The 104,505-nt window shown below is 37.5% G+C and overlaps 1 protein-coding gene across 7 annotated transcripts; it reads right to left on the bottom strand.

The window, feature by feature from the left end:
* Positions 1 to 9,277: 9,277 nt before the first annotated feature.
* On the bottom strand, positions 9,278 to 103,428 carry AHCTF1 (AT-hook containing transcription factor 1). Of its 7 annotated transcripts, none has more exons than XM_055582056.1 (36): positions 103,351 to 103,428; positions 86,159 to 86,286; positions 79,823 to 80,076; positions 76,341 to 76,521; positions 70,658 to 70,865; positions 68,780 to 68,896; positions 67,318 to 67,402; positions 65,832 to 65,982; positions 63,951 to 64,083; positions 63,684 to 63,865; positions 63,201 to 63,262; positions 62,238 to 62,366; positions 55,572 to 55,662; positions 54,420 to 54,509; positions 53,111 to 53,251; positions 52,345 to 52,449; positions 51,390 to 51,483; positions 49,699 to 49,822; positions 49,487 to 49,543; positions 48,452 to 48,598; positions 47,709 to 47,896; positions 38,466 to 38,610; positions 38,254 to 38,385; positions 37,436 to 37,586; positions 36,829 to 36,979; positions 36,391 to 36,498; positions 32,527 to 32,719; positions 30,870 to 31,073; positions 29,775 to 30,189; positions 24,772 to 24,895; positions 22,752 to 22,849; positions 21,592 to 21,800; positions 18,254 to 20,087; positions 13,567 to 13,700; positions 12,416 to 12,498; positions 9,278 to 9,732 (listed from the first exon to the last, which is right to left on the bottom strand). In XM_055582056.1, the coding sequence occupies exons 2-36, from the start codon at positions 86,277 to 86,279 to the stop codon at positions 9,543 to 9,545; spliced, it is 6,831 nt and encodes a 2,276-aa protein (XP_055438031.1). In that variant the 5' UTR covers positions 86,280 to 86,286; positions 103,351 to 103,428; the 3' UTR covers positions 9,278 to 9,542. The 7 variants fall into 7 exon arrangements, 6 of the variants coding, with proteins under 6 accessions (XP_055438031.1, XP_055438033.1, XP_055438030.1 ...); XM_055582058.1 differs by having other exon boundaries at positions 22,764 to 22,849; positions 103,281 to 103,382; XM_055582055.1 differs by having other exon boundaries at positions 103,281 to 103,381.
* Between the last annotated feature and the right edge of the window lie 1,077 nt (positions 103,429 to 104,505).

Raw genomic sequence — 104,505 nt, 5'->3', positions numbered from 1 at the left:
CTGCTTGTGGATCTTCCAACTGGGGCTGTGGCTTGAATCTGGATGTAGTGTTTCCCCAATCTGGTGATGTACATATATTTCTCTCTTGCTATATTGCTTGTCCTCATATTGTAACTTACTATTTTTTTTTTTTGCTTTTGTGTAATAAAGTTTTATTAAAGTATAAAGGAGATAGAGAAAGCTTCTGACATAGGCATCAGAAGGGGGTAGAAAGCGTACCGCTTGCTAGTGTTAACAACGAAGTTATATAATGCAAACAATGTCTGGAGGTTGTAAAGACCTCATCAGACCTACTCCCATAATTTACATTTTAAGATAACACTGTCCTCAGGCAAGATACATCCTTGTAAAGACCAAGTCTACTCCCATAATTTACATTTTAAGATAACAGAAGGTTTAATCCAAAAACTGTCCTTAGGCAGGATACATTATTGTTATATAATCCTAAGGAATGTAGAGAAAGAAAAAAAAGTTTGTCCTTTCTTTCTCCTTGAGAATTCCAGACCCCTCTCTCCTTGGGGACCCCTAGACTCTTTATCAACCTGCCTAGGAACTGACTCTCTCATTTCCCCCCGTTTCTTTTAGAATTATGTTGCCTAGGGAAAAGGGGCGTCGTTCTCGTTCTATAACTGCTTCCGAGCTGACAAGGGGCGTTGTCCCTAAATTGGTGAGGCAACATATTCTCCTAATCCTCATAGTGAGGATATCTGATTCAGGGGCCCCAAATAGTAGCTGGAGGAAGCTACAGCAGTAGCAGGAGTTTGAGCAACCATTTGTAACTTAAAAGCTTTCATGCGGCTAGAAACAAATCCAGTTATACAATTACAGATGCAGGGAGCAAACAGCAAGAACAAAACAACCAGAATCAAAATTAAGTCACATTATGTCCATAGTTAAAGTAGTTAAAGTACAAAATGTTGCACCAGTCTATTTTAGGGTTGGTAAATGTCATCAGAGGAAGAAGAGGCATCGCATGTGATTGTTGTCGAAGGTATTCACAGACTTGGAGAAAGTCTTTTCCTTGAAGTGGGGATGTCCACCACGGGAAGCCTTCCACTGATGAAGAGGGGAGCGCTCTGCAGACCCAGCAGTTAGACCGATTGTGAAATGTAGCATAGGAGTGAGCCCAGGACAGGAAGGCGTTGTCTTGAGGATCAAATGGCAGACTCAAGATTTTTGGAGACAGCAGAAGTAGACTCACGTAGATTATCAGGCCCATCCGCTGCCCTTTGCTTAACTCTAGAGCTCGGGTCAGAGCCACAAGCTCCGCTATCAGAGCACTGGTTCCCTGGGGGAGAGATTTTGCTTCCAAAACCTGTTCAGCAGTCACCACGGCATAACCTGCTTTACGCTTTCCATCCCAAACAAAAGAACTGCCATCTGTAAATATTTCCATGTCAGGATTGTCTAATGGGGCATCCTTTAGATCCTCCCGAGCTGCATAGTTTAAAGTTAGGAATTGAGAACAATCGTGATCAGGTGTTTCATTTTCCTTCTCAGGAAGGAAAGTGGCAGATTTAAATGTCCACAAACTTTAAGCTTAGTTACTGGTCCTTCTAACAACCGTAACTGATACTTAAGAAGCCTACTGTCTGTCATCCAAATATTAACCTTAGAATTTAAGATTCCACTCACATCATGAGAAGTCAGTACAGTAAGGTTTCGTCCATTAATTACTTTTAAAGCTTCAGGTGCTAATAAAGCCTCTGCCCCAATTACTCTTAGGCAGTGGGGCCGCCCACGTGAAACTACATCTAATTCTCTGCTTAGATAAGCAATAGGTTGCTGGTGAGGCCCTCGGGGTTGTGTCAAAACTCCCAATGCCACACCTTTTCTTTCAGTGACAAACAAATTCAATTCTGACCCTGTGGGCAAGCTCAGAGCTGGAGCTTGCAGGACAGCAGTCTGAAGAACCTTAAAAGCCTTTTGAGTTTCTGGAGACCAAACCAGTTTGTCGGTTTGGGCCTGCTGAGTTTCAGCTATAAGTTTATATAAAGGCCGGGCAAGTTCCCGGTAACCTGGAATCCAAATGCGACAGTAACCTGTGATTCCCAAAAATCTTCTCAATTGTCTTAAAGTCATAGGTAGGGGGTGATTTAGTATCGGTTTAATTCTCTCAGGGCCTATGGCCCTAGTCCCTTCTGATATGATTAGGCCCAGATATCTAACAGATTGTTGACAAAGCTGAGCCTTTTCTCTTGATGCCTTGTAACCACAGTCTGCCAGAAAGTTTAAGAAATCTTCTGAGGCTCGCGAACAAGCTTCCTTTGTCTCAGCACAGAGCAAAATATCATCTACATATTTTAACACCACTGCTTCAGAGCTATTAAAGTTTTGTAGATCCCGTGACAAACTCTGTCCAAATAAGTGAGGACTGTCACGAAATCCCTGGGGCATGCCTTCTATTCAGTGCCTTTGGCGGAAGAAAGTCAATTTCTATTTGCCTTTGAAGACCCTACACAGCCAGCTTCTCTGTAACTTACTATTAATATAAGAAACTTCCTTAATTCTTGCCTACTTAAAGACAAAGTGGTTATTTTGCCAGTGAATCCTCTGAACCTGAAAGTCCTTCAGCAGAACACAAATCTTTCGGCAAAACAACAAATAAACAAGCAAATAACAATAACAAGCTAAAGAGTGGGAAGAGCAGCACTCAGATTTGCTACAATGCATTATCTAAAATGTCCAGTCTGTCCAATAAAAAACTATGACTGCAAAGAAATAGGCAAGTAAGATCCATACACTGGAAGGGAAGCTGGCAACAGAAACTGAGAGTGATCAGATGCAGGAGTTACCAGAAAAGTAAAAACCATAAATATATTCACAGCACTGAAGGAAACCAGATTAAAGAAATAAAGGAAAGATTATAAAGGAATAATATAAACAATTTATTACATTAGATAATTTAGATGAAATGGACAAATTCTTAGACACCAAGTACGAAATACTCAAGAATAGACAATTTGAATAGACCCGTAACAAATGAAGAGACTGTAGTAAAAACAAAACTACTCATGAACAAATGGCTAGACTGCTTGATTCTATCAAAGATTTACAGAATTAATACCAATCCTTCATAAACTCTTCCAAAACATAGAAAAGGGAATACTCCCTAACTTATTCTTATGAAGCCAGTATTACCCTGATACTAAATAGAGACAAAGATATCTCAAGAAAATAAAGCTACAAACCAGTACCTCTGATAAGATACTGCAAGAATCCTCAACAAATCATTACTACCATGAATCCTGCAACATGTAAACAGAATTATATATCATAACCTAATGAGATTTATCCTAGGGATGCAAGCTTGGGTTTAACATCTGAAAACGTTTCTATTGTTTCAATTTTATGACCTTTGACATCCATGAATTCAGAAATAGCAAACAACTTAACCTTTCGTGCATATCAACCAATCTGAAGGCCACATCCCAAGCCTTTATCTAATCCCTTTATCTAATTCACACCCCAAGCCAGTGTTTCTCCCAACTCACATTACCCCAGAATCAGGTACCTGACAACTAGGCTGCACCTGGCCAACTGAATCCTAGAGTCCAAGGAAACTGTACTAACTATCCAATCCAAAAATTGCTCAAACTTGCCTACTGTGCGTTGCCCATCCCTTCCTGTGGAAACCACAATAAGGGTGTGGGCCAGGCATCCTTTCCTCCAGCCTTCTGACCAACTTTGATACTTCCCTGTATGGCTACATAGAATGCTCCGTTCTCTTGAAAATTATAAGGCAGTGATCACTGAATCTGTCACCTTATTATATCTGATTAAAACAAATCTTGGGTTCACTTTAAAATAATGATCAATGTAATATGTATCAATAGAATAAAAAAATCACATATCATCTCAACATGTAGAAAATGAATATGACAAAATTCAACACCCTTTCATGATAAACACACTCAAAACACATCAGCCACAGAATGGGGCTTCCTCAATCTCGTAAGGGGCATCTATGAAAAACTCAAGACTACTATCCTACTGAACAGCCAAGGCTGACTATTACTAAGATCAGGAAGAAGACAAGGATTTCTACTCGTGACATTTCTATTCAACATTGCATGGGAGGGTCTAGCCAGGGAAATTAAGCAAGAACAGGAAACAAAAGCATCCAGATAGGAAAGGAAGAAGTAAAATGATAGCTATTTGCAGATATGATCTTAGAAAATCCTGAGGAATCCACTAGAAACTATTACAACTAGTAAATGAGTTCAGTGAGGTTGCAGGATGTAAAATCAATATACAATAATAGACTTTTTATACACTTTAAACAATTTGAAAATGAAATTAGGAAAATTTCATTTCTAGTACTACCACAAAGAATAAAATACTTAAGAATAAGGTTAACAAAAGAAGTACAAAACATACCCTGAATACCTCAAAACATTATTGGAAAAAACTAAGATCTAAAATTTAGAAAAACACCCCATTTCATAGGTCGAAGGAATTGGCATCATTGCAGGCAGATTCTTTACCATCTGAGCCACCAGGGAAGCCTATTATTATTAGGAGAAAAATCCCCAAACAGATGTACATTCAATTCAACTCTATCAAAAGTCCACTTTCTTTGTAGAAATTAACAAGCTGATTGTAAAATTCATATGGACCTGACAGGCATCCAGAACAGCCAAAATCTTCAATCTTCAAAACGAAAAAAGTAGGATTCACACCAATCTCACAATTTAGTACAACCGACAGTGATCAAGCGAGGGTGGCACTGGCATACAGACATACCGATTAATGTAATAAAGTGGAGAGTCCAGACACAAATCCAAACGTCTATGATCAACTGATTTTCAACAAGGCTGCCAAAATGAAGAATGGCCTTTACAAGGAATGGCACTGGGAAAACTCGATGGTCACACATGGAAGAATGAACTTGGATCATTACTTCACATGATATATAAAAAGCAACTCAAAAAGGACCAAAGACCTAAATGTAAGAGCTAAAACTAAAACAGAAAATATAAATCTTCATGACATTGGAGTGGGCAAAGAGAGATAAAACACCAAAAGCACAATTTTAAAAAATGGACTTCATCGAAATTAAAAATGTTTGTGCTTTAAAGGATAAAAAGGTAACCCTTTGAATGGGGGAAAATTTGCAAGTTGTATATCTAATAAGAAATTGTAACTAGAATATGTAAAGAACAGCTCAATGTAAAAAGATAAATAGTCCAATTTAAAAATGAACAAAGGATCAGAATGGACATTTCCCCAAGGAAGACACACTAATGGGCAATCGTACATGAAAAGATCCATGACATCATTAGTTATCAGGAAAATGCAAATCAAAAAGCATGATCTACCACTTCACACCAACTAGAATGGCTATAATGAAGTAAGCTAAATGTTGGCCTGGCTTGGAGAAACTGGAACCCTCATACAATGCTAGTAGGAATATAAAAATTTCCAAGTAGGTGCAGCTGCTTGGAAAAGTCTTGACAATTTCTTGAAAGATAACACAGAGTTACCGAATGACTCAGCAATTCCATGCCTAGGTATATAACCAAAAGAAATGAAAACTTGTGTCCACACAAAAATCTGTAAACAAATATTTATAGCAGCATGATTCATAATAGCTAACAGCAAACAGGTGGAGACCACCCTGACATTCACTGAGGAATGGATGAACACCATGTGGTATATCCATACAATGGATTATTATCCAGCCATAAAGAAATGAACTTTTGATACAACATAGATGACACAACATAAAAGACTATATAATTCTATTGATATGAATTGTACACAACAGGGAACTATGCAGAAACAGAGATTAGTTTAATGCTTGTTTAGGACTGGGGAAATGAGGTGATTAAAAACGTTATAAATCTGATCGTGGTGATGGTTGCATCTGTGAATACATTAAAAGTCACTGAATCATACACCATAAGTGAGCTAAATGTGTACTATGTAAATTATCTCAATAAAGCCATTTAAAAGGTGGCTTAGATGGTAAAGAACCTGCCTGCGATGTGGAAGACCCGTGTTCAATCTGGTTGGGAAGATATCCTGGAGAAAGGAATGGTAACCCACTCCTGTATTCTTAGCTGGAGAATCCCATGGACAAAGAGAGGAGTCTGGTAGGCTATAGTCTATGGGGTTGCAAGGAGTCAGATACTGAGTGACTAACACGATGGTGAAAATAATTATAGCAGCTAATATTAAAAGTACTTACGTGTCAAACATTGTGCTCAGCAATTTACAGATTACTTCAACTAGTGTTTCTAACGGCAATCCTGTGAGGTATCAACGTCTCTATTTTAGACTTAAGGAAATCAAGGCTCAGAGCTTAAAACCTTGCTCAAAGCCACACAGTAGGTAAGGGATAGTCAGGTTTTGAACTCATGTTCATCTGACTTCAAAGGCTCCTGACAGCCGGGACCTCCTTGGTAGTCCAGTGGTTAAGAATCCACCCAGGGGGACATGGGTTTCATCCTTGACCCATCCTGGAAGATCTCACATTCTGCCAGCAACTAAGCTTGTGTGCTAAAACCACTGAGACAGTGCTCTAAAGCGGGCTAAGTTGCAACTACTGAAGCCCGCAGCTCCAGAGCCATGCTCCGCGACAAGAAGCCACTGCAACGGGAAGTCCACACGCTGCACCGAGAGTAGCCCCAACTTGCTGCAATTAGAGAAAGCCCACACTGCAACAAAAAGCACAGAAACGAAGAACCCACGCAGCGCAACAAAGACCCAGTGTGTCCCCGGACCCCCAAAGACAGCCATTGTCTTACAACAAAGGAAGTCTCATAAGGCTGGATATCTGATCCCACAGTGAAAGCAACACTGGATATGAAGTTAGAAAACTAGGCAGGGTCTAGGTCACCAAGGCGGTTTAATAGTTGTCCGGATGTGATCCAGAACTACCCCCAAACCATTTCCTGAATTCATTTTCTTTCTTCCTACTATTCCAGTCTAAGATCATCAACTTTGGTGGTAGATATGAATCAAAGGGGACCTAACTATGTAATTGTTTTATTGCCCATTTCTATATCCTAGTTAACTGTCCTTCAATGTGGTCATTTAATTTAATCACACGTTAACTCTATGACGTTTTGAATCTGTTACCTGAGAAACTATGCCATTTTAGAAACCTTAATTAGGGGCTACACTAAAGTGAGACATAACCACACTTGTGTCTAGTTATAAAGTTATCTAATCATATGTCTGCCTGATTCCTGAAGTATTTTCTGCAATATAGAGGAATGTTAAGGGACAGGACAGAATTGGTATCAACTGAATATGTGCAAAGCAATATTTTGTATTAATGGACGAGAGTAAAAGCAGCAAATTATACAAGGGGGAAAGTAGATGTAATATGAGGTCATCACTACATTGTATCCCATTCAGAATTAATTATTATCAAATAAGCCTTTGTATGTTGTTTCAGCATACTCTTATCCAAATCTTATTTATCTCCTTTATGGCCATTTCAAATTCTTCTAGCTCCAGGAAGTCTTCAAGTTCTGTGCAAGCAGAATGAACTGTACCCAATCTTTCTCTGGGTGCCAAGATGATTCACCCTACCATGGTACATATTGCTATAAACCATTAACATACATAAGACTATACGCTGTTGAGAACGACGACTTTCCTTTGTATCCTCAGTTTCTAGTTCAGTGTTTGATCCTCAACAAATAAGCAAAAGTCCGCTGAATGGATCAACTGTTCACAATTATCTTAAAATTCAACTACTCCGTTGATAATCAAAGACAGACAATTGCTAAAGGTCCCAGAATAAGTATAACTCATATTTTATCCTAAATGTTGTAGCAACAGTTTAATGACTGGTATTTTTGTAAAAAGTTATACAAATACAATTATACATAAAAGCATATAAAATACATAAGAGTTCATTCAGAACTGGAAATTTGTCTGCTTATGATCTGTTGTTTTGGGGGGGGGTTGTAAAAACACATAGCACGTGTCTATATTCATCAAACTGCACTGGTTTAAAAAATTATTGACAAAACATTTTTCTTGTCAATTTTTTTTTTTATTGTGCTACTTGTGCAAAGGAATGAAATTGTTTTCTGAATTATGTTTAATTTAGATCTTTAAATTACTCATTTAACAAGTTCATTTAAATAAATTTAATATTCGGTAAAGGACAAGCAGCTTCAATACAAGTTTGATAATTATTATTTAAAAAATTAATAAAATGAAAGTCATAGTCAAACTTTCAACAAGGCAATGTAACATTTAACACTAACCTGACTAAAAGGCCGCACTCGTACTGCTACTTTCACACTCTCAATACTTGGCATAGGCATTTTCATCATTTTCCCATTATCCGTACTGTTATTTGGTAGAAAAATAATGTAGAAGGTACACCGCTTATGCTTCACACTGAAACACTGAAAGCTTAGCCAACAAAAGCAGGCTGTTTCTAGACAATCAATTATTAATGGTCCATTCATTACACACTATCAATTACCTGTTATAATTTTACAATACTTATTTATTGATGAATTGTATAGCCCACATCAAGTATCACCACTTAATTGCACAGTCACATTGCAGAAAACAGAGTGGTTTTTCTTTTCCTTTTTCCACATCTACTCACACCCTTTACCCATCCTCAATACTCTGTGCCTGAGGTCCTATGAGAATTTGTCATTTTAAAACCTGAATGAATGTTAAGGGATTTCTGTGACTCAGTAGCAAGCTCCTTCACAGCGAGAATGTTTATAAAATTTGTTCAGACTTTTCATTCTATTAATATTAGGCACATACAAAGTGCACTGAATAGCCACAAAACAGCTTTTGTTTTTAAAAAAACACATTTCCTTTCTTACTACTCAAACCCCTTTAAGAAGTTGCTAGTGAGCAGTGAACCGGTCAGTCTAACCTGGATAATTAGTCTCTGAATAATTAAGAGACTTTAAAGATAATAGCCTTTAAACTTGCTGAACAAGAAATGCCAACATTATATTTAATCAATGCATTACTTGGAAAATTACTAATTTGAGGTAGAATACACAAAATATGTTAAACTACAAAAAAAGTGGCAAAATTACATGCCCATAATTCAATTTCAACATAGTAACAGCCTTTCTCAATTTAAGATTAGAAGTCTTAATCACAGAAGCAAAGTGCATAAATTATAAAACAGCAACTTAAAAAAAAACAGTTCAGTCATCTTCAAACTGGTCTAATACTTTTAACTATAGACAAAGAAAATGGAACCAATATCTACTAGCATATAAAATCATTATTAAAACAGAAATCCCGTCTCAAAAATCTAACAGACACAGACTACTGTAAAGTATACTTTATTTAACATTCCAATAAGCCATATTTACATATTATATAAATGTATGAAGTCTTATTATAAAATAGAAAAAACTGCCTGGACTAAAAGAATCACACTCCATATGGAGTTACTTTACTTATTGAAGACATTGTTTACAAAAATTTACAATAATTTATATAAATTATTTTCTTCCAAATTAATGATTTTTAATAATCCACACAATTCTGATGACTTTACAAATAGGTGTACATTAAAAAACTTGAAAAAATTACAGCATTTTTCTGCGTAGAACTTGCTTTGGAAAAGAAGACAACTTCTTCCTGCTCCTTCCAACAGTTTTTCCTGTTACTTCTGCAGTCTTTCTTGGTTTGCTCTTGACTCCATCAACTGGGCTTGCCAAGGGAGAAATCAGCTTAATTTCTACTGGGGGAGGTGACCAACTTTCTTTTTCTGTGTTTCTGAAATAAAGATATAACTCAAGTAAGAACAAACATGTTACAGTAGAAAATGTAGTCCACTTTCCAATATATGAAGAAATCTTAGGTATTACCTTTTTCTAGTGCTTTCATTTTATAAAGGAGAAGTAAAATAAAACTTTAGTCAAATAAACTAAGTTGAAGCACTTAAAGATTCACATGATAGAGATTATCATCTATGTTTGGGATCCTCAAAATAATTACTGTTTGAACTTTTGTTTAAATATTTCATATGCATTAATAAATACTACTGGTTTACAAGGAAGGGCCATAAGGAGAGCCCAGCAGGCCCATAAAATATATGAGAAATGGGAATTCTCAAATACCTGCAATTAGAAACTATGTATGTACTTCAAAATATGAAGTAGTTTTCCACATATACACAAAGCCAATTTATATGTAGTGTTATTGATTGTAGTCAAAAGCTCTCATTAAATCAGTTTTTAAAGTAAGATAAAATGAATTACTTTGTACTTTTATGAAATTCAACCATATCTAAGCAAAATATATCCAAAATGGGAGTAATTTTGTGATGGATGAAGTTTTAATTGCTAATAATGACATAATCACAGGACTTTTATGTTTTTAATGACTTATGATAGTTTTATCCCTCTTCACTAAAGAAAAGGTGAAACATTGCACTCCCCTCCCCAAATTCATTGTGAAAAAACAAAGCTTTGTTGAGTATTCAACTATCCCCACCCTACTGTGCTTAGTCGCGCAGTCGTGTCCAACTCTTTGTAACCCCACGGACTGTAGCCCCCCCAGGCTCCTCTGTCCACGGTGATTCTCCAGGCAAGGATACTGGAGTGGGTTGCATGCCCTCCTCCAGGGGATCTTCCCAACCCAGGAATCGAACCCAGGTCTCCCGCATTGCAGGTGGATGTTTTACCGTCTGAGTCACCAGGGAAGCCCTTCACTCATCCTTTTTAAAGAAGGGGTTTTCATGCTATGTTAAAACGCATATTAAAAAGCAGAGACATTACTTTACTGACAAAGGTCTATCTAGTCAAAACTGTGGTTTTTCCAGTAGTCATGTATGGATGTGAGAGCTGGACTATAAAGAAAGCTGAGCACTGAAGAATTGATGCTTTTGAACTGTGGTGTTGGAGAAGACTCTTGAGAGCCCCTTGGACTGCAAGGAGATCCAACTAGTCCATCCTAAAGGAGATCAGTCCTGAATATTCACTGGAAGGACTGATGCTGGAACTGAAGCTCCAATACTTTGGCCACCTGATGCAAAGAACTGATTTATTTGAAAAGACCCTGATGTTGGGCAAGATTGAAGGCAGGAGGAGAAGGGGAAAACAGAGGATGAGATGGCTGGATGGCATCACCGACTCAATGGACATGAGTTTGGGTAAATTCCAGGAGTTGATGCTGGACAGGGAGGCCTGGTGTGCTGGAGTCCATGGGGTTGCAAATAGTCAGACATGACCGAGCAACTGAACTGACTTTCATGCTATGTAAGACAGTCACCTTCTGCAGTGAAATCTAGATGGTGATTGCAGCCATGAAATTAAAAGACGCTTACTCCTTGGAAGGAAAGTTATGACCAACCTAGATAGCATATTCAGAAGCAGAGATATTACTTTGCCAACAAAGTTCCATCTAGTCAAGGCTATGGTTTTTCCTGTGGTCATGTATGGATGTGAGAGTTGGACTGTGAAGAAGGCTGAGTGCCGAAGAATTGATGCTTTTCAACTGTGGTGTTGGAGAAGACTCTTGAGAGTCCCTTGGACTGCAAGGAGATCCAACCAGTCCATTCTGAAGGAGATGAGCCCTGGGATTTCTTTGGAAGGAATGATGCTAAAGCTGAAACTCCAGTAGGCCACCTCATGGGAAGAGTTGACTCATTGGAAAAGACTCTGATGCTGGGAGGGATTGGGGGCGGGAGGAGAAGGGGACAACGGAGGATGAGATGGCTGGATGGCATCACCGACTCGATGGATGTGAGTTTGAGTGAACTCCGAGAGTTGGTGATGGACAGGGAGGCCTGGGGTGCTGCAATTCATGGGGTTGCAAAGAGTTGGACACGACTGAGCAACTGAACCTAACTGAACACCTAAAACTAATACAACATGCTGCAAATAAACTATATTTTAATAAAAAAGTTCGGTCACTCAGCTACATTAGTGAGATTTTAAGTGCTCATTAGCACTGACATATTGTGGTGTTGGAGAAGACTCTTGAGAGTCCCTTGGACTGCAAGGAGATCCAACCAGTCCTTTCGGAAGGAGATCAGTCCTGGGTGTTGGTCATTGGAAGGACTGATGTTGAAGCTGAAACTCCAATACTTTGGCCACCTCATGCAAAGAGTTGACTCATTGGAAAAAGACTCTGATGCTGGGAAGGACTGGGGGCAGGAGGAGAAGGGGACGACAGAGGATGAGATGGCTGGATGGCATCACTGACTGAATGGATGTGAGTCTGGGTGAACTCCAGGTGCTGGTGATGGACAGGGAGGCCTGGCATGCTGCGATTCATGGGGTCGCAAAGAGTTGGACACGACTGAGCGACTGAACTGAACTGAGTGCATATAAATGCCCCAAAGAATGACCTTTTTCTGATGAGCTTCATTTCTCTCTTTTAAGTTGAGTCTTCACCAATATAATTTTATGAAACAAAACTGAAAACAAAAATTACATCCTAGAAAAAGTCTTACTTGCTTGCTTGTTTTGTTTTTGCAGTCCTGATTCTTTTCACTTGTTGCTTTCCCACAGTTTCAGTTGTTGGACCATCATCTTCCTATGGGTTAAAATTTTTGAAAGATCAACATTAGCTAATTAAATATTCAAAATTTAAACTGGAAAAGTTCTATCCTGAGTCAAGGACTATAGCCAGACAGTGCTAAATGAATTTAACCTCAATAAATAATCAAATGGACTTTGTGTATTTTTTTGGTAGAAACCTTGGTCATCTAGGACAGCTCATTATCCCTCAACCCCACACATTCAATTCATCTCCACATCTTATCAGTCTTATTCTGGAGTCTTTCCATTGTCCACTGCAGTGTTCCATTGCCTCTGTCCAAATCCAGGCTCTGACTGCTGCATACGGATTAGACCACCATCAAATATTTTTTCCTCCCTAGAACTCATTTGTCAATGAAATTACTTAAAACATGCACATGGTTATTTGCTGGCCTGTAAACAGCCCCACCCCCATCCTCATGCACTGCAGGCCTCTGTGCTTTTGCATCTGCTGTCCTCTCTTCCAGCAGTGCCTGTCTCCTTTACCTTCTGTCTGCAGCGTTATCTGAGTATAAATGATTATCATGCTGTCAAATAATTATTTGTATTTTTGCCTCCTCAATTAAACTGAACTCCTGAAAAACAAGGAATCTGCCTGAATTATTTTTGCATCTTTGTCACTGCATAGTAATGGCTCATAGCAGATAATTCAAGAAATGCTCATGAATTAAGATTGGTAAATATAAAGGTCTCATGCTCATACTTAATCCATAAACTATTTTAAATGTAGAGTTACATGCAACTAGTCAACTGTGACACACTCTCTCCAAGTGTAGTCTGTGGATGACACTCCAGGGGGTCTGGGGACCTGCATTTTAAATAAATACATTCAAATAATTCTTATGGGACAGTACAGTTTTAAAACCTTTCCCCCAGGCAATTTCAACTTCAGCTGCCAATAATACACCAAGAGTAATATACCAATCTATCTTAAAGCTAGGATCCCCAAAAGATAATTTTGGTCTTGAAGTATAAACACCTGCTGTTTTTAAAGAAGTTCACCTAGGAAGCACTGCTTAAAAAATAAAAAGCATGCATACAAATAAAATCATGCATTTCTTACCAGTCCATCTGTATGTTTGGATGTATTCAATGGGTTTTTCCGCCTGGTCCTTAAAGCAGGAGGTGAGGAGACAAATTGAGAAGGTAAGTCTGAAACTAATTCTTGCAGCTGTGCAGGAGCCTCTATTTTTTTAGCTAAAGAAAGGCAGAAACAAAAAACAAAACACCATATATATATATGTGCATTTTATATATATCTACATACACACACACACACATATAAATTCAACTTACAAAAAAAGTTAACACCTGTGAAGCACGATTAAGGGAAATAAAGCAAGGCACAATAAAAGAGGTGAGGTACAGCATATTTGAAGGTTTGAAATAAGGTGAAGAAAGTTTGTGGCAAGTATACTATCGGAGCCATTTTTCCAACAGCACTTGCTAACTTCATGTCTGTCTGGCATATTGTGGTAATTCTTGCAATATTTCAAACTTTTCCACTATTAACTATATTTGCTATGGTAATCAGTGATCTCTGTTGCAAAAAGATGAGACTCACTTAAAACTCAGATGATGATCAGCATTATTTTTCCAATGAGCTATTTTAATACTACCACACAAGACTGTAGTATTGTGTGAACATGATTTTTATATGCACTGGGAAACCAAAAAAATCTGCGTGATATGTTTTGCTGTGATATTCACTTTATTATGATAGTAAGGAACCTAATCTGCAAATATTTCCATGGTGTAACCTGAACTACTTCGTTCCTTAATTCCTACTTCTCCAGCTGCAAGGGTTTTATTTTAAAAAGTGATTTTCTTTACAAAGTAGAGACTCAAACTCTTTCCTTCCAGCTCATTCTGAGCCAGTTGTTCCAGGCAAGAGGAACATAAGTCCACAGCATAAAAGGAAAAAAGCAAGCAGACAAAGTAATAATATAGAAAAAGATTGATAGGAAGATATTCCACAGAAAAACAGAAACAGTTTAAGAATTAGTTGAAAATATGTCATTAAAAATATTTATCACATTCTTGTCTCCATATTAATGGTGATTAGCAATGCAATTATGGAAGTGGCAGGGTACAGCTGAACCAGTCTGCCAGAAGTTAAATCCTAGCTTCTGGATTTATAAGCTGTGGTACCAAAACCAAGTCACCTAAACCTCTCTGTGCCTCAGTTTCTATAATATTCATAATAGTGCTTTAATATTACTGTGAAGATTAAAGATTAGAATAATGTTAGTATATGGTAAGTGCTTTATAGATGCTTGCATGTTATATTATTAAAGAATATAAAGAATGTAATTTACCAATCTCTGAAAGAAAATTTCCAAATTATAGAGTTCAATATTATTTCATCTACTGGGACAATCAAGAGTTCTATGAAATGCCAAATTCTGCTCTTAAAGCATGTGATTCTTAATAAAAGAAAAAAGAGGAGTGAGGTCAGAAATAAAAGTCCTCTCTGCTCCCAGCATAAATAGCATTGGTAGTAATTCTCCTCTTTTGTAGGTAAAAAACCAGACAAACAAACCTATACTCTTTCTATAAAAATGATACATTCTATTTTTCTCCTTCCAGGCTATCTGGAGCAACAGCTTCTTTGGCTTTTCAAAGACAAACTCATATTCCTCACTGAGTTTCCCTCTGCACCCAAAGGAACAAAAATGTATTATCACATGCAAAAATGTTTAGCTCCACATTCCTTCCATATGCTTCTAACAGCCAGACAAGAGTTGATTATATTTCTTTGTATGTCAATTTCTTGCCCACTTCTGTAAGCTTCTTGGGGAAAAGTTCTGATGGCGAGACTTAAGGGCTAGGAAGTTCAAAAGTCCTATAGATTCAGTCCTATAGTAATGTACTGGTAAACAGCTTTCTGGGAAAGAAAACAACAACAACAACAACAAAAACACAGCTCTGACTTACAGCATTTGCCTATTTCGGTGCTACAAATGTTCCATGGTTGGCTCAAAAAATATTCCTGAGTATTTAGCAATTGGCTCTCATCAGCCAGCGGGAATAGGCTCCAAGACACCACTATTTACTCATTATCTGGGTGTCATGGGTGCTCAGTTTCACTGAACTTCACTTTCTTCACTGTGGAAAAAAAAAATAATGGTACCTAAACTACACTGGGTTATACTGAGAATCAAATGAACTGATAAATGTATACCCTACTATAGACTCAGGCATATAAGCAAACCCTTCTTAAATATCTGCTGCTGAATAATGGAATTACAGAAAATCTACTGAAATGTCAAACTGTACATTCTTTTAGCTAGTGATTCTAAGATACGTGTTTGACATGTTACAATTAAATAGAGGATGGCCTCCAGCTTTCTAATCATATAATATTTGTGTATCCACTCTTCTCTGTATCTCCTGTTGCTGCTGCTGCTAAGTCGCTTCAGTCGTGTCCAACTCTGTGCGACCCCACAGATGGTAGCCCACCAGGCTCCCCTGTCCCTGGGATCCTCCAGGAAAGAACACTGGAGCTCCTATCCCTCCCTAAAAAAGTTAGTAGGCACAAGGGACAAGAAGGAATTCTAAGAGTGTAGAACCTATAATCTAAGGGCAAAGGAAGAAAGCAAACGAATCTTGGCAGCAATTGCTTTGTTAAAGTAGTGAATACACACAAGAACCCTACAGAGTAGGCATTATTACCTTCACTATAAAGATGAGAAAACAAGATTCAGAAAGCTAGTTAAGAGGCAGAAATGAGAGATGTAAGTCCCAAACTTCTTACCTCTAACTCATCTTAGAAGGTGCTTATTTTTAATACTAGAAAATCTGAAAATGATTCAAACACCTACCAGGAGAATGTTTGAGCTATCTGTGGCACATAAGTGAGTTGAAATGCTACACACGTGAACTTTTACACATTATCAATATGTAAAAAACAAAACACAAAACCATGAACACTCAGGGTTTTGAGGATATTTTCCAGTATCTGAAAAATGCTCATGAAATAAGTAGGAGGTGGGAGGAGTAATATGTATACATACACACATACTATTGTGCATTGGGTTTTATAAAAAAACAATCTATATATCCAGCTAGAAGGATATACAAGCAGATGTAAACAGTGGTTACTAGTCCTCTAGATGGCTAAATTAAATATTTTTAATTTCTAATTTTCTGTGGCAGGCATCTATTATTTTTATTATAGAAAAAAGTTACAGTTAAATGTATATGGATGAAGAATGTAAAGATAACAAAAATCAGAATTATTGAGGTGTTTGGCTATGATAGTCATGAAAAAAGTATAAGAGCTGTTAATGACATTCTTCTACCATTCACTGCTCTTTTTCATGTTAACTTTTATCTAACATAGTAGCTTAATAAAGTTAGCTAAAATCTCACATATTTGGTCATTTCACTTTCCTCCATGGAAAGACAGGCATAACCACACTTTCCTAACAGCATGAATAAACCAAAATAAAAATCAAAATGTACTCAAAAATGGCAGATGGGATGGGGAAAAGGAATTCCTAATAACTACAGATTCATTTTTAGAACAAATGATCAAATCTATGGCAAAGCATCCTTTTCGAGGCTCTTATGTAATATAACAACTTACACGAATACAATATATTTAAAGAGGTTTTGCACAGCGAATGCTAAAGACAGAAAATTTTAGTTTGTGGATTTTTAAATGACTCATCTTTCTCTTGGCCTTCCTCAAGTCAGGAGGCAACTATACAGGATGCTCACCAACGCATTGAAAACACATGCAAGAGGTCAGCACAGCAACAGTCACCCACTTTACTTACACGCCCCTCATCTGCTTTATCAGCACCTTTTTAGATCTTGTTTCTTAACTGTCTCCCTCACTGAATTCTGCCCAACAAGAAATCTTAAAAGCACAAATATACTGTATATCTGTTTATGTACTTTATCTCTGCTTTATACATGGGCTTCCCTGGTGGCTCAGACAGTAAAGAATCTGCCTGCAAGACAGGAGACCTGGGGTTCAATCCCTGGATTGGGAAGATCCCCTGAAGGAGGGCATGGCAACCCACTCTAGTATTCTTGCCTGGAGAATTCCACGGACAGAGGAGCCTGGCGGGCTACAGTCCACGGGATGGCAAGGCCTAAGACATGCCTGAGCGACTAACAGACACACTATACATAAAGAGTGAGAGACTTCACTTCTGTTGAGATGGTATGAACTATACCTATCAAATACAATTAAAAGCTCGTATCATCAGTGAGGGAGGTTGGGCATGTAGCCTTGCCAGTTCATGGACAACAAGAAATATGGATTTAAATAATTTTTGTATCATAATCAAGATAATTCTACTGCTACTTCCCTTCAAAACAATTTGAAGTTTTGGACATCATCTGGAATACGAGACAAAAATGAAGGTTCTATCTGGGGAAAAACCAAAATCAAGTCACTTATGATATAAGGACAGAATGAAAAGAAATGATCCTATTCTAAAAAAAAATTAAACCTATGTCAAGTTAATTATAAGATTTAAAAAGTCACAATGAAGCAGAAAATTCTTGAATCTAAAAATAAACTTTAAAATTAAGATATTAATATTTTACTATTAAAAGATCAAAAAAGTTTTTTTGGGGAAGGGAATTCCCTATAACTATAAATCATTTTTAGGAGATATGATCCAAAAGTGCCTTAACAAAATCTAATCATGTTTGAACTGATTTAAGTTTAAGCTGAAGACTTTAAATGAGATAGAAATTATTCTTAAAAAAAAAAAAAAAAAAAAAAGTACCTTTCTCTTTCCTTGGAATCTTTGACATAGGAGGAGAAAATAAAAGAGACTCATTTTTTGGTTCAGAAAGGTCCGGCAACAAGATGGCCTTGGTAGATCTAGTCCGTGTGCTACGGGAAGATTTAGTCAAAGCAACTGTAGCAAGCAATTTTTCTTCTTGGTCATCTGGCTCTTTGTGTGCCATTTCTTCATCTACGCACTTTTCTGGTATTGAACGTAATGAACGTTTTTGGCTTTGGTTTTCAGTCCTTTTTGTAAGCTTCTTCTTAGAGCTCATCACCGCAGCAACTTCCTCATTTGGCATGAAAACTGACTCTTCTAAAGTTGGTTTTCCGACATCAGTATTTTCACTTTTAGCTGGGGTGTTTCTTGTGGATCTCCTTTGGATGCTGAGACCTTCTCTCTTTTTGAGACTTCCTGCTTCTGTAACAGCCTTAGATTCTACATCTTCAGATGGACTGATTTTTCTTGGTCTACCACGTTTCCTAGGTGTAGCAGGCGTACCAAAATCTGCTTGAATAGTCAACTGGGAGGAATCAAGTTTGGAATCTTCTGTAACATCCAACGCACTAACTTCTTTCTTTTTAACCCTTTTACCACGTTGAATAGGCAGCTGTTGTTCAGTGGACTCCCCCTCTTGTTTATATCCTACACTTTCAGAAGCTTCCAAATGAGTACTTCTCAATTTTCTGGTACTTCTGATAGGACCTGCTACTTTGCTGACTTTCAGATCATTTATAACTTCAACACTTTCCCGATTTTCTACAGATTTAGTTCTTCTAGGAGTCCTTTTTGTAGCAGATGAAAGCTTAACTTCTTTTCTAAAAGAACTTTCTTCAGTTGCTGCTTCCAACAGCTGAGATGATTTTAACCTTCTTAATCCCCTACCTGGAGTAACTTTTAATTCTTGTTCTACAGAATTAGCATTTTCTAATGTGTCTTGATTAACATCTTTTTTTCTCCTTCCTCTCCTAGGAGTAATAGAATTTTGAGGTATTTGCTGGTTATGAGATTCTCCCTTGTCATCAGAACAGGCACTTTCCAGAGCCCCTGCAATTTCTTTTGTTTTCCTAGTTTTCTTTGTAACTGAAAGCCCCAGCATCTCAGGAGTAGCAACAGCTGCTGGCTCTTCCTGCTGTGCTGATTTGACATTCAGGTTTTGGACACGTCCTCTCTTGCGAGTTCTGGAGGAAATCATGTCATTAACCTCGCCGACATTTATAGTCACTGTACTTGTTTCCTGAACAGTTTTAGTTGTAGAGTTGGCCAACTTGGTGGAACACTTTACCTTTTGGCTTATTAAAGGTATGTTTTCTTGAATGGACTGTTCCATTGTATCTGAAGTAATTTCTTTACTTCTTGTGTCTTTAATTACATCTAATAAATTTTCTGCAATTGCTACTTTAATTGGTTCAGGCACATATGGTAATGTCTCTACCCTCTGGGACTCCTGATCACTCGTTATGACAGATGGCAAATCTGCAACATGCCTGTGATTCTCACTTTCCTCACTGAATACATGTTTTTCCTCAGTGGCTGCATTAGCTGCTTTAGCTAACACATCAGATGCTGCAGAATCATCTGTCTCTACTTCTCCTTCTTCACCTTCCAAAATCAAGGTAAAGTTGCTCTGTGCCACAAAATGTTCTCCATCCACCTCAGCAATGTCACACTCAGCAGAGTCTTTATTATCAGGTAAGTCACAAAACTGTTGCTCAATGGTATCAAAATTGTATTGAAGCTTAAGAGTTCCTGAGGGATACAACTCATTAAACGAAAGATTCCTAGCCTCTTGTCCTGAATCTTGACCTTCAAGCTTTTCATGTTCAATTACCTAAAATGAATTAAAGATAAGAGACTATTAACGTATATATTTTAACCTAAAGTATAAATTTTTTTAAAGACCATCTCACCCTTGGTGTATGAATTGTTAAACATAAACCACATCAAAATGGCATATACTTATGGGTTTACTTTATTATAATAGCCATTTAAACAATCAGACTTTCTCAGTCAAAATAACTAGATAGAAAAAGATCGAAACTCTGAATGGAATTAAAGTAGAAGTCTACATTTCCCTGGCTAAAAAAGACAGTCTTAACAAAAATGTTAAAAATTATTATGATGCTAACAGTTGCAATAATTAAGGATTTATTCTATTCTCACCCAAGGAAAAAAAAATGAACCGGAGAAAAAGAAACAACCCCCAAACTATGTTCTAATGATAATCCCCAAATTACCTAACTAACCACACTTTTCCTAAATAGCATGATCCCCGTAAGGTTGAAGAAGAGTTCACCTACATAAGCTCCCTTGGGCTAGACTCAATCCTCTTCCCTTTGCTGGGGCTGCATAAACCATGAAATTCCTAAGGCTTTCAAGTTCAGTACCTCTCTTGCAAGGGTTTGGTGGAAGAAGGAATGGTCCTTGCATTTACCTTTTGGTAAGGGAAGGGGAGAAAAAGGAGGAGGCAGAAAGTAACAGAGAGATCTCCTGACCAAGAAGGTAGAACATTACCACCCACCTAAACAATGACATTTTCCCACTACCCACACATTCACTGAAAGACTGGAAATACCCAGAAATGAGGATTCCCATTTACACTATGCCCACAAATTTTATTAGCTTCCTGGCTGAAGGAAAAGGGACTTTATCCATCTAATTCACAGTGAGAATACTCATGAAATTGAATATGGATAACCAAGACATTTTTATGAGTTAAACTTCCCAACTACTATACAATCATAAATAACTAGAAGAGATTATTTTTCTTCACCTTAAATTCACTTATCATGCAAAACTTACTTGTTGATAATAAAATAGATTTGGTGGGATTTTTAGGACACGTAAGTCATATTAAATAGCAAAAAAAATCCCACCTTTCTGGAGTATATAAGAATTTAAACCCCAGGGAGCAGAATATCATTTTCCCAAAAGTATGAAGGGAGGGGAGATGGTAGGGAATTCTATTTAACTGTACTCAACTATTTTCAGATATATGCTCTGGATAGTTGTGATATCATGCATGTTTCAAGAGTAGCTAATATCTGTTTTCTTATGGCCAAAAGACCTTTCATTTGAACTGGATACTGAGTGAAAATTATTAAAACTGTGACTTCTTTAACACAGTCTTTTGGTTTTCATGAAACCAATTTCTTAAAGGATGATCTCTATAATTCCACAACGTATTTTATATACCTTTTCAAACACAGATTTTTATAAAGGGATTTCTACATAGTAGTGAAATGCATGAATACATTACATTAGAGCTATGGTCTGAAACCTAACTAAACCAACACTGAGAGACTGACAAGGAAATAAAAAATTATTTTTTTTACATGAATTTCTTGAGTATCAGGAGGATCATCAGAAATTGGAGCCTTTTCTTCTGGTAAGTCAACACTTGCTTTTAGTACATCAACTTCTATTTCATGATCTTCTTTTAAGTTCAATTCTACTTCCTGGTCAAGCCTATGTTCAGAGACCACAGGGCTTTCAGAGGTAACAGGCCCAGATCTTCCACTATCACCAGGGACTTCGGGCATGGCTGAAAAAAAAATGAGAGCTAATCGTCCATGTTTTAAACTAATAAAAAAAAAGATATATACACAACTGGGGAAGCAAACAGAAGAGGAAAGGCTGCACTGCACTTAATATTTCCTTGAACAACTGACAAGAGTGTCAAAAGGAAAGACTTTACAAAGAGGAAAAGCCTACGAGGGTCTATACAGTACTCCTCCTTCATCAGTACCCACTCACTCAGTTTAGACAATACGCATTTGCTTTTCAAAAAGATAAAATATAAACAATAAAACATTAAAAACCTGTGTACACCTGTTTACCTAGCAAGGCCATGTTTGGGAATCTATGTGAAAGAAATACTGACACAGAACACGCAACAATGTATACACAGAATATTCACTGCAGAAATGAAATAGCAAAATAAACTCATCTCTGAATAGCCAGTGTCTAACTGAGAGGAGACACTCAAAAAAAAAAAAGGAAGGAAGAAGAAAGAAAATTCACTGGGGAAAAAAAAGTCAAATGAAGTCCACATATCTGTTTATCTTCCCTGGAGCAAATTCAGATGTTTGTGATTATTTTCTAATAACAATAAGCCAATCTTGGCTGTAAGTTATCACAAACACAGAATATATATGGAAGTAACCCTGTGTAGATACCTGAAACCCAGAAGGTCAAAAAACGGGTATACAGTCTTGGGTGGGGACTGGTAATTTACTTTTTTCCTCTTTAAATATGTCCACAAAAACCATTCTAAGACTTCTACTGTTAGAACTACAGAGTGTTTTATAAGCAACCAACTGCTCTGATAGCTGACACACTTCCTCAGAATTCTATTTTTAGCTAGGGAAACAACTGGAGAGGTGTAACATATAACAGTCTGGACTGTGATCCAGATTCTTTTGCCCTAAGAATAGAACACTCTTTAGACAAAACACTGAAGTGAAATGATTCTGAAGTAAAAAACAATACATACATTTATTGCTACCTGCTGTAACTGCAGAGGTACAGGCTTCAACAGAGACCAGTCCTTCGTCTAAGACAGGTACTGTGGACTTCAGGGTGAGGAGTTCCCTTCAGGAAGAGAAACATATACTTCAGTGTGTAAGAAGATCCCATCTGTCCTGACCTGCTTTAATCCTACCCCAACTCCTACTTTTAAAACCAATGTTCAGAGAATATACAATGCAAGTACATTCTGAATAATACAACTATGTAATTTACAAGTGAATTTAGAAACAAGTAATGTTGTATTTGTTTTTCTTATTTTCTAATATTTCACTTTGTTGAAAATAATGGCATAACCTTAAACTACAAATAAAATGATTTTAAAATGCTGGTCAGTATAAATTACATGGATGTCAATTTTCAATTATCGGTGGCAACATTCTTCAAATAAACCCATCAAATAGTATGGACATTTTCCCTATATACTCAGTAGATTCAATATTTTAAGGCCAACTGGAAAAAGTATGATAAATGACTCAGAATGGGAGACCAATGTAACCTCTATTAATTTACTTGACCAAAGTTCTAGGAAGAGTTGACAGTGGTCCCTTTATATTCTGAGGTGGCCTTCCCCTGAAGCCAACTAAAGCATGCTGATTTTTAAAATGGGACAAATAAATTATAAAGTTCAAGAAAAAGTATGCATTTGGAATATGTACACATTTATTTATAGGTATATTTGTAAGACTTATCTCAATCACAATGTTTACAGTAAGGATAACCAAGAACCAACAACAAAATAAGTTTACATTTAAAAAGGAACTAGCTTGCCAAGATGTTGACTATTCACCTAGATTGACACTGATGAATGCCAAATTTCTGATCAAGTGACTGCTTTTTGATTTGTTGCTGCTGTAATCCACTGAACCCATTATAATTTATACTAATTTTCATTAAAAATTTTAAAACCTTAGAATTAAATAACAATCTTGATGATCCTTTTGTACTATTTTCTCCCTCCTTTTCCATGAAGGACTGGCAAAGTTGCAGTTTCCACGATTTCTCTCTCAGAAGTGAAGAATATGACTGAGTTAAATGTATGAGAGGTGACGATTATAATACTGTTTTATGGATGGTCCGTGAAATCACTCTCAGAACTTACAGTGAAGCATTTACAGTATCTTAAATTGTCATGTTTTATGTGGGTTAATCTTAGTAAATTATACCCTTACAACTTCTTGATAATTGAAGCTGCAATTTTTTATTGTATTCCCTACAATAGCATTACTCCCAAGTGCTGATATACAATGCGTCCAGTCTTGCAATGAGATAAGGAGTTTATGCCAGAAGGTCAATCAATTACCTCAATGATTAGTTCATCTAACTTCCAAAAAGGCTACTGATAAGTATTTTAATAGAAGCTGCTATCTTGTTGCAGACCAGAAAGTCTTCAGTAACTAGCATCAACTTTATTAGTCCACACTTTAAGTAGCATTGTTCTACATCACCTAGTATACTGGCTGGATGTGTTAAGTGCTAAATGAAAGTGAAGAACTAAGAGCATAATAGTTCAAGCTGTCACTGAAAAACAATAACTTTTAACTTGAGTCCTGTAGCAACCAAATGGCAAAGATCAATACTGCCTCTGAACCATCTCCCTTATGATCTGCCTTGGTGCTATAGGATACATACCAGATTACTCTGAGACCACTGAAAGCAGGAGACCATGGAAGAATGTGTGGCCGTAAGTGAAACTTTTGTTTTTCAACAAAAATAATATTCTTTGGTGATTCTTAAGAGTTCTGCCTCAATTTATCATGTCTCTGTATGTTTAGGAAACATTTGGTATCGTTTCATAATAACTACTAAATAACACTGAGTTGTGCAAATGAATTTCTTACATAACAGATACAGTACTAAAATGGAAATGACAGAGACAAAGATCTAAATAAGAGCTAATCTATGCATGGAACAAATACCAATATTTACTACTGTTTCACAGCTTCATTAAACTTTATCAATATTTGAAATTTTCTCTATAAACTTACTCTTCCCGGACTGATGGTACACAAAGAGAAGCTTCAACTCCTTGAATGGGGCTTAAGTGATTTAATTCTGAAAGCACACCCTCCACAACTAAGCCATCCTTTGCTTCTGCATCTTCTAAAGTGCCTGTAAATAATACAGTTAAGAACATATATATTTACTAAATGTTTAGCAATTACTTACAGTCTTGGCTTATTACCTTTTAGTAAGTTGTTGGGTCTGCTTTTTTGTATACTTTTAGTTTATTCCTTTGGCATCAGACTACCAGTTCCTTCTAATTCTCTGAGCCTAGGCCAAACCCCACCCCAATCCCCACCCCAATCCCCTCTTTCATCTTTAACTAATACTTTTGGCTTAACGAGTTATCAACTAGCTGAGCTAGCAAGATTCAAATCTAGCTGATTTCACTCTAAAGTCTGTGCTATATAATACTCCCCACAAAACAATAAAAATGTCTATTCGAGACCACCTCATCATTTCAGGACTAGTCAATGAAAACACTATATTCATTGGAAGGACTGATGCTGAAGTTGAAGCTCCAATACTTTGGGCACCTGATGTGAAGAACTGACTCATTTGAAAAGACCCTGAAGCTGGGAAAGATTGAAGGTAAGAGAAGGGGATGACAGAGGATGAGATGGATGGATGGCATTACTGACTCGATGAGTCTGAGTACTGAGTAGCCCCTGGGAGTTGGTGATGGACAGGGAAGATTGGCATGCTGAGGTCCATGGGGTCGCAAAGAGTCAGACATGACTGGCAACTGAACTGAGTCAAAATACTACCAATAACATCCTCATCAAACAGTTACCATTCAAATATTTTAGTGGAACACAGCGCATCAAAAGAGTATTTGAACTTCTAAAGATACACTATTTATAAAGACAGTCCTAAATTCTTAGATTACGATTATACAGTGGAAGTGACAAATAGATTCAAGGAATTAGATCTGATAGAGTGCCTGAAGAACTATGGACGGAATTTCGTGACACTGTTTAGGAGGCAGGGATCAAGACCATCCCCAAGGAAAAGAAATGCAAAAAGGCAAAATGGCTGTCTGAGGAGGCCTTACAAATAGCTGTGAATAGAAGAGAATTGAAGGGCAAAGGAGAAAAGTAAAGATATACCTATTTGAATGCAGAGTTCCAAAGAATAGCAAGGAGATAAGAAAACCTTCCTCAATGGTCAATGCAAAGAAATAGAGGAAAACAATAGAATGGGAAACACTAGAGATCTCTTTAAGAAAATTAGAGATACCAAGGGAACATTTCATGCAAAGATCGGCTCAATAAAGGACAGAAATGGTAAGGACCTAACAGAAGCAGAAGATATTAAAAAGAGGTGGCAAGAATACACAGAACTACACAAAAAAGATCTTCATGACCCAGAAAATCATGATGGTGTGATCACCAACCTAGAGCCAGACATCCTGGAATGTGATGTCAAGTGGGCCTTAGGAAGCATCACTACAAACAAAGCTAGTGGAGGTGATGGAATTCCAGTTGAGCTACTTCAAATCCTAAAAGATGATGCTGTGAAAGTGCTTTCAATATACCAGCAAATTTGGAAAACTCAGCAGTGGCCGCAGGACTGGAAAAGGTCAGTTTGCATTCCAATCCCAAAGAAAGGAAATGCCAAAGAATGCTCAAACTACCACACAACTGCACTCATCTCACACACTAGTAAAGTAATGCTCAAAATTCTTCAAGCCAACTTCAACAGTACGTGAACTGTGAATTCCAGATGTTCAAACTGGATTTAGAAAAGGCAGAGGACCCAGAGATCAAATTGCCAACATCTGCTGGAACATCGAAAAAGCAAGAGAGTTCCAGAAAAATATCGATTTCTGCTGTATTGACTATGCCAAAGCCTTTGACTGTGTGGATCACAACAAACTCTGGAAAATTCTTAGAGATGAGAATACCAGACCATCTGACCTGCCTCTTGAGAAATCTATATGTAGGTCAGGAAGCATCAGTTAGAAGTGGACATGGAACAACAGACTGGTTCCAAATAGGAAAAGGAGTATGTCAAGGCTGTATATCGTCACCCTGCTTATTTAACTTATATGCAGAGTACATCATGAGAAATGCTGGGCTGGATGAAGCACAAGCTGGAATCAAGATTGCCGGGAGAAATATCAGTAACCTCAGATATGCAGATGACACCACCCTTATGGCAGAAAGTGAAGAGGAACTAAGAAGCCTCTTAATGAAAGTGAAAGAGGAGAGAGAAAAAGTTGGCTTACAGTTCAACATTCAGAAAACTAAGATCATGGCATCTGGTCCCATCACTTCATGGCAAATAGATGGGGAAATAGTGGAAACAGTGTCAGACTTTATTTTTTTGGGTTCCAAAATGACTGCAGATGGTGACTGCAGCCATGAAATAAACAGACGCTTGCTCCTTGGAAGAAAAGTTATTACCAACCTAGATAGCATATTGAAAAGCAAACATTACTTTGCCAACAAAGGTCTGTCTAGTCAAAGCTATGGTTTTTCCAGTGGTCATCTATGGATATGAAAGTTGGACTATAAATAAAGCTGAGCGCCAAAAAATTGATGCTCTTGAACTATGGTGTTGGCGAAGACTCTTTCGAGTCCCTTCAACTGCAAGGAGATCCAACCAGTCCATCCTAAAGGAAATCAGTCCTCAATATTCATTGGAAGGACTGATGCTGAAGCTGAAACTCCAATACTCTAGCCACCTGATGCGAAGAATTGACTCATTTGAAAAGATCCTGATGCTGGGAAAGTTTGAAGGCAGGAGGAGAAGGGGATGGCAGAGGATGAAATGGCTGGAAGGCATCACAGACTCAATGGACATGAGTGTGAGCAGGTTCCGGGAGTTGGTGATGGACAGGGAGGCCTGGCGCGCCACAGTCCCTGTGATCACAAAGAGTCGGACACGACTGAGCGACTGAACTGAAATTCTTAGAGCAATTAATAATGTGTTCAGTTAGTTCAGTCGCTCAGTCGTGTCCGACTCTTTGAGACCCCATGAATCACAGCACGCCAGGCCTCCCTGTCCATCACCAACTCCCGGAGTTCATTCAAACCCATGTCCATCGAGTCAGTGATGCCATCCAGCCATCTCATCTTCTGTTGTCCCCTTCTCCTCCTGCCCTCAATCCCTCCCAGCATCAGGGTCTTTTCCAATGAGTCAACTCTTCCCATGAGGTGGCCAAAGTACTGGAGTTTCAGCTTCAACATCAGTCCTTCCAAAGAACACCCAGGACTGATCTCCTTTAGGATGGACTGGTTGGATCTCCTTGCAATCCAAGGGACTCTCAAGAGTCTTCTCCAACACCACAGTTCAAAAGCATCAATTCTTCGGTGCTCAGCCTTCCTCAAAGTCCAACTCTGACATTCATACATGACTACTGGAAAAACCATAGCCTTGACTAGACGGACCTTTGTTGGCAAGGTAATATCTCTGCTTTTTAATATGCTATCTAGGTTGGTCATAACTTTCCTTCCAAGGAGTAAGCGTCTTTTAATTTCATGGCTGCAATCACCATCTGCAGTGATTTTGGAGCCCAGAAAAATAAAGTCTGACACTGTTCCCACTGTTTCCCCATCTATTTCCCAAGAAGTGATGGGACCAGATGCCATGATCTTCGTTTTCTGAATGTTGAGCTTTAAGCCAACTTTTTCACTTTCCTCTTTCATCAAGAGGCTTCTTAGTTCCTCTTCACTTTCTGCCATAAGGGTGGTGTCATCTGCATATCTGAGGTCATTGATATTTCTCCCGGCAATCTTGATTCCAGCTTGTGCTTCTTCTAGCCCAGTACTCTGCCTATAAGTTAAATAAGCAGGGTGACAATATACAGCCTTGACATACTCCTTTTCCTATTTGGAACCAGTCTGTTGTTCCATGTCCAGTTAATAATGTGTACGTTTATCAAATAAAGACAATATTAGCCCCAACTTTACTGGATTCACATTTTAAGACATCTTAGTTCAGCTTAGGCAGAAAATATTTTCCCCAAGAAACCACTATGACACACATTTTTACACTGGTTTTACAGATTTAAAGATAGGAATTATCTTTAAATAAGCTTGTTAACTCTGTGCAGGAGTAAGAAAGATAAACATAGACTAAGTTTTCTGATCCACCAATTCTAAGCAAAGTTTTTCCCTTCTTGTGTTCCACTCGTTCCTACTGTGTCTCCCACCATAACATTTATCAAACTGCATAGTACACACTTGTTTGATTTAATCCACAATCCACTCCAGTAATCTTGCCTGGATAATTCCATGGACAGAGGAGCCTGGCAGGCTACAGTCCATGGGGTTGCAAAGTGTCAGGCATGACTGAGCAACTATCACTCACTCACTAGACTTTACATTACATGCAAGCAAGTGCCATGTCTACTTAGTTTATCCTTAACATCTAGCACATTTTTATTCTTTATCCTCTACTTTATTTATCCTTAATACCTAACACACACACAAAACAGGACCCTGTCCATTGCACAAGATTAGGGGCTCAAACATTTTTTGATAAATGAATATAAAGACAATAGATTCATGGGTCTTTGGACATTTATTTTCACTTTCTAGTGATTATTTTGGAGGTAGGGATGGACAGCAGAATGAGCTTCCTGTTTTCTAAGCAGCTTTCTAGGAAGTTGAGGCTGCTGGATGGGTAAGTTAACGTAGTCTTTAAAGGTAGTATTATTATTTCTCATAACTATAGGAAGACCTTAAGTCACACTGATATTTGACATTGCTTCCTTAATCATTACTGTTCTTTTCTAAATTTCATTTCCAAATGAAAACAGAACACACATTAAGTTCTCCTCTTCTCAAACCTCATACATACTTATAATCAAAGTTTGTAAGTGGAAAGAATAAGATATGGGTACTCTGGCTAGAACCTACTGTGCTATGATCATGTAATTATTTAACCCTGTTGCTTTTCTTATGGTAGAGAAACTTCTACTCCAAATTTTACTGAAGGATATCAATGGCCATTTTGAATATCTGGGATGAGTCCTTACCCATTTGTTTCTCTGGCTCTGGAGGAGTCACTCCTGGTTCAAATGTATCTTTATCACTGTTCTTCTCAGTCTGTTCAGTTAAATTAGCAATCAGTTCAGTGGAAGAGCTCACTGACTTAGAGGCTATCAAAATATCTTCAAAGTCTTCTGGTAATGGAGCATCCTGATACTCTAAGGTAGTCTGGTCTGATCTGGTGGAAGTATTGCTATTTTCTACGCTCACATCCAGATTCTCCAAACTTTGTGAAGTTGTATCCTGTGATCTGACATCCATTTCTTGATGCTCCTCTTCAGGGCTATCCAGGGGAAAAGATGTTGTCTTATCTTTGTTCTTCAGCCATTCAGTTTCTGCTGGAGCCCCACATTTATGTAAAGATGCAGTAATAAATGTTTTTGCTTTGCTGTCATCTACAGTCTATCAAGTAAAGATTTGGAGAAAAAAAATTTTACTAGTAAAAATCAGTTAAGTCTAACTTATCCATCCCAATCACACCCACCCTTTCCATGCTCTGTTTATCTCCAAATTCTTTCTCCATCAAAATTTACTTACTCTAAATTCATTCTCCTCAGACTGATGATTAAAAGTTAATGACTGTTAATGATTCTCTAATTGGTAATAGATCAGTACTTCCAAAAGACTAAAATACAGAATAGGCAAGATGCCCAATAACCACCAATGGGTTCCTATTAACCTACAGTGAAGCTCTAAAGACATACCCTCCCAAACAGACAACAAACTAGGAACTTACTAACAGCAGCAGTACAATACAGGTTAAAAAACAAAGACATTCCAAAACAAACAAACAAAACCAACCATGGATCTTAATTCCAGTCCCATTTCTTCCATCAAGTAACTATGTGGTTATAGACAACTTAACTTGGGAAGTTAATAGTGCTTCTAGCCCTATTTCCTTCACCTGTAAATGATAGGTTTGGTTTAGCCAAGGCCCTAAAGTTTCTCTCTGAATTAATGTTTTCTGATTTTATGACTATCTGCAAGACTGTATATAAAAATCTATAGCGATATCATTTATACTGATAGGAGCTTAATATATTATTAAGAAGTCCTTTTGTTCCAACTATTATCAAACTTACAGCAGCAGTCCATTTCGTGGTTATGCCTTCTTCCATGAACGAAATTCTAGTTTCTTTGAGTCGTAAAGGAGGACTAAGAGATCTTCCAGGTGACAGAGAGGGAGATGCTAAAGGTGTTGTTCGAAGACCAGACCTTAGGATGGATTGAGGAGTGAACTCGGCAAATCCAGAGGAAGTAACTGACATAGCCAAAGTCTTAGCTTTCTATGACACAGAGTAAATGGAATTCGCCATTAGTGTTTGTAAAAGACACTTACGTAAGAACAGACAGAGCCAAATGAGTGGCAACGGTGACTATATTCTCATCTCCAATAAAAACATTAATAAGTATTATTATAGATTACTGGAAAGAAAACATAAAATTCTATTCAGAGCTTTCTATTTATAAGGCTACAAAACATAAAATTGCATCCATAATCATTCTAAACCTTGATTATTCCTAGGTTTAAGTTCAACTTAAAAAATAAAGTGCTGATATAAGATAAATTATTTAACTATTGCTTAGAAAACTTTAGTAGGTGAAAGAGATGGTACTGTGTGAAGAACAGATTCTAGTTTAATTATAGCAAGCTAATCTAAATTAATAAGACTGACTTTAAGAATGTTTTAGAAAAAATATAATTCCATTACATGAATTCAATAGTAACTGACTTACTTATGAGAATTCTTATGGTTTACTACAATGATTACAAATAATCAGATGAACTAGTTAGCAAAAACAATTTCCTCACTTAACCTCTCCTCTAAAGGACTCGTAAACAAATTACTGGATCCTATTAGATTATTAAATTCCATTAGATCCATTTTAAGATTATATTGATTTTTTTCCTAGATTCTTTTTGGTAGCAAGTACAAAATTACTCCCTCATTTAATTTCATTTGAACTTAACAGCAGATTATATAAAATATGAGTGTTTTTCTATAGAAGAAAAAAGTTAGAAATACTATACTGGATATTAAATATTAGGAACTTAATCTTAGCAACCACCTTTTCAATTTCTTTTAATAACTATTTTAGGAATAGCATTTATTGAAGTATTTTTTATCCAGTTTGAAAAGTAAGAATTTCTTGGCTTCACTTTAAATGCTGGATATCCAGAAACAATTAAGGAAAAAATAAATAAGTTCTGGGACTCAATCCAGAATACCGGACAAGAAACTTGCAGAGAACATATGTGAAGATGGCTTTCCAACAGGAAGGTAAAAATCCACTGTTACCAGTCATCACAAGTTTAGCTGTGGTTTCTCTGCTAATAATTTATCAGAAAGGGTGAAGGAAAAAGCAATTTCCTACTGATAGTAGGAAAGAGTAACACTTTATAATTTTACTGAAGGAGCTAGAATCTTAATATAAAACTTAAAAAAATGTTAAGAATGAGAAAGTATTTGATGAAATAGCAAAATGGTATCAGAAAAAAAAAAAACACACACACACACACAACAAGAACATGAAAGCATTTTTCAAAGAAAAAAGGCTAATTTATAATACAGTAAGCATTTTGGAAACATATCCACAGAAAAAGGGAAAATAAAGGCTTAAACCCCCTATTACCCAGAGATGTCGATTATAAATAGTTTTATTTCTCTCTGCTACTTGTAAGGAACTTCCTAGCTTCACTATGAATACTAGATGCTAGATATGTAATATAATACTTACCTTAACAACAAGAGGAGTTTCAAGTAAATGTAATTCTGAAGCCCTGGAGGCATTCTGACGTGATCCTTTTAATTGTGAACTTACTGGCAATGAACTAGATGCCACGGACCAAGGAGACCTTGTGGGGCTTTGCTGAATCAACTCCAAACACTGAGAGGGCTGGGGGACAGGATGAACAACCAAATCCAGCAGTCTGTAATCACAGTATGCATATAAATAGAAAAATCCTGGTAACATATTTGAGTTATACTGAAGAAACAAAAAGAATCAGTATCCCATTTAATTATGCAAACTTCTATATTCACTGGTAAATATGATAACCATATGAAAATATAAACTCAGACAAGTATATTACTGTCTGTAATGCCACCCTTAGTTTCAAAAATCAGAATTAATAAATTCAGTAGTGAAAAAAGAGAATTATGAAACCTAGATAGCAATTTGATCATGCTTCCACTGCTGCTGTTGCTGCTAAGTCGCTTTAGCCATGTCCAACTCTCTGCGACCCCATAGACGGCAGCCCACCAGGCTCCTCTGTCCCTGAGATTCTCCAGGCAAGTATACTGGAGTGGGTTGCCATTTCCTTCTCCAATGGAAAAGTGAAAGTGAAGTCGCTCAGTCGTGTCCGACTCTTCGTGACCCCATGGACTGTAGCCTACCAGGCTCCTCCATCCATGGGATTTTCCAGGCAAGTGTACCGGAGTGGGTTGCCATTTCCTTCTCCGATCATGTTCCCCACCCCCTCAAAAAGAGTTATAGCCCTCCTCCCTCCCTTAACCAATATTTACTGAGCCCCTCTACGTGCCAAGCATTTATTTTCAAATGAAGACAAACTGTTAATGATTCAAGCACTCAAGAAAACAATGTAACGCTTCCCTAGCAAGCCATTCACTGCAATTCACTTTCATCAACCTAGAAATTCCTTTCACCTACATGAAATTTACATAATGAATACTGGTTTATTTACCTTTATGGTTCTGATCACTACACTTAGCAACCAAAGGAAATGTTAATTTTTTCAAATTAATGAGGTTAGTAGCAAAAGAGAATCCTAGGACTATACTCAATGGTTTTTTTTTTTCTACAGTGTCCTGGACATTCTTATCATATCAGATGATAGAAATGATCTCACTGGTGACTTGTATTAAGTATGCATAGTCCAAACAGCTTAAAAACCTAATTTACAAATAAATAAACTTGAAGGTGAAATTTTCAGATTACAATTTTTGTGGACCATTTATAAACATACAGTCACTCCTTTCCCAATTTCCTTATAGTTTATTTTATGGCTACATTCCTAGCAACAAAAACACTACCCCAAGATGCCTATGTGATTCAGCTGAGAATAACCAGAAAATTAACTTTGGTGCCCAGAAATAATAATTTCTTGCTGCTATGCCTTCTTTGCCATTCTATCCTTTAAGTTCAAGATTTTTGCTGCAAAAGATGGCAGACCAACAGAAATCATAGGTGCTTCGAAACAACTTATTATGTGGTGGGAAAATATTTACAGGAAGTATTTTCTTCCTCTAAATACAGCATCTTTGCATTTGTTATTCTGTACTAAGCACAACTCTGAGATTTCTACCAAACCAAGAATATTCAGTCAGATTGCTAGACATTTCTTTCTCTGTTGTCTTCTGATTCTTCTTTCCTTCTCTACTTCATTTGCATTCAAAGTATATATTTGTAAACTTTTGCTCACTTTTTTATTGAGCTATCCCAAATAGGTATTTTGTTAAATGCCTTGCATTGGGCTTAAATTTATGTTTAAGGTGTCTATTTAGGAAAGATTATTTCTCAAAAGCAAGGTCTGTGCAACAAGTGGTATCCCTACTGAGTAAAAGCAAAATTCTTATACTAACAAGACTTGATGTGTTTAAGTACATTTAAAAAAAATATCAAGAAAAAATTTTTGATTGTTTTCTGAAGAAAGTGTTAAATATCACATTAGGTCTTATATTTCCTCAACAACTTTTTGACCATGATCCAAGTAGGTGATGCATTTTAGATTATACACATATACAAAACATGAATTACATAAAACAGCATTTAGCCTTACTATATTCAGTGCCCATGGATACTATACACATATACAAAACATGAATTACATAAAACGGCATTTAGCCTTACTATATTCAGTGCCCATTGATACTATCTATGCTAAGCCACAATCCATTAAATTTTACTTACACTAATGCACACCCAATTTGAAAAATATAGAAGCAAGAAGTGGAATGATTTTTATAAAAGGTAAATATTCACAACTCAATCAGCTCTATTCCATATGCATTAACACTGGTTTTAAAGGATTCTCATAATAGTCCTTAGGCCATTAGTAGGCCTGAACACTTATTCTCTCTCCCTTCTTGAATTGCAGACCTATTCAATGGTAAAGCAGCTGCCTACAATGAGGGAGACCAGGCTTCAATCCCTGGGTTGGGAAGATCTCCTGGAGAAAGGAAATGGAAACCCACTCCAGTACTCTTGCCTGGAAAATCCCATGGATGGAGGAGTCTGGTGGGCTACAGTCCCATGGGGTCGCAAAAAGTCGGACACGACTGAGCGACTTCACTTTCACTTTCAAGTACAAAGGAACTGAGAAAAAGTGATTTGTGGGAAAAAAACCAAAACTATTGGTAAAAATACCATGTCAGTGATAATGACTTCTATTTGAAGCAACCTTCTCACCATCTCCTCATGGTAAGAAAGGAAAAGAACCTCAATTTAATAAAATCTAACCCAAAAAAGGGAAAATCCTTTCATGATTTGAAAAGATGTCCATTATATACACTACAAATGGGTTGAGCCCAATTGTTTTTAAGTTATTAATTTATTCTGAGTACCTTTATTCTTAGTATCAAAACTATTTCAACAAAATTATGTCATTTTGTCACGGATAAATTGTAAAATGTCAAAAATTTTCAACAATTATGGTCATATTATTAAAGAGAAAGAATCATTACATTAAGAGATACTTTTTGTACTCTGCTATTGATGATTATGAACACTTCTCCACTCTCCAATGCCTTAAATAAAATAAACCACCACAGTTCTATCTTGGATACAAAATTTCAATTTAACTATTTACTTTTCTAATAACCACAGGTTTAAGAAATAAAAGTATTATTGTACTAAAGCCACTTAAGACATTTTAGTAGGCTCAGTTAAACAGGAGCAAGTTTTTAGAAGCCAACCAAGATCAGCTGGGATTTACAAAAAATAACCTTCATTCATGGGTCTGAATCAGAGAGATTAAAGAAAACAAATTAATAATTTATTTTGCTTATGATTTTAATACAACAAAGTTTGCTTTTTTTTAAGCAGTCTGAAATCATTAGGCAAAATTCTAAGTAGATTATCAGCTGATGTAAAATTCCTTAAAATTACTATAAAACTGCCCAAATTATTTTTTTAAAGGAAGCATTAAAAACTCCTTCAATAATTTAAAACAGTATTTATGAAGACTTCAAAGATAATTTTAAAATTATAGTGTAATTATTAAGTATCATCTCACACTGGTCAGAGTGACTATCATCAAGAAGTCTTCAAATAATAAAAGCTAAAGAGGGTATGGAGAACAGAGAACCCTCTTAACACTGCTGGTGGGAATATCAATTGGTATAGTCACCATGGAAAACAGAATGGAGCTTCATTAAAAAATATATAATGGACATATATATAATATACATATATATAATGGAATTAGTCAAAAAAAAGAATGAAATATTGCCATTTGTAAGCAACATGGATCAACCTAGAGAATACCATTACTAAGTAAAGTAAGTGAAATTAAGACAAATATCGTATCAGTGTAATTCTTGTCTAATACTGTCTTTTAGAAGTGATTAAATAAATTCTTACCTAGAAATTCTTTGTGATGCCTTTGTAATTGGTGTTCCAACAAATGCCTCAGGCAGCTCTGGATCTGGGAGAGAATATGCTACAGGAGAGGGTTCTTCTACTTTAGGACTACAGAGAAAATAAAAATTTAACTTTTGATTATGTATCACAAAGAAGACTAAATTATCAATACAAACACTGTAAGAAGGTGAGGTTAGATGGGAGGGGGGCTATCTTTTTTTTACCATGTATATTCTGCTTATTTACAAATAACAATGAACATAACTGGTTTCAAATTTAAGAACAAAGAATGTTCTTCTTGCAAGAAAAGTAGACAACACAAAACATTTTTCCTACATACACTAATAAGCTCTAAGGCTGGATTGTTTATGAATGCAGCTGATAACCCAGGGAAGATTAGCAAGTGGCATGAGTGTAAAAGGTGTAAGAAAAACATACCTATTGTAGACAGAGATGCTATTTTCGGGTTCATTACTTGCCCAGACCTCTCCAATTTTAGATAACACATTATTGATGAAAGTAGATCTTGTTAACACAGTCCCAGTTACAGCCTGCTTTGGAACTGCTGATAATGGTTTTGGTCTAGAAACTGTGAAACAAAAAAGGTAGTATTTAATTTCATCTCTAACACCAGGATTTTAAAGTAGACAGACAAATACGGCAAAGTGATTGGAGAAAACAAAACATGAGTAGTTCAAATTATATTTGGTTTAGCAATATATGTGCAGAAATTTAACAATTTTGGCTTTTAGGAGACAGTGAAATAATTTTTCTACATGTTTTCTAAAAGTCAGCAGTCTTCAAATGAAATCAAAAGAGTTCTGTCACTCTGTACTAAATAAACTAGAAAGTTTACAAGTTCCAAGGAAGCTTTCGATTTCTTGGGGTAGAACCACCAATAAACAAACAAACAAAACCACAAAGCATCACTGTGATGAATCAAAGCAAAATTGAGCTAAACAGAAGATAACAAAGGTTTCAGAAGATAATCATTCAATATCTTTTCTAGTGCAATATTTTAGGACATTTTTCAATGAAATCTTACCTTCTCGAAAAACTGATGACGCTGACAGATGGTAAGGCTTTGCTCGCTCAATGGCTAATTTTCGCTGGACTCTAGGAAGAATTTTCCCATATTGGTCTATTATAGAATTTCGAGTCACTGATCTCTCTCGCAAACGAGGATCACGATCATTCTATAGAACATAACATAACTGGTAAAAATTTAATCTTCAAAAATGTTAGCTGCTATGTCGATTATTTACTATTAAAATATAATTATGAATACACAAGAACACCTTCCACCTTTCTACATACCCATTCTTCCAAACCAAAGACATCATACACACAACCTAACTGCTTCATCAATTCTTACCCATCGATAAATTCCAAGTCTCTCCTTCCCAGCCTTGATTATTTACAACTAATAAAAGCAATGATTTTCATTTACTAAGCAACATGTTCCATCACACACATGTCTGTGCATCCTCACAAAAGATACTGTCCTTTTACAATTAAGGAAACCAAGGTTCAGAGTGTGTCCAAGCACACAGAGCCAATGAACAATTAGTCCAACCCCTAAAGTCCATGCTTTTTGCACTATTTATTTCCTACTGTTGTCCTCTACCAGTTGCTATTTTTCCTGAGTGAGTAAAGTAGTTAGTCTGGCAAGACTGTGGGCAGATACCTAAACAGAAATAGCACATATAAAAGAACTGGATAAGTAACAACACCCTGTTTGTCAATTCTGCTTCAGAAAGTGAGGATTTTCAACATTCAAGATTATACAAAGCTCTTATATAATGAAGTCATCTGTTTTCCCTATTCTCTTGTCCCCCCATAGTAAAACAAGTTCAACTGTACCATAAGATTAATCTTCAGAGTCTGGTTCAGCTTCAAGGCAGGAATATAATTGGCACGCTGCAAATGGTGAACTAAAAGGAATTCATGATTCTGAACACTCGCACTGGACTGTAAAAATCTCACCAAACACTCCTAGAAAGAACAAAACAGATTTGTAAGCTATTAACTTATCCTGAATTTCCAGATATAAGTTTACACTGACAAATCATTACCTGCTCAGTGTCTGTGAATGGTAGCTTCAGTAAATCCTCCATTAAGCCCATCTCCTGACAGACTTCATATGTATGTTTGAGCAGCTCCTCTATATTCAACCTATTAGAATGTTGTCGCAGTAAAGTCCAGGCCTCCACCATGCACCTGAAATCAATATTTATCAAAGTTTAGTTTTAGAAAAGCTATTTGAAATGTTCAAAACAAGACATCCACCTGAAGAATCCCAAAGATACTTTGTGCATGCATCTTAGTCGTGTCTGACTCTTTGCGACCAACATGGACTGTAGCCTGCAAGGCTCCTCCGTCCATGGAATTTCCAAGGCAAGAACATTGGAGTGAGCAGCCACTTTCTCCTCCAGGGGATCTTCCTGACCCAAGGATCAAACTCCTATCTCCTGCACTGGCAGGTGGATTCTTTACCAATGAGCCATCTGGGAAGCCCCAAAAGATACTATGTACATATTATTTAAAAGTACTTTAAAATTTTATTGAATATTAATCACTGTGAAGTAGTAAAGAAAATAAGGCATCTTTAAATACTTGATCATAAAATGTTGACTATTCCATGTAATTTATCGAATATTCCACCGAAAATAAAAAACAGAATTGTTGCATGGACAGAGAATGGTTTTGAGTGTATGAGTTGTCTGCTCTCATGATCATGTGGGTTAATGCGAGCGGCAACTCACTGTCGATGCCCAGCGTCGTTAAGAGAAAATCGCACTGCATATAGTTAGCTTAGGAAAAGACCAAAACTCAAACTATGGCTACTACTTCATATATGCATACTGCTTTGCACCATTTTAAAGTTGAAAAAATTATAAGTTGAAGCACTGTTAAGTCAGGGGCCATCTGAACCCAAGAGTTCAAGAAGACAAAAATCTAATGTGATCTGGACAGAACTCACAGAAATATTCAAGTGAGGTTCTTAAGAAAGTGACACTGAGCATGAGAACAGTAGAAAAGAAAATGAGCAAAGATCTAGAGACACAAACAGCATACTGTGTTTATGGGAAAGTAGAGGACTTAGCTTAGCAAATCTTCTTAGTAAGATTCTGGCTTATCTACAGCAAGATCTGATTGGAGAACTTAGGTCAAATCAGACAGTTTTAGAAATAAGTGGGGCTGCTGAAACATCCTTCTGTGAGCAATAGGTCATTAAATGAAGCTATGTGTCTCATGATACACTGACAAGTAAAAATAGGCTTAAAACAACATGAATAATAAGATTTTCTAAAAATTAACCAATAAACAAAGCCTATAAGTCTTTATGTATTTATATAAACAAAAAAATGTCTTGAAAGACACATACTAAGATTAACAATGATTAGTCTCACATGTAGAATTTTTGGAAGGGCTGATAAGTGTCAAGGCAGAAGCAGGAGTAGAATAAAAAATGGCAAGTAGATAGGAATAATTTTCTAAAAAAAAGTCATCATTCCTAATTTTAAGTGAATAGGTAATTTTGATTTTAATAGTTCAGTGGCTAAGACTCTGTGTTTCCTGTGCAAGAGGCCCAGGTTCCATTCCTGGTAAGGGAAGTAGATCCCACATGCCACAACTAAGACCAGGCACAGCACCCCCTACCAAAGGCTTTAACTATAGTTTTTATTGAAATAATTACAAAAATTGAAATAACGACTTGTAAATAAATAACTGACATGCATAAAAAACACAGAATACATGAACCAAGTTACAGCAATTAGTATTCATAATGAAAATGCATCTGAGGAAATTTTAGCAGCACTGTCCCAGACTTTCTGTAGATACAAAGTTTCTTGGGGAAGCAAATCCCACTGCTGGCAGTTCAGGACCCTAAAATTTTTATTGTTTGACTAGAATAGTGCAAATAAGTAAAACATTTAGGTGTATCACCTAAGAATCTGCATCTGAAATTGCCTTGCACTCCTTCTTCTACCAGGACAGGGATAACAGTGTGGTTGTTATAACCTGAGTATTTAAGAGATAGTTTTTTTCCCCTAAATCAGAAATCTGGGAGTGTTAAAAATAAGCACACCATTTCTACAGAAAGAAAAATAGATAGTGAAGATGAATGAACATCTAATCATTAATTTTAATATAAAGAAATAGATGAAGTGGGTATAATAAAATCTTGTATCTGTTAAATCTGATGTAGGATGGGTATACGTAATTTTCATAGTACTACAGTACTATTCTACTTTTGTGTATTCTGTAATCTTCTTACAAAATGCTTGAACCAAAATAAATTTCAGCTGCATCAAAAATTTAAATGATAAAACAAAAATCACAAAGTAGTAACAGAAACAGTGAGAGGATTAAATAATATTGAAATAGAAGAGACAAAGAATCATAAAACACTGGCAATTCTAACTTTATAAAATAGCTCTTCATGAAAAGATGCATTCTATATTATAGTGAGACTAATCAGATTAATATTACCATTTTCACCAATCAACTGGATAAATGCCTAACTAAAGGGTATAACACAAAGTGAGACATACATGGAAGGCAATATGCCTTATCAAAATTAAAATTGCAAATATCCTTTTACCCAGTTGGAGAAGGAAATGGCAACCCACTCCAGTATTCCTGCCTGGAGAATTCCCTGGATGGAGGAGCCTGGTGGGCTACAGTCCATTGGGTCACAAAGAGTCCGACATGACTGAGTGACGAACGCTTACACTTTTCACCCAGAAATTCTACTCCCAGGACTTTACAAAATAAATCTGCACTTGTGTAAAATGGGTGGATACTCATACACAGCAGTGTTTGAAATGCCATAAGATTAAAACCACCCAAATGTTCACTAAGCAAAGGCAGTTAAACAAATACTGGTACATCCACATAATGAACTATCATGCAATGATTAAAATAAGGAAGCTCTTTATGTACTATCAGGAAATGAATTCCAAACTAAATTACTTTTAAAAATATACTGCAGATGGATGACAGCATGTATTTTTTAAAAGGGGGGAGGGAGAGCAATGACGTACATGTGCATTTGCTCAGAATGTCCCAGAATGTCTTAGGAAAGATACACTAGTACTGTGAGGAAGCTTAGGAGGCTGGGAATTTACTGTGTATCCTTTTGTAATTTTAGAAAAAAACACGTAAATATCTTATTATTCAAAAAACAAAAAGAACTGTATTCTTGCCCCTCTTCTCCCAGCCTATATACACATAGGCTTCCCTGGTGACTCAGATGGTAAAGAATCCACCTAGAATGCGGGAGACCTAGGTTCAATCCCTGGATTGGGAAGATCACCTGGAGAACCGAACACACACCCACTCCAGTATTCTGGCCTGGAGAATTCCATGCACAGAGAAGCCTGACAGGCTATAGTCCATGGGGTTGCACATATATAAAATATTATATATATGCTATATATGTGTGTGTGTATATATATATATATATAAACCGCACACACATACATATACTTATTTCGCTGCAGTAGGTCTTAGTTAAAGCACACAGGATCTTCATTGTGTCATGAGAGATCCTCACAGCTCAGATTCTCTAGTTGCTGCCCAAGGGGTTAGTTGCTTTGATGCATGTGGGATCTTTACTCCCCTTCCAAGGATCAAACCCATGTCCCCTGCACTACAAGGCAGATTTTTTAACCACTGGACCATCAGAGAAGTCCCTGGATATGTTTCAAGTTTTCCACTTTAAAGTATGATATCCACGCCCAGTGAGCAGATACACGAGGTAAGAGTAAGATTAATTTATTTATGATTTATCAAAAACTAATCTAATAACAGTAAGCATACCTGAAAGCAAAAGACAAATGATAGTATATTTTTCTCAGTTTCTCCCACAGCAGAAGGCATAGTTACCTCCAACTTCAAGAAATTGATGCTCCATTTTGGGCCAATACTTAAACATAAATTTTAAAATAAGTAACTCTCATATACCCATTACTCTCCTGCTCCTCATGGCAGGAAGGCACGATGCCAATAAAAGCAGTAAGAAAATCACTTCAATTGATGAAAGGCTAAAACTAGCAGGCTAACAGTAAAGTTAAGAAATGTATGTTTTGATATTTGGCAAAACTAATACAATTATGTAAAGTTTAAAAATAAAATTGAAGAACCAAAAAAAAAAAAAAAAAGAAATGTATGGGGGTTCTTGGCAACACAGTAAGAAGACAGCCTTAGAAACACTCCTGTGACAGGCTCTAAAAATGACAGATCAAATATGAACAGTCTTTTGAAATGAATCATAGAGATCACAATGAAAAAAAAAATTCAGAAATGTAAACAAGCAACTATTGATTTCCAGTGATTAGTGTAAAAGTTAAAATATTAGGAAAAGATGAATCATAAATAACAGAAAGTTGTTGTAGCTATGTTAACAATTACTCATGATGAAGGTTATTCTACAATAAGAGGTTAAAGTCATTAAAAAATAACAATTTAAAACTTGTATGTACCTAATACTGTATTCAAAATACAAAAAGTTAGCAGTATTACAAGGAATAGACACATACATATTAGAGGAGGCAACATGCAAACGTTTCATTCTTATTCATTTTTTTAAAGTTTATTTTCTGGTTGCACTGCAAGGCATGCAGGATCTTCGTTTCCCAACCAGGGATCGAAGCTCACTCCCTGTCCTGGAAGTGAGGAATCTTAACCACTAAACCACCAAGAAGTCCAGCAAACCTTCCTTCAGTCAGTTCAGTTCAGTCGCTCAGTCATGTCTGACTTTTTGCGACACCATGGACAGCAACACACCAGGCTTCCCTGTCCATCAACAACTCCCAGAGCTTGCTCAAACTCACGTCCATTGAGCAAGTAATGCCATCTAACCATCTCATCCTCTGTCGTCCACTTCTCCTGCCTTCAATCATTCCCAGCATCAAGGTCTTTTACAATGAGTCAGTTCTTTCCATTAGGTGGCCAAAGTACTGGAGTTTCAGTTTCAGCATCAGTCCTTCCAAAGAGTATTCAGAAGTGATTTCCTTTTAGAATAAACTGGTTGGATCTCCTTGCAGTCCAAGGGACTCTCAAGAGTCTTCTCCAACACCACAGTCCATAAGCATCAATTCTTTGGCGCTCAGCCTTCTTTATAGTCCAACACTCACATTCATACATGAATACTGGAAAAACCATAGCTTTGACTAGACAGACCTTTGTCAGCAAAGTAATGTCTCTGCTTTTTAATATGCTGTCTGGGTTGCTGATAACTTTTCTTCCAAGGAGCAAGGGTCTTTTTATTTCATGGCTCCAGTCACCATCTGTAGTGACTTTGGAGCCCAAGAAAATAAAGTCTGTCACTGTTTCCATTGTTTCCCCATCTATTTGCCATGAAGTGATGGGACCGGATGCCATGATCTTAGTTTTCTGAAATGTTGAGCTTTAAGCCAACTTTTTCACTCTCCTCTTTCACTTTCATCAAGAGGCTTTTAGTTCTCCTTCACTTTGTGACATAAGGGTGGTGTCATCTGCATATCTGAGGTTATTGATATTTCTTCCAGCAATCTTGATTCCAGCTTGTGCTTCTTCCAGCCCAGTGTTTCTCATGATGTACTCTGCATATAAGTTAAATAAGCAGGATGACAATATACAGCCTTGACGTACTCCTTTTCCTATTTGGAACCAGTCTGTTGTTCCATGCCCACTTCTAACTGTTGCTTCCTGACCTGCATACAGGTTTCTCAAGAGGCAGGTCAGGTGGTCTGGTATTCCCATCTCTTGAAGAATTTTCCACAGTTTATTGTGACCCACACAGTCAAAGGGTTTGGCATAGTCAATAAAGCAGAGATAGATGTTTTTCTGGAACTCTCTTGTTTTTTCGATGATCCAGAGGATGCTGGCAATTTGATCTCTGAATCCTCTGCCTTTTCGAAAACCACCTTGAACATCTGGTTCATGGTTTACATATTGATGAGCCTGGCTTGGAGAATTTTGAGCATTACTTTACTAGCGTGTGAGATGAGTGCAATTTTGCAGTAGTTTGAGCCTTCTTTGGCATGGCCTTTCTTTGGGATTGGAATGAAAACTGACCTTTTCCAGTCCTGTGACCACTGCTGAGTTTTCTAAATTTGCTGGCATATTGAGTAAAGGACTTTCACAGCATCATCTTCCAGGATTTGAAATAGCTCAACTGAAATTCTATCACCTCCACTAGCTTTGTTTATAGTGATGCTTCCTAAGGCCCACTTGACTTCACATTCCAGGATGTCTGGCTCTAGGTCAGTGATCACACCATCGTGATCATCTGGGTCGTGAAGATCTTTTTTGTACAGTTCTTCTGTATATTCTTGTCACCTCTTCTTAATATCTTCTGCCTATGTTAGGTCCATACCATTTCTGTCCTTTATCAAGCCCATCTTTGCATGAAATGTTCCCTTGGTATCTCTAATTTTCTTGAAGAGATCTCTGTCTTTCCCATTCTGTTGTTTTCCTCTATTTCTTTGCATTGTTCACTGAGGAAAGGAAGGCTTTCTTATCTCTCCTTGCTATTCTTTGGAACTCTGCATTCAAATGGGTATATCTTTCCTTTTCTCCCTTTGCTTTTTCACTTCTCTTCTTTTCACAGCTATTTGTAAGGCCTCCTCAGACAGCCATTCTGCTTTTTTGCATTTCTTTTTCTTGGGGATGGTCTTGTTCCCTGTCTCCTGTACAATGTCACAAACCTCTGTCCATAGTTCATCAGGCACTCTGTCTATCAGATCTAGTCCCTTAAATCTATTTCTCACTTCCACTGTATAATCATAAGGGATTTGATTTAGGTCATACCTGAATGGTCTAGTGGTTCTCCCCCCTTTCTTCAATTTAAGTCTGAATTTGGCAATAAAGATTTCATGATCTGAGCCACAGGCAGCTCCTGGTCTTGTTTTTGCTGACTATATAGAGCTTCTCCATCTTTGGCTGCAAAGAATATAATCAATCTGATTTTGGTGTTGGCCATCTGATCCATGTGTAGATCACATTATGGAGTCACAATGCAATTAAGAGAGAAAAGAATTTTTTTTAACCGTATTTGTACATTAAAGCTTCTAAATAATTAATAGGGAAAGAAAAAAATCATAATGAAAATTAAAAATACTTAGGAAAAAAATAACCATAAAAATTGTGGGATGATCCAAAGTAATATACAGAACATTCAGATTTACATTTTTATGTTAGTAAAGATAAAAGGTTGAAAATGAGAAACCAACTTGAGTTAAAAAGCACAGCAGAATGAAACCCACAGAAAGTGGAAAGAATAAAGATAATGATTACACCTATACAAAAAGGTTTTCCAGCTCTATTGTACTTCTATTTTACTAAGACTGAGTACGTAATGTTTAAGAGCTAAAAATCTAAAACTGTTACTTTGAGGCTATCGTGTACTGTGCATCATGATTACTTTTAGGTAAATCTATTTGCCGTAACTGTGATGGTATGTCCATAAAGTAAGCTCATGTAACTGAAAAGCTACCAGCATACAGGTTTCACAGAAAGAGAAAGATGATCTTAATAAAGAAGAGGTGGTAGAGGAAACAGGCAGGCGTTAGGCTGAAAAGTTAAATAAATGATGCAATGATGATTAACTCAAGAAGGTTCAATCTACCACCCTTTACTGGGCTTCCCTGGTGGCTCAGACCATAAAGAATCCCCCTGCAATGTGGGAGACCTAGGTTCAATCCCTGGGTTGGGAAGATCCCCTGGAGAAGGGAACGGCTACCCACTCCAGTACTCCTGCCTGGAGAATTCCACAGACAGAGGAGCCTGCCAAGCTACAGTCCATGGGGTCGCAAAGAGTCAGACCTAACTGAGCAACTTTTACTTTCACCACCATTTACTAATGATTTACTACTTGCAACTCTAATAGTGCTTATGCCATTTAACTAACCTCAAAATGTTGCAAAGCAGTCATTATTAACCCAGGAGGAAACCTGGGCTCAGAAAGGATAATTTAACTGCTTCTGATCATATTTCAGAATGTAGCAGAATTCAGGTATAAATTCAGATCTATCTGAGTCCAAAGACTGTCAACTGTTACAATCAGTAACTATTCCAATATTGTCATTTTAAAATGTAGATTAATTAACATAAATTCACACAACAGCTAGAAAACCAAACAACACCTCAGTAATTATTTTAAACATTTACTGAATTTGAAAACATGTTATCTCACAAATGGCATTCTGAGTGGCCCTTTGTTTTAACTTATGCACTTACTGTAAAGGACACTTAATGATGCTATGTTTTTGGAGACTAGATAACCGAGGCTTTACTGTACTTGAGAAATACAGTTTTGAAATTACATTATATAAAGGTTGCATTATTGTAAACATTATCAAGTACTAGAACTCTTTAACCCATTTATTAAACATTTATGTTCTTTAGCTTCTTTAACTTTTTGTTCTTATATTTATTCTTGATTTATTCAGCTGAGCCAAATACTTTTACTAACCAAAATTATTTCAACAAGTACTTTAGCAGTTCATTACTTTTGAGGACATTGTAAGTTTCAATGTCTAACAAGTCTATTACTAAATTGCAGATCTGTCTGAAATGTAAAGATCCAATCCTCTCTCCTCAAAGCTGTAATGTATGGTTCATAAATGACAATTTGAGGTGAGTAAAGTGGCCAATTTTTAAATATATAAAGAAAATATAAAATGACTCAACCAATAAGACTCAACAAAAAACCAGTATGAATTAAATAAAAATAGTCACAATCTAAGAAATTCCAGTCCCAAAAAAGTTTCCCAACTATTTAGGTATTAAGAAAACCCAATAACCAGACCACTGTATTTCCAATCATGCCACTTAATTGTCAGTTAGTATATACATGACAAATATAATTATTATAGCAACTGAGTATTGCTATAATGCAACAACAAAATTAAAGAACTGCAACACCCAAGCAATCCAGACTAACAAAAATATCAGAGTACCATCACTGGAATATACCGTCAAAGAATATAATTTATCAACTTAGCATAACTTCATTCTTTCTCTATTTCTGGCTGCTTCTTGGTATAAGCAAACCTCAACTCTCCAAGGAGAAAACTGTCAACACTGCCAGGTAGAAACCAACATAATTTTTAAACCTCAGTCTGATTTCACCTTTTACTCATTACTTCTTTTATTCATCTTATTCTAGGTAAAAGGTGCTTTACATTCTTCTCAATGATGAAAGATGAAGAACATAAGAATATTGTGCAATGCAACCAAGTCGAAATATATTGCTCTATTTCATCAGTTCCATTCTATTAATACATGGCCAAGAGTTCGATTGTACTTGCAAAACAGGTACTTACCTATTAAAAAGCAAAACAGTGAGGTGAAGGATAACATCTCTACCACTGGACACTGTTGGCTTCATTGTCTGAATGTATCTGAGGGCTTGTCTGTGCTCACCCTGACTCATGAAGGCTTCAATAATCTTTGAATGTTGCCATGACACAGGTTTTGCAGTAGCCGGGTGAAACAGAAGATCCAAACCGCTCTGCAAAAATGACAATGAAAACTGGTAAATTAAATACAATGCTTTGCACTTTGGAAAAAAAAAAAAAAAAAAAGGCAATATACTAAACCTATGCAAATTAAAATAAAACCCGTTTAAATATATCTGAAAATATCTACTTTACTGTATATTTTATTTTAAATAAAAGCCTTATCAAAAGCCTCATACTTTGGAGATCTTGTCAAGTGAGTATATAAAATCTTTCCATCACCAATTTCATACATCAATGTCAAATTCTGGCTTCTCTGGTTCACCCAACACACCAAATATGTCTGTAACATAAAAATGACTATATTTGCACTACTGGTAATTGTTTGTATGTTTCTTTAGACAATAAGACTCTTGGGGTTCTAAACTATTTTATCGTTGTATATTCTTGTTGCCGGAAATGGTGCTTGGTGAAGGTACTGATTAAACTGAATCCTTAAAATACCTCCGGAAGTAGACTGTGTCATATCTTTAATATTAAATGTATTTTTCCTAAAATTCTAATAGTTTACAAAAGTTTAACATTCTAAATGAACTATACAGACTTACCTCATAGTCATTATGATCTATCAGCCAAAATCCTTGAATAAGTTTAACCTGGCCCCAAGAAATGGCAAAGGCAGTTGGAAATGATTCAATTGAAGTATCCGTTTTGTTTGGAAAGGAATACATAATATCAAGTAGCAAATAAATAGTCTTTAAAAAAAGAGGATTAAGGACAATAAAAAGAAAAACTCCTACATATATATCTGCAATAGGTAACAATAGAAGATATGAGAAAAAAGGCTTAAGACAGTTTTATTAAATGTCGGTACAGCCAACCCCACAACCAACTTCATTCATTCTGTATTAAGTACCACCACAAAGGTACTTTGTCCCCTGGAGGCAGAAATGGCAACCCACTCCAGTATTCTTGCCTAGAGAATCCCACAGACAGAGGAGCCTGGTGGGCTACAGTTCATAGGGTCACACGTGACCGAAGCGACTTAGCACACAGGCACCACAAGGAGATGAACTAAAGCATACTTTCTTCACCGAAGTTAGCAGATTAACAAATTTAAGAAACAAAGCCATAGATGAAATTCCAGTTATCCAACAAACCCTGGCAGTTTAAACAAACACATTATTTATTTTATAAATTATGAATAAAACTATGCATTTTGACTAAGAAATAGACTTTAGTACAGAAATCTTACTTAAAAGACCACAAGGCCTACCTAGGTAATTTAAGCTAATGCATTAATTAATGCATTCCCATCCAGCATATAAAATCTCATGGAGAATGACCACATGCTAGCAATGTTCTAGAGCTGTCTTTAACTTCAGGAATGTCTTGGACACATTTGAGTCTGATGAAAGCCAAGAACTGTATCTCTAGAAAAATAAACATAAACATTTTGCATAGTTTCAAGGTTAACGAAAGACCATCTGAATCCAACCAACAGGTCCTGGATTAAGAATCTTTCCTTTAAAACAAATTCAAATGTGAAATTGAGATTGGATTAGATGCATAAGGGTCCTACTACTCTGACATTGTATGATTTTGGTAATATGTGAATTACTTGATAAAATTTTAAAGGATACAACAGAATGCTTGCTTGCTTCAGTAATGTTGTCTAGTAGGTATATGTCAAGTAACGCCTATTAAAAAAAAATTTAGTGCATTTTACATATTCATTCATTTATGTTCCTGTTTTTCCCAAGCCCATGCCAGGTATGAAAAAACCAATTAAGCATTCCTCCCTCTCCCAGCCCAGCTTTTGAGATTAAATGATATTGTGTTACCGCAAACCTACATGTAGACTTGTAGGAGGATATTTTCCTGTGCCTCCTTCGTCCCGTTTCCACAACTTCTCTACTCGATCTCCTAACTGAGAAACCATTCCATCAATCATTAAGCAATCAGGGTTCCACTTCCCTCTGCAATAAGAGCAATATTAAGGATATTGAGCATTAGTGCTAATTATTATTATCAAAACAACCAGCAGCCAACTCTTAAAAGTAACGATCTCAACTATCAAAGGCAGAAGAAATTTGAGGACAGGATCCCATCATAAGAAATCTGGACACCAAATAAAGTTAGTCAGATAAACCCTGAAGAAGCCTCAAGTTTGGTTATTAGCCAAGTCAGTCAGTAAAGGTCAGGTTCCAGGGGAGAAAGTGGTCTAGTCAGCAAAATGCTGTTTACTTTTTACCACCTTGAGCAAGTTACCAAAGAGCATGATATCTCAGTATAGATAAAGTAAATACTGTAGTTCAAAGTCAAAAAGTTTTACTTTCAGTTTTATCACCTGGACTAGTTTTTAAACCTCATTGCTAATTGCTAAGTCACTTCAGTCGTGTCCGGCTCTGTGCGACCCCATAGACGGCAGACCACCAGGCTCCCCCATCCCTGGGATTCTCCAGGCAAGAACACTGGAGTGGGTTCCCTCCTAATATTTATTATTGAGCACATACAGGTGATAAGCAGATACTGACCCCGTCTGTTTCCTCATCTAATATTAATAACAACAATAGCAGTTACTACTTATTGGATGAAATTTTCTTGAATAAGGCATTGAAAGAAAGATATTTTATTTCATTGTTATATTTACTTTATATTGACTTTCTAATTTGTGATAAATAGGATTAGAAAGTTTATCCAATCTGCTCAAGGACATACACTTAGGAAATAACAGATCTAGAAATTTTAAATACACCTTATAATTTTCCCAAGTCCATGCTCACTATTCTAGATTAGTTATTAGTTATTCTAATCTAATCCTTGATTAGATTCTGGATCCTCTAACTATGCACAACTTTGTACAGGTTTCCAAGTGATTCAGACAACAAACCTGGAATCAACGTTTGGGAATAATTGCTCTAAATATTATAATCCACTCCACAATTCTGTCATTCCAACTTGAGGAAGAAGGCTATTTATAATTCCAAGGTAGAGTCAAGGCTGTAAAACATTACTCTTTTTTTCTTTTATTACTTTTATATCTTTATTTCAAAGGACCCAACCACATAAGTATTTAAGGGGAAGGGGGAGTTCATATTTAAAGAAAAGAGAGAAAAAGGCAATAAAGAAAAAAGTGGATAAAGTGCTGAAATGCAAATGTTAATGCAAAGAATGTAAAGTAACTAACATGATATATTTTCAGCTTTAGTAACAGTTGTTTCAAGTCGTCTTCTGAATAAGAATTCTCAGGAAAAATGTATACTTAAATTATAGAATCTCCTCCAATAAATCAATCATGTGGTAAATAGATTTAGGAAATAATAAATAGCTGTATTCAAATTCTAAAATAAAGATGTAAACAGTAGGTCAAGGCAAACACTACAACTAAAATAGTAATGCTGGGGACAAATTCATATACTTTACTGAGATTTCCACCCCTTTAATCTTTTTTTTATAACATAATGAATTCTATTCTGAGAAAGCTTTGATTTCTTATACAAGTAACTTCTAAAATGGTTTTTGAAGGCTCTGGATGTACTATACCTTGATGAACGCTCACACTTCTGTCGACGGCTGGTGTAGTAATTCTGAATTACGGGGTAGTTGTAGCATAACCTTGACAACTGCACAGCATCATCTAGATGTTTCATAAGAGTTGGAAGAAAAGCTAGTAATATTTCCAAAACACTCCCCATAAACTTAAGGTTACATAATTGATATTTTACTACAATTTTATGATATTCTTTAAATTGCAGGCTTCTTAAAGTAATAAAAGAACACTTTATTAACAGACGCATAAATGAGAAAACTGAGTGTCTCAAGAAAGTCTTGTAACAACAGGATGCCAGTTAAAGACCCTGGAAAAACTATTTCAGAAAATTATTTTACTCCCTTAGGCACAAATGATAATCTAAAAGTAAGCAAATTCACTATGTGTTCAAGTAAAAATCTAAGAGAATTATGAAAGAATAAGATCAACAGTAATTATGCACAGTGGCAGATACACTTCTAAGTCTGTGAATCCTGGAAATACAAGAAGTTGGAGGCTTTTGTTCTACACAAATGTAGTAAAAGTCAAATTCTCTAATTCCTGGTATTAGCATGAATTATTAGATAAAACGGGGTAAGTAATTGATGGCAAAAAGTATTGGTTAATAACCATATTAAAAGAACCTTGAAGAGAAAAAGATGGACAAATTAGATTTTAAACTCATACTTCTATGGATCTAAATTATAGCTGGTGATATCACTGAATCCATCTTCAGAAACCATGTTTTGTCAAAAATTTTTTTTTAACCCAACAAACATGCGTGCAACACCTGCATATCAGGCATGGGGTGAAGCACTGAAGGCACAAAGAGAATACAAGAAAAGAAGGTAAGAATAAAAGAAAAGACAAGAGAGTGGTAGAAGGAAGGAAACCCCAACAATAGAACAACAAAATTATAAAGATTTAAGAATGTTTCATTAATATTTATAGATTAAGGAAATATTTTACCTAAGCCCTCTGGTAAAAGGCCAGAATGAGAGAACCAAAGAACCACTTGTGCATACTGACAGATGAGCTGGGTAACCATATACTTATTGCTTAAATCTGTAAGACCTGTAAAGAGTTGAAATCAGTTGTTTAGTTTTCAATTTATCAACCACAAATGAAAAATCAAGACACTCTATAGTTTTCAAAAACAGTAACTACTTGGTGATTTTTATATCCATGTATTTTTAAACAAATTTAGCTTGAACAAATAATCTCCAAAATGCTAAACTAACTCACTGACTAAAATAGACATTTTAAGTAAATATGCTTCCATATTAGCTACACTCCCATTTAGCTATTTTCAATAATCAGATTTATACATTAAAACAAACTACTACAGTATCATTAACACAGGCTGTTCAAACCAGGCCTTTATATGAAACTGGCTATTTTGTTTCAATGGAAAACCAGAGGAGAAAAATTATGAAGACCAACTCTATGCACAAAAACTTAAATATAATTTAAAAATCTGAAGTTCTACCACTAATACACTGCCTTAACAATCTTTAAATCCCCAATTTCCCAACCTTATTTAATCATGAACTCATGGTTCATCTAATAACATTTGTAGCTTTTCATTTGGAAAAAAAAAAAAAAAAAATCTAGCATTTGAGAAATAATGGCCTCTTTGCCCAATAATCCATCTAATGCATAGGAAATGTATTCCGTCCGGAAGTCAAGAAGCAAAAGTCAATGAAACATTCATTTACATAAGACAGGAGCACACCTCTCTCAGTGATGTCGTGGGCCTCAGCTGCAAAACAGCTTAAGACTGTACTAAGATTGCTAAGAAGTAAATGGCACTGCTGGAGAGACTGTATAGTTTGTGGGTCGATGAAACGACATGAACCATCAAATAACGGTGTACCTTCCAAGAAAAAAAGACAAGATTAGTTTTGACACACTAAATCTTGACTTAATTAAAATAATAAATGCAAAATATCCCAAATTCCTTTAATCACAGAATTATTCTATACATTGTGAGATTTAAAAAGACAAGCTTCAAATGACAAACATCCTCAAGGAATATAGAAAGGACAGCTACAAATTCTATCTTTAAAAAATGCAGAATGAGGTGAGCACAGACAAAAGTGATATAGATTCAACTTCAGATTCACTAGAAATCAGTACTATGTTGCTGTGTGATTATTATTTTATAAGAACTCTTTCTTCCACCTCTAGTCTTTGGAAAAGTGAGACAATGAAATTAAGATTCAGAGACTTAATACAATATAACTGCATGCTTGCTATAATGTAGACTTGGCTGTCCTCTCATTTCAAGCTTAAGGCTGAGTTCACAAATGCATTTTTGGACACAACTTAGCGACTAAACAACAACAAAAACACTATACAGAACCCTATATCCTCCTATCAAATTTTGTAGGTTTAAAAAATCCTCTGCTAAGAAAAACTTTTTTAAAAGTCCAATTTGTTCACTCATCAAGACATAACAGTAATAACAAATGCACATATACTTCTAAATAAACTTAAAATGTACTTTCATGCACAAGGCAATCATGTATTACCTTCAATATTATTTTTGCACTAGTTGGACATAATGGGTTTTAATATTCACAGCATATTTTAAAACTCAAGGTGTACAAAAGACTAATAAATAACCTGATATGACTAATGACATGTTAGTAGAAGACAAGAGGTGATTTGAGTTTTTGCCCTACTATTCCGCTTCTTTACACTCCTAAGTATTTTAAATAGAAAATGAATAAAGCTCAGAGGTTAACTGGCATATTCTCTTTATTCCATCATCAGCATATCTTATAAATTAAATGCCTAAGATTAAAAGATATGATATAATTCTGAAACTTGCTCCTGGAAACATGCCTACCATGTTGCCAATCTAAACAATCTGCTACAAAATCTTGATCAAAAAAATAATTTTTTCACTCTAATATAAAATGAAATAGTTTCTTTCTGGGACTTTTTCAAAGAGTTTGCAACTTCAAAATAATTAAAAATTTATTGTTATGTACTCAAAACATAAACCAAGATTATTTTTTTATATATATAATACTTACATAGTCTGTCAAATTCCTCTTTTGTGAAAACCACTTTATTCCATGTCCATTCAAGAACAAAGCGTAAATTAGCAGCAGAATTTGGTTGTTCTTATTTGTAAATATGGAAGGGAAAAATGAAGAATGGTTACTAATTACAAAAAAAAAAAAAGAAACTTTTCAGTGAAGAAACCTGACAAAAACCACCCTAAACAAGTGAGCGATGTTAACATCAATATTGATGGAGACAGACTGGCTGCATCTGTGCTCAGGATATCACATGAGGGAGCACATCCATTTACATGATGCTGCTATGAAAAACGTAAAATCTAAATCTAATCATGACGAAATATCAACAAACACAACCTGAGAGGCAGGCTACAAAATAATAGGCCCATATTCTTTAAAAATGTCAATTTCTTCAAAGACAAATGCTTAAGATTTACACAATATTATGAGCGAGTAAAACAACATGAAAACTAAATATAAAATATATTCTGGACGGGATTCTGAATTCCCTCTCCCTAAAAATGTTACAAAGGACATTATTGGGGCAATTAGTGATATTCCAATAGAATCTACAGATTAGGTAATAACATGTATCAATATTAATTTTCCTGATTTTTCTAACTCCAAAGTGTTTTGTTAAGTGAATATCCTTGTTCTTAGAAGGAAACATATTGAAATATTTTGAAAGAAGCATGATGCCTTCAACTTATCAAATGGTCAGAATAAAAACAACACGTGTGTGTGAAATGTTTGTTTGCAAAGAGAGTAAAACATACAACTTGAATGGCAGAGAATTTTTCTGAGTGAAAAAGAGTCAACCCTAAAAGGTTACATACTGTCGGATTCCATTTATGAACACTTTTGAAATGACAAAATTATAGAAATAGACAATAAATGAATGGGTGCTGGGCATTAGGAATGGGGTGGGGGCTATCGGTAGTAAGCATGGCTATCAAAGAGAAGAAGAGAAGTCCTGTATGTGATATAATACTAGAGACATGCCACATCTTATCATTCATAGGGGATAAGGGTACACTGTAAATGTCTTACAATTGCATGTGAACACAATTATCTCAAAATAAAGTTAACTTACCACCCCCCACAGTAAATTGATAATTTTTAAACTACAAAGCATTTTTTAATTGTTAAAAATCACAATCTTACCTTCTGTTATCCATCTTTTGATACACCCTGTCAAAAGTCCCAGAGAACTTGTCTGGATTGCTGCTGACAATATAGCTTCTAACTGTTCTTCCTAAACCATATTTTAAAAAAAGAAAAGAAAGGATATGTGATCAGAGACAGAGGTATCAAGTTCTAGCTCACAACCCAAAATTTTAAAGGATTAAAAATCATTATGATTCCCCAGGATGGCTATCCACAAAAAAACAACAAGCACTGGTGATGGTGTAGAAACTCCTCATACACTGCTGCTGCTAAGTCACTTCAGTCGTGTCCGACTCTGTGGGACCCCATAGACCTAGGCAGCCCACCAGGCTCCCCTGTCCTCCAGGCAAGAACACTGGAGTGGGTTGCCATTTCCTTCTCCAATGCATGCAAGTGAAAAGTGAAAGCGAAGTCGCTCAGTTGTGTCCGACCTTTAGCATGGACTGCAGCCTACCAAGCTCCTCCGTCCATGGGATTTAATGAGACAGCCACTTTGGAAAACAGTCTGGTAGCTTCTCAAAATCTTAACTATAAAGTTACCATATGACCCAGTGGTTTCACACTTGGGTATACACCCAAGAGAACTGAAAAACAAACATCCACACAAAAACTGTTATGTGAAGCATTATTTCTAACGGCCAAAAATGGAAACAACCAAAATGCCCTGAAACTGAAGAACAGATAAATAAAATGTGGTATATCATACAGTGGAATATTACACAGCCATGAAACGGGGTGAAGTTCTGATATGTGCTCCACCATGGATAAATCTTGAAAATATTGTTCTAAGTCAAAGAAGTAAGTCACAAAAGGCCACATATTATTTGATTATATTTATATAAAATGTCAATGGCAACCCACTCTAGTATTCTTGCCTGGAGAATCCCATGGAGAGAGGAGCCTGACAGGCTACAGTCCATGGGATTGCAAAGAGTCGGACACAACTGAAGCAACTAACACACACACACACAATATATCTAGAGCAAATAAATCTACAAAGACAGTAGATTAGTGGTCACCAAAGACTGGAAGAGAGGAGGAAAAGGAATTGACTGGTTATGGGGTTTGGAGGGAGGTGATAAAAATATTCTGAAATTGAATGTTGTGATAGTTGCACAACTCTATACTAAAAACCACTGAATTATAGGAATTAAATCTCAACAAAGTTGTTCGTTTATACTTTATTGACACTTTATTTTACACTTTATTTAAGAATCTATGAATTTCATTCACTACAACAAATATTTTTTTAAAAAGGAATCATAGGAATAAATAGATGAATTAAACAGGAATAGAGAGAGCTACAATATGATAAAGATACCCCAAAACTACAGCATGAATCTAAATGGAGATTCAATAGAACAATTTACATTAAAATCAAGGACAAAACAAGGATGTCTGGTAGTACCATTATTTTTCTATAATCTGTAGAGGTTCCACTAAATGGCATAAGAAAATAAAGTAATAAACTGGGGGGAGGGGTGCAGAAAGCCTATATTTGCTGATGATTGCATGCCTTGAAAATCTAAGAGATTCTAATCTAGCCAAGTATTAATAGCATCGAATGAATATACAAAACCCAACTCTATTTCTGAATGAATATGGGGAAAATGGTCTATTCATAAAAAATACTATAAAACATTTAGGGATAAAAATAGAAACTCACTGGAAAATAACCATAAACTCTTATGACAGATGTAAAAATAAACCCTAAATAAATGGAAAGATACAAATGTCAACTCTCCCTCAAATTAACATGTGAATATAATAAAATGCTCAAAAGAATTCCAACAGGAATACTGGATAAAACCATCTTATAATTAATAAAAAGAGTAAGTGCCTATGAATTCCCCAAAATTATAGATTAAAAAACCAGGCTGCATTTCCAAATATCAAAGCAATATATTAAAATGGTATAGAAATAGATAACTAGATTTATGAGACAAGATAAAAGCCCAGAAATAGAACCCAGTTGATATGGACATATAGTATCAGATAAAGGCAATATTTCAGTAGCATGAGAAAAAGATATTTTGGGTCCTGTTTCACAAATGATATAACACAGCTAGACTAATCATCTGGGAGAAAAATAACTGAATCTTTATTTTATCTGACACACAGAAAATGAGTTAGAGCCTTAAAGAAACATTTAGGTGTTAAAATTTTAAGCCAGAGTCAGAGCTATAAAATGCATTTGACTATAAAAACATTATTTTGAATGTGATAAGAGATATCATGAAACAGTGAAGAGCAAACAAAAGGGGAACAAAAGGGGTACTATCTGTAAGATTTATGACAAGATAAATATCTACATATTTTATAAAGAGTTTCCATAAACAACCCAATTAGAGAAAAAGTATATCAATATGTCATTCACAGAAAAAAACCCTGATAACAAATATATGTATATATGCTATCATTTTTTTATTGTATATGGTGGGATAAAGAGATACAGGAAAGTATACACATCAAAAAGTCCATATACCATACATACAACTAACAACTAATTACCAACTGGACACTGATGAAACTGGTCCAAGTCTAGATTAAGAATATTTGCCAGAAGCCCTGTCTCCTCCTACCTAATCAAAAGAAATTTCCATTCACTCCTCCCATTCTCCATGGTAACCACTCTAACATTTTGAAGGAATCTCTTCCTCGCTTTTTTTGCTTCATCTCAACATATCCATTACTAACCAATTCAGCTCAATTTGGTCTATTTTAGGAATAAAGTTTTTAAAAAGATACATAAAAAGTCAACAAAATGCCAATATTTGCATGCCTCCACATACTTTAGCCTATTTTCTAAATTGAAATTATTCATGTTTTATCTATGTAAGTGGAAAGAAACCTAGGGTTGAATTACCAGATTCAAAATAATCACAAAAAGATACTAAATGCTATTTGACTAACATGGCTGAATGGCTGAATTATAGCTAATTTTTTCTCACTTTTTCTTATTTAAAAAAACTTATTTATTTATATTTGGCTACGGGGTTCTTTGTTGCTGCATGGGTTTTTTCCTCTAACTGCCACGAGTGGGGGCTACTCTCCAGTTGCGGTACTTGGGCTTCTCGTTGCAGTGGCTTCTCTGGTGCAGAGCACGGGCTCCAGGGTGTGCAGACCCCGGGAGCTGTGGCATGTGGGCTCCGCAGTTGCAGCTCCTGGGCTCTAGAGCACAGGCTTCAGTAGTTGTGGAGCACAGATTTAGTTGCTCCATGGCATGTGGGACCTTCCTGGACCAGGGATCAAACACATGTCTCCTGCACTGGCAGGTGGATTCTTATCCACTGCACCACCAGAGTAACCTTTCACTTTACTTTTCTTTTTAAAACTAGATATCATTGCTTGTAACTAAGTTTCATAATATAGAATAGGGGGGATCAGTATTAATTCTCTAAAATAAAAAAAAATTAAATGGAGCACTTAAAGTGCTCCTTAAGGATGATGAACACTAATACTAATTTGGAGCCTGTGGCAGGGAAAGATAATTTCCTGACCAAAGGGTCCTATGAGCAAGGGCCACCAAGACAAAATTTACCTAAGGTTTTTTAATGAACCCAATTCAGAGCTCTGTTTATGTAGAAGACAGTTTATTATCTGTTACTGACTCACTTAACATATGAAAAGAAAAGAACCATCAAACATTTAAGTATAGCCACCAAATCAAAAGGCTTCCCTGGCAGCTCAGATGGTAAACAATCTGCCTGCAATGCAAGAGACATATGTTCAGACCCTGGGTTAGGAAGATCCCCTGGAGTAGGAAATGGCAACCCACTCCAATACCCTTGCCTGGAGAATCCCATGGACAGAGGAGCCTGGCAGGCTATAGTCCATAGGGTCGCAAAGAATCAAATATGACTGCGCAACTAAATAACAACCAGATCAAAAAGACTAAAATAATAAAAAATAACTCCAGATAAAACAGGCATAATACAGGGAACTAAATAAAACCTGAAACACAGAGCTAGAAGATATTTCATCCATAAAATAGAACAGAATACTACCAAAAAAGAATGATCAAAGAGTAAGAGCGTGTAGAAATTTTAAATTGGGGCTAAATTTTTTAAATCTAAAAAAAAGAAAATTAGATGAAAACATCTCCCAGAAATCAAAATCAAGAGGCAAACGAGACACAGTTGGAAAGCAAAGATAAGCTAACATGAGACCAACCAAGGATAGTCAATATTTGTCTAAAGGGGTTCTACAAAGAGCAAAACCAAACTGAAATGTTGATATCCAGTCAGTTCCTCATCAACTGCAGATAGGAAACATTTGGGGGTGGGGGAGATTACAGAAAGTTCCAAAAAAAACCCCAAAACTTGAATTTGAGGTGTGCCAGCAACTATTGAGGAGAAGGCAATGGCACCCCACTCCAGTACTTCGCCTGGAAAATCCCATGGATGGAGGAGCTTGGTAGGCTGCAGTCCATGGGGTCGCTAAGAGTTGGGACACGACTGAGCGACTTCCCTTTCACTTTTCACTTTCATGCATTGGAGAAGGAAATGGCAACCCACTCCAGTGTTCTTGCCTGGAGAATCCCAGGGACGGGGGAGCCTAGTGGCTGCCGTCTGTGGGATAACAGAGTCGGACACAACTGAAGTGACTTAGCAGCAGCAGCAACTATTGACATGCATATATGTTGTATTAAGTACTTTAATCTAGAGATGATTTAAAGTACATAGGTGGGTGTGCACAGGTTATATGCAAATACCATGCCTTATTATATAAGTTAATTGCTGCTGCTGCTAAGTCACTTCAGTTTTGTCCGACTGTGCGACCCCATAGATGGCAGCCCACAAGGCTCCCCCATCCCTGGGATTCTCCAGGCAAGAACACTGGAGTGGGTTGCCATTTCCTTCTCCAATGCATGAAAGTGAAAAGTGAAAGTGAAGTTGCTCAGTCGTGTCCGACCCTCAGCGACCCCTGGACTGCAGCCTTCCAGGCTCCTCCATCCATGGCATTTTCCAGGCAAGAGTACTGGAGTGGGGTGCCATTGCCTTCTCCGATAAGTTAATTGAGCATCCTTCAATTTTGGTATCTATGGGCGTCCAGGAAACCAATCCCTCATGGGTACCGAGGGTTGACTAAACATAACTACATGGTCAATATTTGCTCAGTACAGTGATACAAAAGGGAGGAGGGGAGAAAGGGAAAAAAAAATCCTGATAATAGATTGACCATTTCTCTTATTTTCATGACATTAGGTATTAGAGTCCAACTGCAGGTGTTAAACCGTCAGCAACAATATTCACAATTCATCTGGTATTTAAAAGGCTCCTTCCCTAATAATTCATTATGCTACATATCTACAATTATTTAAATAAGTTAATTCAAACAATATTTTAGGGAAAAGAGTTATTAAAACATTTTCTCTTTCTCCAAGGAAAAACGACCTGGGGTTTGTTTACTTTCAGCAAATACCAAGTTAAAATGTTGAATTATAAGCTGTCACTAGACAACACTGTTTAAAAATGTCTCCTGACTGGTAAAATGTATTGTGACTCTAAAAACTGTGTGGATTTTACAATATTTTTATTTATGTATCCATTGGGAAATTAAGCCTGGCTTCCATTACTAAGTCTGACTCCCGTACCTCTCTTGTGTTTTGCAGAATCCTGGAATCTTCACTAATAGGCTTTCATAAGAGCAGTTTTTATAGAGCAGTGGTTCTCAAACCATCAGAAATCACATCAAGGGCTTATGACTTCTACTCATGACATGCCTGATGCATCCATGATGTTTCCTAGCCTATAGTTCAGTTCAGTCTCGCTCAGTCCTGTCCAACTCTTTGTGACCCCATGGACTCACAGTACACCAGGCTTCCCTGTCCATCACCACCTCCCGGGGTTTACTCAAACTCATGTCCGTCGAGTCGATGATGCCATCCAACCATCTCATCCTCTGTCATCCCTTCTCCTCCCACCTTCAATCTTTCCCAGCATCAGGATCTTTTCTAATGAGTCAGTTCTTCCCATCAGGTGGCCAAAGTATTGGAGCTTCAGCTTCAGCATTAGTTCTTCTAATGAATATTCAGGACTGATTTCCTTTAGGATGGACTGGTTGGATCTCCTTGCAGTCCAAGGGACTCTCAAGAGTCTTTTCCAACACCACAGTTCAAAAGCATCAATTCTTCGGCTCTCAGCTTTCTTTATGGTCCAACTCACATCCATACATGACTACTGGAAAAACCATAGCTTTGACTAGATGGACCTTTGTCAGTAAAATAATGTCTTTGCTTTTTAATATGCTGTCTACACTGGTCATAGCTTTCCTTCCAAGGAGCAAGCGTCTTTTAAATTCATGGGTGCAGTCAACATCTGCAGTGATTTTGGAGCACAAGGAAATAAAAGCTCTCACTGCTTTGTTTCCCCATCTATTTGCCATGAAGTTATGTGACCAGATGCCATGATCTTTTGTTTTTTGAAAGTTGAGTTTCAAGTCAGCTTTTTTTTTTCACTAGCCTATAGACCTGGTGTCAAGTTATACCTATGGGATCCTGCAGGTATGAATTTTAAGCCAAATCCAAGAACCACAGCTACTGACATGCAAAGCTGGCATTACACTACTTAACTTACTTTTTAAGAAATTAATAGATTTTTGTTGTAATAGAAAGCTAATGACATGATCCAAAAGAAACAAAAAGAGTTAAAAATCTCTCACCTGACTTAAACTGGAAGGTTGAATATCAATAAGTCTTGGTGAGAGAAGGCCAGCCACAAGACATCGATTATAACCATCAGGAATGACTTCATTGAGAGATGGTCCTGATTTCTTTAAAAAAGTCAAAGTCTATAACAGAATGATTAATAAGGTATCAGTCAATAATCAATTCAAATAATCAAATTTAAGAATAACTAATAAACCCATTACCCTACTTTACACTTAACAGTATGAATGAAAACTGTGGAAGACTACTTTCTGTGCTTCTTGCAAGGAAAAGAGCTCATAGGTTCTTGAGGTAACCAATGCTTGTCAGTCACAAATACTACTACTGATAATGCAATTATCAGTACTACTGAAAAAGCAATTTTAAATTGCTTATATATGAGGTAGCCCTGTTATCTTCTATATAGCTGAAAGACTTGGTAACAGATCTTAACAAACTTAATACACACAAAAGAAAAAGCTTCAGTTTATTCTTCTTGGTCTAATGTGAAAGAGATCTGATATGAAGTATAAATATGACATTCATCCATATCTAGCTGATTATCAGTTTAAGGATATGCCACTTAATGTTTTCCTGGAAAAGTATTTTCAACATAATCCACTCTGAGCTGGTCTCTGTGCCACTGTGCCAGGTACCTTTTTTGCATTACTTCATTTACGCATACGCTTTTTAAGAAAGAAGAGAATTAAGAAGATGGAGTAAAGTAAGGTACTGACTTACTTTTGCTTAGGGTTCAGGAGCTAACATCCATATAAAGCTGCTATAAACACCCTAATAGCTCTTCCTAGAAGGTTGCCGTCAGTAATTGATGCTACTAGCTGCTATCTCATATGCCTAGCAGAAGCTACCTTTTAAGATGAAAGAGTAGTTTATATAAATAACACTAAAGTTTAAATCCATGATCTGACTTCAGCTCAAGAAGAAACACTCTGTCCAAACTGTTATTTCTTACTCACCTCCTTCTGAAAGCCAGTACAAGTTATATGAACAACTCCTGAGTTTAACAAACAAGTGGCATCTAAAATAAAAGGAAAAAAGATTTTAAAAATCCACTTACATGTTATATTTGGGATGGTATTAGTACAACAAAATTTATCCTAAGAACAGATTACTAGGCAAGGCATGGTATTACTACATACAATAAATTTTAAAATAATTTGTCCCTGTATTTCTATCCTAACAAGACACCAAACCTTATCACAAGTTCAGTTAATATGAAATAGTTAATGTTTTACAGTAAATTCAAATATTGATAATTTTTCTATAAAACATATAATCATTAAATTTCTTGTGTACATATATCAAGTTAACATCGTAACTTATCCATACATGTTAACTAATCATAATGAGAAATGAACGATAATACACTACACACAGCACACATATACATACTCTTACATGTTATTTTTCTCAAAAAGTAATGTTAAATAAATACGTACCAAAATTGTAAGTACTTGGGTTAAAAAACTGCTCAGGAGGTGGGTATGAGGGAGGAACTCCTCGACTTAAACTTCTCTCATGTACTAATATATCCAAGATGTAATGTGGAGAAGTCCTACTTACAACAGCATCCAGTGACCACAACGCAAAATATGAGCAGTTATGCAGATATTCTCCTGATCTAAAAGAAATTTTATACAATTAAGTCAATAAATTACTACACATAAAAATTCCTAGAGAATTTTACATACATAGAGAAATCATACCTTAATGAATCTGGCATTTGTGCATGGTACCAACGATTTATGTCGAAAAGCCCCAAATATATAGAAGGCTTTCCCTGTCCATATATATTCACCTGCCAGGTAAAGACTGAAACACTGGTGTCAGGAGACAGAGCTAAAAGAAGAGATAATTTTTAAAAACAGAATAAATAATCTCAAAATAAATACAACAAATATAAGTAGGAAGATTTTCCCATAAATTAAGAGGTTTAACTCATATCTGATTTGTTAAAACACATTTCTATCATTTATTCTGTAACAAGAGGTTCATTCACTTCTATCTTGACTGTTTTTCTATTTCAATAAGACCTTATTAAAATGCATTCATCAGAAAAACAGTAACTTTGGCTTGTCTTCAGTTAACAGTTTGGCAACTTCAAGATGCTGTAAGGAGAAAGTAGAAAATGATTTGAATGAAAGTTCTCCCACAAATAAATCACTGCTAGTACCAGAGACTATGTGTGTGTGTGCCTGTAGCCTGCCAGGCTCCTCTGTCCATGGGATTTCCCAGGCAAGAATACTGGAGTGAGTTGCCATTTCCTCCTCCAGGGGATCGTCCTGACCCAGGAATTGAACCCACATCTCCTGCTTTGGCAGGAGAATTCTTTACCTCTGAGTCACCTGGGAAGCCCAGAGAATATCAATACTTAAAATGGATATCTTTGGGCTTTAGGGCTTAACTCTGTAGAAGAATTCTAGCTGAGAAGGATTGATCCAGCTATATGCTAAGGCAGTGGTGGTAGGGGAGAGAGACAAGTACCCAAATGGTACGTGGAATGGAAAGATAGGAACAAAGATGAGAGACCAATAGAAGGAAAAAGGAAAGTAAAAATCCAAGACATAACTAATAGGAAATATAAAAAAGATATGAGTCGGGAGTAAGAGACAGAGTTCCATAAATTCTGTTTTGACATGTTTAGTTGGATATGAAAAATGGGGACCAGGACAGAGGAAATCTCTAGGATGAATAAGCTATACATGAGAACAAATCCCAATAGGAACAAGCTAAACCAGGGCCCCACTAAGCATTCCCAGAACTGAATAAACCTATCATGTTGTCCCATTCAATTCTTAACAACCACCCTTTGCAGAAGGTATAAATGTATTATTCCACTCACAGATAAGGAAACAAAAGCTTAGTCACAAATGTTAAATAATTTGTGAAAGGACTTCCCTGGTGGCTCAGATGGCAAAGCGTCTGCCTACAATGCAGGAGACCCGGGTTTGATCCCTGTGTTGGGAAGATTCCCTGGAGAGGGCAATGGCAACCCACTCCAGTACTCCTGCCTAGAAAATCTCCTGGATGGAGGAGCCTGGTAGGCTCCTCCATGGTGGGCTGCAGTCCATGGGGTCGCTAAGAGTCGGACACGACCGAGCAACTTCACTTTCACAACCAGTGACAGAGCTGGGATTTGAATCCATGTTGGATTCTAAAATCTATGCCACTTTCATTCTGTCACAATATTTACCAGGAAGAACAACTAGAGGAAACAAAAAATTCAAGACAACAAAGCATGTTTGTTGTGTATGTCTCAAAAAATACAGAAGTAAACATTATTCAGAGACTACTCATACTAGTCACAACTAGAGATCTTTTTGTGTGTGTCTGTTTTGAGAGCCAGATAAAAATAAAGAGGTTGCTCATCTCCTTAATCTATTCAATTCTTGAGTTCTACACATCACGATCTGGAGAACAAGAAATACCTCGGATCTCACACAGTCCTAAATAAATCCCACAATTAGTATTCCAACTTCTTAACTGCCAGGAGTACAAACTCTAGAAACCAATATCTGTCATATATCTTAAATCAAGACAAATCTTAAGCATTCACATGTTATATAATAAAAGTGCTTTAAACCAACCTTCATTCATGCTTTCCTCCCTGTCACCGTGAGATCGAAATTTCTCTATACTCTGGCATCCCAAAAGTTTGGTATTACCAGTCTGTCCCCTCAAAGGAAACATGCCACCGGTGAGGTCCAGTGTGTATCTTTCTTCACAGTACTCCAACCCCTGAAATATAACATGTACACCAATCTATGTCTTAATAGGATTCTAAGAAAAAGTTATTCTAAAATTAAATGTTCAAGAATTTCCACACAATATAAAGAAAACAAAAAAGTTAAAAGACCGAAGAGAACAAATTATTCAAGAAAGCTCTAAAATTTACACGTGGGATAAAACACAAATAGAAAGGCTAATTTTGTTTCTCAAAAATAATTATCAATAAATCTTCTAAAGCTGTTATCAAACACAGGAACCTTCATGCATTACTGGTTGGGGTATAAATTGGACCTAAGCAATGAAATTACAAATACATATTCTCTAAACCAGCAAACCTACTTCTTTGTTTTCACTGAAGTTCTTGCTCTAGTTCTTAAATTTTTATTCACTGATCCCTGTAAGAATCTGACAAAAGCTATAAAGAATAGCTTCTATTTTCTCTAGAAGAATGCATAGTTTTCCCTTGTTCTCCATGAAGAACTGGTTCCGGGACCTTCTTCTAATATCAAAATCTGTGGATGCTCAAGTCTCTTACATAAAATGCACATAACCTATGCACATCCTCCTATAGGCTTTGAATCATTTCTAGGTCACTTATTAATACCTAATACAATGTGAATGCCATAGAAATAGTTGCTGTGGCACAGCAAATTCAAGTTTTGTGTTCTGAAACCTTCTGGAATTCCTCCCCCCCATATTTCTGATCCAAGATTGACTGAATCCACAGATGTGGAACTGGAGAGCTGGAGGAGGGGGGTTCGGGGACGACATGGACACTGTGATCATAAAAATACCACACAAAATTGAAGGGCTTCATGAACTCCCTAAAACCCAATCACACACCCTCAAATACAAGGTTAAAAAGCCTGTTCTAGAGAAAGTATTGTGACAGCTAACCAAATATGGTTATTTGGTTATTAGCAGCACTTCACTACTTCCTCAAGGATTCAGCCAGAACAACAGTCACTTAAAATGCTAGATGCATTTATCTTCTCTTACAACTATAAGCAACCAGACTATAAAGTCTACCCCATGGCTTACTGCTTGTTATATTAGAGCAACAAAGTGGGGTTATTTTTCCTGGCTACCAACTAGGCCATAAGCTTGAGTCTTGTCTAATCTCATCATTCTAGAGAAAAATTATACCTGAAGATTTTAAGATTGCCACCTTGGTAAAATACCAGTGTCCTGATCCCTAAACCTAATACTTTTTACATTATATTATGAATACAGTATTAACTTGAATAGAAGAAAAGATTGTAATATCTCAATAGCTTAAAACCAAGACTTAAAATAGGCAAACAATAAACAAAACTGATACTATCAACCTGTATCACCATTTACCTCATATAAGATTTGTCCTGACGCCAAACACTTTCTGTCACCAAAGGCCAGCTGAAGCAGATGTAAACTCAAAACATCCCCTTCACTGAAAGGAACAGAAATTAGCTGAGGAGAAATACTAAATACCATATTAATGCATTAAGCACCTCTTATTGCTCAAATAAATTTAATTTGCATACAATATTGAGTGCATGTGACAAAACTGAAGTTGCTATAAAGAATTTAGTTTTACTTGGTTGTTTTCACAAAATGTAGTCCTTTGAAATAACAGCCGATTTCATTTTTACTGATTCTAATTAACTTAAGCTTATGTTGCTTGCATATTTTAGGTGACATCTTACATGGAAGACTATAAAGCTACTCAAAATTCATTCTTTCTCCCTGTCTTCCATAGGTGTGCTTTAGTTAGACAGTATTGGAAGAAAAAATAAATGGGATACAAATATTGTTGAGATAAATGTCTTCTTATTCACCACACGGAGTCTTCACAAGGCACATTACTCAAGCTGCTGCCAGCCCACATCACACTTGGATGGAAATATGGACCTAATGAGGACTATTCCAATAGCTGTCTCCATATTTTTATTTCGATTTTCCTCCAGGATTGACAGAAGTGAATCTGTCAATCCCTTAATTAATGAATTCTTTAAATCAGAATTAATTTTTTAACTAAGTGAATTAATTCTTAAATCAATTAATTCTTCCCTCACTGATGTACTAAAGCTTAAGACAAAACCTCAAAGTGAGGAAATCTAACACAAAAACCTAAGTTGACCACAATTCGGGTATTTAGAATTTAAAGTAGAACAGGTTTGGGAAGAGAACGTATTGGGAACACCAAAGAAAGCACTAAACATCAATGAAAAATAAGAGAAAATCAATACTTACACTGTTCCAGCACTGGAAATGAATGAGCTAACCAGTTGGAAATTAAACTGAAAGGAAAGATTTCTCAAAAGCTACACTGAGATAAAATTAAAGCTTATGAAAGAGAAGGGAAAATTAACCAAATTAACCTTAGGAATATACTGCAAAAGGCAAGTACAACAGAAGAACTAGAGAACAAAGTAGGGATACATAAAAATGAGAGGCATATACAATCAAGAGAAAAAAGGAATGAGATTATAAAAGAGGAAAAATGTTCTTATGAGAGAACACAGAAGGCCATAAAAATTGTCTGAGGAATAAGAAGTTGCCTACTAATGTGTTATCAGCTTACTCTCTGAAATATATCCAAACAAGTCAAGCACGCACAATTTCTTCTTACTGATATCTCAAACTTACTCAAACATATAGGAACAATTATTTACCTTTTAAAGTCATTTCAATGGCTACTTACTAATTCACCGAATTATGTGGCTCTCATTAAAAAGAGGAAATACAGCACAAAGCTTTGCAAAAGAAATTAACTGCCATGCCATTCTTGACAAATATTATTAAAAACCAGATATATCACATTTACCTATCTTGTGTAGACTGAACAGCCCAGAGGTAACAGCAATTACGAGGATCATTCTCAGGTTCTTGAAAAGTGACAGCATATACAGGAACTCTTCCACCTTCCAACTGTGTGTAGTATCTGTAACAGGCACAAAAATCAGTACACTTCATACTTCTAAGTTACAATTTCATGAAAAAGGAAGAAGATGCCTCATGTAAGCATTTGGGTTACTGCTCTTACAATCATCTTATCTTCAAAAACACACAGGGCACAAGACATCAAGAAAATGAGCATGGCACCCCATTTCCCAGGTAGAACTGGGAAGGGTTAGAATCACTAAAGCACGAACTATTCCTTCCAGTCATATAAATGTATGCCACTATGTACTGTTCCCCAGTAACAGGTACTCTAGAAAGAGATGAAATACCACCACAACACTCCACTTCAGTTGCTGCAGCTGGGTCAGTCTCCCATTACTGCAACAGAATGAGTTAGAATCTGAAGACACCTCACAAATCCCTTGAAAAAGCATAATTAGTGACGAGAACATAGTGTTCAAAAAATCCTCTAGAAGCCAGGTTCTCCAGGCATTCCTTTGTGAGCAATTCAAAGACAAGAGCTGATAAAAGGTATAAACAAAGACAGGGGAGACGGAATTCCCACAGGGAGCCACTAGGCAACACCACTGCCACTGCATCACTGGCGCTGTGCAGAAAAACTGAGTGTGAGGACGTGCAAGGACAGTCGATGTTTACTTTGGGGGCTACTGACACCTCAGTATCATCAAAGAACCAACGGTTAAAAAAAAAAACAGGTCTGGCATATATACGTTATTATTTTCCATCTCTCTCTTTCTCCCTCACTTCAAACTTGGCAAACATTTATAATCAACCAAACACTGCCAAGTAGGTACCAATTTGTTGGTGAGACAAACTGAGCAGAAAGTTTGGAAAGGTGACTATTTTGTTGACTCATCTGAAAGACAAGTTACTCAAGAAAATATTCTAATATTACTTGGAAGAAAAAGGAAGAAATATTAAATTGACAACTTAAAGGACAAATAGGTATCTATTTAACTCAATAGACATATGCCTTAAAACCTATAGTGTCTTACCTCTCTCAATAAAGGGGGGTAATTCAATAATTCAATAAATAAAGGTAAATTAATAAAATGGATTCCTCAATAATTTTAATAAAGATTTAATTACAAAGTATCAATACAATTATATTTGGGGGAAGTTTTTGACAGCATAAAAATTTTAAACACAGTATTTTGCAATTTTCTTAAAAAGTCTTTATTTTTTTCTGTCAACTGAGAACTACTAAACTACCTTACACATATGGTTATGCAGAAAAGTACTTCAGAAAGAATTCATACCAGATATCTTAGTAGAGTCACAGTTTACTAACAAACTGAATTCCACAATGACTAAAATGCCAGGTTTGGGTTTTTTGGGTTTTTTTTTGCTATGCTGTGCAGCTTACAGGATCTTGGTTCCCTGATCAGAGATTCAATCTGTGCTACAGCAGTTAAATTATCGAGTCCAAACCACTGGACTAGCAGGAAATTCAGCAAAATTCCTTTTAAATACATTGACTCAACTTAAATTGATGTGCAAGAAGGAAATGGCAACCCACTCCAGTATTCTTGCCTGGAGAATCCCATGGACAGAGGAACCTTGCGGGCTGCAGTCATGGGGTCACAAGAGTCGGACACGACTGAGTGACTTTGACTAAGTCACTCCTATTTATACTAAGTCATGATTTCATGTAATGGAAACTTATGCATTCAATCCTTAGTCTACCCTATCTTTCCCTGTTTATGCTAATCTTTAAATATTAGTAATTGAGTATATTCAGAAAGAAATTACTAATAAATAATTAAAAAGTTGTCCTTACTCTTTTTTCATGCTTTTCATGTTCCAAAGTGCTAGATAGCCATCAGAAAAACCTATAGCAAGCTGATTTGTCCGGTTTATGTAACTAAGGGTTGAAACGGCTGTTCCTGATGGGCTGACTAACTGAAAACACAGATGGCGTCCTTCTCGCATCACATTTTCTCTGATGTGCGGTACTTCAACTGGGATGCCAGTTATAACTTCAAGGTCTAAAAAATAAATAGGACAAGTAAGATTAACAAACTCTAAACGGCATAAAACCAAGTATGTCACCCATTATTCAATCAGCAACTGAGAACTACTGGGGTCAATTAAAATAAGATTAGTGATAACAAAGCGTACTGACTATATGAACTAGCCACCTTTATTTTAAATGTTACAATTTTCAAAACACATTTAATTGTGTAATATCTTTAAAATCTCACAGTACATATCAAATGTTACCCATTTTAACAGAATTAATTTTCTTGAGGTTTCCCTGGTGGCTCAGTGGTAAAGAATCCATCTGTCAGTGCAGGAGAGAGAAACTGGTTCAATCCCTGATCTGGGAGGATTCCCTCATGCTGTGGGGTGACTATGCGCCACAGCTACTGAGCCTGTGCTCCAGAGCCTGGGTACCACAGTTACTGAAGCCTGAGAGCCCTCGAGTCCATGCTCAGCAACAAGAGAAGCCACTGCAGTGAGAAGCCTGTGCTTCCCAACTAGAGAATAGCCCCTGCTCACTGCAACTAGAGAAAGCCTGCACCCAGCAACAAAGACCCAGCACAGCCAAAAACTAGTAAGTAAGAATTAATTTCCTTAACAATCATAAATAAAGCTGATGGTTTCTTGATTCAAATTTAGGAGTAACAACCTAAATATTCCCCTTGGAGAATGGCTCGTTCTCCAATGAGCCTGGTATATCCTGTGCCAGAAATCTAGGAAGCTATCAAAATCTAAGGTGATGTGTCAGATTCCATGAAGGTGCCTTCGTTAGCAAAAACAGGACACTTTTGAGAACAACAACAACAAATAATGAAAATAAACAAATAAAGCATATTAAGTATTATGTAAAACCCCATGAGTTTCTACCTTCTTTACTTATAAGAGACCTTACTGAACCACTGGTACTCAGCTTCTTACTTGGAAAATCAGTACTTAAAGAAACAGTAACATATGCATTTATTCTGCCTTTTCTGTACAAATTGTATTTCAAGATAAACAAATACACCTAGTTAATAAAAAAATTCTTTTTAGATTAACAGAACTTTAAAAGCATTTTTGCAGCCCTATTGAAATAAGAGATCTAGGCAACAATGTCAATGGAGAAACAACTAATTTCAAGTATGATTTTTTAACCTTGGCCCTATTAACATTTTGTGTCCGATAATTCTCTGTTGTGGGGGCTGTCTTGCGCTTTATAGGATGTCAACAGCATCTCTGGCCTCTATCTACTAGATGCCACTAGCACCTTCTCCCTCCAGTATTAACAGCCAAAATTATCTCTAAACATGACCAAAAATCTAGAGAGCAAAAAAACCACCCCCAGTTGAGAACCACTGGTACAAAGGTTGATGGCTCATGCTGTCATCACCTAAACCCACTGATCACTAAATATAAAACAAGACACCATGTGCCTCTTGCTGTGAACCATTATGAAATACCCAGCACTTCTGAAAGATACCTGTCAAATGTTAAATCTGAATCTAATCTGAGCTAACTTACATTTACAGAAAATATAAAATGTAAATGACACCACGTGAAGATACACAGATCATTCCAAAATAATATCTTCAGCAAGACAGTGGAACTAAAAATAAATAAATGTATAAGGAGAGGATAGAGGAAAGACTGCTCTACATTTAAATAGACATGAGATGCAAACTGTCAAATGTAATGTGTTTGGATCCTGGTTCAAACAATTCAAATGCAAAAAGATGCTTTAGAGAAAATCATAGCAATTTCATTATGGACTAGTAATTAACACTATACCAAGTAATCATTAATGCTTTTAACAGTGGTAAATGGCATCATGATTAGTAGTAAAATAATCATTATTTGCTTTAAATTAATAGACTCAAAGAGAGAAGGGAGGAAAGGGAAATAGAACAGATGCACATATGGTAAATTTTGAAAACTAAGTTGAACTTAGGTAACAGGTTTGTGGGAATTCTTTTATTATTCTGCTTGAGAATGTCTCAAATGTTTACATAAAAAAATTCAGGCTCGTTTATTGCTGTAACTGTTGTGCAAGAGCAGATTCCCTCAATGCTGTTAATGAAGAGGGAAAAAATCCTATCACATTATACTTGTTTGAGTAGCCCCCTAATCCATCCTGCTTCTGATTTTTTTCTCCTCAGAAAATAGCAAGTGATAAAACTTTGCCAAAATAACTAATCCATTCAATGGAATACTGCAAAGTTATTCAAGAAAATAAAGCAGACTCTTTATGTAGTGATGTGTGTAAAGATGTATAAGAAACACTGTTAAGTTTGGAAAAGTTACAAACAGTACTTATAGTATGATAAATCTTAGGAACTTCATTTCCTATGTTATGTGTGTTTCAGTGAAGTCTATATAATTGTAATCATAAATTATTTATGTAAACAAAAATATACATTTTGCTTAAACTCCAAAACTTTTTGTATGCTATAAAATTCACCAGCTTCCTAATTCTCATAATTGAGAAAAAATTCACTATAAAATTAAAATTATAAAATTTCACTAAAAAATTACTCTTGTGTGGAAAGGAACTACTGACTACTGAAATAAAACATGTTTTCAACTCTACTATTTTGATCTGATGAGTTTTAATTATGAATACAGGTATTTTAATTAGCCTTATAACTATAATGATATCATGCACAAAACACACTCTGGAGCAAAACTCCATTAAGCTTATTTAATTCTATCATCAATTTTCTACAAAGAGTAGCTAAATCATTTCTAATAGTCCACAAATTCATTTTTAGTTACTGTCATTCTTACTAATCAATTCTTTTCATTTACCCAAGATTTTATTAAGATCAATCAGACCTCAATACATATCAAATTTCAAGGTGTAGTTTCCATCACTATGAGAACTTTTTTCCCTTAAGTGCATGTGGGGCCATTATTTCTACCAAATCAAACTCTTCCACATAATATTTTGCAGATCTAAATTTTGATCAGATAATCTGGTTCTTCAATTTCTTGTCAAACATAATTTTTACCAAAATATTGTAGTTTTAATCAGTTTTAAGTTGGAGAAGACTCTTGAGAGTCCCCTGGACTGCAAGGAGATCCAACCAGTCCATTCTAAAGGAGATCAGTTCTGGGTGTTATTTGGAAGGAATGATGCTAAAGCTGAAACTCCAGTACTTTGGACACCTCATGCGAAGAGTTGACTCATTGGAAAAGACTCTGATGCTGGGAGGGATTAGGGGCAGTAGGAGAAGGGGACGATAGAGGATGAGATGGCTGGATGGCATCACCGACTCGATGGACTGAGTCTGAGTGAACTCCAGGAGTTGGTGATGGACAGGGAGGCCAGGCGTGCTGCAATTCATGGGGTCGAAAAGAGTCGGACACGACTGAACTGAACTGACTGAATCAGTTTTATTACATACCAACAGTTCTTAATAATTATACTCATTATTATATATTGGGACAAAATATTGATTATTTGCATCTGTTTCTTAGCTGATCCAAAAATTAAAAGATCTGCACTAATATTACAGGACTATTTTAAAAATCAAGAAGGTCCTCAAGGTTAAATAGTCCTTTCCTAAAACTTTATAGATAATACACACATTTTTTTAAAGTTTTTAGGTTAGCTTTGCTTCCTACATAAACCAATCAAGAGTAACATAAATCATAAAAACAAACTACTACTGAAGAGAAGACTTATAATATATATGCATAATACTAAAAAAAAAAAAGGGCTTCCCTCTAGCTCAATGAGTTATGAGCCTGCCTGCAATGCAGAAGATCTGGGTTCGATTCCTGGGTTGGAAAGATCCCCTGGAGTAGGAAATGGCAACCCACTCCAGTCTTCTTGCCTGGAGAATTCCAACGACAGAAGAGCCTGTCAGGCTACAGTCCAGCGGGTTCCAAGAGTCAGACATGACTGAGCGACTAAGCACAATAGTACTAAAAGGGGAAATTGTCTCTCTACATTTTATAAAAAAATTTGTATTTATTTATTCAGTTTTGGCTGTGCTGCATCTTCGCTGCTGGGCGGGCTTTTGTCTAGCAGTGAGCACCGGCCACTCTGGTTGGATGTGGTGGCTTCTCAATGTGGGTAGCTTCTCTTGTTGCAGAGCACAGGTTCTAGGCCCAGAAGGCTTCAGTAGCTGCGGCACGTGGGATCAGCAGTTGCGGCTCCCAGGCTCTCGAGCACAGGCTCAGTAGCTGCAGCACATGAGCTTAGTTGCTCTGCAGCATGTGGGATCTTGTTGGGTCAGAGATGGAAGCCTTGTCTCCAGCACCGGCAGGCGGATTCTCTACCACTGAGTCACCACCCTCTCTTTACTTACTAATTAATTAAGCTTTAGTTCTATTTCAAGATGCTATTTTGTGAGGGAAGACTTTTAAATTACTGTTGTTTTCTATCAAACTACTTTATTTCTATCTTTGGCTTACCACAGAAACATAAACAGTATGCCAAAAACAGTGTTAGATCCTACATAGTTGGATAATTTTATATTGTCTGATAAGGATCAAGATTTTATACCTTTCAGCCCTTCTTCTGGTTTACTTAATAACCTGAATGATGTTATTCAGTTGTGTATCTGGGAACACGTCTCTCTTTCAAGAACTACTTTAGTCTATAAACACTTCATCAATAAAACATAGTAACTCATGCCAAAAATATCCACGGTGCACAAAATCAAACAATACAAGCAAGCAATTTTTAAAAAGACATATAAACAAGTTTTTGACTCCCCCCTTTTTTTTTGATTATTAAAAAAAAAAAAACCAATCCATATAGACATGCCTGAACCGGCTAAGTCTGCTCCTGACCCTAAAAAGGGCTCTAAAAAAGCTGTGACCAAGACCCAGAAGAAGGACGGCAAGAAGCACAAGCGCAGCTGCAAGGAGAGCTACTCCGTGTACGTGTACAAGGTGCTGAAGCAAGTCCATCCGGACACCGGCATCTCGTCCAAGGCCATGGGCATCATGAACTCAACGACATTTTCGAGCGCATCGCTGGCAAGGCATCGCACCTAGCGCATTACAACAAGCGCTCGACTATCACATCCAGGGAGATCCAGACTGCCGTGCACTTGCTGCTACCTGGGGAGCTGGCCAAGCACGCCATGTCCGAGGGCACTAAGGCTGTCACCAAGTATACCAGCTCCAAGTAAATATAATATGCCTAGCCGCTGTTAACGGAGAAGGCAATGGCACCCCACTCCAGTACTCTTGCCTGGAAAATCCCATGGACATAGGGCCTGGTGGGCTGTAGTCCATGGGGTCGAGAAGAGTCGGACACGACTGATCGATTTCACTTTCACTTTTCACTTTCATGCATTGGAGAAGGAAATGGCAACCCACTCCAGTGTTCTTGCCTGAAGAATCCCAGGGACGGGGGAGCCTGGTGGGCTGCCGTCTATGGGGTCGCACAGAGTCAGACATGACTGAAGCGACTTAGCAGCAGCAATGCATCAGAATATTCAGGTGCTCAATTTTGGGTTTTAAGCCAAGAATGACTAATTAATTACCTGATGCCTCTACTTCATTCTGACTGCATGACAAGTCATCCAAACATAGATCAATAAGAAGGATCTGTCCAACATCAGTTACCACAGCTGCCACACCAAAAAGCCATCGCAGACTTGGGTGTAAATGCTGAGTGCTTGCGCTGGCTCCTCCATGATTAATTATAGGTTCAATAGCTGTTACCTAGAAAGCAGAATGTATCATTTGTTTTCCTCAAAGTGAGAAAACACAATTAAATGCACAAGCAACAAATTCTGAAGTTAAAGCAGGTTACTAGTTATACAGATATTAACATTTCTAATACAGAAGCACAAATCTACATTTGATACTTGTGAATCTGAGTAACATTATGAAATCTTCAGATGTAAGAATTACAACATGCAGTTGGAAAAACAATTGATGTTTACCTAGAGTTTACCATATTCCAGACATTATGCTAATCAATGCACGATAACCCTTTGATATTGGACTATATATAGTTACACCCATTTAAAGATGATAACACTCTGAGGCTTAGAAAGTTTAGCTGAGTTATTCAAGTAACACAGTCATTAAGCCATTAAAATTCAAACCTAGATCCTTCTCACTTTAAAACTCTAAACCAGCTACTGTAAAAGTATATATAGCCTCTTCTCCAAAGAAGACTAAAAATAAATCATTCCAGAAAAATTTACTGTTTGCGGGTTGTTTTTTTTTTAAGTCCTTTTTATGCTGTAAACCCTGAAGAGGTCTAGCCTTTAAAAGGACTACATTATAATGGACTTCACACCAAGCTTTCACACTAATTGGATTACTGAATTTAACAAGGACTGAAATTACTTAAAGAAAATCATACTGTAGTTACACTATGGAGTTCTATTTTCCCTTTTCACTTCATGAGTCAAATTTTCAATGTCTATACCTAATAGTCTGGTTTTAGTTTACACTTAACTTTCCTTCTGTTTCCTATTGATTCACAGAAATTAATTTGGTACGATACTTGATAAATAAGTATTTGGTGATTTCTACTATAATACTGATGAACATCCTAGAAAGAAAAGAGAAAATTTACTATCAGTGGTTTACATGTTAATGTAAGGTTAAAGTCTGTTTCAGGCTATAATCTATTATTACAGACAAAACACTGGCTTTCTCAGTATTTCATTAGTACACAAAACATTCTTTAGTGTTTCTAATTCTGAAAGCTATAATTTCATGGATTATCTTCCTTTTCTAAATTATGGTAATAATGTCTATAAAACTGAAGTATGTTTTCTGTAATTCCTTCAGTGAAGGCTAAGTAATCTGCCTTCCTCATATAAATACTACATATGAAGCTATTGATAATGCTACCTTAAGTAATTTTAAACGCAGTTAAAAAAGCAAATTTAAGAGGGGATACTGTGCCTTTGTTTAAAAAAAAAAAAAAAGTCAGTTGACTGAACTCCTTTTGAAGATATCTATCACTCCTCTCCCAATCTTTTCCTTCCCCTATATTTCATCTGGTATCAACCACTCATCCAATTAAAAGTCAACAAGTTCTGTCCATGTCACCTCTGGAATATACTTCTGCAATCTGTTTCATAGTCTTCACTTCTTATGTCATTTCCTCAGTTCAGTCCATCATCCTTATTTACCTAAACTACCCAACCAAAGGGCTTTTTACACTACAATTCTGCTTTAAATTAAAAATTTCACCTACAGACTTTAGAAGGAGGCCTCTAACTGCACAACAGGCCATTCACAATCTCAATCCTCACCATCTCTGGCTCCCACTTCCTCCTCCTACTCTTCCCTGCCATTCTAAATAAGTCTAGTTTCCCAAATGTTCCATATACTGTGACTTTTTACATGGTGGGTCTCTTAGCCTGAAATGTCCAATCTTTTTGAGTAGAAGTCATCCAGGTGTTCTACATGTTCCGAGTGCTAAAATGTATCAAAATACTTATTTATACTATAATCCTATAATCTGTCTTCTCCTACTAGACTACAAGCCTTTTTGGACAGCACGGACTAGGTTCAATTTATCTACTTATTTGTAAAACCTAGCATCTACTTATTTGTAAAATCTAGCACATAGCTTGATTTACAATAAGCACTCAATAAACTGCCAAATAATTTGGTCTTTAAAATCATTATCACTGGCAAGTACATATAAGGTATCGGGCTATAAATTATTTTAGACTTTACATTAGCCCACTGGGTCTGTTTCTTCACTATAAAAACAGTATCTTTTGTCATTAAGCTCCCTTTTAAGTTTAAAAATTCTGTTTTATGACTATATACATAACATATATATATATGCATACAAACCTACATATACTTTTGTGTGTATCTAAGTGCATACTTCTTTCACACAGGCATCTACTCCTCCATGATTTTTGACTGTGTATTTGTGAGTGTATAGATTTTCTCACCATGGAGAAAGAGGAGTAATAAATTTGAAGAAACAACTCGATTTCTATAATTACTACCAGATAAGATATCTGGCCTATAGAAGCCATGTGTATGTTAGAATTAACAAATGTGAATATAAAGAAACCCACTATTTAAATGTATTAGTCAAATCATAAATGGTAATAAAGACATACTTCCTATATTACTCCAAGGCTCAAATTAAAAGAGAAAAAATAAAAAAGGCAAGGAAAAAATGTCATAGTAATGAATACAGTATTTTTATAAATTTTCAGTGTCTTCATAAAACAAAACTGGAAGTAAGAATAAGACTTAGATGATACTTGTCATATGAAAGATTAGAACACAACATGTCATTATTTTTACTTTGTAATTTTCTAACCAAAAATAAGTTATAATTTAAATTTTACTTAAGTATGGTTGATTTACAGTGGTGTATCAATTTCTTCTGTACAGCAAAGTGATTGTTATACATATATATATATATTCCTTCTATATATTCTTTTCTATTACAGTTTATCACAGAATATTGAATATAGTTTCCTGTGCTACACAGCAGTACCTCGTTGTTTATCCATCCTATAAATAGTTTGCCTATGGTAATCCCAAGCTCCCAATCTTTCCCTCCTCTATTCTCCCCTCAGCCCCTCGGGCAACCACAAATCCGTTCTCTATATCTGTGAGTCTGCTTTTGTTTCATAGATATGTTGATCTGTATATTTTAGATTTCACATACAGTATTTATCTTTCTCTTTCTGACAATCTGCTTAGTATTAAAATCTCAAGGTCCACCCATGTTGCTGCAAATGGCATTATTTCATTCTTTTTGATGGCTGAGAAATATTCCACTATGTATGTATATATACATATATCTTCTTTATCCAAGGAAAGTTTTACTTTAAATGTTATGTTGTTTTGATAATATTTTTAACCTCTTTAAACTTTTTAATGAAAAATAACTGATTTCCAAAAAGTAATCTAAAAATAGATGTATACAGCTCAATGAATTTCCACAAAGTGAACACACCCATGTAACCAGCAGGGGTTTAGCTTTGAAAACAGAATACCATATATCTTAAGCGGTACCTACCCGTCCAGGAAGAACAACTGCTTTAACCACTCTTGATAAACCAAGGTCATAAAGACAGAGAACACTCCCTTCTGCTTCTTCCAATCCAATTAACAATCCAGTTCTCTTCTGCCAAGAGAATTCTTTCACAGCGAGGATTATAGGAGGCTGTTCATTTACTCCACTGAATCTATATGCAGACAACCGCTCTCCTGTTAGAGAATTCACTACCTCAAGTTGTGGACCACAGGCCAAGCAAGCAAGTCCATTTTTCCCTGAAAGGAAAAAGAAATTAAAAATTTTGCTTATTTTAATATTGTATACAACAAAACTAAATAGCAGTAAGCTCTGTTACATATATAATCTATAACTCATTATCTTCAAATTGAAATCTAAGCATTTATAGAACAGCTACTGCTGCTGTTAAGTCGCCTCAGTCGTGTCCAACTCTGTGCGACCCCATAGACGGCAGCCCACCAGGCTCCCCCGTCCCTGGGATTCTCCAGGCAAGAACACTGGAGTGGGTTGCCATTTCCTTCTCCAATGCATGAAAGTGAAAAGTGAAAGTGAAGTCGCTCAGCCGCGTCCAACTCCTAGCGACCCCATGGACTGCAGCCCTACCAGGCCCCTCCGTCCATGGGATTTTCCAGGCAAGAGTACCAACACAGTGGTCCTCAAAACAGTAAAATAAATTGAACTACTACTGCAATAAGAATAAAACAACCATTCAGTAAAGGTACCATGCTATATGCTTAAATATGCTTATATATATGCTTAAATTATCTCATTACTCCTTGTTACACTTTAATACAGAAATAAGGCAACTAAACTTTCATACAACTGTATGAATGAATAACTTGCCCAAAACCCATGGAGCTATGAATACCAGAGCCAAAAGTGGATACCAAGTTTCCTTAACTCCCAAACTCATATTTTAACTACATTATACATTAAGAGTTAAACTACATGTTACAGGAGTTAAAAAATATAACACATATTCTGTCACTTTAAAGTTCAAAATCTAGGAGACAAGACGTAAGTAGTATAATAATAAGAAATACCAAAAGCCCTTTATGGCCCCTGGCTAGTCTAGTCTGGATTTTATTCCTCATGCAATGTAAAGTAACTGGATTTTAAGCAGGGCAGTAACAATCTGATTTATGTTTTTAAATGTCAGTCTAGCTGCTAAACAGCAAATGGATAAAAAGCTGGGGCCAAAGCAGAAGTAGGGAGATGACAACCTATGTGTGGTTGGTGGCCATGAATAAAAGAAAGTGAACTGACTAGAGATTCATCTCAGAGGCAAAACTAAAAGGATCTGCTTGCTGACGAGTAATATACAGGAAGTGAAGAATCAAGAACTAGACCCTGGGATTTCTCCTTCAACAGTCAGATGAACAATGTAACTTTTACTACTAAACTGAGGCCTGGGTGCTGAAGTCCATGGGGTCACAAAGAGTCGGGACATGACAGCGACTGAACTGAACTGAACCACGCATCTAAATAGGTAGCTGTATATACTAGACTACAGCTGATAGTTTTAAAAAATAGCATGGCACAGTGGGGTCCAGAAAACATGGGTTCAAAGCTCATTTTTACAACTTGCTTTCTGTGTACTGGGACCAAATTACTTAGCCTATTTGATTTTCAGTTACAAAGACAAGTGCCTAATTAGAAAAACCTAGTACTCCCTCAATGAAAACTTGTTATGGTCCCTAGTATGTAACAGAAGTAGTGTTATTACCTTTAAGAGTCAAGAGAACAGCTCTATAAATACCTAAATTACTACTCTATATGTTTTATTGTCTTTGTGCCAGGAAGGGTGGCTATCACATTCATTTTTAGATAAGTCTTCTGCAATATATTTCACCAGACTGAAATCCATAATTTAATGGTTTCTTTGGTATAATTCTCAGCTATATTACATAGTTTAAAACATGATCATTATTAAGATATTGTTCAGATTAATGGAATTAAGAAATGAGACTTCCTGAATATATTTTATCACCTAGGGCACTACAGGCCTCCCAGGTGGCTCAGTGGTAAAGAATCCACCTATCAGTGCAGGTTTGATCTCTGGGTGGCAAAATACCCTGGGGAAGGGCATGGCACTCCACTCCAGTATTTCTGCTGGGAAAATCCATGGACAGAGGAGCTTGATGGGCCGCAGTCACAGAGAGTCGGCCGTGACTGAGCATGCACACACAGGGCACTACAATCAGGTTTTTCTACCCATACGATTATTCAGGTAATAATCTAAACTTATCACCAATAAAACTGCCTAACTATAAAGAGAAATCAGCCATGCATTATTTCTACTTTTTAAATGCAGATACTCAATACTAAAAGGTGTAAACGCTTAGCTGCGACCGGCGCACTAAGCGCGGGTGAGAGGACCTACCCCACGTTAGAGGTCAGGGGCAGAAGCCGGGAGGACCCCATGCCCGAAGGGCAGCGGACAAGAGTTACCCCACGTCCGAGGTCAGGGGCAGCAGCCTAGAGTGCCAGACTGCGGCAGCGCAGGAACGGCCAAGAGGAGCTACCCAGCGTCCGAGGTCAGCGGGGGCGGCCAAGAGGAGATACCCAGCGTCCGAGGTCAGGGGCGGCAACGAGAGGAGTTACGCTGCATCCGAGTTCAGGGGCAGCAGCCAGGAGGAGATACCCCATGCCCCTAAGCCCGAGGGCAGAGGCGGCAGGCGGGAGGAGCAACCTCATGCGGGAGGCCAGGAGGACCAACCCCACGTCCAAGGAGCCCTGGCTGCCCGGGCGCAGGAGGACCTAGAGGAGCTATCCCACGTTGAAGGTCAGGAAGGGCAGCAGTGAGGAGATATCCCTCGTCCAAGGTAAGGAGCAATGGCTGCGCTTTGCTGGAGCAGCCGTGAAGAGATACCCCACGCCCAAGGTAAGAGAAACCCAAGTAAGATGGTAGGTGTTGCAAGAGGGCATCAGAGGGCAGACACACTGAAACTATACTCACAGAAAACTAGTCAATCTAATCACACTAGGACCACAGCCTTGTCTAACTCAATGAAACTAAGCCATGCCCGTGGGGCAACCCAAGATGGGTGGGTCATGGTGGAGAGATCTGACAGAATGTGGTTCACTGGAGAAGGGAATGGCAAAACACTTCAGTATTCTTGCCTTGAGAACCCCATGAACAGTATGAAAAGGCAAAATGATAGGATACTGAAAGAGGAACTCCCCAGGTCAGTAGGTGCCCAATATGCTACTGGAGATGAGTGGAGAAATAACTCCAGAAAGAATGAAGGGATAGAGCCAAAGCAAAAAGAATACCCAGCTGTGGATGTGACTGGTGATAGAAGCAAGGTCCGATGCTGTAAAGAGCAATATTGCATAGGAACCTGGAATGTCAGGTCCATGAATCAAGGCAAATTGGAAGTGGTCAAACAGGAGATGGCAACAGTGAATATCGACATTCTAGGAATCAGCGAACTAAAATGGACTGGAATGGGTGAATTTAACTCAGATGACCATTATATCTACTACTGCGGGCAGGAATCCCTCAGAAGAAATGGAGTGGCCATCATGGTCAACAAGAGTCTGAAATGCAGTACTTGGATGCAATCTCAAAAATGACAGATTGATCTCTGTTCGTTTCCAAGGTAAACCATTCAATATCACAGTAATCCAAATCTATGCCCCAACCAGTAACACTGAAGAAGCTGAAGTTGAACAGTTCTATGAAGACCTACAAGACCTTTTAGAACTAACACCCAAAAAAGATGTCCTTTTCATTATAGGGGACTGGAATGCAAAAGTAGGAAGTCAAGAAACACCTGGGGTAACAGGCAAATTTGGAATACGAAATGAAGCAGGGCAAAAACTAATAGAGTTTTGCCAAGAAAATGCACTGGTCATAGCAAACACCCTCTTCCAACAACACAAGAGAAGACTCTACACATGGACATCACCAGATGGTCAACACCGAAATCAGACTGATTATATTCTTTGCAGCCAAAGATGGAGAAGCTCTATACAGTCAGCAAAAACAAGACCAGGAGCTGACTGTGGCTCAGACCATGAACTCCTTATTGCCAAATTCAGACTGAAATTGAAAAAGGTAGGGAAAACCACTAGATCATTCAGGTATGACCTAAACCAAATCCCTTATGAATATACAGTGGAAGTGAGAAATAGAATTAAGGGCCTAGATCTGACAGACAGAGTGCCTGATGAACTATGGACAGAGGTTCGTGACGTTGTACAGGAGACAGGGATCAAGACCATCCCCATGGAAAAGAAATGCAAAAAAGCAAAATGGCTGTCTGGGGAGGCCTTACACATAGCTGTGAAAAGAAGAGAAGCGAAAAGCAAAGGAGAAAAGGAAAGATATAAGCATCTCAATGCAGAGTTCCAAAGAATAGCAAGAGATAAGAAAGCCTTCTTCAGCGATCAATGCAAAGAAATAGAGGAAAACAACATAATGGGAAAGACTAGAGATCTCTTCAAGAAAATCAGAGACACCAAAGGAACATTTCATGCAAAGATGGGCTCGATAAAGGACAGAAATGGTATGGACCTAACAGAAGCAGAAGATATTAAGAAGAGGTGGCAAGAATACACAGAAGAACTGTACAAAAAAAGATCTTCACGACCCAGATAATCATGATGGTGTGATCACTCACCTAGAACCAGACATCCTGGAAGTCAAGTGGGCCTTAGAAAGCATCACTACGAACAAAGCTAGTGGAGGTGATGGAATCCTGAAAGATGATGCTGTGAAAGTGCTTCACTCAATATGCCAGCAAATTTGGAAAACACAGGACTGGAAAAGGTCAGTTTTCATTCCAATCCCAAAGAAAGGCAATGAAAAAGAATGCTCCAACTACCGCACAATTGCACTCATCTCACACGCTAGTAAAGTAATGCTCAAAATTCTCCAAGCCAGGCTTCAATAATATGTGAACCGTGAACCTCCTGATGTTCAAGCTGGTCTTAGAAAAGGCAGAGGAACCAGAGATCAAATTGCTAACATCCGCTGGATCATGGAAAAAGGAAGAGAGTTCCAGAAAAACATCTATTTCTGCTTTATTGACTATGCCAAAGCCTTTGACTGTGTGGATCACAATAAACTGTGGAAAATTCTGAAAGAGATGGGAATACCAGAACACCTGATCTGCCTCTTGAGAAATTTGTATGCAGGTCAGGAAGCAATAGTTAGAACTGGACATGGAACAACAGACTGGTTCCAAATAGGAAAAGGAGTACCTCAAGGCTGTATATTGTCACCCTGTTTATTTAACTTATATGCAGAGTACATCATGAGAAACGCTGGGCTGGAAGAAACACAAGCTGGAATCAAGAATGCTGGGAGAAATATCAATAACCTCAGATATGCAGATGACACCACCCTTGTGGCAGAAAGTGAAGAGGAACTCAAAAGCCTCTTGATGAAAGTGAAAGTGTAGAGTGAAAAACTTGGCTTAAAGCTCAACATTCAGAAAATGAAGATCATGGCATCCGGTCCCATCACTTTATGGGAAATAGATGGGGAAAGAGTGGAAACAGTGTCAGACTTTATTTTTCTGGGCTCCAAAATCACTGCAGATGCTGACTGCAGCCATGAAATTAAAAGACACTTACTCCTTGGAAGGAAAGTTATGACCAACCTAGATAGCATATTCAAAAGCAGAGACATTCCTTTGCCAACAAAGGTTCGTCTAGTCAAGGCTATGGTTTTTCCAGTGGTCATGTATGGATGTGAGAGTTGGACTGTGAGGAAGGCTGAGCGCCGAAGAATTGATGCTTTGGAACTGTGGTGTTGGAGAAGACTCGAGAGTCCCTTGGACTGCAAGGAGATCCAACCAGTCCATTCTGAAGGAGATCAGCCCTGGGATTTCTTTGGAAGGAATGATGCTAAAGCTGAAACTCCAGTAGTTTGGCCACCTCATGCGAAGAGTTGACTCATTGGAAAAGACTCTGATGCTGGGAGGGATTGGGGGCAGGAGGAGGAGGGGACGACAGAGGATGAGATGGCTGGATGGCATCACTGATTCGATGGACGTTGAGTCTGAGTGAACTCCGGAAGTTGGTGATGGACAGGGAGGCCTGGCGTGCTGTGATTCATGGGGTTGCAAATAGTCAGACACGACTGAGGGACTGATCTGATTGTAATAAATAAAAATGAACTATAATATCCCAGGATATTCAATGAAAATATGCTCAAGCAGGTAGAAATTATTACATATGTAGTTGTAGATGTAATATACTTACATATAAGACCACTCTAAGCGGGTTCTGCTTTTTTTTTCTTCTACATTAAAGGAATCACAATATATGTTTATTATTATTTATCTTACAAATCAAATAAATAAATTTTCAGCAATATTATTTTACCTGCAGCAAACTTTCCACGAAGCACAGATTCTAATGTTATTTCGTCTTCTCCAAGGGCTTGGATAGTCACTTCCGGGAACTGCAGAAGACCACTAGTCACCTGTGCCGTTAGGTCTCGCATACTTCCACTGCAAATAATTTTTAAAGTAAAATTATTATATATTTGTACCATAAGACATTTCATTATCTCTATCCAGAAGAAGAAAAAGAAAAGAAAAAGAAAATGATACCATACAAAAGTAAATAAACGGAAACTAAAATCTGATTATGAAATACATATTATGTGCTCCAAGTCTGGGATATTCTCTAAGAAAGTATTTCCCAAACAGCCTGCGGAGAGTAAGATTCATTAAGCCAGATGTCCTAAGGATATACATGAATGCTACACAGGTTCTTTGAAGACTGGGTTCAATGCAATTAGTCCTATTGCTACATTCACTCTCAATAAGCACTTCACACACAAAACAGGAAAAAAATGATACTGTTTTAGAAAAGTTACCACCACAGTAAAAGAGGAGAAAGTCCAGGAAAAATGCCAAACTCACAGTAACCTCAGGAATTGAGTGTGGTATATGTCTTTAACTGGGAAAAAAAAAAAAAATTGTCTTTCATTTCCAGTATATAGAAGACTAGAAAGTCCTAAATGACTTTCCCACTGTAAACAAGAAAAAATGATGGCTGAACTATAAAAGTATCTTTTTGAATGATTACTGGCAAGTCCAAATGTAGAAACAGTAGGAATTTTGTAAGATATATAAGCTGGCTTGGATCTTGAAGATTAGCTACTAAATACAGCCCTGGTGACCCTAATCTTGTTTTGAGCATCCTGAGGTCCACAGAAAAAAAAACCTTAGGGCTAACAAAGCCAATGGAAGCTAAGGGCCTCCTGCGCCCCTCCCTGCAACCCCATTAAACTCCATAGGGCTGTATCATCAGTATATAGGTGAGTGATAGAAACACTCTCTGTGCAGGAGAGAGAGCAGTTCATTTTGACCACAACTGAAAGTTTCTACACACAAAAAAGAAAAATTCCCTTCATACAAATTAGTAGCCAGAATTCAAGGCATGGTACCAGAAAATACGCTGGTGAAAAATATCATATAAAGCAGTCTAAGGTTGGTAATGCTCCAAGCAACCCACAGAAACTACCAAATATTTTCTGGAATCTCAAGAGTTCTCAAAGATGAAGTTTCACAGAAAATGAACTTACAGTCAAAATAACAAAACAAGGATATCGTGATCAATAGCAAGCAGAATTAACCTATCAAAGACTTCATTCAGATACTGAAATAAGAGAATAAAAAATAGGTATGTTTAATAGGTTTAAAGAAACCAAAGATTTAGCTTGCTAATGAGGAATAAACTAAAAATTACAATGAAAACTGGTCAAACAATTTGGGGAACAGGGGAAGAACTGCTGGAATGAAAAATGAAATAAGTAAAATTTAGAACTCAAGGGGGGAAAAACCTCAATGGAGCAGTGAGAATGTAGCAGCTACAAAGCAACAATATGGACCAACATCAACATATATTAAAAGTAGAGGAAACACATGCAGAATTACACTTACAACTGAGCTATTAGGGAAGCCCTACATAAAGTTTAAAAGACTGCAAAACTAAACAAAATATTGCGTAAGAATACAAACTCATGTAGCAAAACTGAATAAAACAAAAGATATCATAAACACAAAGTGAGAGGAAAGAAAGGGGATTGGAATGGAGAGGAATACATAAGGGACTTCAAGTAATTAACTTTCTTTTTCCAAAACGTGGTAGTGAGCACATAGGTATTCTTTGTACCATGCTTCTTTGTTATTTACAAAAATATTTGTGCCCACTCAACAAATAATTATTTTGTAACTACTTAAGTCAACACTGGGCTGGCAGAAGCACAAGCTGGAATCAAGATTGCTGGGAGAAATATCAATAACCTCAGATATGCAGATGACACCACCCTTATGGCAGAAAGTGAAGAGGAACTCAAAAGCCTCTTGATGAAAGTGAAAGAGGAGAGAGAAAAAGTTGGCTTAAAATTCAACATTCAGAAAACTAAGATCATGGCATCTGGTCCCATCACTTCATGGGAAATAGATGGGGAAACAGTGGAAACAGTGTCAGACTTTATTTTTCTGGGCTCCAAAATCACTGCAGATGGTGACTGCAGCCATGAATTAAAAGATGCTTACTCCTTGGAAGGAAAGTTATGACCAACCTAGATAGCATATTCAAAAGCAGAGACATTCCTTTGCCAACAAAGGTTCGTCTAGTCAAGGCTATGGTTTTTCCAGTGGTCATGTATGGATTTGAGAGTTGGACTGTGAAGAAGGCTGAGCGCCGAAGAACTGATGCCTTTGAACTGTGGTGTTGGAGAAGACTCTTGAGAGTCCCTTGGACTGCAAGGAGATCCAACCAGTCCATTCTAAAGGAGATCCGTCCTGGGTGTTCTTTGGAAGGAATGATGCTAAGCTGAAACTCCAGTACTTTGGCCACCTCATGCGAAGAGTTGACTCATTGGAAAGGACTCTGATGCTGGGAGGGATTGGGGGCAGGAGGAGAAGGGGACGATAGAGGATGAGATGGCTGGATGGCATCACCGACTTGATGGACGTGAGTTTGAGTGAACTCCGGGAGTTGGTGATGGACAGGGAGGCCTGGTGTGCTGCAATTCATGGGGTCGCAAAGAGTCAGACACAACTGAGCGACTGAACTGAACTGAACTGAAGTCAAAAAAAACAAACTCAAAAGATAAGAAAAGCTGTAGAGAGAAAGCTGTAGCACAAGAGACAAAGATGAGTACTTAAAAGTTATAGACAATACAGGGGAAAAGAATCTAATGTATGTTTTTTTCAGAATTCCCCAAAATATAATACTAACAGCAAGGAAGAGACAATATTCTAAAAGATGTTTCCCAGATTTGGAGAGACAAATTCTCTGAAATCAGGAAGAGGAGTAAATTCTAGATCAAATAAAAAGAAATGACTTTTCAACAACAGTGGAAGTAGAAGTCTGGAATATCTTTAAAATTCTAAGCAAAAATGGTTGTCAACATATAATTTATATCACTGAAATGATCCCCCAAACAAATATGAAAACACATTTTTTGACAAAAACTTTAAGTTTTGCACAAACAGATCCTCCTTAAAGAGAATTCTAAAGGAAGGTTTAAGATAGAATAATGATCAAACACAACTCCTAAGATACAAAAAGAATGGTTTGTCAAAGTACTGGTAAATAGATGAACTGTAATAATTATAATATGCTAGTAATGGACAAATAGGTCACTGAAATAGGTAATTTAGACACATAACCACAAAAATATAGATGATATTTGGATATTTCAAACCAGAACATAAGTATGGACTATTCGATTAAAGTTACTGGGACAATCTGCTACTCATTTCCAGCAAAGAAGCTACACATTGGCAGACCAAATTTATACAAGTCATCCACACACATACTACTAAATACTCCTCTAATATCTACAAAATGAATAAAATTATATGTGTATGTGTACAGAATGAAACAATATAGAAGAAAAAAGATTAGTTAAAAAATCCATAGAATTTGAATATTCTTCAGTTTGGAAAGAAGTAAATTAAAAGGGTGAATATAGATAACCCGAGGAAAACACCAGATCAAAAAGCCTCTCATTACATACTACCTACACTGGACCTCCTATCTCTTCTCCAGCAGATATTCCCAACCTAGGAATCGAATGGGGGTCTCCTGCATTGCAGGCAGATTCTTTACCAACTGAACAATCAGGAAAGCCCTGGACCTCATTAGAGTGCCATTTTCCAGGGCACTGTGCTACTTTCTTGGGAGAAAGGCATTAATGTCCAAAGGAGAGTCTCTAGCTGGACAATGATATCAACCAGGTACGAGTCATTTTATGAGGTACAAGGTTCCCCAGTAGGGACTACACACAATTCTAACACTCAGCCCAAGCAGTTCTCAGAAAATAAAATCAGTACTACCAAACTGAAATCTATGGCAAAACAATAGTTAACAAACATCATTAAAAGATAGGGATTCCCAGGTGGCTCAGTGGTAAAGAATCCACCCGCTAATGCAGGAGATGCAGATTCAATTCCTTGTTGGGAAGATCCCCTGGAGAAAGAAATGGCGACCCACTCCAGTATTCTTGCTTGGATAATCCCATGGACAGAGGAGCCTGGAGGGCTAGAATCCATGAGGTCACAAAGAATCACAACTCAGAGACGCACAAAGAGACTGAGAGGTCACAGAGACACAACTGAAAAACTGAGCATGCACGCATGCTTACAATATCTTTCTTAAAAACCAAACCAAAAACTATCACCTTTAGAAAGAAATGATTGATGTGTTCAAGGACTTATCATAAATTACTACATACAGGAATTACTAAATTCCTGTCCTTTCAGTTTTTTCTTGTAAAATTAATTTTCTAAAAAATAAATTTTAATTTTATTCATTTCATAAAACTATTCTGTATGTGAAATCTTTCTAAGTGACATTTACAGTCTATTTCATTTCATGAAACTAATCTCTATGAAATCTTCTACTGGTATATCTGGCTACAGCAATGTCTGAAATACAACATATTAGCACAATGACACCCCACTCCAGTACTCTTGCTTGGAAAATCCCATGGACGGAGGAGCCTGGAAGGCTGCAGTCCATGGGGTCACGAAGAGTCGGACACGACTGAGCGACTTCCCTTTCACTTTTCACTTTCATGCACTGGAGAAGGAAATGGCAACCCACTCCAGTGTTCTTGCCTGGAGAATCCCAGGGACAGGGGAGCCTGGTAGGCTGCCGTCTATGGGGTCACACAGAGTCGGACACGACTGAAGCAACTTAGCAGCAGCAGCAGCACATTTACTTTGAGGTGATTTGTTCTTCTCTTTATAAGTTTTGATATGGCTTCAATTTTTTTTAATGTCTTTCATTTTTATAAAATCAATAATTAAAGAATTAAAAAAATCTAAAATAAAAACAAAACTTTGAAAATACAGGCAATATTTATATAACCTAAGATGGGAAGAAGGTGCCAATCAAACTAATATTAATATTCACTTAACAATCAAGAAAATGCCATTTTGGGACTTCCCTGGTGGTCCAGTGGCAGAGAGACCCCGAGCTCCCAATGCAGAGGGCCCAAGTTAAAGATTCCTGGTCTGGGAACTATATTCCACAAGCCGCAACCAAAGACTGAAGATCCCGAGTGCCATCACTAAGACTGAGCAGAGAACAATAAAAATTAATAAAATATCACTCTTCTTAAAAAAAGAAAATGCCATGCTATATATCCTCTATCTCATCATCAGATCATCACAAGAAAGAAATCCAGGCTTCAAATATTGTAAGATAGCAACACCACATTCCTTCCAAAGTGACAGACATGACTAACCATTCCCTATGTCGCTGCTACCATGATACCTCAAAGCCAACATTTCCAAAATGAAACAATCTTTTTCCGTCCTCTCTACAGATTTGTTTCTATTCTTCTGTTTCTTCTCTGGGTTAATGATTCCATCACTACGCAGAAATTTTGAGGACTTAGTTAAAACAATGATTCTTCAAAAAAACAAAGAAAACTTTCCTTGTCCAGGTTAAGTTACAATTCTGTTTGTTCCTGATGAACCTGGTACTTGCCCTATCAGGGACAGCACTTATCGCACTCTGTAACTGACTCTTTGTATCCCCAACTAGAAAGTTCTTTAGGGGACAGCTCCAATCTTCCTTACTTTAACCCTACTAGTTTCACTAGAAGGGGCAAAGAATACTGACTAACTACATAGTAAGTGGTTTATTTTTCCGCCCTTTACCATGCAATACAAACTGTCAATGAAACCCACTCATTTTACAAATAAATAAATTTCTGCATCCCAGTGATTCAGTCTTTGTCAAAGACTAGACTATTGGTCTTTTGATCTCCAGTCTCCTGTTCTTTCTGGTCATTCTATAATTGGCAAGTACTTAGCCCCACTACCAAATTATGTGAAAAGAAAAAACAGATTTGAAAAGGTTACTCAGAAAGTTCATAAAACATGAGCTACAATTTTCTATTCAGGCTATAAATGATATTTCATAGACAAAAGTCTAATCAACTACCTCAAAAAACATATTTGTTAGCATTAACTCAAAAAACTAAAAATAAGTTATGTTCGAGATTTCTCAGTCATTAAACGTGTAATTTTTTTTATCCAAAACACATCCAAAGTATAATCAAACATAAATTAAACTATTATTACTATAACATATAGTCAGTGAAAAGTACTGTCCATTCATTAGCCTCTTATATTAACATCTTATATTTACATGACATCCTAGGCTCAAGTTTAGATGCTGAAAGGATTATGTTTTCAGAAATTGATTACATCCCTGTTCTAAACATTTTAGTGCCAAAGAAAATTTTACACAAATTTAGGTATCACCGACTCAATGGACGTGAGTTTGAGTGAACTCCGGGAGTTGGTGATGGACAGGGAGGCCTGGCATGCTGTGATTCATGGGGTTGCAAAGAGTAGGACACGACTGAGCGACTGAACTGAACCGAGGTAGGAAAGGCTAAAATCTCTGTTATGAGATTTCACCTCTGATGGCCTTTTATAGCCTTGATTTAAAAGAATTCAATGGTAAACTGAAGTGAATACATTTTTCCTATTAAACTTGAAACCAAAATCATTTCTCTAGAGCTAAAACCTTCAAAATTCCAAACACTTTGGGTAGCTTTACCCAAAGTATAATCAGTGACGTGTTCATGGCCATTAAGCAAAAAAGTTCCATGATCACTGCAATTCAATCAACATTACCCTAAAAGAATTTTTAGAAGACTTTCACAAAGTGATTCTAAAACTCATCTTACAGGTGCAAAATAATCAATTTTTTGAAAATGAAATATAATAAATGTTCATTTCTCAGGCTAGATGTATTTTCTGTTATGCTCTTTCGAATTAAAAAAAAAAAGTATTATGATGTAGAAGAAACGGCTCAGTCATAATATTCAAGAATAGAATTGTCATTTCCATTCCCAATATATTCTCCCACCTTAAAAAAACAAAGAAACAAAATATATGAAAACAAGTTGTTCAGAAACAGGACAATAGGTAGCACAGAGAAGAAAAACAAGATGACCTCTAGGACTGTCCTACGTCCTGAGCTGAGAGGGAACCCAAATGAGGCCCAAGGGTCTCCCTGAATTGAAACAGGGTTGAGAACTCCAAAGCTGGCTAGAATTCACAGGGTAGAGGAACTGTAGTACAAAGGGCCACACAAAGAACTCCAGGGGTCTGCAGTGGGTTCCCCTGAATCTTCATATGACTAGCGTAAGCGTAGAAGGAAAGTACCAGAGACCAAGGAAATGATCCAGAGACACTGGAAATGATCCACAAAATGTCCACAGGCCCAGGTATAACTCCAGAGTGGGGAAAAAAAAATTAACACATGGGCACTGAGTAGAGTACTCAGAAAGGTATTGACTGCTTCAGTAGCGGGGAGAAATATTAGGCCCTGTTTAAAGGCTGTTTTGGTTTAAAACAAGCAAGCCTCAAAAGAATAAAACTGTTTCCGAGAAACTCAGCTGCATCCCCAAAGCTCAAGAATATATCAATGACTGCAAAAATATCCAGTACTCAGGAAAATACAATTCTCAGTGTCTGCCAATTGAAAAATGGCAGACATCCAAAGAAACAGCAAAATACGACCCTTTCCCCCTTTAGTGGGGGGGGGGCGGGGGGGGGCGGGGGGGGATCGAAACAGACCTAGAAATCACACAGAAGTTAGAATTACTGGATAAGAAACGTAAATCAGTTAGTTATTCTAGCTAGAGTCCCTACATCCAACAAGATAGAGCAAAGCATGAACACATTAAGAAAAGATGTGGAAGATATCAAAAGTCTAAATCAAATTTCTAGCAATGAGAAAATACACTGGATAGGATTAACAGATTAGACACAGAAAGTATTAGTTAACTTAAACACCCATAGTGGAAACTAAAATGAAGCACAGTAAGGAAAAAAGACTGGGGTGAGGAGAGAAAGGAGAGAGCATCAGTAAGCTATGAGACAATCTGAGTGACCTAATACATGTATTAGGAATCTCCAAAGGGAGAAGACAGAAATACCTGGAAAACTAATGGCCAAACTCTTCCTCAATTTGATCAAACCCATGACCTACAAAACCATCTAGAACTAGCAAGAAAAAAAGATGCCCTTTATATCATAGGAGACTGGAATGCAAAAGCATTAAGTCAAGAGATACCTGGAGTAACAGGCAGGTTTGGCCTTGGAGTACAAAATGGAGCAGGGCAAAGGCTAACAGAGTTTTGCCAAGAGAACTCACTGGTCATAGCAAACACCCTCTCCGAACAACACAAGAGACAACTCTACACACAGACATCACCAAATGGTCAATACTGAAATCAGATTGATCATATTATTTGCAGCTGAAGATGGACAAGCTATATAGTGTCAGCAGAAACAAGACTGTGGCTCAGATCATGAACTTCTTATTGCAAAATTCAGACTTAAATTGAAGAAAGTAAGGAAAACCACTAGAACATTCAGGTATGACCTAAATCAAATCCCTTATACAGTGGAAGTGACAAATACATTCAAGGGACTAGATCTGATAGACAGAGTGCCTGAAGAACTACGGACGGAGGTTCATGACACCATATAGGAGGTGGTGATCAAGACCATCCCCAAGGAAAAAAAATGCAAAAAGGCAAAATGTTTGTCTGAGGAGGCTTTACAGATAGCTAAGAAAAGAAGAGATGCAAAAGGCAAAGGAGAAAAGGAAAGATATACCCATCTGAATGAAGAGTTCCAAAGAATAGCAAGGAGAGATAAGAAAGCCTTCCTTGGTGATCAATGCAAAGAAAGAGAGGAAAACAAAAGAATGGGAAAGACTAGAGCTCTTTTCACAGAGAAGTCACTGGCAACCCACTCCAGTACTCTTGCCTGGAAACTCCCATGGATGGAGGAGCCTAGTAGGCTGCAGTCCATGGGATCGCTGGGAGTTGGACAAGACTGAGCAACTTTACTTTCATGCATTGGAGAAGGAAATGGCAACCTACTCCAGTGTTCTTGCCTGGAGAATCCCAGGGACGGAGGAGCCTGGTGGGCTGCCGTCTATGGGGGTCGCACAGAGTCGGACACAACTGACGTGACTTAGCAGCAGCAGCAGAATTCTCTTCAAGAAAATCAGAGATACCAACAGAATATTTCATGCAAAGATGCGCACAATAAAGGACAGAAACAGTATGGACCTAACAGAAGCAGAAGATATTAAGAGGTGGCAAGAATACACAGAAGAACTATCCAAAACAGATCTTAATGATCAAGATAACCACAATGGTATGCTCACCTAGAGCCAGACATCCTGGAATGCAAAGTCAAGTGGGCCTTAGGAAGCATCACTACAAACAAAGCTCGTGGAGGTGATGGAATTCCAATTGAGCTATTTCAAATCCTAAAAGATGGTGAAAGTGCTTCACTCAATATGACAACAAATTTGAAAAACTCATCAGTGGCCACAGGACTGGAAAAGGTCAGTTTTCATTCCAATCCCAAAGAAAGGCAATGCCAAAGAATGCTCAAACTACCACACAGTTGCGCCAATCTCACACGCTAACCAAGTGATGCTCAAAATTCTCCAAGCCAGGCTTCAACGGTACATGATCCATGAACTTCCAGATGTTCAAGCTGGATTTAGAAAAGCCAGAGGACCCAGAGATCAAATTGCCAACATCCACTGGATCATGGAAAAAGCAAGAGAGTTTCAGAAAAACATCTACTTCTGCTTTATTGACTACACCAAAGCCTTTGACTGTGTGGATCACAATAAACTGTGGATAATTCTTAAAGAGATGAGAATTATCTGCCTTACCTTACCTGCCTCCTGAGAAATCTGTATGCAGGTCAAGATGCAAAAGTTAGAACCAGACATGGAATAACAGACTGGTTCCAAATTGGAAAAGGAGTACATCAAGGTTGTATACTGTCACCCTGATTATTTAACTCACATACAGGGTACATCATGTGAACTGCCGGGCTGGATGAAGCACAAGCTGGAAACAAAATTGCAGGGAGAAATAGCAACAACCTCAGATATGGAAATGACACCACTCTTATGGCAGAAAGCAAAAAGGAACTAAAGAGCCTCTTGATGAAAATTAAAGAGGACACTGAAAAAGCTGGCTTAAAACTCAACATTCAGAAAACTAAGATTATGGCATCCGGTCCCATCACTTCATGGCAAGCAGATAGGGAAACAATGGAAACAGTGACAGACTTCATTTTCTTGGGCTCCAAAATCACTGCAGAAGGAAAGCTTGCTCCTTGAAAGAAAAGCTATGACAAACCTACACAGCATATTAAAAAGCAAAGACATTACTTTGCCAACAAAGTCCATCTAGTTAAAGCTATGCTTTTTTCCAGTAGTCATGTATGGATGTGAGCGTTGGACCATACAGAAAGCTGAGCGCCAAAGAATTGATGCTTTTGAACTGTGGTGTTGGAAAAGACTCTTGAGAGTCCTGTGGACTGCAAGATCAAACCAGTCAATCCTAAAGGAAATCAGTCCTGAATATTCATTGGAAGGCTGATGCTGAAGCTGAAGCTGCAATATTCTGGCCACCTGATGCAAACAACTGACTCATTAGAAAAGACCCTGATGCTGGGAAAGATTGAAGGCAGGAGAAGGGGACGACAGAGGACTAGATGTTTGGATGGAATTCATTGACTCGATGGACATGAGTTTGAGCAAACTCCGGGAGTTGGTGATGGACAGGAAAGCCTGGCATGCTGCAGTCCATGGGGTTCACAAAGAGTCGGACATGACTGAGAAACTGAACAAAGCAACAAATTAAAAAGGTCAGTAAACCTCCAGCATGTGAAACATGAGGAAACTCCACCAAGATACTTCCTAATCAGGGGACAAAGAAAAAAATCTTAAAGTAGCACACTGCAGAGGAACAAAGATAATTCAAAGAAGTCTCACTGAAAACATCACAAGGAAGGACAGTGGAGTAATGTATTTTAAGTTGTGAAAAAAGCAAGTTGTGAACCTAGAATTCTATATCCAGTGAAACTATCTTTTAAAAATGAAGGCAAAATAAAGACCTTTCGGACATAGGAGCATTGAGGAGATCATCACCAGCAGATCTGCACCACAAGGAATGTTAAAAGAATTCTTTCAGGCAGAAGCAAAATGCTGCCAGACAGAAACCTGTATCTACGTAAAAAAATACAGACCGCCAAAAACGGTCAAAACACTTTTCTTCCTTATTTTTAAATCTCTTTAAAAGACAATCATCAAAAAAGAAAACAAAAGACAATCATCTAAAAGGCAATCGTCAAAAAAAAAGACAATCATCTATTTAAAGCAGGAGTTCATAACATATTTATAATACAAGGGAGACAAACGACAAAACAGCAGAAAGGCCTAGAGAGGAACATGTTGCTACAAGGTTCTTATACTATAAATACTATGTTGATTAAAGACAGACTATAATCATTTAAAGATGTACACTAGAAACCTTAAAATAACCACTATACACACACACACACACACACACACACGGAAATAAGTATAAGCCAATGAAAGACAAAATATCATTATAAAAGTAAAATCCAAAAGATAACATAAAAAGAGAAAGAACAAATGGCTAAGTGGGAAAAGAATCTGAAATAGACACATGTGTAACTGAATCACTGTGCTACACACCTGAAACTAACACAACACTGTTAATCAACTATGAGTGAGTGAAAGTCGCTCAGTCCTGTCCGACTCTTTGCGACCCCATGGACTCGTCTGCCAGGCTCCTCTGTCCATGGAATTCTCCATGCCAGAATACTGGAGTGGTAAGCCATTCCCTTCTCCAGGTGATTTTCCCTACCCAGGGATCGAACTCAGGTCTCCTGCATAGCAGGCAGATTCTTTACCGTCTGAGCCACCAGGGAAGCAATCAACTATATGCCAATGTATTAAAAAAAGAAAAGAAAAATGAGACAAAAAAAAAAAGGAAGATGGTAGACTGAAACCTAACCATATTACATCACTAGTTACATTAACAAAATGACATTAATATTCTAGTTAAAAAGCAAAGATCAGTCAGATTGGATTAAAAAAAATAAGACCAAGTTTAAATAAAAAGCCTAGATAGGTTAAAAGTAAATAACGGAAGATGTATCATGCTAACATTAATGAAAAAAAACAGAAGCAACTTATTAACACCAAAGTAGAATTCAGAGCAAAAAATATTATCAGGAATAAAGAGGGTCATTTCCTGACAACAAAGTGGCCAATTGTGACACAAAAGGAGTTCAAATAAACGTTCACTGAAAGAAAAAGTTTTCCAAATTTAGAAGTTAGCCTTTGAATCGGTGATAGGTTTCTACAATGGCTCAGTGGTAAAGAATCAACCTGTAACACAGGAGATACAGGAGACTTGGGTTCAATCCCTGGGTTGGGAAGATTCCCTGGAAAAGTGAATGACAACCCACTCCAGCATTCTTGCCTGGAAAATTCCATGGACAGAGGAGCCTGGCAGGCTACAGTCCCCGGAGTTGAAAGAGTCGGACACAACGGAGCACACAAGCATTTTGAAAATACAGGGAAAAAACTGATTTTGGCTTCAGGACCTTTCAGATACTGAATTTACAGTGTGAATTTTTAACATTTTAAGCACACTAAAGAGAACTTCTAAAAAGTATATTAGAAAGAACATCTTATACAAAGACATCTATGTCTATATGTATATCTATCTATATATATATCTTCACAAAAACACATCAAGCAGCTATGTTTAGTACTGTACAAAATTAGGTAGAGTCCTAGCCTTGATGACATAATATTGCCAACCTCTAAAGAGTACTTTACAAACTTTCAACTTCCAAGTTCTAGACAAGCAGAGCAGGAACACTGTACCTAATGTCAATGAAAATTTTGTTTATTTTCTTGATAAAGCACAGATGGATTGTCATTCCCTTCTCAAAAACCTCCAATGACTCCTCTACTGCATATAAAGACTGACATCTTCAGCCACAGGTAATCAAAGTCCTCCACAATCTGGCAGTGTCAGCCTGTCTTCACAGGTTTGTCTCCCCAAGGCCCTTCCTTCACTAGCATATTTATTCTTCTGTTTATGCGGGTCCTTCCTCCATCTCCATCTTCCAAAGCCCCACACATCATTTAAGGACTACATTCCCATTGTGATCTGGGTAAATCAATCCTTTCCTATTTAATCTTATTTCTGAGCTCATTCCTTTCCACATTTATGTTAACAATCTTAAAAATGATTTTTGAAATCCACTATTTGTATTTGTCAGTCTTCCCCAGAACACTATAAATTCCCAAAAAGCAAAAATCGTATCTTATTCCTGTGAATTCCAGAGGGTCACAATGCCTTACAACAGGTCCTAAACATGTCATAAATTACTATGTTAAGATACTAGCAAGGCAAGAATTGACATGTTGAATAACAAAATCAATTAAAAAAACTCAATATTCTTGAAACCCAACGAGAAAACAACCCAATTTAAAAATGGCCAAAGATATTAAGAGACACTTCATTAATGAAGATATACAGATGGCAAATAGGCACATGAAAAGATGTTCCATATCTTATGTCATCAGGAAAATGCATATTCAAACAATGATGTACCACTACATACTTAGTAGAATGACCAAAATCACTGACAACAACCCAACACTGGTGGGAATGTGGAGTAACAGGAATTCTCATTCACTGATGCTGGGAGTGCAGACTGGTCCAATGCCATTTTGGAAGACAACTGGGCAGTTTCTTACGAAACTAAACATATTTTTACCCTAAGATCCAGCAATCATGCTCCCTGGTATTTACCCAAAGGAGTTAGATAAAACTTATATAAAACACAAAAACCTGCACACAGATATTTTTATTAATAATTGCCAAAACCTGGAAATAATCAAAATGTACTTTAGTAGGTGAATGGATAAATAGTGGTACATCCAAACAATGGAATATTATGCAGTGCTGAAAAGAAAATGAGTTATCAAGCAAAGAAAAAGACTTGGAAAAAGCTTAAATTCTAATTATAAAGTGAAGAAAGTCAATATGAAGCCTGATTCCAATTATAGGACAATTCTGAAAAAGGTAAAACTATGAGACAAAAAGATCAGTGGTTGCCAGGGGTTAACAGAGAGTGAGGGAAATACAGGGGAGCACAGAGGATTTCTAGGGTGGTGAAAACTACCCTGAATGATACTATAATGGTAGATACATGCCATTATACATTTCCAAACCCAGACAATTTACACCAACAAGGGTGAAGAGTAAGGTAAACTAGGGACTTTGGGTGATGATGTGTTAATACAGGTTCATCAATTGTAACCAATGTTCCAGTCTCCCAAGGGATCCTGATAATGGGGAAATTTATGCATGAATTGGAGCAGGGAAAGCAAATACTGGAAATCTCTGTGCCTTCCACTTAAAACTGCTTTAAAAAACAAAGTGTATTAAAAAGAAGAAACTCAATATTGGATCTAACTTACTTTTAAGTAAATATACATTGTTTCAATATTAAGAAGCAAAGCAAACTCTGCAAAGGTACTGGGAAAGATACTGACACAATACCAAAAATCAGCTGTGTGAAATACACTCATCCTAGAAAGCTCCTGAACTCCACCACAGAAAATAAAACTCTAAACTAGTTGTTCAATAACTGTATTGCAGCATATACTGAGCAAACATTTCTACAAAACATTCTGCATGCATTTTTACTTTTTAAAAAAGACTAAAAATTACGATATAAATGTAAACTATCCATGGACCCAGAAACTTCCAGTCTTTTAGTAGTTGTTCTTTCAAACTTAAACAATTATCAGACATCAACTACTTTTAAAACACTGCGTTAGGGAGGCAATACAAAGGCACAAAGATGACCTACTTCCTGACCTCAAGGAGTTTACATTCTAGGCGATACATAATAAACCAAGAAAATAAATGCTGCAATAAAGGTATATACTCGGTGAGATCCCAGGAAAGAAGTGGGATACACAGAAATGAAAGTATATAGAAAAGATGGCATTTAAGCTAAGGAGGATTTGAAAGCTGAAAATGGCCCTAGTGCCAATGCAGGAGACATAAGACATAACTCCTGGTTCGATGCCTGGGTTAGGAAGAGCCCCTGGAGGAGGAAATGATAATCCACTCCAGTATTCTGGCCTGGAGAGTCCCATGGACAGAGGAACCTGGCAGGTCCCAGTCTATGGGGGTCACAAAGAGTTGGACACGGGCTGAAGTGACTGAGCACACAACTTTGAAAAGGCAGAGATGGCACTCCAGGCTGAAGGACAGGGGCAAAGGCACATCAAAGCACATCTTCAAGAAAACGGGCCCAGGGCTGGGGATGATTCTGGAATAGCTGAAGCATACATCTGTGAAGAGTTGAGGGTGGACAGTAGACAAGATTTATTGTTGAGACCGATGACCTCAGCAAGGGAAATGAAACTCTATTCTGAAGAAAAAAGTGAAAAATCTCCGGAAATTTTTTAAAGTTAGGAAAGAAACAAGTCTTTATTCCTTAAAATTAAAAATAAATATATGTCCATCCCAAAACTGCTGTATAACAATCTTTGAAATTTAAAAAAATAATTATTATTCCTGTTTGCGTTTGGTGACATTTTGGAACCAGGTTATTGAAAAATCAGAATCAAAAACTACAGCACGGCGAGAATGCAGGCTTCCCATTGAGATATTTAACACACGAGCATCCCTCAAGACATTAACTTGAGCTGGGCTTGTCATCCATAGTCAAATCCTCCAAAATCAGTAAATCGATCCTAATTTCTTCTCTCCTCCCAGACTCAATCAATGAAAGAGCACTAAAAGAAAGTTCTTAAAATCTACTGTCTCTTTAATTTTAAGGATAAACTGAAGTAATATTTCCAAGAGACCTGTATTTTATTCTAAAGGACCCAGGTTCTTATCAATTACGTTCTCAAACTGCCTATCTGAAAAAACATAATGACGTCTAGTTTGAACCTCGCTGGCTTATGAGAACAAATTAACTTCCCCACGTCCCCCGAAAAAACAAGTCAACGAGTAACAAAAGTCATCGTCCTCAAGTTTCCAGGTGGCACAAGGCAAGGCAAATTAATAGCCACTCCAAGATGTACAGTTATTTTGAATCCCCTTTATCGGACCAATTCACTGCACTTTTCAAATCACCGGTCAAACTTCTCCGCCCGAGACTCATCATAGCCATGCCCGGCAGCATGCGGAGCACCCATCAACGGAACAGAGATCCAAAGTACCAGCAGGATGCCCAGGGGAGAAGCTCGCCAAGGTCTCAACCGCATCGGAAGACCGTGGGGAAGAGGCGCCGCGGTCCAGGCCCGCCCGGACAGAGTGAGGACCGAGCTGCCGGCGCGTTAGGCGCGGGGGTTGGACCCCGAGGCGCCTCTCCGCCGCCATGTGCCGCCGCTCGGCAGAGAAGGAGGTTATATAACAAACTCCCGGAGCCCTAGAGCGTGCCGCACCCGCCAACGCCCGCCTTCGTTCCCTCGCGCCGGCTCCGCGAGCCCGGCCGCAGCAGCGCGCTGAACGGCCATAAGCATGGCCTAGGCCCGGCGCGAGGAGGGCCCGACGGGCCAGGCGCGGAGGGAGAAGCCGGGCCGCGGCTCCGGGCCCAGGCCGCGCCGACCCACCCTCTGCCACCCCGGCCCAACCCCCTGCTTCCCTTCCCCCTACCAGAGAAGGGCGGGTGACCGAGCCGCCGCGGCCGCAGAGTCCAGTGGGGCGCGCGAGGCGAGGCGCGAGCTCCTCCCGCGCGAGTCCGTCACAGCATCTCCCGGGAGACACGGCCGCCACCGGCAGGGCGCGCTCACCTCCGCCCCGCGGAAGCCGCTTGCCTCTTCGCGGGCCTCCGCCTGCGACCGCCCGGGCCAGCTCAGATCCACACACCCCCCACCCCGCGAGCGCCTTCGCTGGCTGCAGACCGGCCGACCGCTCAGCGCGTAAAACGCAGCCACTGCCTGCGCCGCGGTTCCGGGTCCTTCCCCACGCGACTCTGCCTCTGACTCCTCTGCTCCGGCAGCGCAGGCCCGGCTTTGCGCATTACCCCCGGCAGACACACGGAGTCCCACTCACCGGGGAGGGAAGGGGAGGGACGGGGAAGAGGGGGGTGGAGGTGGGAGACAGGAGATCGCGGCGCGGAGACCTGAGTTCTCGCGAGGGTTCCGGCCTCGGGCGCCTGCTCTGCGGGAATTTCAAACTCTCGGCGAAAGAACGTAGAGGGAGGGAAAGGGAGGAAAGGGAGCAGGGTCTGGAAGGACCGGGTATTTACATAAAACAGGAGCTCCCCGCCTCCAAAGAACTAAAGGTAACAAAGACTACGAGTCCCATAATGCCTTGCGCGTTAAGCCTCTTTGGCCGCCCAGCCCTTGAGCCCAGGGCGGACTTGGGAGTGGTAGTCTGTACCCGAGGTAGGGCCCGCCTCACGATCCCTCCCAGAGTCTTCTGTGGCGGGCGAGTCGCCACATTATCTTCTGGCTCCGCTTGCTGGCGGCCGAGTGATAATCTTTGCCTTCGGTGTTTTTCATAATCCCTGCTCCGACTTTCTGTGCCGAAAGCGGGCACCTGACTTTGGGGGAAAGCTTCTTTCCCCCTCTTCTATATTTTTTAATATGCCAGCGTGCTTTCGTGGCCAAAGGTGCTCACGAGATCTAGTGTAATCTTCTAAATCAAAATTTTACCCCAAATCAGTGTTGCATATTTGGTCACCCTGGGGTTTCATTGTGGAATTTCTTTTATTTATGGTTAATATCTTTGAAGTTGACGGGCTTCCCTGGTGTCTCAGTGGCAAAGAATCCGCCTGCAATGCAGGAGGGACGGGTTGGATCCCTGAGTTGGGAAGATCCCCTGGAGAAGGAAACGACAACCTCCTCCAGTATTCTTGCCTGGGAAATCCCATGGACAGGAACTACATGGTGGGCTACAGTCTATGGGGGTTGCAGAAGAGTTGGACACGACTTAGTGACTAAGCACACAGGATCTTTGACGTTAATCCCAGCACCACACACTTTTCAAACAAACATGTGGAATATAACCATAATGAAAGTGAAAATAATAAATAAGAAAAATAATAAAACGGGAGATAGGGGTAGGATTCTAGCAAGCCACTTTTGTTTTAATCAGGAAAGTTTATCCTTTTCTGTTATCCTTTCCCATATGATTTTTGTCAAAGTTTGTCTTTTAAAAATGTAATATTCTTTTTTCCGCATATTTTTGTCTCTTTATTGACAGCGATCTCTAAAAGTAACGGGCGTGTGTGCTAAGTAAGTCGCTTCAGTCGTGTCCGACTCTGCGACCCTAT

Source organism: Bubalus kerabau, chromosome 5, assembly GCF_029407905.1.
Source record: "Bubalus kerabau isolate K-KA32 ecotype Philippines breed swamp buffalo chromosome 5, PCC_UOA_SB_1v2, whole genome shotgun sequence".
Taxonomy (NCBI): Eukaryota; Metazoa; Chordata; class Mammalia; order Artiodactyla; family Bovidae; genus Bubalus; species Bubalus kerabau.
The sequence above is the reverse complement of the archived record's forward strand: the minus strand, read 5'-3'. Positions and strand labels throughout refer to the sequence as shown.

Bases quoted from the DNA above. Each gene is read 5' to 3' on its own strand.
- AHCTF1 (XM_055582056.1), bottom strand. From the start codon at position 86,279: ATGCGAGACCTAACGGCACAGGTGACTAGTGGTCTTCTGCAGTTCCCG. The intron at 70,866-76,340 runs GTAATTAATTAG...TTTATTTTTTAG, and splicing joins GAATGAAGTAGAGGCATCAG to ACCTTGAAGTTATAACTGGC. The intron at 13,701-18,253 runs GTACTTTTTTTT...GCCTTTCTTTAG, and splicing joins GATTCCAAGGAAAGAGAAAG to CTAAAAAAATAGAGGCTCCT.